At 35.0% G+C, this 144,179-nt stretch overlaps 8 protein-coding genes and 1 long non-coding RNA gene across 10 annotated transcripts in view; 3 read left to right on the forward strand and 6 right to left on the reverse strand.

Moving 5' to 3' along the window:
* The first annotated feature begins 13,349 nt into the window (after positions 1 to 13,349).
* LOC106719412 (scavenger receptor class B member 1) lies at positions 13,350 to 42,878 on the forward strand. Its single transcript, XM_045679186.1, has 12 exons — positions 13,350 to 13,457; positions 27,214 to 27,318; positions 28,204 to 28,295; positions 32,056 to 32,219; positions 33,821 to 33,968; positions 38,559 to 38,762; positions 39,198 to 39,322; positions 39,669 to 39,830; positions 40,132 to 40,238; positions 40,408 to 40,526; positions 40,875 to 41,000; positions 42,269 to 42,878. The coding sequence occupies exons 2-12, from the start codon at positions 27,225 to 27,227 to the stop codon at positions 42,611 to 42,613; spliced, it is 1,686 nt and encodes a 561-aa protein (XP_045535142.1). The 5' UTR covers positions 13,350 to 13,457; positions 27,214 to 27,224; the 3' UTR covers positions 42,614 to 42,878.
* A 2,226-nt stretch (positions 42,879 to 45,104) lies between these two features.
* On the reverse strand, positions 45,105 to 59,569 carry LOC106719480 (transmembrane protease serine 12). The gene is made up of 6 exons (XM_014513828.2): positions 59,416 to 59,569; positions 48,049 to 48,158; positions 47,678 to 47,784; positions 47,275 to 47,414; positions 46,334 to 47,046; positions 45,105 to 45,306 (listed from the first exon to the last, which is right to left on the reverse strand). The coding sequence occupies exons 1-6, from the start codon at positions 59,510 to 59,512 to the stop codon at positions 45,124 to 45,126; spliced, it is 1,350 nt and encodes a 449-aa protein (XP_014369314.2). The 5' UTR covers positions 59,513 to 59,569; the 3' UTR covers positions 45,105 to 45,123.
* Positions 59,570 to 60,535: 966 nt separating this feature from the next.
* Positions 60,536 to 62,720, reverse strand: LOC106719411 (protamine). 2 transcript variants are annotated; one of them, XM_045679424.1, is made up of 6 exons: positions 62,618 to 62,720; positions 61,755 to 61,903; positions 61,503 to 61,610; positions 61,362 to 61,397; positions 61,130 to 61,232; positions 60,536 to 60,958 (listed from the first exon to the last, which is right to left on the reverse strand). In XM_045679424.1, exons 2-6 carry the CDS (start codon positions 61,898 to 61,900, stop codon positions 60,812 to 60,814), a joined length of 540 nt encoding a protein of 179 aa, XP_045535380.1. In that variant the 5' UTR covers positions 61,901 to 61,903; positions 62,618 to 62,720; the 3' UTR covers positions 60,536 to 60,811. The 2 variants fall into 2 exon arrangements, with proteins under 2 accessions (XP_045535380.1, XP_045535379.1); XM_045679423.1 differs by having other exon boundaries at positions 61,130 to 61,235.
* Positions 62,721 to 63,269: 549 nt separating this feature from the next.
* Positions 63,270 to 77,140, forward strand: LOC123721268. Its single transcript, XM_045679500.1, has 5 exons — positions 63,270 to 64,560; positions 73,040 to 73,245; positions 74,322 to 74,392; positions 75,388 to 75,607; positions 76,911 to 77,140. Exons 1-5 carry the CDS (start codon positions 63,731 to 63,733, stop codon positions 77,138 to 77,140), a joined length of 1,557 nt encoding a protein of 518 aa, XP_045535456.1. The 5' UTR covers positions 63,270 to 63,730.
* Positions 77,141 to 81,955: 4,815 nt separating this feature from the next.
* LOC123721272 lies at positions 81,956 to 84,050 on the reverse strand. The gene is made up of 6 exons (XM_045679517.1): positions 83,940 to 84,050; positions 83,506 to 83,627; positions 83,256 to 83,379; positions 82,770 to 82,937; positions 82,475 to 82,570; positions 81,956 to 82,397 (listed from the first exon to the last, which is right to left on the reverse strand). Exons 1-6 carry the CDS (start codon positions 84,000 to 84,002, stop codon positions 81,966 to 81,968), a joined length of 1,005 nt encoding a protein of 334 aa, XP_045535473.1. The 5' UTR covers positions 84,003 to 84,050; the 3' UTR covers positions 81,956 to 81,965.
* A 778-nt stretch (positions 84,051 to 84,828) lies between these two features.
* On the reverse strand, positions 84,829 to 85,411 carry LOC106719517. The gene is made up of 3 exons (XR_001357421.2): positions 85,333 to 85,411; positions 85,155 to 85,220; positions 84,829 to 84,878 (listed from the first exon to the last, which is right to left on the reverse strand). It is a non-coding gene; the product is annotated as an uncharacterized LOC106719517 (long non-coding RNA).
* A 1,784-nt stretch (positions 85,412 to 87,195) lies between these two features.
* LOC106719513 lies at positions 87,196 to 88,955 on the reverse strand. The gene is made up of 6 exons (XM_014513870.2): positions 88,882 to 88,955; positions 88,712 to 88,788; positions 88,279 to 88,499; positions 87,970 to 88,048; positions 87,816 to 87,884; positions 87,196 to 87,445 (listed from the first exon to the last, which is right to left on the reverse strand). The coding sequence occupies exons 2-6, from the start codon at positions 88,763 to 88,765 to the stop codon at positions 87,203 to 87,205; spliced, it is 666 nt and encodes a 221-aa protein (XP_014369356.2). The 5' UTR covers positions 88,766 to 88,788; positions 88,882 to 88,955; the 3' UTR covers positions 87,196 to 87,202.
* Positions 88,956 to 89,005: 50 nt separating this feature from the next.
* LOC106719512 lies at positions 89,006 to 93,492 on the forward strand. The gene is made up of 13 exons (XM_045679501.1): positions 89,006 to 89,029; positions 89,150 to 89,321; positions 89,417 to 89,575; positions 89,669 to 89,776; positions 89,915 to 90,159; positions 90,316 to 90,532; positions 90,805 to 90,863; positions 90,940 to 91,416; positions 91,683 to 92,094; positions 92,267 to 92,369; positions 92,489 to 93,028; positions 93,124 to 93,257; positions 93,329 to 93,492. The coding sequence occupies exons 1-13, from the start codon at positions 89,006 to 89,008 to the stop codon at positions 93,490 to 93,492; spliced, it is 2,814 nt and encodes a 937-aa protein (XP_045535457.1).
* Positions 93,493 to 99,293: 5,801 nt separating this feature from the next.
* LOC106719410 (protogenin) overlaps positions 99,294 to 144,179 on the reverse strand; it is a 69,328-nt gene continuing 24,442 nt past the window's right edge. Inside the window, exons 2-24 of the mRNA XM_045679502.1 lie at positions 115,984 to 116,140; positions 115,133 to 115,254; positions 107,614 to 107,758; positions 107,435 to 107,500; positions 106,950 to 107,133; positions 106,606 to 106,746; positions 104,470 to 104,634; positions 104,154 to 104,226; positions 103,866 to 104,069; positions 103,645 to 103,736; positions 103,468 to 103,549; positions 103,095 to 103,271; positions 102,897 to 103,014; positions 102,369 to 102,530; positions 102,152 to 102,285; positions 101,761 to 101,924; positions 101,571 to 101,676; positions 101,274 to 101,443; positions 101,003 to 101,123; positions 100,771 to 100,864; positions 100,611 to 100,668; positions 100,318 to 100,413; positions 99,294 to 100,237 (exon numbers count right to left, since the gene is read on the reverse strand). Coding sequence (XP_045535458.1) covers positions 99,956 to 100,237; positions 100,318 to 100,413; positions 100,611 to 100,668; positions 100,771 to 100,864; positions 101,003 to 101,123; positions 101,274 to 101,443; positions 101,571 to 101,676; positions 101,761 to 101,924; positions 102,152 to 102,285; positions 102,369 to 102,530; positions 102,897 to 103,014; positions 103,095 to 103,271; positions 103,468 to 103,549; positions 103,645 to 103,736; positions 103,866 to 104,069; positions 104,154 to 104,226; positions 104,470 to 104,634; positions 106,606 to 106,746; positions 106,950 to 107,133; positions 107,435 to 107,500; positions 107,614 to 107,758; positions 115,133 to 115,254; positions 115,984 to 116,140 — 3,113 coding nt within the window. The 3' untranslated portion in view covers positions 99,294 to 99,955. The remainder of the gene's footprint in view (positions 100,238 to 100,317; positions 100,414 to 100,610; positions 100,669 to 100,770; positions 100,865 to 101,002; positions 101,124 to 101,273; positions 101,444 to 101,570; positions 101,677 to 101,760; positions 101,925 to 102,151; positions 102,286 to 102,368; positions 102,531 to 102,896; positions 103,015 to 103,094; positions 103,272 to 103,467; positions 103,550 to 103,644; positions 103,737 to 103,865; positions 104,070 to 104,153; positions 104,227 to 104,469; positions 104,635 to 106,605; positions 106,747 to 106,949; positions 107,134 to 107,434; positions 107,501 to 107,613; positions 107,759 to 115,132; positions 115,255 to 115,983; positions 116,141 to 144,179) is intronic.

The following is a 144,179-nucleotide window of genomic DNA, read 5'->3' on the forward strand; positions in this document are numbered from 1 at the left end:
TTGCGTTGCTTTTTGACAACGCAATAAGAAGAAACATAAATGCCGCAATTCTCTTTTTTCCCCCTTGTCAAGTACTTTTTCGTTTTCCTTTCAAGGAACTCTTGTACCATAAAAAGCAACTCGACCACCTTTAATTCGTGACGTCATTACCAGAGGTCGATCACAAAACAACAACCCTCCCTTCCCCCATTTCCCCTTGAAACGTCCTACCGTCGAACAACCAGTATTAAATAAAGGTTCCCGTCGGATTTTTTACATACTATGGATATGGAAACTAACTATCGAAGTTATATTAAAATGTCAAAATGATTTATTACTAAAGCAAACAATTTTAATATGTTTGTTTGAATATGAATTACAAGGATAGATGTTATAAATGTATATAATTATTAAATTTGTCTAATGTAGAAAAAGTTACTTTAAAAACTTTGGTTTTTCTTATTTTTCCCGCGTTTATTATTTTATTTTTTAATTAACAGTTTTTATACATATGAGGTACCCCAAAAACCCAATATTTTTTTAAATCGATCCGAGGATTATGTGTTCAGATAGACTTCATGAATCACCACTAAATGGTATATAAGGTTTTCCAATTGCAACGAGGATTCTTAGCTCTGTTTCATTTGAAATTAAAATACTTTCCGTTGGTTTCTGAGACCAAAATCTCTATATAAAACATATCGTCATCTTTGACAAAACAGTGATAACAATTGGTTTTAAGCGGAATTTTTGTTCTCAAAAACCCACGGTTTATAAATAGTAAAACACGCAGTTAGTAACATTATGCAACGGATAGACAATTGGACCAGATGAAGCAATTTTTTTTTGCCCGTACCTACGATTGACCTTTTGAAATAGGTCAATAAATTACGACATAAACTTGATGACGTATTTGTACATAAATAGGTAAATACGTTGTTCTCTTACGTAGACATATGTTAATTAATTCTTGAGAATAACACAATATATAATTTATCACGGGACATGTCGGCAAAATCATGTAGAATTAAGATGATTAAAATTACAGTGCGACGAGTAATATTATCAGCGCCATCTAGTTTGTTATAAAGGGAAAATTACATGATTTGATACAATTATCGTCAACTAGCTGAACAAACATGCGTACCTACCACGTAATTACATTAAAAATGTTCATAACTATATGAAAATTACTTCAAAGTACGATGAATGTAAAAAGTATAAAAGGAAAGACATTTTTTCGTTCAGAAAAATTTTGACGTACTCAGATGAGCCCATGAAAGTTTTATCAAATTCAATCCAGTATTTCAGTCATACATATGGGACAAAACAAGCAATATTTGAATAACGGGGTTATGTAAATAAACGTTGATTCTCATTTACATATAAAATAATATATAATAAGTATTTATATTAAATTGTTTAATCTTTCGTGAGATATTTTACTAATATTATAAATGCGAATGTTTAAATGGATGTTTGTTTGAAGGTTGTTGAATCCACATAACGGCTCAACGAATCATCAAATTGATGTAATTTGGCACAGATGTAGAACATGGCCTGGAAGAACACATAGGCTTCTTATTACGTTTTATTTTTAATTCCGCGCGGACGGAGTCGCGGGCGACAGCTAGTAATAAAATAAATTAAGAACGGCTTAACTCATGTGTGATCGACCGGTGAAGGTACCGACTAGTTTCGGACTCGTCGGGGGTCCATTTTCAAGGCGAGTGTTTATTTTGAGATCTAAGGTCGCGTCGCGTCTCGCACTTTCAGAGTCAAACAACCCGAATTGGGCCAGCGTGGTTAACTAACCTTGGCCTATTCACTAACTTCGGGTAGGTTAAAACTGCCTAAAGAGGGCGCTAAACAAAATATGAACGTCATTTAATCAAGAAGTTTATATTCGTATACTTATTGTTCAATATAAGTAACTACTACTGATGCAACGGATGTCTGTTTCCGTTTCCGCAAGTGCGGAAGTTCCGCATGCTTTTCAACATCCGTTTCTGCTTCTGTTTCCGCAACTTTTATAACGGAGATAAAACGGAACTTTACGACGGCTGAGAGATCCAAATGCGCGGCGCGAGACGCGCAGTCCGTACGCGGCCTTTCGGCACTTGTCGCATTTGTTTGTTTACGTACTTTTTCGTGAATTTAAGCGCGTAATATTTTCTGCTGCTGTTTGAAACAATCAGTTTCTCTTGCTGGAGTAAACTGTCTAGTAGTTGTCCATATACAATTTGACAACTGGCAAAATGTGACTATTTCATACTTACGAGTTATTAAATGTACTTTTGAATAAGTGATAACCATGTAATATATCATCATCATTATTATCATCAGCTCACTATACATCCCCACTGAGGGGCTCGGAGCCTACCCCAAATTAGGGGTGACTAGGCCATAGTCAACCACGCTGGCCCAGAGCGGGTTGACTTCACACATATCATTAAATTTTTTTCTCAGATATGTGCAGGCAGCATCACTATGTTTTCCTTCACCGTAGGAACGTCGGATAAATGTAAATATCTAAATCGAAAAACACATTGGTACATAGCGGGATGCGAACCCAGGCCCTGCAGATTGCAAGTCAAGTGCCTAATAATTATATCTTTTTCTAATCTAGATTTGGTGTTTTTGATACTTAACACATTCACTGTTTACAAAATAAAAAATGTAACAGCTGGGAGCCAAAACTTTTTACGGTGAATTTTTATTTAGTATATCTGGGAGTGTTTGAACATATAGATAAATTAATAATGTTTTTTGTATTTGAGCGCTAGGGATGGCAATGGTTTAGTTCACTAATATGTAGATTTTCCACGATTGCATTTCTGTTCATATGTTACAAGATTTTGACAAAGTCAAGTTTTTCATGAAATTCCAGAATATTGAGTAAAACATGTAAGGATACTAATCAAAACCAGCTTTTATCTTCTCGGTTCAAGATCTTGTAATATTTCATACACACCCACACATACACACACGTATACACACACACGTACACACACATACAGGACATACATATATTTAAAAAATATAAATACATAACATAGAGTTCAGCCTTAGCTTCATGTGATACAAGATATTTGTATGTTTGCCTCCGTACGAACGTGGTCACTACAACACTGTAAGAATGAAACTAATACTCTTTTTCGTTAGTTGACTATATTGCCAGAGTGGCCACACAAAGCAACATGGACTCGCTTCAAACGCCGGTGGCTTACTGGCTACTACAAAGTGAACGGGCATCTCGCTCGGATCCGAGGGGGAGGCGCCGCTACTAATAGCTCTGCCCACTCGGATCCGAGTGGTCAGCAGTGAATGTATTAATGAAGAAATATATTTGTCGTTTATCAACACGAGTGGTTTGGCGAACATTAATTTGTAAATAGTGTAATTTTGTTTCTTGAAAATAAATTAAAAAAAAACGAATTTTAACTTATTGCAGCACAGTAAAAATACATATATTGAAGGCTAAAGGACACCGATATCCAATGCCTTAATAAATTAAAAACGAATACAAACTGTTCTTACCAAAAAAAAAAAATTGTAAATATGTTTTTTATTATTATTTACACTTCTGTTTCCGCTTCCGTTTCCGTTTCCGTTTCTGCTAAAATTTATTTTTGACATCTGTTTCCGTTTCTGGTTCCGGTAAGACACTTCCGTTGCATCACTAGTAACTACTAGTAGCTTCCATTGCTTTTAACCGTAGAACTTCACTGCAGTGAGTAGTTTTAATACAAATTGTAATCTCTTTGTTACATTTTGACGAAACAGAGATAAACTATATGTGTTAAAACAAGTGTCACAACAGTCGAAACCCACAGTAACAGTACAATCCATTAAACTTCATTAACTTATAATTGTGCATAATATTACATAATTACGCTTTTTATAATGTTTACATAATAAATGTGACAGAGTTCAGATTCCTTTCTTTATTATCTTTATTATATATTTATAAAAAGGTTTTTTCTTTAAGTTCTTTTATTTTACGGTTACATAAGCCGAGTACATAAGCTTTAGAACCAGTTTTATAAGAGTGCACTAAACTTTATTTAAAATATGGAATTTGTTAAACAAATACATATAATATTTGATTACATTAAAATGCGTTGTTAAATCGTACATTATATTTCTTCGTATTTTAGGACTGTTATTTTTCCGAACATTTCAAAGGAGACCTCCTTAATTCTACCGGTTTGTTCATCTGACGTCATCTTATTACTCAGTAAGTTAAAGTTTTTCGTGCGTATGTTTCTGGGTTTTTATGAAGGTTCCGTTGTGACCGCGTAAAGAGTAAACCATTCAACCAACTATGACAAATGAGATGTCACTCGCTTCTCATTTCTCCCTGATAGTCAGTCAGTTTTACCAAATTCTGAATTAGTTATAAAGATTTTCGAATTTAAATTTCCATATGACTTTTTAGTCAATCGGGTTGTATTGTTTTTTTTTAAATCAACTTTTTTTAATTGATGTAAATGTCAATCACTATTTGCAGCTCTAATTTGGCTATAACATTATCAACATTTGCATTAAGGTATTATATTTATATATTATTTATTGTATATATACATAAATATAGTAGAATTGGTGAAATATTGTATTATTTTATTCTCTCTTATTAATATTTCTATTGTTTTTATTTTTATTTCTTGTCACTGTTCGTGTGCACTCTACCGATTTGGTTTACTCAGCTTAATTTCTACCCAAAGGTTGTCTGACAGATCGCTGCTTAGCGATAAGACCGCCTTTTGTGAAAATGCTGTTGTACTTTCTTTTTTTGTAACTCCATGATAGTGCACAATAAAGTATATTTGTGTAAATGAGAAAAAAAAGCAACAACTGGGCAGAAAATTAGAGTTGTAATATTCAAGAAATCAACTACAAAGCACTGTAAATAAATAAACGGAAACTCACAATGTTTGTTTCAGCTTATTTGTTAATACATTAAGATAAAATCTCCAGTATTTACATCCGGAACTTCAAATTAAGCTTGTTTAAATAAAGTCAATACCTTTTGAGTGGTGGTCAACGTTCTGAACGTATATAAAATGTTATGTCCTGCAAGTAACAGTGGTAGATGTCTCAACTACAATATTTGTTGGGTTCACGAATGCGCCGGATCGACCGGTGCAATACCACGATCACACAGAAGACAGGCGTGAAGTGGAATCAATTCCGCGTTTCGTCTGATGAGTGTGGTGCCGGAGGCCTTATTTTAGTCCACGTTCCCTCTCTCCCTTTTTATAAGGAAGATGGAAACGGAAAGCGGATTTGACGGAGGAGAGACGCCCAGGAATAGGATATATCCTCTTTCTGTGCATCCTCTCTGCTATCGATTAAAAGTAGGCAACGCATCTTCAATTGCAGATGTCGATATAATCAGCGTTCGCTCCGCTATTTAGGCGGATTCAGGTGACCTCATGCTCGTTTACCACCTTATGATATAAAAAAGTAGTTTGATGTAACCATCGCTTGACCCATCTGTGCATTTCTCTCGAACCAGTATTTATAATTTCCCCACCTTTATTCAACTCGCTATGGGATTATTTTTTTGTTCATATCTCTACTTTTCTAACGAGTTTTGAATGAGGTTGTCATTCCTTAGTTTTCCATAACAAGTAAAGCGAGAATTTAATTTGTTCCAAAACTGTTTTATTGCTATCTGGGTTAAATTAGCAATAATTTTTAGAGAAATTTTTACTTGCATGATATCTAGTAAATACGTGTGTTACGTTCCCAGTCTTTGGAGAATATGACGGCTAACCAATACCACATCACGTATAAAATCGCAGCACAGAACTTCGCTCGCCTGCCGGAGCGGCTTTCATGACTGACACATGACGTCAGCGGTTGAGATAAGACCATAGAACTACAACGTGTTAATTACTTACTTCATTTGTTTGGAAACTGACTTGTTTCCGCCTCTGTAAGTTTATAGATCTACTAGCGGACCCGACAGACGTTGTCCTGTACACACGTCTTTAATTTCATACTTTTTTTAATGAGCTGAAACAATTTGGACCGCTTTGATGAAAATTATTATTGAAAAGTTATTACTTTGTTAAATAAATAACAGCATCGTAAATGAAAACTTTAACTCATTTTAATGAAAGGTGAAAAAGCTTGCACTCAAAACATTTTATATCATATATATTTATTTATTTTTAATTTACAAAAACTTAATTTATCGTAATGCCATTGGATGTACAATATTTTTAGTTAGTCCATGAGGAGTATAAACAAACAAACTCGATGGTTTTCCAACTCTGGAACACGCAACGTACAATTGGCCGTGAGAAAAACACGGGTTTTCTAAATCTAAGCCACAAAATGCCATCGTTTGACCTTGTGACTTATTAATAGTCATAGCATATGCCAAACGGATCGGAAATTGTAAGCGTTTAAATGGTATAGGTGAATCTGAAGGAATCATTGGGATCCGCGGTAAAAGTACAATTTCACCTTGGAATTTTCCAGATAAAATATTCGCTTCAATAATGTTGCCCATGATTTTTTTTATAACTAATCGCGTGCCATTACACAATCTCGGGGCATTTAAATTACGAAGCAAAATTATAGGTGAGCCAATCTTCAGTCGCAAATTATGTGGTGGCATTCCAGGTAAATCTAAAGAATTCAAAAATTCTACTGGATAGTTGACCACTTCGTCAGGATCAACAACGGTGTCAATTGATTTAAATGTAATTTCATTACCAGGCAATGACTGTTGTATTTTAAAATTGATGGCGTCTACATCTAAATTTTTTGCAGCTAAAATAGCTCGCTCTCGTAGCCATTCATGATTAGTATAGTTATATCTTAAATCTGGAAAGATACTATTTATTAATTCATCTTTAGTAGCCACCATGTTGCAAAAGTTCTCTGGAAATTTAATAAATTGGGTATCTTCATACAGTTGAATTTTACCGTTGCCAATGTCTAACAATTGTTCAGAGAATCCTGACGCTAATGGATCATTTTGTAGTTGAACGCGCATATTGATAGTAAGGCTCAATTTACTGACACTTGCACTCAAACATGCGTTTACTTCGTCTGCATATGTCGCACGTGGAATTACTGGCAATGTTTGCCTGAAATCACCAGACAGTAGCAGTAGAGCACCACCGAAAAGCCTAGTATTATCTTTGATATCCTTCAGGGACCTGTCGAGAGCTTCAAGCGAATGCTTGTGGGCCATTGTACATTCATCCCAAATAATAATTTTGCATTTTCTCAAAACTTCAGCCATGCCGGAATGCTTCTTTATGTTACACATTGCTTCGGGATTTGTATGAACATTCAAAGGTAACTTAAGTGCTGAATGCGCAGTCCGTCCACCATCAAGTAACGTCGCTGCAATGCCTGATGAAGCAATGGCCAATGCAATATGATTTTGTGATCGAATGCGCGCAAGTATCAGTGAGATGAGAAAGGTTTTACCAGTGCCACCTGGTGCATCCAAAAAAAAGAATCCACCTTGTTGTGCTGCAATTGATACGTTAATTTGATCATATACATTTCGTTGTTCAGCTGTAAGCAATTGTTCATTATTAGCAACAAAAGTAGCCAACGAAGTCTTATCAAACTGGTGTTCACGTTGAACATCACTGTTGATGATATCTACTGCTGGGCGGTTCGGCGCCGGCATGCCAAAATGGATGAGTGGCATGTTTGAAATAAGAATACAAATATCCTCAATCATAATTAAAGCCTCATTGTATATTTCTGCGGAGAATTGAATATCAGGATTTTGATTAGTAATTCTAATCCGATGCAACATATCTTCACTCATTGAGTCTATATTTGTTCCAGAGAGCAGATGCTTCAGACGGAAAACACGTTGTTAATATTATTGAAAATAATTGACGAATTTGTTGTGGAGATGAGCTCAGTGCTGCATCTGCAAGTGTGAGATCCCAATGGTTATCATCCTCCAATAAATGTAACTCACGACACGCATCGAAGAAAGTGTCGTATAAAATACCATTGACTTTTCGTAAATATTGGAAGGATGTCGGTCCAAGAACATTAACCAATAACAAACGCAAAAAAAAAACATTCGCGTTGCTTAGGATGAACTGTATATAGTCGACCTAAAGTATTTGTCATAAATATGTCGGCGAATCCTGTGACTGGAATCCCTCGTTTTCGTGGTTCCCAATTTTTCGATTGCTTATTCCATGTAAAAAATTTAGGAACATCAGTATACATTAATGTTTTTGCGAATTGACCAACAACATCTTGTCGATTACAAAGATTGAAAAATTCAGTAAGAGTTGTTTTTGGAGCCGTTAATGCTTGTTGTAGTGCAGTCTGTTCTGTAAAATAAACACGCTGTCCGTTTTCAAGATGCACAGCCAAATGTATAACTGCAGGATCCCTTTCATGTATAGGAAACGTAAAAATGCGCCAGACAGCTTCATTGCTACTTATGTATCGACCCATTTGATAACGTGTTATTTCGTCATTGTCATTTACATTTTGAACAGCAAATATAGCTTTATCACTGCCCTTGTGAACGTACTTACAAATGTATTTGATAGATTTCACCGAACTGCACAGTTCAACGTTTATGTGCGCTTTATAGGTTTTGCATAGTAATGGCGAATATGGAACCACCCACCGATTATCAATATCTACTCTTACACCGTTTGACAGTCGCAATTCATACGATTGACCGCCATTATCTACGTCTCTGCGCCGGTAAGATGGATAACCGTCAATATTGGTGATAGTATCAGTTTGACATGGTTTTGGAAAACGTTTCGTACATTTTCCATCATTCATGCATGGTGACATCATGTTTAGAGTACCGCATGGACCATGAATCATATTAGTAGTAACAATGTTAAACAGTTCTTGATCAACATTTGGATCTGGAATTTCCGCTGAAATAATTTTGTCAATTTCTTCTGGGCGTACTTTATCCACCAACCAAATCAAAATATGCGCATGAGGTAAACCTCGTTTTTGCCACTCAACAGAGTAAAGCCAACAACAATAAAAATAATTAAAAAAATTCAATCCTCTAACTACACAAATAAACTTGAAGGTTATACTCACTTCGATTCCGCACTAAATTTACAAAATGTATAAGTTATTTATATACACTTCAGAACTCTTCGAAAACTAATTACATTAAATATTTTAATTAGCAACTTCACTTGAATAACACAATTATAACACAAAATAACGAAATACTTTTTCAAATTGATCGTAGCACTATCTGTCGGGACAAACTAAAATTGAAATAGAATAATATTGAATGCGATGATAGCGCCGTCCGCCGGATCTAATGTAAAACATTCCAAAATCAACAACTCCTTATAAATAAGAAATTAATTGAAAAAACATTTTCCAGTAGACCAAACTGTAAATCTAAACCATTCTCGAATCTCCACGAACACACACAAAAAATTTCATCAAAATTGGTCCAGTCGTTTAGGAGGAGTTCAGTCACATACACACGCACACAAGAAATATATATATTAAGATAGTAAGCTCTAGGTCGGAAGCATGAAAATCATGTAATTTGATATTCACACACATTGCGAATTCAGTCACGTAATAAGGTAAGGACTTTACATCTGAATCGTGAACGTGAGAACTGCCAACTAGACATTTGTTATATAGAACTGTCACCTGATATCATGCAAATTTAGACCTTTGGATTGAGAATTTAAAACAAAAAACAGTAAAATTTTTAAACGTCTCTCTGTATTTTTTGGGGTCTTGTAATGTTTATGTGCAGTATCTTAAAAAGGACTTACCCTAGTGACGCATTAACATTTTTGAGTGTGGAATTTTTTCATTTTGATCTGCTTAAGCTGTGTTTTCAAAATAACATAACCTTAAAGCTGTATCGTAATAATATGCCGAAATTTACTCCTCTATCCTTTTCCACACTTTTCTTATTAGATAAGGATTGAAGGGAAGAGGATTTGTTGTCGATTAAAGGAAAGCATCGCATCTGCATTTGTAAATGTCTATAGGTAGCGGCCACTTCGCTATTTCGAATTTAAATGGCAGCTTGCTTGCTTTATAAATAAATAAAAAAAACACTGCACATTTCTATAAATAAATATGCCGAAAGATTCTAGTCATGTAAATAATTAAGTTTTCAAATCTGGCGTGTCGAAAACTATTATTTTTACATGGCGTAAATTATAAAACTTCAAGCGAATCGAAAAATATTCTAACGTAACGTGATAAAACATAATTAAACAAACAATATCAAGTCAAGTAGAAGTGTATTATATCAAGTAGCATTTTTTCTCTAAACTGTAGAATTTAAAAGGCTTGTAAATGTAAATTTATTTATTTATTATCTTCCTTGTTTAGTGTCACTTTAAGAATGATTGCTACTTTTTTTTTCTCTGTTCATAATTAACAAACAATAAGAACAAAAAAAAAATATTTTCTATATTTAATTATGTCTGCTATATTGTTAATAATTGAAGGAATTTTTATGGATACCTTTGAACATATTTTTAGTCTTACTATCTTAGTAGTCTTACTAATATTATAAATGCGAATGTTTAGATGGATGGATGTTTATTTGAAGGTATCTCTAGAACGGCTCAACGGATTTTAATGGCACAGATGTAGAACAAAATCTAGAACAGGGATTATTCCCAAACAATTTTGACATTGCATTGATTTTTGACATTGTAAATCACGGCAAATTTTACCGGTAAAATATTTTTGTTTAAAGCCAACTTTTTTTTTACGTATCGTTTCACTTATTTTTGCTAATAAAACAAATGTGAAATTAGTTATATCATTCCGCCATTTACATTTCATCCTTTTAAAGAAGTTTTTTCTTTTGTATTAATTAGTATAATTAATTTTAATTTTGTTTTATTTGCAAGACTTTTAATAAATTTAAGTGGAAATTTAATATTTTTTTTATTTATTAATATCTTAAAGTTTACCCCCAGTCGTGATATTGTCTTTAAACATAAGTCCTAATTTGATCTCCAACAGTGAGTACAAGAAGTCCATTGTTTATTCATACAAAAGACACGAGTGAAGTCGACGTAATTCCAAACTAGCTGATCCCTCTCGGCTTCATCAATTTTTATTACATGAAACGCCATAAATTTTTGTTACACAGAAAAACTTATTTTTATTGTTTACATTGTGTAAAACAAATGACAAATGACAACAAAAGGACTTCGTAATTGAATGAGAATTGCCGTTACCATGGCAACCATGAATGGTGCTGCTATTGGCTTGCAATTTTTGTCCCTTTCTCCTATGATTTTTTGAATTCACCACTAAGTTTAATAGCCTAAAGCGTGTCGTGTCATCAATATAGTCTTTTTTTATAACAAAAATAATTATTCAAAAGTATGCCGTGATTGCTTTATTAGTATAGATTTGGTCGTGTGAGATCACTTAACAACAGAAGACCGTCTTTATTCGTTTGCCGTATTCTATAAAATATATATTCGTTATCATTATCTCCTTGTTTTAATAAATGATATATTAATTTATAAGTTTTAACGCTGATGTAGTTATTCGTCCGTTCCATTGTGACTTCCTGTCTAAATCGATCGACTCTTTTTTATGAGTAGGTTGATTTGATTCGTAATTTACCGGATTTTCATATTACAAGCAGTTGAATATATTTCTTCTATTAATTTATTTTCAAACACATACGGTAGGTGTCGCTATTAAACTAATTTAAATTAAGAACAATACTTTCTTGACCTACTAATGGTTTTTCTTTTTTGATTTTCTTTTATATTATTTGTTTTCAATTATCTATTTCTTGTTGTAAGATACTAACGGAGGTAACCATTTACGCGAGTTATGTGTTCTTAACGCCTGTCTCATCGGTTGATCTGCCATCGTTGGAAATGCTATCATGGCTTCTTATTAGCTTATTATGTTATTTAAATACTTATGTATCTTGGGATCCAATTATTAATGTTAATTTTTACGTAAGTAATTTTGTTTTTAATACTTACTTTTCTGTATCCTTTGCCTGAGTTTTATTATACGGTTTTATTGAAGTTGCCATTTTTATTTGGGTCTGTTGATAGTCTTTAGATCTGATGATAATATATTCTGACTAGCTGTCGCCCGCGACTCCGTCCGTGCGCAGTTAAAAAAAAATGAAAAATAGATGTTGGCCGATTCTCAGACCTACTGAATATGCTCACAAAATTTCAGGAGAATCGGTCAAGCCGTTTCGGAGGAGTATGGGAACGAAAACTGTGACACAAGAATTTTATATATTAGATGTTAATATCAGATGTAGGTAGGTCCGCTGTCTCTACCTTTTTATTACGAGCGTAATGTTGTTATTTAAATTTTCAATTGATAGTTTTTACCCGCGACTCCGTCCGCGTGGAATAAAAAAAAACTTCGTAAGTAGCGTATGTGTTCTTCTATAATATGTTCAACAACTGTGCAAATTTCATCCAGATCCGTTAATCCATTTTGTAGATACGTCGTAACAAACATCCATCCATTCATATAAATTTTCACATTTATAATTTAAAGTATGAACTTTAATATATGAAAACTGAAACTATTTTTTTTTTTTTACGTTTTAAGGATATACCTTCAGAATCTGTCCAGTGCTTTAGGAATGCACAACAGACGGATCTAGAAAGTTTTTTTAAAAACAAGGAAAAAATAACGAGATTACAGGAATAATAAAAATATATGCATTTCAATTTTTATAGTGAATAGTTTCCAAATTATCTCTTTCATCAAGGAAAAATGATCATCAAAATTAATAATAGTTACTATTTCCATAGACACATATAGACCGATGTACTTATTCGACCCGTTGGGCAAAACTCAAACTAAACTCATTGTCAATTTAAAAAAAGTACCACAAAATCCTTGTTGTATTTGCAGTCTGTAATTTTTTTATTCCTATAGCAAAACTCTCTGTAATCTAATCGTAAAAATCTCGGTTAATTCTGTCATAAAATATATAAAACCACAGATACTACAAATCTATACTACATAGTATGTATGATGTGACAGGTACAGTACGAAAGGAACCTTCTGATAATTTTTAACGTTGACAGGAGGGCGGTAGAGAGCTGTCATAATTTAGTTAAGCTTATGTCCACCGGTTCAAATATAACTGTCGGTGTATAAGTTGATATTATTAGTATTTTGTCAGAACTAACTTCGATAGAAGCACCTTTTTTACCGGGCCAAATAAATTCGTCGTACTATATTCACCTTTCGACTTATTTAACACTTTTATTTCAAGTTTGTAAAGTACGTCAATGGAGTTAGAAAAAAAAAGTGTTTATCGACGTAGGCGACTGCGCCCTATATAGGATATCGAACCCACACCGCCGTATCTCAGTTAATGCTGCGCAGGCGCAACGAATGCGCACCTCGCGGACGAATTATAATCGAAGTGGTTTTACGATAAATTGTGCGATATACTGTGTAGTGATTTTTGAAAACTGGGAGATACTAAGGTACGTTAATTTTTTAATGTATAAACTGAATCAATATTGAATGAATTAATGAAATCTAATATAATTAAATAAATTATTAAATTATAAGGTAAAATATTTAATCAAAATATTTTTACGCAAAATTAAAATAAATTATTAATTAATTATTTTTTTAATTCAATATAATATTTTTATATGGTGCTTATTTTTCAACAAATTTTAATTCAACATTAATTTAGGTTTAACATAAAATAATCTTCATTACTAAATACTCTTATTCATCTTTAATTCAATTGTTATAATTTACTTACATGCAATTTAATTTAATATTAGATAATATTCATAAATTTTAACAGTACAATACTGGTGGTGGTGGTCTGTTATTTTTGTTGAACAGTATTGTAATTATAAACGATTAGTTTTACAAACTAAATAAGTATTATCGATTATCTTTTTTTTTCATAAACTAAATTATATGATTTTTCAACAATACGTAATTACGAAAAATTGATAATTTTAACACTGTCTATAAACTTTTGTACATTACATTTAAAGTTTAAAATTTTTACCGTAATTTAAACGTAACTAAAATATGTTTTTTTAGTGTCTAAATTAATATTTTTAATCGTAAAATTTTTACAATATCCAATAATTTTTTTAAATTATCATGTACTTAACTTTAATGCGGCTTTATACAAAGTGTGCTCTATGGAGTTTTGTTGGCTCCGCAAAGCCTTTCTTTGGGGTTCACAAAAATTGGCACTGATCATAATGCTAGAAAAGAGTTACAAATAATTCTAGAGCCTAGACTAATCAAACCTACGATTTAGTGTTCCGTCAAATATTTCCAAAAGGGTTCCGTAGTGAAAAAAGTTTTATAACATCTGTTTTTGTGCTTTAATATGTAACTAGTTGATAGTATTAAGTTATTAGAATACAGTCGATTAGAAAATAACATAATATATCAAAGATATAAACGCTTATGTACCGATATATATTAAAAGTTCATAGATATGTATATCAAAGTGCACTCTCTTAACTTTTTTTTTATTTATCTCAGCTTAAGTGGGATGTATCTCAGTAAAGTCCTTCGACTGAATTAATCGTAAATAGACTCAAGAGTGTATTTGGCTTCCAGCCAAATCACGTTCCAATAAAACGGTGGTATCAAGATAAAAAAAAAAAAACAATTGAATATTTTAGTGTCACTTAAAGTTACACGACTTTAGCTGTTTTCTGACTTTGATCTTATCTGGTAAATAAAAATACCACAATAATATATAGATTTCAAAGTAAAAAAAAGTTTTATCTCTCAGTATAATATTAATATGGTAAATTACCTTTTATAATAATATTTTAAATATATTAATTAATTACTTAATAATTAACCTTTTTTATCATCAAAAACATATTTTATTTAGAAATATCATTATTATACGCGAACTGATGATTTCTGAATTTGAAACCAATTAAATTTAATTTACAGAATGAGTGTATAAAACTTTTCTTTTATCAAAAATAAAAAATAAATCATATTTGATTATAAATTTCGACCAATGAACAACATCTTAGAATGCTAAAATTATTAATTGTGAATTAAGGTATAAAAATTCATATCATATCATTACCAGTTATTTCGTAACAAAATGTATACAGTATCGATAAAATGGTATATTTGTGTATGACTTATATTTAACTGTTTAAATTATTTTAATCCTGAGTACGTCGTGTACTGAAATAAAGTCTTTAAACTGTCGTCGAATGATATTAACAGTAGACATGTCTATTATTTGATTAACTGAATTTTGTACACTTCATTTAATATGCAGAGAATAAAACAATCAACTATCAATATTAGATACGCTATTAGCAAACATAAATCAAGTAAGTTTTCTATCTTAAGAAAACGATTTTGAACCTTATTTAATACTGTATTCTACATTTAAAGTTGAATAACATAACTTGTAGAACTCTTATAGTAGCCTTAAAGTGAATGAATGATTTTTTTAAATATATCTAAAATGTATATTATAATCTATGTTGTTATATTATATAGGACGTTTAACTGTAATATTGTAAGCTTTAAGATGTTAAATATATAAATAACATCAACGAATAAATATCTCTTACTTATCTCAAGCTTGATTTTATCCTTTTGTCGTTTTATTTCTTATTTTTATTTAATAAATCGACGAATACAAAACATAGGGTTATAAATGTTATTTATCATTTACAATCTTCTAAATTTAAACATTCTAAACGCATTAATAATATTTGAAAATGTAAAAAATCATCAAAATAAAAAGAATCCTTTAATTTTTATATTATACTAGCTTTTACCCGCGACTCCGTCCGCGCGGAATAAAAAAAAATAGAAAACGCGGTAAAAATTATCCTATGTCCGTTTCCTGGTTCTAAGCTACCTGCCCAGCAATTTTCAGTCAAATCGATTCAGCCGTTCTTGAGTTATAAATAGTGTAACTAACACGACTTTCTTTTGTATATATAGATAATACTGCTATGAACACTAAATATTTATTGCATTTAAACATACCAGTAAATGATAACTTTAAATGGAATACAGTTAAAACTGGATAAGCGAGAGTCTAAGGGACTTACCTATATAGAGGTTTCTCTCCAACCCGAATATCTCGCTTTTGGAGGTCGTCCGTCGGGATCGGACGATGACTATCCAGGTTCAAATGTATTAATTCTCACTCATTCGTCTAGAACATTTAACCATGGATTTCCACTGGAAACACTCATAAGTACAAACCATAAATATGGTCCTCCTCTTTATTTTTTGAAAAAAAAAACCTTTTTTTGTACAACAAACACTCCAATAATTCTGTTATTGTTTTGTTAAAAGTTTTATGTGTGTGTGTAAAAGTTTAATTTAAACGAAATAATAATTTAGAGTTGGTCAAGGTTATTTAATGGAAGGAAGGTTTAGTCATCGTTGTCGTAACATCTTAAAACGACAAAACCCCGTAAAATTAGCGTAGAATTTACCAGTTAATTATTTAAAATCATAATGAGTAATAATATCTTTGCTTAAGGCCGACATAATCGGACTGGATCAAGCGGTCCAATCTTAATACGGAGCATATTTTTCCCCTCTGGCGTATTTTATCAATATTTATATCAAAACAAAAACAACATTTTGAAATTAATTATTTTTTTTATTTTATTAATCTGTTTTTATCTTTTCATCGTTATGCAAAATGGACAATTTTTTCATTTAAAAATAACAATTAATATATTTTATTTTGTTTTATTTAATTCAATATTAATTAATTTGTATTTTTTATATTAATTACATTTAAATATCATTAAATGTCACAAATAATGATTAATAAATAGCGTTAAAAGCGTCGGTGGCTCAGGGGTTAAGCACTTGACTTGCAATCTGCAGGTCCTGGGTTCGAATCCCGCCATGTACCAATGTGTTTTTCGACTCTCGATTTACATATGTACATTTATCCGACGTTCTTACGGTAAAGGAAAACATCGTGATGCAACCTGCACATATCTGAGAAGAAATTCAATGATATGTGTGAAGTCAACCAACCCGCAATGGGCCAGCGTGGTTGACTATGGCCTAGTCACCCCAAACTTGGGGTAGGCTCCGAGCCCCTCAGTGGGGACGTATAGTGAGCTGATGACGAAATAGCGTTAAAACGGCTATCTTTCTTGATCTAATAGCATTAAAAAGGCTATCTTTTTTAGTATTCTGGATAGACGTGTATTATCAAATATAATGTAATCAAATGTCGACATCAAACGTGCCATAGTTTACGATAGTTAATTACATTTTAATGAATAAAGTTTAAGATTGATCTAATAACTAGTTGTCGCCCGCGATTCCATCAGCGCGATATAAACAAAAAAACTTTATTAGTAGCCTGTGTTTTTCCAGATAATGTGACCAATGCCAAAAAAACATTTGCATCTATATATATAAAAGAAAGTCGTGTTAGTTACACTATTTATAACTCAAGATCGGTCGAACTGATTTAGCTGAAAATTGATGGGGAGGTAGCTTAGAACTAGGAGACGGTCATAGGAACTTTTTTATCTTGTGTGCATTTTTTTTTATTCCGCGCGGACGGAATCGCGGGTAAAAGCTAGTTTATATTATTAGTAAGAGTTTATATTAATAATAGGAAATATTATCATCTCTATTTGTAAAATAATTTGTTGTGTGTATTTAAATTTATAGACTGTGAATAATTCATTTCTTGGTAACTAAAGTAAATTTGAACTTCTAGAATCAAAATTACTCTTTTTTTATGTAATTAGCGAACTTTTTGTCAACTAAATTTGCCTGGCACATTTAATATTGTGGCGTGACAAATTAAATTAATGCCTTTACTAATGTTATTTGTAGTTCGTTCACTTCTTACAAATTATAATTATAAAGAAATATATAATCTCTTTTTACATATACTAGCTGTCGCCTGCGACTCCGTCCGCGCGCAGTTAAAAAAAAACTTAATAGGGGTATGAAAAATAGATGTTGACCGATTCTCAGACCTACTCAATATGCTCACAAAATTTCATGAGAATCGGTCAAGCCGTTTCGGAGGAGTTTAACCACAAACACCGCGACACGAGAATTTTATATATTAGATTCCATTTGGATAAAAACTAAATGCCATAATTAAGTCATATTGCGTATTAATTTATAAAACAAGTTAATCAAACCTATCTCTTTGTATTAAGGATGTTATATTTACATTACGTTTATAAGAAAAGATAATTGTTATTTAACTAATACTAAAGTTTCTAGAACTTTGCGTGTGAAAGAACTGCACTTAACTTCTCGTCTGTTCTAATTGAAAGTTGTTATGGTGAAATAAACCTTGATATAGCGAGTGTAACCTCAAATTATACTCTAATTAAATAATTTTACAATCATTTTTGTATTCACGTTTGAAAACAGTTAATATATTGTTTATTCAACTTGTGAAATTTAATTTTTTAAACCCCTCCCTTGTACTCCAAGTCTACCATGGAAACTTTCTACTTGTACCTTGGAAAACTTTGTTTCAGTTAATTGTTACTACTTTCGTGTAATCTTACTTAATATTATAAATGCGAAAATTAAGATGGATGGATGGATGGAAGGATGTATGTTAGAAAGTATCTCTGGAACTGCTCAATGGATGATGATGAAATTTGGTACAGATGAAGAACATAGTCTAGAAGAACACATAGGCTACTAATTAATAACATAGGCTAATTATTATGTTGTTTTTTTTTAATTCCGCGAGGAGTCGAATGTGAAGAAATTTTGTTATAGTTACAAATTACAACAGGTTATCATTTATTATTATTATTTTCCGCTAGCTGTTTAAACTTGTACCACAATCAATGCAGTCTAAATTTCGATTAACTTAACAGTTATGTAAAACTCGAGAGCCTCGATCCGAGACAATGTCACTACAGTCAGTAAAAGGAAGGTCCGTTTTCATTTGCATACATTTGTGATACAGTTCCGAAGTTACCGAATTTGTCCTAGAAAATAAAATGTATTTACGTTATACAAACTTGTACAATATATTTTATACATTGTTCCGTATCAGTGTCGGCACAGTTTGTACTCTTCAATGCATCTCTATCAGCTGTAATTTCTGAATTTACTTCCTTTTTGCGCATATCCTTTTTCACACAATCCATCCCAACTCTCTTCACTCTCTCTCTACCCTTGTAACCGTCCATGTTGAATATTACTATAAACATATTGCCTTTGAATTAATAAAAAAAATACTGAACTTTTACGTTATTTATCTGGTGTTTAGATAGTTTAAAGTATCATAGGGTAAATGATGGTGTAGGATTTTACCTAAAGACATCCGAAGTTTAAAAACTAAGTACTTATTTTCCATTCAACCTTTTTGTGGATTCGCAAAATTGAACGTTATTTTACATTTTCCCCAAATCGCTCTGATTCACAGAAGCCCCAAGGATGATGTTCTCGTAAACGTCTGTGTTAAATGGTATACAAACATATTGTTTGCACGAAATGTATTAGTTCCATGCGGTTCAGTACATATTTAGTATTTTTTTAAAGTTAAATTGTGTTACATAATTTTATTTTTAAATATTTCAAAGAGACCAAAATTAATTACTAAAAATTATATAAAATATAACAAATATAGTTTCAGTCCAGAAAAAAAAAGAAATTAAATTAAAATTACTGTTATTCTACATATTTAAATATAAAGAAACTATATTTATAAATTTTAAAAAATCCCATTCAAGCCTTCTTTTAACCCTTAACTTATTATAAATGGATGGACGTTTGTTTGAAGATATCTCCGAAACAGCTCAATGGATCTTGATGAAATTTGACACAGATGTAGATAGTCTGTAAGTACACATAGGCCACTCATAAAGTTTTTTAAAATTCCGCGCGGACGGAGTCGAGAGCAAAAACTAGTACTTCATAAATATTCTATTGAAATATAAAATATATTAAATAATGAATAAAAAAGATTTATAAATATTTAATTTGTGTTTAACATACGGAAGTGTAAGCAAACCATTGTAATGATTTGTGCGCAGAACCAATACGTTAGATTTTCCTTACAATTTATTTCTCTGACGAGTTCAAGGCATTTTGTGACATAGAATACATGTTGTGTTATAAACAAGGAAAGTTTCGAAACTTATCTGCGGCATTGATTTTAAATTTATTTATGACCTTTTCGATTAATAGTCAAACGTGTTTAGGATCGTTGTTTTGATTTAGTTCCTTCCGGTTTATTTTTTATTTGTCTATATCTTTAAATGGCATTTTTATTACTTAAATATATATGAAAATGAGTAACTGTCGTAATGACGTGGATTTTTCCAACGATTTCTTTGAAAAAAGAATACATATCGGATTTTTTATTTTAATTTTTTTATAATGAATTTGCAATTTAATGTAAAGTCCATTAAATCTGTTACATTACTTTTATTATAAAAGAGTCCCAAGTATAAAAAACAGAAATCTTACTAATATTAAAAATGCGAATGCTTAGATGGATGTTTGTTTGAAGATATCTCCGAAACAGCTCAACGGATCTTGATGAAATTTGGCACAGATGTAGAACATAGTCTGGAAGAACACATAGACTACTTATTATTATTTTTTAATTTCGCTAGGACGGAGTCTCGGGCGACAGCTAGTATTGTAAATATTTGACTCTTTTTTTTTGCAATTAATAATCTATTTTTTATCTACATAATACACGGATTTAATCTACGGATATTTAGATTAATTTCAGATCTGCTTAGTCGTTTTTCCTTTGATGTCCCAACTCGCTTACCACGTCACGCAAAGTCCATCCTCATTCACAGAACATATAAATCAAATTTGGGCCACCATTCTCTAATCCCGAGGTTGAGCAGATTACACAGAAATATTTTATTAGCAAAGATAGCTCCATCGATATATTCCACGATAGTCTACCAAAGTTTAAATCAAAAATCGTCGGCGTATTGAATTCTCATAAAGTTGCAGACACCTAACATTTTATTTTATTTTGTTTTGTTTTCTTTTTCTAAATTATGTTATACGCGTTTTTAATTGTGGTTTCATTTAAAAATAACTACTTGATTTAAATTAACTTTGATCATTTCTCTAATATTGTTTGTTTAATTGCTTTGCTTACATAGATAGTCTTTTGTTTTATTATTTGATTGTTTATTGCACCGATATGTCGGCGTATCCGCCAAAGTCAAATGACTGGTTGACTTTTTCAGCCAAGCGAAGCGTCACTGTCGATGGTTGTGAGGGCGGCCATTGAACAGTGTTGTTCGAGACGGCGCCCGCGCACCACGCTTGCGACGAATCGCTTAGCATCTAATTAACAAATTAAATCTACCGCTTAATTAAGTTGATGTCGCGTTGGTTAGACACTACAGTGTTCATTCCACTGTGTATTTTTGGTTACTTAACCCTTATTAAACAACTGCGATTGCAACAAGGACTCGTAATCTGTTCACGCCCACCTGCCGACATACCCGCTTTTATACTCGCACAATATAATTTCTGATGAAGGCCCTCCTGCCCCTTCATCAGAAGTGGGATAGGCCTTTCAGCCCACTATCTGCTTTCCAAATTACTTCATAAGAGGGTGAAAAAGAACAAACGGCCGTTAATCAAATCTCTTGCGTTTTTAATTAAAATTTGCTCGGGATGCGTAACCGGTTTAGATCACGTAACAGGTCGAAAGGTACTCCACCTCTGCGAACAAACGAGTCTCGCATGAGGAGGCGTTGTGCCGGTCGTAATAGGAATACGTCTACGTCTAGTGATAGTGATAGTGATTAGTGAACGATCTTCGGTGCATAGTCGAAAACATTATCCGAGATTAGGTAGTGATAGAACGCGAGGTCGTGATCGTGCTCGTAACCGTTCTTCGCAGCGCCGCCGTCGTGTAGTTTCGTTCTTAGCCAACTATACTAAACCTAATTTAATGTTAAACCTGATAATCGTAAACCATTCATGACAATTAAGAATGAACCGCAAAGTTCTAGTTCAGATAAGAGATGTTTTGGTTGTGGTAAGACGAAAATTGTCGTCCGAGTCAGAGCCATTTATGTTGGATAACTTGTTCTGGATGCCTTGCAGATTGTGGTAAGACGATTATTGTCGTCCGAGTTAGAGCCCTTTAAGTTGGTCGACTTGTTCTGGATGCCTTGCGGATTGTGGTAAGACGATTATTGTCGTCCGAGTTAGAGCCCTTTAAGTTGGTCGACTTGTTCTGGATGCCTTGCGGATTGTGGTAAGACGATTATTGTCGTCCGAGTTAGAGCCCTTTAAGTTGGTCGACTTGTTCAGGATGCCTTGCAGATTGTGTTAAGACGAATATTGTCGTCCGGGTCACATCCACCAAAGGGTTGACCTGTCCAATAGTACCGATTGTGAACAGTTAACCTACATGCTGTTTAGTGACAAGGCGGTGTCATCCGACTTAATTGTTGCGAGACGCTCGCCTTCAGTCTTAAGTATCATAGCGCATTGTGATGATTGTAATGAGTCGTCCGTCAGGATGCCGAACGGAATAGGTACAACTGCAGTTCATTGTTTCAGAGAATCGCCCGAGGACGGTCGAATGTCAGTCCGGCCGTGTCGGCGTATCCGCCAAAGTCAAATGACTGGTTGACTTTTTCAGCCAAGCGAAGCGTCACTGTCGATGGTTGTGAGGGCGGCCATTGAACAGTGTTGTTCGAGACGGCGCCCGCGCACCACGCTTGCGACGAATCGCTTAGCATCTAATTAACAAATTAAATCTACCGCTTAATTAAGTTGATGTCGCGTTGGTTAGACACTACAGTGTTCATTCCACTGTGTATTTTTGGTTACTTAACCCTTATTAAACAACTGCGATTGCAACAAGGACTCGTAATCTGTTCACGCCCACCTGCCGACATACCCGCTTTTATACTCGCACAATATAATTTCTGATGAAGGCCCTCCTGCCCCTTCAGATACATTATACAAGTTGTGTTTATCTGTAAGTGAAATTACATGTTGCCTGAAACCTGTTGTAATAGTGTCTAAAAGTGATGTATGAACACATGTACTTTTGTTGATAAACCAAATAAATAAATAAATAAATAAATAAATTTAGCCAACTCCATCTTGAATTCAACGTGAAATATTTTCAATACACACAAAATTTAATGATATTTTTATTTCCTTCCGTTTTTAATTAAATTTCTACAAAATGTTATTCATAAATATGATGCGCAAAAAGCTTACGAATTGATTTGCATTAATAAATAATAGAATAGTGATGTGACATGGCCGTAAATTACATTTTTTATATGAAGTTAAACATTTTTTGAATATAAATTATATATTTTATTACTTGACTGTTTTGATAATTAGTGACTGGTTTTGTATAGATTATATATTTATAAACTATCGCCTTTGACGTAAATGTTAACACAAGTAATGAAGTTCGCATCGTATGGAACCATCAAAGTCTTTGATACTTTAATACTAATAAGTTTTTTTTCTATCTTAATACGTAACCAGTATTACGTGTAGAATCCTATTGTTAGATTTAATAAAGGCGAAAAAAAAAATACTTTAACATAAGTGGTAAATGTAATTACAGACTTTAACAAGCTCATGTCCTTTATAATATAAATACTTCATTATATCACAAATTAGAATTCAATTGAAATAAAAGTTGTCAAATTTTTTTTGGTTAATCTACTGAATATAAAAACTGAGATTGATTTTTTGCAACTATCGATAATCGATAAATCTATTGTGTGGTACATCACTCAGATGTATCCGACAAATTGAATTATGTCTTAATCATTTTATTTGATTTTAATTCGCATAAAAAATACACCTGTGTGAAGTTACTGAAGAGAATTAGATGCATCAATAGCTTTAGTGTTTGTAAAGCGCGCGGGAGCGGGAATAGGCGCGGTTGCATTACTTAGACTGCAGGTTCGAATCCTATGAGGACACTACGTATATTACATGATACGATTGATATTTCGCAACCGCGTCCGCCCGTCAACGTAAACTAATGGTTATAGACATAGACATTAATCACGAGGTCGTGGGTTCAAATCCGTCATTGAAATTTTATCAACTATTTTTTTTTATATTGAAAAAGTTAGCGCTTGACCACGATCCCACCCGATGATGTGATGATGTGGTCTAAAGATGGTACGTGCTAGTTTTTTAGATGCCTATTCACTCTACTCTTGAAGCCCCCCCCCCACATCACACTTGGACGGAAATAGCCCATATCTCAACAAACCTAGAGCTTTGTTAAAATGATTACCAGAAATATTTATACATTTCAAATAATATGCTAATATTTTAAATAAAAAAATAAAAAAACTATTGGATGCCTCCTCGACATCAAAAACAAATGAAAAAGATTTATAATTAAAATAATGAGTTAGTAATAAATATAAAAAAGTCTCTTCGAACGCAGCTCGTGTTCTATTTCGATTTCTTCTGATTGCAACAAATATGTATAATATAATTTTTATAAAAAGGCCTTGGATATAGTTTTACATTGTTATCATTCGAGTCTACAACAACAGTATTTTAGTATGTTACCTAAAAGCTGTACAAGCAAACAAACACTGACGTATTTATAGTCTACACAGATTTGTTGTATAAATATAATATTTAAAATTCGGCATTTAGTTAAATTGTAAGATAATTTTTGTAGAGCGAATAAAACAATAGAGACTGCGGGCTGACTGCGACATGTCAGTAAAACAATGGACTACACTTCGTATTTTTTATTTAATATTAAAGCGAGAATCGTTTTATATAATAATATTAAAGATAGATAAAAAGGTAATTACTTTCAAATTTGACAATTTTTTTCCACCAAGTCGGAACGTAATGGTTACAAACGCGTATTGAGACGAAGCAAAAACAACGGAAATATGTATTGCTTTAAATACACGAAGTAAAGCGATTGTACTCGTAACGAATCTTGCTTTAACATGAGATGTAACGTGGTGAATATCAATTATTTTTGCAAACGTAAATCTGTCGTTAGAGTCAGTTTCATGAGATTTTAAATGTTGATATATGAAATTATATATATATATATATATATATATATATATATATATATATATATATATATATATAACTATACTAGCAGAGGTCTGCGACTTTGTCAGCGAAGAAATACGTAGCCTATAATATGCCCGCATGCATCAGTTACCTTCCCGTTAAAGTTCCGTACGAGAATAAACGCGGCCTTGCAGACATACAGATAGACAAACATTTAAAAAATACATCATGTGAATGTTTTTTTCGATATTACATACAGACCCTCCAAGTTTATAAATATGTATAGATGTATGCTAATTTTTATAACATAAAATGGCAAATATATCGCTCTAGGTTATGGGCGATAGTTATATTGTTTTTGTTGTATAAAATGGCAAACGATACCCAAAGACATATCCAATAACTTGTACTTTTGTGTCATACGTTGCCTATATTAAGTGGACCGAGGAAGAAACGTTTTAAATGAGGAATCTCAATCACAATAAAATAAAATAAAAAATGGATCAAGCCACATATAATCATGTATCGGATTTGTATAAGCTTGAAAAAGTCCGGGCAGGTCTGAAACTAGTCGGCACTGAAATTGGCCTAACTGTGAATGAGCTGAATGAAAAAAGTTTGCACATTTTCAATTAGTATACTTTTTTGTTATGTTATAATATCGAAAATATTAATGCGAATCTAATAACAAAAAAAATCTAGCAAGAAAAAAAAACACCAGCAAAATTGCAGGGCAATTGGTGATAAAGGCAAGCATCGTTAACGTTTACACGCGCGAATTCCCAGTCAAATGACTAAAAAACTAATACCCCAGTGCGTTGTAAAAACATATAGTTAACTATAATTAAACTTTTTCTTCTATTTGTAACTCATATTATATAACTATTCAATGGTTATGCATTAGTAACAATTATTGTTCTGTGAACAACGAGTAATTGTTAACTGAGACTGCACTCAAAGATCAAGCGAGGTTATTAAAACTTAGCCTTTGTTTACATACACATGATATAGTGTGATCCAAAATACTTCTAATACATGACGTTATCTCTATTTATTAAAAAGAGAGTTAGAGAGACAGATATCACACCCGTAATGACATTCACCCTGTTCATTTAGATTTTCAAGTTATAGCAATGATTTTTTATCACCCTGTATATAGTAAATTAGTTTAGACTAACTTGAATAATTTGCCGTCAAAAGCAATTAGCATAAATATATTAAGTATTTAAGCCTGTTATTTCAAGTAGTTTAACAGCAATTGCTTTATAATGTGAAGGCAATTAAAGGAATCGCAAAGCGATATTTGATGACAGCATTTGCGTCACGTCTGTCATTTGTTTTGCCAAACGTATTGTTTTGATCACAACTTTAACTTATTTACTGTGCTTACACTCTTATATACATAATTATCATCTTTATTTAATTTACAAGAAGGAAGGAGATAGGAATATATAGTACTAGCTGTCAATCAAGACTTCGTCCGCACGGAATTAAAAAAAAACTTAATAAGTAGCCACGTGTTTTTCCAGAGTTTGTTCTACATCTGTGCCAAATTTCATCAAGATCGGTTTAGCCGTTACGGATATACTTTCTAACAAACATCCATTCATCCATCCATATAAACTGTCGTATTTATAATATTAGTAAGATTACGACTAGAAACGTAGATGTCCTCGAATGATAACTCACGGCTTATTCACTTTTTAGCCGACTTCAAAAAGAAGGAGGTTATCAATTCGACTGAATTTTTTTTTTTTTTTTTTTAGTTTATTCGTTGCACGTTAGAAGATTTATTTTATATTTACCTAGCATTTTTATAAAGATATTAATGTATTTCAATTTATAATTTATTCATTATTATGTAATTTGTAATCGATTGCCTTTGCGTCATGATTTATTCAATGTTAAATAATCTTACTAATATTATAAATCTGTTTTGTAAAAGATAATGAGGCGATAGTGATATGTTTTATTAGTTATTTAGTCTCGGAAACAAACGATATGTCATTTAAAATACATAAAGATCAGTAGTTAACTTACAGGGTTATATGTTTCATACATACTTGTATGATAAATGTAATAATAAAAAGTGACACTTTATAATGCTCAACTCTCGTGTCACAGGCACGGTGTTTGGTATAGACTAGTTTTCTTACATACTTTGCCGAATTGTTACAGAAGTTAAATGGGTATGTTTAAAACTTGTTACAGTTAAATGCAAGATGGTGGTGGGAGCCAAAAAGACGTTACAGCAGGTGCCGAGCAAGGGCCGGATATCCATTATGAAGATACAGAACTTCACCGTTCAAAAGAAACGTAAGAATTACTTCTTTAATACCTAATCCATCATAAACTACTCCTAATATTATAAACTAGCTTTTTCCCGCGACTCCGTCCGCGCGAAATAAAAAAAAAATAATAGAAAACGGGGTAAAAATTATCCTATGTCCTATTCCTGGTTCTAAGCTATCTGCCCACCAATTTTCAGTCAAATCGATTCAGCCGTTCTTGAGTTATAAGTGGTGTAACTAACACGACTTTCTTTTATATATATATAGATAGATGACAATGTTTAGTTGGATGGATGGATGGATGTTTGTTTGAAGGTATCAACGGCTGAATGAATCTTGGATACAATTTGTCACAGATGTAGAACATAATCTGTAAGAACACATAGGCTACTACATATATTTGTTTTTTTTTTAATTCAGCGCGAACGGAGTCGCGGGCGACAGTTAATGCACAATATAAAAAATCCATCACATATCTGAATCCAGCCAAGAATATCAATATCAAAATATATCAGAAGAGAGCCCTTTACTATCCCATAATGTTGATATTATTGTGGGACTATTATTAAGTGTGTTCCTAAGAAACTTTTATTTCTAAGATTTGGGCTTTAAGACTATAATTTAAATTTATTTTTAAATGTGTTATCGATCGGAAATATTCTCTTTTACACAAAAAAAACCAGAAGATTTTCTTCAGCAGAGTTTTACGTACTTCTAACGCCATCTGTTAGAAAATTATAAAACCAATATATAATCAAAACCTTATATTAATCTATACATTAAAAGGTATATGAAATATAATAGATTTTTAATTATATTTTACAAATTATAAGACGAGTTAAAAGCTTCGAGTGTCCTCATCAAGCACAACTCTTTGCTAGAAAATATTTCAGTGTACGTTTTGTTGCAGAGTCTGTGTTCAAAGTAATGTACGGTACACTTCTGGCAATACTAGCACTCATTTCCGTTATCATCGATCCTGTTAAGGTTTTTACAAATTGGGTGAGTATTGATAAATTTATTATAATTTAAAAATTTTAGACTAAATTTAATAGTTTTATTTCAATAAACTGCTACTATTAATTATCGTTTAGAGAAAATGATTTTCTAGGACCGTACCATAACAGTCCAGACCACCAAAGTGCGTTATTGGTATTTATGACGTAAAACTCTTCAAATAAAGTATTGAAAAGTCATAGAACTTTATATCTTTGTGGTAAATAACTCGGAATTAAATAAGTTAATTATTTCCATCTTGTAAATAAGTTATTAAAATCGATGTAATTGTCATGCGGAAATTTTATTTTCCATAAATCAATAATGAGTAATTTAATTTATTTACAGCAGAGCATTTAAAAAGTCATAACTGGATAATGTTATACTATATTAAACATGGATAAATAATTATTTTAACAGCATTACTAAGGTCTATTACTCGGAATACATGTTAATAAAAAAGCTATACCAGTGATTCTCAACCTTTTTTTTGTTACGGCACATATTTAACGATTTAAAAATTTGGCGGCACACAAAGGAAAAGATAAAAATTATTTACTTACTACAACACACTGCATAAATAGTTTATCAACTGTATAAAATTAATTGTATCTATATGACATTTCTAGACGCTATTTTTTTTTCAACTATTTTTCTATCATTGTTCTTTTATGCGAAGAAATACAGACACAATTTGGCGGCACACTTTTGAAATTTGGCGGCACACAAAAGTGCCGCGGCACAGTGGTTGAGAATCACTGAGCTATACCATTCGGATTATTAACAAACCAGTTATTTAGACTCGCGCTTAATATTTCATTTAATTATATTTATTATTTGAACAATCAAACATTAGACAATTGTATAAAAATTAACATGTTTGACATTGAGAATAAAGCATTTATTTATTTAAATATATATTCCGACAAGAATATCTGAATCGATGGGCACAAGGCAAAGTATTTTATGATAGCTCAGTAGCGCCCTCCTGGTGCGTTCCATTAGAGATACGGGTCCCACGTAATCGCACTTGAGGATGGGTACCGAGGGGGTTTTAGTGAGTAGAAATCTCACATGACCCCGTTTGAGCCCTAAAAAGGCAGGGTAATACAATGAACGACTACAGTTTATTTTACTCTTTTTATTTTAGTTACATAAATCATATCGACAAATCTACAACTTAAACGCGTTGATGTCTATTCTATTGACACATGTTAGAAAACATCCGAGTTTCCACCGTCGAAAAAATTGTTTAAAGACAATTTGTGATTCCTCTCTTAAAAATAATGTGCTTTAAAAGTTAATAATATAATATTTCGACTACGGAATTTCACGATGATTTTTTTAAAAACCGAATAAGAAGCTAATTTAAAAAGGTCATATTGATAATGTAACTTCTTATAATAACAATTAACATAATTTATTATCTTGTTCGTACGTCATAGGTAACATTTAATTTAGTATAGTAAGTAAGTATTTTAAAAAAAATTACAAAAATATTCTTACATTTATGTTAATTTTAATGTTATCTCACTGTTCTAATGGTTCATTAATTCAGCAACATTTGCGTGTACATGAATAGCTACTCTTCTGTTATGTCATTAAGTCATTATTTATATACATATATTGGCTATTAAATTAAGTAATCAGAACTTATATATAGTCGAAACAGGATAAGCGAGAAAGCTCTGTAAGCGAGAGTTTTAGTTCGGTCCCGACAGATGACCTCCATAAGCGAGAACTTGGGGTTAGAGAGAAACCTCTATAAGTGAGAAATACGTCGCGGTCTCTTAGACTTCAGCGATTATCCAGGTACTACTGTACGTTTAAAAAAATTCTTGTCAAGATATACTTATGTCTGGGAAAAACTACTAAAAGCGTAATAATTATCCGTCCTATGTCGAGTCACGTCGCTTCTCGCTTCTCTATACAAAACCAAAATAAAAACGTATTTTTTGGTAAAGCTAAATTGACATATAGTAATGAATGTTTTCTAAGGTTCTAAAATTTTCGAGAAATACCAAACTAAACGATGTAACTTAATTTTTTGTTCATTTTGTTGTTTACATAGTTTACAGAGAGATATATATTATATTCACAGAGTTTTCATTTTTTTTAACCAATAACCTTCGTAATGTAGACAAACAAGAAATTATATTTGTTTAACCACTTATAATTAGTACCAGCGTTATTAGCAAAATCAATATTACATTCTCATGTTCAAACATATTCAATGTTTTCGAAGTTGTCTTCTTAGTTATTTATAATTGCTTTAAAACAATTGATAACATTCGCTTTTATGCCTTTTAGATTGGCATAACGACATATAAGTTACATAAACTCTACATTACATTTTAATATATTATGTTGAATTAATTTAGATGAACTTTAGTCCAAGGGATCGGGAATTTCTCTCGCTTACAGAGGTTTGTCTTTAACCACAAATTTCTCACTTATGGAGATCGTCTGTGGGGACCGAACAATAACTCTCGCTTATAGAGCTTTCTCGCTTATCCAGGTTCAAATTATTTTGTTAAAACAAAGTTATTTGTGAATAAAAAAACACTTCACTAAACTTGGGAGTAACTATTTTGATAATTATATTTGCTTACTTAAATGATTGCCATTATCAGAGCAACTATTACATCTAGTATTTATTTTTAATTATATTTAATTGTATAAGGGTCGATAGATATTTATTACAATTATTAAAAAATTAATTATCGTTCTTTAGCGCATAATGAATATTAACAAGGCTTTTAATAAACACTTACTATTTTTCGATATCTCTTATTATTATATTAAATATTTAAATTATAAAAGCTCAAGAGAATAAATAAACAGTTCATTTTATCGCCGTATAATTATCTCGTGTGATCCTGACCTATTCATACGTTCATTAACCTCTACACCCGGTCAATACATATTAACCAACACTTGTTATTAAAATGCAATACATTAACACTTTACCTGCTATTTTTAGAGCGTATCATTGAATAAATGAAATTAAGCCGTCAATGAATGTCACGCATTTGATTAAGACTATTAAAATAGAAGTCTTTTTTTTGTTTATGTGTAAAATTACTTAGATAAATATTATGTTTTATTTATTAATACACGTAAAGCGATGACATTGAATGCCCTTTTTAAGGAAATTTCTCGAACGTTTGACCGTGACATTTGACACAAAGTTAACGTGTGAAGTGTCAAAATTGAAAAAAAAATATCTAATTATTATTAATCTTAGATTATAGTCGAATTCATAAAAGTTATATAAATATATCTATTTCTATAACTAGCACAAGATAAGCTGTAGTAATTAATAACTTTTATTTTATTATTGCACTAATTATTTATAGAATTTATAGACTTGCATCTTTGCTCTTATTGCTAAAGCTTGTCATCGAGCGATAACCTATTTACTGAGGTTATCAACCTTTCTCTATATTATTGTTTCCCTTAATATTTATTACGTAACTTTAGTCTGAGTCACGAAAAACGTTGAAGTTATTATTAATTTTAAAAATTTTACGTAGAAGAAAACATAAACAGATTACAACAAAATAACTGTTGTATTTTCATTTATAATTAGTTTAATTTAAAACAAATATTTCAGAGCCATAGAATTTAATCCTGTACAAACATACATACAAATGTAACTAGTAAATACAGAACAGATTACCATTTTTCGCGACTCCAGTACTTACATCTATACTATACTATAAGTCACTTTATAATTATCTGGAACTATGTTATTTTCTTGCAGTATTTGGATATACAAGAGGGCAAGTTCATCTTCAGCATGTGGGAGAACCCGACGTACCAATTGTTCTCTGAGGTTTACGTCTTCAACTACACCAATGTCAACCAGTATCTCAGAGGAACTGACAAGACTTTAAAACTACAAGAGATTGGACCTTTTCGATTTCAGTAAGTGTCATTAATTCATCGTTATTCTAAACATTACCATTGACCTCTTATTTTTTTTTTTAGTTTGATAAATTGAGGCCTAATTTTAGTCCTCTTTCCCTTCCTACCCTTTTCTTATTTGGAAGGGATCGGAGATCGCGATACGATCGCGATCGAGATACGAAGGTGAATAATCCTTTTTCTATGCTTCCCCTTCTCCAATGATTAAAGGTAGGCACCGCATCAGCGTTTGCTGATGTCTATGGGCAACGGTCACCACGCTATTCGGGCGAATCCAGGTGGCCGTTTGTTCGTTTGCCGCTTTATGATATATATAAAAAAATGCATATTGTGGTTATCTATTTATTACGTTATTATTTTGTTATGGAATTTTAAGTAAATATTATTTTATTGAATACCCTTTAAATTAATCTTAATTAAATTCTCGAGACACATTGTTACCATACTCTTTCGGAATGGCTTGATCAACTTTTATGAAATTTTATATGCATATTTAGTAGGTCTGAGAATCGAATACTATCTATTAAGTTTTTTTATAACTGCGCGCGGACAGTCACGGGCGACAGCTAGTAACTAAAAGTAATTTGGTTGTTGAAGTAATTTGATAATGTAAATGGGACATTAAACCCCTAAAAATCGTTAAAACGCCATTCTAACATTTCAGTGACCAAAGGTAATTTAAAATACATTACTTTACAATACATTTGAGGTAACTTTAAACTTTAACAATTACTTCCGGGCGTGACCTCTGGCTGCGTACATTTAGTAATGACGTCAAAACAAAAGATTGACAAGTTTTTTTTTAATAAATATGATTGAAGACAAAAGACTGAACGAACATTCAAGAACGTTTTGCTATAGTATTCATATGACAGTAAGTTTTTGTACTTTTTATCAAAAATCGTTCGACAATAGTTTTTTTTCTAAATTTAAGATAAATAAAATTATAAATATAATAATATTATATAATTATATAATATTTTAATAATCTTATTCCAATCGTGGAAAATTAAAAATTAAACTATAAGTATTTTCTCATTTGGTTTCTATTTAATATTTCTCTATATTTCTATATAGTTAGTAGTCTATGTAGCTTTCAATTTTTATATTATTTCTAATTAAAATGTTACGAAGAGGTTATTCACCTCGTGACAGTTAACGAGTACACATGTCATTGGAGTAAGCAGAGATGATCTATTCAACGGAGATAGCGCAATATTCTAAACTCTAATCTATGTGCCAAATATAATAAAATCAATTATTGCATTTTGGTTTCGTTTATTGACGAAACGTGCTGTTAATTCCACTTCAAGCCTGTCTTCTGTTTGGTCGTGGTAGCGGTAGCGGACAGGCAATTCGTGCAGCATCTTATGCTAATGCGGACTCTATTACTTAGTTGGACTTATACCAACCAAATTGTTAACATAGTAAGGAAAGTATAAGCACCTGAAACCTACGACCATGCTTATTGTGAAAGAGACTAGACATATGTTAGAACCGCGCATAGAGGAGTGGGTCTTCTTTACCTACCCCTCTGGATTATGGGTGTGAGTAGTTTTTTTTCTTACGCTTTGTATATAACTGTGTGTGTATTGTTCCAGAGAATTTCGCACCAACAGGAACCTTACGGTTGACCGGGAGGCGGGCGTGATGCGTATGCGACCCAACATCGACTTGCAATTCTTGCAGCATGAGTCCATAGCCCACTACAAGGATGTACACGTCACTATGCCTAACATCGCACTTGTTGTAAGTAGTTTTATAATGCACTGGGGCAAAAGAGCAAGCGACGGATAGCGCTAAACGTTACACATTGATTTATGCAATTAGTAGATAAACTTAGCGAATATGTTAGCTGCCTATTATAGAGAGTGAGTAGAGATGTAACTTGAACATCTTATCTTACTAATATTACAAATGCGAAAGTTTAGATACATGGTTGTTTGTTTGAAGGTATCTCCGGAACAGCTTAACGTATCTTAATTAAATGTGGTGCAGATGTAGTACATAATTTGGAAGAACACATAGGCTACTTAAAAAGATTTTTCTAATTTCCCGCGGACGGAGTCGCGATCTAAAGCTAGTAGCATGTAGATGGAGCTTAAATCAAGATCGCTTAAAACAAGTAATCCAGTTTATCTGTGTTGAAAGAATAAATGTATCCGTTACCGTAAATAAACCAGAATAATAAAATCTAACATTAGAAAAGATTAACAAACGTGTAGGAAAGCAGTTAAATATATTATTTGTAAGCGACAATAATAATATTAAATTTAAAACAAAAAAAAATGTAAAACTATCTACTTCTAATTGACTTGAGCAACAATAATTTATTTTAAAGTTTGTAATAAACAGGAACACAATGAAAGTAGAACTTTAAACTAGTGCATGAACTTAGATAAAGATATATGTCACGTCTTGCTCGATGATACTTTTGTTATTGCGTTATGAGTATGAATAGAGAAGTAAAGTAGTAACAATCTTATCAATAGCGTAATAGAAACCTATATTTACTATCTCTACGTAAGTTCTGATAGTTTATGATTGTTCATAATACTACTTGTAACGGTTTTTTATATGAAATGTGATACAAAAAAAAAGAATATTGTTCATCTTGAATTAGGATTTTAAGTCATTCTCTTCCCGCCTTTTTCTTATAAAGAAAGGATGGGAAATGGAAGTGGATTTGATAGAGGAGGGGACGCTAAGCAAGAGGATATATCTCTTTATGAGCGTTACCTCCTCTGTCGATTAAAGGTAGGCAACGTAGCGATCGCTTCGCTTTTTAGGCGTATTCTGGTGGCCGTTTGCTTGTTTGCCACCTAATGTTTAAAAAAAGTAACTTTACAATATGTTTTATTTTGGATTTTTTGTAATGTAAACTCGATTGCTTTGCTTGTATATAAATGGCATTATGCTGGGCTCACGACACAACATATAAAACAACGAACTGATAAATATGAAGTTATAAATCTTTAAATAGTAACATAATGATAAATGGTTAAGTTGTTTATTAAATTACTAATTGACTCACGTTACTAGAGCGTCGGTGGCTCAGGGGTTAAGCACTTGACTTGCAATCTGCAGGTCCTGGGTTCGAATCCCGCCATGTACCAATGTGTTTTTCGATTTTCGATTTACATATGTACACTTATCCGACGTTCTTATGGTGAAGGATAACATCGTGATTCAACCTGCACATATCTGAGAAGAAATTCATATGTGTGAAGTCAACCAACCCGCACTTGGCCAGCGTGGTTTACTATGGCCAAGCACCTTTAACTTAGGGTAGGCTCCGAGCCCCTTAGTAGGGACGTATAGCTGATGATGCACTGACTCACGCAACTTCGTCCGCGCGGACTTAAAAAACTATGTTCTAGTGAAACTATCCATGCCAAATTCTATCCAGATCCATTGATCTGTTCTAGAGATACTTTGAAACAAACATCCAGCCATTCAAATCGCATTTATAACATTTGTAACAAAACATTTTTAAGCTATTTTTGCAAACAGATAAGCATCAAATTCGACATGGTTTATTTTTCATCAAAAAGTGTATCGGTCGGATCGATTATGTACAACGTGTTTTGAAAAATAATTTTGTATGAATATGCAAAATGTAGAAAAAATCTGAATCTTACTAATATTATAAATACGAAAGTTTAGAAGTATGGATGAATGAATGGTTGTTTGTTAGAAGGCATCTACAGAACGGTTCAACGGATCGAGCATAAATATTGCACTGATGTAAAATATAGTCTGGAAGAAAACATAGGCTACTTATTAAGATGTTTTAACACCGCGCGGACGGAATCGCGGGTGACATAAAACTAATTTATTACAAATAAAAATAAAATTCCAAAATGATAATGAAATAATACCATAAATGTATGTCTACAACTGATATGATGGAAGAGATTAACTTATAATGCAGATAATAAGGTTTTATTAATCGTTAAAAATAACAAATTACTTTCAATAACTCACTCGTAACCTTAACTTTTTAATAAACAATACAACAAGCTACGCATTTCATATAACTTAGATGAATAATAGAGAATAAAATTTATTTGTATTTGTATAATATTAACAGGAAATTCAACTGTATTTATTAATAATAGAACTTCAATATAATTAATTATGCTTAAAATTCTTTATGATTTGACCTTTTATTTAACAATTAATTTATTTTAAAACGATCCTTCACATGTCTAACCGTCTTCTCTAACCTACAATGTCTGGTCAGAACTAACCTTGTTTATATCATTAAAAATATTCGTGGTTGTGGCATGGTCCTTAAGCAATTAGTAATTTATCAAATAAATATTTAAATTAAGAACACATAACTAATTATTACCAACACGTAATCTCAGTAGAATAGAATAATAACATCTAAATATTAACATATAAAGTACATCGCATTTTTGGCGTTAAGTTTTCTGTATAGTTATTGCTGAAGAAACACTTATAATCTCTATTTTTTAGAGAATTTTAGGGACGGTATTTTTTTTAACAGTGAAATGAATGAATACTTTTATTCTTAGAAACCCACGATTAGTAACACAAGACCAATATGAAAGATCCTCATGATTAAGTACGTAGCAAGTTAATTTATTTATGTATTAGTGGGTTTCTAAGAACAGAATTATCGCTTGAAACATAACGTTATCTCTGTTTTGTCAAAGATAATGATGAGAATGACGACGAATATGTTTTTTACCGTGATTGTGGTCTCAAAAACCAACAATCAAAGCCTTAATTTATCGCAACTTTTAATATTATTAGATTGTAGTTTTCCCTCTGATCTATTTGTCATTCAATATATGAGTCGGATTGCTCAAGATCATTACAGACGCTAACGTAACATATCGTGCTCGGATTACTACACGGATTTTACTATAGTCAGACAAATTTGTCTGACCCGGTGGGCATAAGTGAAACTTAATTATAGACCAACTAGGATATCTGAGCGGGTGAGAGAGAGGCGCTGCTATCGCATTTTGTACTGTTATAAAATCTGTAAAAGCTACTTAGACATAGAAAATGAAATAAAATAATAAAATTGCATGAAAGCAATTATGAAAAGGATGTAGTGACGCTTTTTGACGTTGACAGAGGGGCGCTAGTGTGCTGTCATAATTATGTTTGACTTATGTCCACCGGGTTAAATATCCTTGTGACATAAAATTCTTGTGCTGTAGCTGTCTTGTCGTGATTTGACAAATATGTCATTTCCTGTGCCTAAGTAGGTTTTATACTTTCTGACATAATTAACTGCGATAACAGCGCCTCTCTTACCGGGCCAGATGAGTTTATCGTACTATATAACCTTTCCATTGACTTAACTAACCAAGGTCCACATGTTAACATAGTTTCGTAAAAGAAATGATAATTTAAGTCAAACTTGAATATTGTTAGAGTGGCGCTGCTGTCGCAGTTAGTTCTGTCAGAAAATAAACTTAAGGATAATGACACACAAGATATGACGAGATGGCTACTTTAATTTTAGTTTTGGCTACGGGTCAGATTTTAGTAATTATTAAATATATTAGTTCTCTGGTATTGTGTGACATATTTGTAAGCTCGACAAAAACGTTGTTGGCAAAACAAAAAAATCTTTTTAGTAATTTTAATTCGTTTAAATACTGCTATAATTGTAAATGCAAAATGTTGAACGGATCTAGATGAAATTTGTCATACAGGTAGGGCAAAGTCTAAAACATAGGCTACTTATTTAGTTTTTTTAATTTCGTGTCGCATAAGACAGCCAGTATTACATAACTCGACTCAAAGTAAGATGGCGCGACATCTATTGTAGTGTCTATTTGAATAATGTATTTGTACATTTAATAAATTTATTTTACTGACTTCCAATAGACTAAAAAGGAGTCAATTTAAAATTTTTTTGTTGTTTTATTTCAAGGTCGAGGTCATTTACCTACAACTCAATTTAAACTTCCTATTCCTAAACAAAGAAATACTAGATTAATTGGAGAAGAAAAAAAACACTAGATTAATTGGAAGAGAGGTTTAATTTTAATTCTATTAGCAAAAAGATCTTAAGTAAATAAAAATTAGCGAAAAACCAATAAAGTTTCTTTATCTTGATGAAAAAGACGACAATTCAAACTGATTACTTAATATTACTCTAAAGTTTCAATTTATAGAAGAAATCCTTTAAACATTAATTTGAAACAATACACTTATTACCGCAATCTTAACCTTAGATCCCACATGAACGCCTTATCATATTGTTGGTCTCTTATTAGTTCACTTCGAGTTTAAAAACTATAAGATTTATTTAACTATTTAACAATAACATTTTATTTCTTGTTTTAGGCTATCAGTACACTAATGGCAGACCGTCTAGGATATTTTGCCAACGTAGGTGCTTACTACTCTATTGCAGCGCTTGGATCTACTCTCTTCAGGAACATGACTGCTGAGGAACTTCTCTGGGGGTACTCGGATCCAATCGTATCAATCGCTAATAAACTGCTGCCAGGATGGATTGATTTCGAGAAGATAGGAATCCTAGATCGGGTATGTGGCTATTGCATCTATAACATTATCGACCATCTAAGATATTTATTAATTGATCTGCTTTGAGAAATGTTAGAACATTACATGCTTACTAACTAAGGAAATGGATTTATTTTGTCTGCGCGTGTTTAGAAACCGGAGGACGCTTTACATCAGGAAGTTATTGTAATTAATGTCTTCGCTGAAGCCTAAACAAATGACAGTAGTGTTATACTTTTGTTTAATTTGTTAGTATGACATTCAATAATTGCCTTTAAAACCAATAATTTTAAGTAGAAATTGCCTTAAAATCCTGAGTAGAATACATATGTATCTTTTACGGTTTTGTTTGCGTTACTAAAGTTAAATAAAAGTAATAAAGATCGCCAATCAACCACATTATCTTCGTAATAGCTTGTATTATCTCTGACTATAAAAAATGGTTCCTTTTAACAGTTCTACGCGAAACGACCAGATACAGCTGAAGTGGAAATCGGTGATGAATCGAGGAAATTCTCTTTAAATTCCTGGAACGAATCCCCAGGACTGGCTGAACAAGGATACACCGATCTTAATACCAGGTTGTTTACTTGTACTCTATTATGACCCCCTATAATGTTAACGCCTCTACCTATTATGAAGAGTGACCTATTCGATTTATGTTATTTTTTTTATAAGAGTCCAATCAGTGGGGCTATTTTTTTTAAGTCAAGTAAGTGAATTAGTATGTTCTTAAATGTTAATATTATTTAGTAAGTTTGAAGTTCGACTATTTAATTTAAAAGCGTTTGTGTGGCTTGTATGGAAATCTTTAAATGAGTCATACGTTGTCAGAGTAAAGATAACCTGTTTTAGTCATAACGAATTCAAAACAAATTTAATATAATATTTGATTTATATTAAGTTATAATAGTATTTAAATTTCAGCATCCCATGCAACCGTATTAAGGGGTCCTACGAGGGTCTCATGCTGCCCCCTATGATATCCAAAGATGTCGTGATACCTATATTCAGGAAGCAAGCTTGCAGGATATATCCATTTTCTTTTGTGGATGAGATGAAAGGAGAATATGGATTCAATTTTTACAGGTAAAAGACATTATGGTGTCATTTTGGTATGTCCTTATTATATTAATGATCAGTGGTATTTTACTGTCGAATATATATAATTCTGAGACACAAAGAGAATCACATGTTTTTTTAATAATGTTTATGTGTTCTTCCAGACTACGATCTACATCTACGCTAAATTTAATCGAGATCCGTTGAGCCGTTGCGTAGATATCTTCAAAAAAATATCCATCCATCCATTTAAACATTAGCATTTATGCTATTAATAAGATTATGGAAATATTAATGTAATTAGTAAAATGTTTTCTATTGTTCTTAGATTCCAACTCCAAGAGTCCGCTTTCAATAAAACTTCAGAGTACGCTTGCAAATGTACTAAAAATTGTCTACCAGATGGGTTCGTTGACGTCAGCAACTGTTACTACGGTACGTAAACAATATTAAACACAAACACTTGACTTGCAATCTATAGGTCCTGGGTTCGAATCCCGCCATGTATCAATGTGTTTTCAATTTATTGTTGAGTCAAATTAATTAGTACAGAAGATGAATTCAGTACATTTAAACTAGTACTAATAACACAACTTTGTTTCAGGTTTCCCAATTGCCTTATCAAAGCCTCATTACGTGGACGTGGACGCACAACAACAAACATACTTCGAAGGCATGAATCCCGAACCTGAAAAGTATTATTCACAACTTGATGTTGAACCGGTAATTATCAATTAACAATAATGTCTTTTACATTAAGAATTGTTTTTATAACGTTTAGTGTTCGTACGTGCGTTTTAAAATCGCCAAAGTGCCTTCACTCTTGTTCCGTACGTAAAAAATAATCGCGTTTTAAAAGCGCTGCCGTATGAATAGATATATTGAAATGTATTTGTTTTATTTGAATGAAAAACGCCCATGTGAATGGGTGCTTATTGTATTGTTTATAAAGCTATTGTTATCTGTCGGTATCTATGTGTCTAGTCGCCATAACCAGTGTCGTATTATCTGAAGCGGTAGTAATTTTTATGAAATTTTCATCGATTACATGTGAACATTCTTTAATTTTAGACTGTGGGAGTACCATTAGCTCTATCTATTAATGTTCAAATAAACGTCGCAGTCCGGACGTCTCCGGGGAATCCAATCACAAAACCCGTGAAAGACAAAGTTCTGCCAATAATGAGGATATCGTTGGTAAGTATGAATTCGTAAACAGTACCTAATTAAGTAAAAGGAGTTCCAAATATCTGCAAGCATTATTATACTTATTCATATAATTATCTAACTGTGGGTTTTCATTCCTGAAACATAACATACAAAACATATTGACGTACCTCTTATTCTTATTTAAATAACTGAGATAGCAATATTTTTTACGGGTACTTCAACAAAGAAAACTCACGGTTTTTGCTTTTTAATACCGCAATTGATAGTTGTTTAAGTTAGACTTTGTTGACTTGACTTAGTTAAAGGAAAATGTAATTTTCTTAGAAATATAAGTTAACACGAAAATAACATACTATGTTATATATTTGCATATTAATTTAACTTCGTATATGTTTAGAATCAGTCAATATGATGATTCATGATGTCATCTTTGACGTTATTTATCTAAGAATAGAATTTAACAACATATTTATATATATATATATATATATATATATCTTTGGTTAAGGTATATAGATGAGAAATTATTTCGTAAGCCTTAACATAAAAATAGCCAAAACTTAGCAGAATCAGTTCTCTTATTTAATATGCAGTAAAGGACTTTTATTTCCTACCCTAATTTGGTTAATAAGTAACCTATGTATTCTTCCAGACTATGATTTACATTTAGCCAAATTTCATCGAGATCTGTTGAGCCGTTCTGAAGATACCTCCAAACAAACATCCATCCTTCCATCCATCCAAACATTCGCATTTATAACATTAGTTAGATTAACCAATAGAATATTTTAGACATGAATTTGAAACATGTTCAATTTTCTATCTAATTTTAAAATTAGTTTTTCCAATTCCACGAATAATTAAATTGGTTAACTTTGATAACATATCTCCGAAAAGTTTTAAATCTACCATGAAAATTAAACACAATTATTTATTAAAAAAAAACTTTAGTCATTGTTAATTTTATTATTTCTTGTGATATTAACAAAACAAAAGAAAACCTTCAAGTTTAATTGGTTACATGTCAAATAAATTACGCTTAGATATTCTATTTTAAAAGTCTAGACATTTAGATGATTAAGCTACGAAAACTTTCAACAAATGTTTTATTAGTCAATATTTTTTTACTAACCGATTAAAATAGTCAAAAACACAAATGTAAATAAACCTTTTCTTACATACGCATTGTATTTTTATCGCAGAAGGGTAGGCAAAGATTACTAAGTTTCAATTGCCGCAATAATAGTAGGCATACTTGTTTATTACATACTCTAATGGCCGAAATTTTCTTTCAGTTTTGTAAAGAAGCACCTCCAGAAGTAATACAATTGCTGCGACTTCGGTTCGTCATCGCCCCACCTGTCGTACTCACTGTACAAATACTTCTCTTCATCATTGGTACATTCTTTGCAATCCAAGGGGCTTACAGAATATGGAAACCGACTTATAAAATAATCCAGCAACAAGAGAAACCTAAAGTGAGAAGGAAGAGTACTGAAAGAAGAAGAAGTAGTATTATTCTTAACATGTCTGATAATTCTGGGTTTAAAGATGACGATGATTTGGCTAAAGAAGCAGTATCACTGCTAGCTATTACAGAAGAGGATGGAGATTTGCCAGACTTACTTGCCGACTCATAATAAAAGTAGCTGATACTATAAACAGGCAACACTTTAGAAGACGATCAAACAAAAGTCAGACGTGAAATGGAAGTATTCCTGCGTTTAGCCTGATTGTGATGCCAGAGGTTAATTCTTAGCTCATCCTTGCCCACCCTTTTCCTCTTAGTAGTTTAAGTTATAAAAGAAATTATTTTCTTCAGTTTGTACTCTCCTCTACTAAGAAAAAATTGCCTAAATATTATATGTAAGGAGTCTATGTGTAACAGTCGTTTAATTTGAGACTTACTTATTGATTTGATTTTTTATAAATAGCAGAAGTATTTTTGTGTACATGTCCCTGTTTTGTTTTTGTAGATTCTGATTTTAGATGAGGCTTTTACGAGTATGTTATATTTAAAAAATTTTTCATTCCTTTTTTTAATACGAAAATTCCTTTGTCACAAATTACCAATTTCTAGAATCTAGACTATTCTAGAAGCCATGTAAAAATTTCTGAAAAATTAAAAAGGAAAATAGAAAATTTTCTACGTTTCTGCAAACGAAACTGTATTTGCTCAATTTATTTATAAGTTTACAAAATATTCCTATGTTGGGGATGAACGATGTATGTTATTATATAAGATTGAATGTTTTATATTATATTATATAAATTACATAAATGTATTAGTATATAATATTTAATATTATTATGTACTATTTGTTTAGTAATTTGCTAATATAATTAGTTTTTTAAATAGGTTACTGTTTTGATTGTGTAGACTTATTTAAAGAAATTCGGGAACAAATAATTTAAAATATTTTGAACGCTCTGATGTATTTTTATCAAGTTTTTCATGTTAATTAGAAAATGAAATATTTAAAAAAAATTATCATTATCAATTTTATAAAATCGAATGTATTTAATCGGTTTTGTATGGAAGTTAATGATAAGAAATAAATATTTAAAATTTGGAAGAATTACTACAATATTTTCAGCGTTGTGTAACCGTTATCAAAATAGCAGTAACCGTTCCTGTTATGCTATTATCTATTATCTAAGTTATTTTTAATAAAATGTGATATTATTATTAAATATTTTTAAGTTATTTGTAAACTGTAAATTTTGTAAATAGACTGACGGTGAATGTAATAAAAGTTTTTTTTATAGATTTTACATAACGTGCGTTTTATTTCAAAAAAATTTACAATCATTATTTTAATTATATCGAAAAAGAATATTTCATTTTTTTTTTTACATATAACATCTTCATTTTTTGTCCAAAAATCATAAATCTAATACGAAACATCTTTATTTAAAATAATTTTACTAATAATTATATTTTTTAAAAAACAAATAAAACTTAGTAGGAATAAAAATAAATAAACTGCCTGTAATTCCAACATAAACCTGGGTTTTTAGAATAAACATCCTTTTAAATTAACATATATAAATATTTTCTTTACATTTAGTCATTTACATTACATATATTGATAATTTACATTTATACAATTAAGACTAGATTAACATATTACAGGTAACTACTTACAGAGCTTTTAAATAAAGTATATTTAAATAACAAAACAATAAATAATATACAATTGTTGGAAACTAAACTTAAGTTTTTAAAAAAAGAAATAAAACACTCGACTAAGCCTCTCAATGACCACGTAGCGCCATCTATTAGATGCTTTTTGAAACAAAGATATTCAAATTTTAAACCTAAACCTGATAAACTCTAATGTACGTAATATTTAATAACACTTTATTATTTAAGAGTACATTCGAAAAAAACCAAGAAAGTTAATTTAGGAATGTAAAAAAGTTATGTATTGTGAGATTCGAATTCGTTTTTAACGGTTATTCGTAATCAGTCGGGTTAAATGAGATATTTTGAGTACTGATAATTTTATTAAAGTCTAAATATTTTGTTAGTTAATGCAGATTGTTACTGGATGAATCCTAGTTCGATACCTTTTAACACGCTTTACAGTTACTCATTAAATAGGTTAAATATAATAATTATTATCACATAGTCGCTATATTACACTAGGGTACTTATTTACAATACACTAGGGTAGTTATTTATAATACTTATTGATCTTATTTACAATAATTGTCATATAAATTATTTAACAACTTGTATTAGACTTCTAACATTGCGTTAAGACTTCAAGTATAGTAAATTACATCTTAAAAGACCAAAGGCAATTTTGTAGATATTTCTTTTCAAGGAAAGCAAAACAAAAAACTCCCACTTTCCATTTACTTAAGGTTCCTGTCTCTAAGTTCAAGTTAAGACTTGGAGTTAGAAACAGAGAACTTTAAGAAGTTTAAGACAGCACAATCCTAATACAATCGAACCTGAATAAGCTAGAAACCTCTATAAACCAGAGTCGTTGTCTGGTTCCGACGGACGACCTCCATAAGCGAGAAACTCGGGTTAGAGAGAAACCTGTATAAGTGAGAAAAATATCGCGATCCCTTAGACTCTCGTTTATCCAGGTTTGACTATAATGCATTCTGCTCGATCCACTGTTATTGCTAAATATTAACTAGCGTAAATATGCGTATATATCCATGCAACGTAGTGAGCGACGTTTGTGTAGACGTCAGGTACGCCGCGGCGCGCGCATCCCGACCCGAACGAAGTAAGTCCGCGCAGCTCCCAGCGACCCCCAACGCGACCGCCGGACCCGCCGGACCGGCACTGGAGGGGACCGCCGCTGTCGCCCTGGAATAGAACAAAACAAACCATAAGCTGAATTTTTCGCCCGATCAACTTAGGTATTCAAGAAAAGAGCGTATGACGACTGACGCCGACTGTAGTCTAGTTTGGATTGTCTTTAACCCGATTTCGTCAAAGCGTTGTTGTCGTCTGTAACACACAATTTAAACTATGTTTCTTAACTTAATAAGATAAAATTATGATGACGCCTAAAAAGACAAAAGCCGAATTAAACAAAATCTTTATTACCCTAAATTTTAATTTCTAATTCATTATCTTTCACATAACAATTGTTAAATAAAATGTTATTAAATAATATGGTGATTATTAAATAAAAAAACAATATTTCCTAATTAGAAATTAATCAAACAATACGTCATTCATCTATAAGCATTTGAATACAGACATGTAGATAAACAGAACATTTGGAGCAGGAAATGCTGATTCACTGCTTTATCTTCGTGATCGGAAATGAAACAAAAAGAATGCATCGATTCAAATTGCCAAATACCTAACCAGATCTCGCTTGTCAATCTTTTTATCCAGACATATTGATCGTTCATAGATTAAATGTTAAAACTTCAAACCACTGAGTGTTTATTTAATTGCAGTCAGTTTTTTATATCTTAGGTCAGGTTTAGTCTTATAAAAGGGGGTATAGTTATTATAAGGATGAAAGTATGATATGTTTTTACTGCTTTCTTTGTTCTATTAATTGATACCAAGTTATTAACTGGTAGGAATACTCATATTAGCTCAGCTCAGATCAGCGCTGAGTGTTCCAGAGAGGAGCACCCAGCATACAAAGCTGAGGGAGGACCCTATCCGGTCAGCATTGCAACGTTAATTATAAATGTTTCTTTATTCTAGTGTAATTTTAATTCTATTCTGTTTTATGTATTTTTAATTATTTTGTAAGATGTTAGTTTCTAATTGCGTTGTAATGGTGCGAAGGATTAAATGTTATTTTTTTTTATATTACTGAGTACTTACTACAATAACTTTTTATAACAAAATATTAAGAAACACTTACCACACAAGCACCAGTGCTTCCGTCAGTACTTCCTGCGCACAAGTGTCCATCATTCAATGGCAAAGATAAAGAGTATCTGTCTCTGCAAATATTCAAAGGTAGTATCGGTACCTCTGCTTCCAGTAATACATCTGTTAAAGACCCATTAGTTTGATCTCGACCCCAACCAGTCGTATAGCATTCATCTTTCACATCAATGCCGTTATCATCTTCAATAAATGGATCTATTTCTTCACCAAACATCAGCTTTTTATCACTCCTTTCATTGCTTACTTTATCCCCGTCGTTAATATTACTTTGTATCAATTTTACAACACTATCTAGTGTTACTCTATCATAAATTATATCTCTGTTTTTCTTCTCAATATTGGGATTTTCTTCTTCATCGTCGCTCTTTTTGTCTGCCTGTCTGTTTGAATTATTCGACACCCTTATATTATATCTCATATTCTTATGTTTCTTGTTAGAATATCCTGGGAACATAATTTTAGTCAAATTGTTTAGTTTCTCTAAATATTTGGATGCAGAATCTGGATTCGGTTTGGGACGTTTGTCTGACTTTCTTTTGGCGGACTCAGAGTTGGATTTTACAAAGTATGACGTGCCTTTTTCAGGGCTGAAGTTTGCTAGAGGTGACTCGTATGAAGGCAGACAGATTGTACGAATCCTGCTTCCGGGGCTAACGTCAGCCGCCCTTGTCATTTTCATTAAAGCTGTAAACAGAAATAATAGAGACGTAAGTTTTGTTTAGTACTTTTATAAAAATGTTATAGTTTTGTTAGGTAGTTTTAACAGCAAAAAAACATCTGTTGCACGAAAGGTAGACAACGCATCTGGAATTGCGAATGTCTATGGGCAGCGGTCGCTTCGTTATTTTGGCGAATTCAGACGAATTGCCGTTTGCGCGTTTCCCTTCTAATATAAAAAAAAAATTAAGTTACCTATATCATGTTGGTAATTATGGAAGCGATGGTGCAATATGATCTTCTCAATGGGCACGAAAGAACCTCTCTGCTCGGCGCGGTCCCACTCCCCGAGGACCGCAGTCCACAGCGCTGCGACTGGTAAGTTGAACAGTTCACTGGAATTCAGATATCGTACTAAAGTAAGTTCTATAGTATAACCAAGGCTCGTAAACTTCGATTACAAATATAGAATAAAGAATGGAATAGACAGAATAAAATATGTTAATAAATATAGCTGTTCAACTAAATCAATAAATGAGACTTGACATTTATTAACTGTTTAGTTTGTTACATGAAAGATCTTTTTAGTCTTTCTCTCTTCTCAACCGGTCTCCTACTCTTTCAGTTCTCCGTTCTTTTTATGAGACGAGATATTTACTTGTGTATGCAGTGTGCAGTGGTCAGCAGCCATAGCGGGTGTATCAGCACACCGCCACACCAGTGCCCAATCAGACCGTAGTTGGGGTGAAGCAGTTGTAACGACACCTGCAATTTTTTACTAAACATTTGAATAAATTCACTCCTAGAGTCAAGATGATTTGTATCAAGGTAACAGATTGTGAGATTTTAATGAATTAGATTAAATCAAAGGGTATTGTAAGGACTTTAACATAAGAATTTATAATATCAGTGGTATTTTCAGCAGAAATATTTACACCTTTGGCTAAATAAGTATGAATATAAGTCAAAAACTGTATATAACATTAAATGACACAGTTATAAATAGGTAAGGATAAATAGTAATCCAACCTGCCACGGCCAAGCACCTCGCTTAGACTCCCTGCCTCTGATGATGCGCAGCTGGCCAGCGGACCTGTCTCTGGGCTGTCTAGTGTGCCTTCTCAGTGACACGCCACATTCTGAAATAGTACGTTTATTTGTAACTTAAAATATTTGAACAACGGTATTACATATCTAAAAAGATAGATTGAATATAATTAACATTTATATTTTTTTTTTCAATGTGGTGAAATGTCTCAATTTTTTCTCTAAATATTTCATAAACTAGTGTCAAATAACATTAATAAAATGTAAATTCTGTCAACAATTTTGTTTATAGCCCATTTATAAACAAGTGTTTCGATCACTTTGAATATTAAAAGGCAATAAATCAACGCAATAGAAAGTGGCACCGGAATCGAACGCTGTACATTCAAATGAGCTGCCGCTTGGTATGCAAAAAATAGATGGCGCTAGTGGCGTTCGTGCTTGATAATTATCAGGAAGGAAGAACTTGCAAGGAATATGTGAACCACTTATCAATTTTACAGTAAAAATAAAATAATAGAGAAAATATGGAAAAAAAAAATAGTTGCCACTCATGCGACTTTTACACATTACTCAATTTAGCTATCGTTGGCAAAAGAGTAACACAAACGTATTCCACGTATGAAAGTAGTCACGTATTTAACAGTTGTAGATCCCGCAACAACAATATTTGTTAGGTGCACTAATTGGGCTCGCCCGGTGTAATACCACGACCACACAGAAGACAGGCGTGAAGTGTAAGCAATTCCGCGTTTCGTTTGATGAGTGTGGTATCGGAGGCCTAATTTTTGTCCTCTTACCCTTCCCATCCTTTTCTTTATAGGAAAGGATGAGAAGGGAAGTGGATTTGGCGGAAGAGTGGACGCTAGGAAGGAAAAATATCCTCTTTCTGTGCGTCCCCTTCTTCGTTAATTAAATGTAGGCAACGGTCGCCTCGTTTTTGCGGCGAATCCAGGTGGCCGTTTGCTCGTTTGCCACCTTATAATATAAAAAAAAGTATGGGTATGACCAAAATATCCTTCCGCTGTTCCAAACATAACGTAACATATTGGAGCACGACTCGTCGTTGCGATAATGTCTAGTTTTCGCTTTCTATGAAATGTATTTGCAGTGAACGTAAGAACATGTAAACTGTAGACTTGAGACATTCTCTCCCTCTATATTAATTTTAAAAAAATAAAGTGTTTTAAGGACCGTTAATACTGTTGTTTGAATATTTTTAGTTTAGAAATTAATAGCGTGCCGATAATTTTTACAACTATGGTACACTATTAATTACTAGTTAAAAGTAATTATATTCACGAGCATTTGTATTTTGATAATGTAAGAATTAATTTATTAATTAGATTATAGTTATGTGGCATTTGTTTAGATGATTTTTTTCTTCACTTTTGGTGTCTCTTCGCTTCGATAAGTATACTCGTATTATAATGATGAGTTTATTGTACGACAGTTTGCTTAGGTCTCAACTTTTAGTGGTCACGATTCGAGCAAACATTACTGTTTTTCATGCATTATTTAAGAGTTGTCGAATCTCGTAACATGTTATGACATCGGTTTGTCTGTATGTCGCGGAAGTGCGATACACATCATGCCAAAGCTTATAAATGTCTTTGTTTTATTAATTCCACGTGGCATACTGGAATGTGATATCGAGGTCAATCGTATGCGCTTGTGTGCCCATTTTACCTATTATTGTGAATTATAAATTTCGTTTTTTAAATGTAACTTATTGAATTTAATTCTATTCTAGGTCTAACAAAGCGACAACAATCATATTATTATGATAAATGATAAGTCAGTCGAGATTTTTAGATTCATGGTTCGTGTACGTTTGCCGATTAAAATGCAATTAGTTCCAAATCTTGCCATATATACCTAAATTATAGTTCGTATAAGGCGACAGTTTCCTGGACGATATTTAAACTTAAGTGGGGAGCAAATATAATTATTTTACTATATTTTTTGCTTGTACTTTTCCATGACTCATATTTTTTACATACCGGACACTCTATGCCGGTATTTAGTACTACCCGCCGATGGTATCTCTGAATGGCAGGCGGTGACCGAGTAATTGCCGCGTCTTATCTGATACATGGCTTGTTACCAATATTCATTGTACGGGTGAAGACTGAGAAAGTAATTTCCAGATATTATATGTTAGTTATTCTTAAATATTAACATTCTCATTTTTAGGTGGTAGATTTCGCTGCTGAAATAACTCGGTCGACCGATGATAAGAGCACAGAAGACAGGTGTTAAGTGGAAGTAATTCCGCATTTCGTCTGATGTATGAACGTGCAGGAGGATAAATTCTAGTCCACTTCCCCATTCCACTTTTTCTAATAATGGAAGGATGGGAAGAAAAGTTGCTTTGTAACAATACAGTGATGTTTTTTTTTTAAATGCTCCGAAGGGAAAATTTTAATTTACTTTTAGGTTAGTTAATGAGCTGTTGACAGTAATGATGATGAATGGTCTAGCAGCGGTCACGTCGCAAGATGAAAGGAAGTTGACACGTCTCAACGATTAGCTTTGTTAACCAACACAAAGCATAGAAACTAAATCGTTTAATGGTTTGACAGTTCTGTTGAAATGCATTTTAAAGAGATCTCAAAATACGTACTGTAGTCTATCTACTACCGATATATGTGTACAAAAGTCATTGTTATCGAAGTTTTTTTTTTTTCAAAAAGTATGTGAGAAATGAGAATATAATTTTAACTTATAAAGGAACGGCTAAAACACTCACGTATATATATCCGGTGTCGGCACCTAGTAGTTTCGAGCCCATCAGGGGCTCGGGGGCCCTTCATCAGGGTGAGTGGTATAATATAATTTTATACAGATTTAAAAATCAGTGTCTTAATACAAGACCAAATTTGATTTATCTAACCAAAGCTTTGCAATTAACCTTTGACAAATTGCCAAACCAAATCAAATAACATATTACATGTACATATATGTATTTGATTAGATAAGTACGATGACCCCAATCAGACTGTATTAGGTAAGGTGGCGCAAGACTTGAGCGAAATAAAGGTGAAAGTACATCATTAGCTGATGATGGCCTGATGAGTCCGGCTACTTTCAGTCAAGTGAATAACCTGCCTAATGAGCTCGTCAAACATCCATCAATCTATCAACAGTTCACTTCGAATTACTTATGTACTTGGATACTACTAGTAGGTACATACTATGGTAATGGATGCTTACTTATGTTATTGTGATTTTTTAGTTCCTGTGATAATTTAGTTCTACTAGGTATAGAAAATAAACTTAAGCTTAAAGACTAAACAAACGAAAACTTTGTAGATATAAGCGTTCAAAAATCATTTAATTAGATATAAAATAATAATTGATGTTTCTAAAGAAAAAAATGGTTATTGTGTGAAAACTATAAAAGATAGATATATGCTATCGCTTTTATTTAGCACATTTAAAGAGCTACAATTCCAGGTCCTATAGTTTAGCCTACGTAAGCGCTGAAAGCAAAAATGTCCCAAATTTTTGCAACACATTTTGAAGCATATTCAAAATCTACTAGTCTTCTAGTTATTTAAAAAAAAAATGGGACCCATCTGCAAGCACTTCCTTTCGAATAAAATATTTTTTATCAAAATCGGACCACCAGGGGCGGAGTTTCGCGGTAACACACATAGAAAAAAATACAGTCGAATTGATAATCTCCTTCTTTTTGAAGTCGGCTAAGAATCCATTCATCAAACAACACAGCATCATTATAGTGTCTCAATTTTTAGATTTGTTTTTGTGTTTCTTTCGCGGAACAATTTGTCATAACTGCTTGGAGATGGCTTGTCTAAACGAATACTGTAACTATTATATCAAGCCAATCAAGTGAACCTACAGACAGACAGCATGAGTAACGGCTCGTTTCTCATGTCAAATTGATTTCTGATTAGTTTGAAGGTTACATTTAGTGAAGATTCGCGTTTGTATAGAATGTTTTTTTATTTTTTAAACTTTCGAGAAATTAATTTGATTTAAAATATTTTTTCATACAGCTTTATAATCTCTAAAAAATTTAATTTTTATTTAGTCAAGTTTTGGTTTACATTTTTGGATAGTGCAATTTAGTTTTTTTCATTAGTAATTTGTAATGTTCAATTATTTTGCTAGTAACCAACTGTCTTAATCTCTAAGCATTCTCATCTCTCACATCAATTTCAGAGATCTATCTTTTATTATTTATTTACTAGCTTTAACCCGCGACTCCGTCCGCGCGGAATAAAAAATAGAAAACGGGGTAAAAATTATCCTATGTCCGTTTCCTGGTTCTAAGCTACCTGCCCACCAATTTTCAGTCAAATCGATTCAGCCGTTCTTGAGTTATAAATAGTGTAACTTACACGACATTCTTTTATATATATAGATAGATTTGTTACAAGTGTTTCGTCCTACAAAACGACATCAGACGACGTCTTTGGGATCAAGAAATTATTATATTAAATCTGAATACTATATTATAAATTACGACAATAATAAAAACCTTATGATTAGAATTGCTTTATTACTGCAAATGAGGTAGTACTTGTAATTGTGGTTTATGATCACAACGCGTCAGAAAACCCAGACATTCACGTAACAGATAATCGTTTTAGTTATTTATTAATGTCGCGTAAAATTATTAAAAAAGGCAAATAATATAATAACATTAACAAAAGGTAAACACAGGTCTTGTTAAAAACTAAATTGTACATCAAAATAAATAACAAGATCAGATTAAATTTTATATTCGTTTTATTCGTAACTTTATTTTTGGTAATTTAGAACTTATTTTTTGTTAAAAAGTCTTCTTTCAAGCTGAAATGAATTCGAAGTTTCCATTCAGACTACGTGGCTAAAATTGTAAGAAAGAGTTTTGTTTCACTTATCGCTACAGTTGATAAGCGAGAAACCTTGGACTGTAGCTTATACAGGTTCGACTGTATACATCTTGGTATCGTATCACTCGAATAATTTGTAACCCTAGAGTTCCACTGAAATGGCATTTGTATTAATACATATTGTCATTTGTCATTCTTTTTGCTAAAACATAGACTGTAATTATATTAACACAAGAGTCACGGACTGCCGTGAAGTTCAACAGTTAACAGTTCCTTACCAAAGAACTGTCTTCCGTAAGGAACTGTTCAGACAGACCGGGGCGGAGTGTAGAGCAGATTTCTAAAATTGAGCTTTATACCATTGAAACGAGGTTTAATTTCACTTTTCACAGCTTTTTTACGCTTGCTCTATAATAAAATACGTTCAAAGTAAAAATGAACCTTGACCCAATCGCGTAAAGCTCAAATTTACCAGTTGCTCTGCCCTAGTCTATGTGAACAATTGTACCTACACGTTATAAAACAATTGAACCGTGAAATAAAGTATTTTAAACTAATTGAATCAGTACAAATTCAATTTTAATTCAAGTAATAAATTTCATTTGCGAAATCAAATTGCTTCTACCAATAAATTGGGTATATCTAATCCATTGGCTCTATAATAACGAACAATAAAATCGAACCCGGATCCGTTCGGAAGCGACCCGCGCGCCGTCACGTAATAGTTTTTATCATTGAAGAAAGTCTAAAGTTACGACACAACTCAATAATGTGCACAATTAACTAGTATGACAAAAAAATCCGTGGGCTTTATTGACAAAAAAATTGGTAGTTTTTTCGCCACCGCGCACACCGATTTTCTCCGATGCGAGCAATAAAAGTTTTATAAAATTTCATAGTTGCGGCAATCTTTTATAGTCAATTGATTAAATAAATTAAATCGATTCTAAATTTATTGTGGTAGACATTTATATATAATATTTGGCATTTGATCGACCCAAAAATTATTTTAACCATCTTCTATCTATCTATATATATAAAAGAAAGTCGTGTTAGTTACACTATTTATAACTCAAGAACGATTGAATCGATTTGACTGAAAATTGGTGGGCAGGTAGCTTAGAACCAGGAAACGGACATAGGATAATTTTTACCCCGTTTTCTATTTTTATTCCGCGCGGACGGAGTCGCGGGTAAAAGCTAGTTTTGTATATTGAGAGCAAGGGGTTAATTATTTTTATTTGTTTAAAGACAAGAAATCATTTTTTTTCAATTGCTATTGCCATATTTAGATCGGTCGAGTTTGAACTGAAATGCATTACTAATGTAAAAAAAAATACCACGGACAAAGTATATCGTATACTAATCCCAGTCGTAAACAAACGCTAAATAACTTATCAGAATAAAATAAGACATCAGCTGTGAATAGCTTATTTAATAATACAAGACACGACGTGCATTGCACGCTGGAAACACTTCCCGGTACAGTTTCCGTCCGGGTAACGAGCCCGAGCCTCTTACTTTCATTGCTGTTCGCGAACACCCGACAAATATCGGATAATATTTATAATGCAGTATTGAATAACGAGATTTATAATTTATAATAAATAATAATATTATTTTGTAAATTGATAGTGAAATAAACCACGTAATGATAACTATTTTTTTATGTGTACATACTTTATGATTGTGCGTAAAAATATTGTAAAAGCGAGAGCGACGGAGGCTCAGGGGTTAAGCACTTGATTTACAAACTGCAGGTCGTGGGATCGAATCCCGCCATGTACCATTGTGTTTTTCGATTTACATATGTACATTTATCAGACGTTCTTACGATGAAGGAAAACATCGTGATGCAGCCTGCACATATCTGAGAAGAAATTCAATGATATGTGTGAATCAACCAACCCTCACTTGGCCAGCGTGGTTGACTATGGCCTAGTCACCCCTAACTTAGGGTAGGCTACGAGCCCCCTCAGTGGGGACGTATAGTGAGTTGATGATGATGATATTGTAAAAGATTGTTCTTGTCTGAAAATAATACACATAGTGTAAATAAGGCTTGTTTCGCGTTAAAGCCTGAACTACCCACAAAAATATTACAATGTGTAAAGACGTGAAAAATGTCTTAAGTACCAACTATGGTAGATTTCTTGCCTATATCACTTTATCTCCTAACTCATCTAGTGTTAAATGTGTAACTACATGCTAACTTAGATGACAAAACAAATTAAATTAAACTAAAGTTAAGTAATGCGTACTTGCTCAACACAAATCAAACATTTCGTAATCTTTCTGTAGCAATCAATGGTAGTTCCTCGGTCCCTGGTGAATGGTGAATGATGCAACTTGATTTTTTTAAAACACCATAATGCACTGCCCACTGCTTTGTGACTTACAATGCATCTAAAATGCAATTAGATACCGCTCAAGTGATGAATGCAAGCGTTTATGTTGTGGCCGAAAATTCTCGCATCTAATATTTAAAAAAAAAAAAAACCATTGATTCTATGTTCATTCTTGTTTTCTCTTCTTATTCCTCTATGCTAATAACATTTTTGAAGGAGAGTTTTAAAGCAGATTATAAAAAAATGTTCGATTTTTTTTCCAAATTATTTAATTTGCTACCGTTTCCTAAACATAATAATAAAATAAAGCAATTAATCAACATTTCTAAATAAAAGCTACCATTTCAATTTAAAAAAAAAGCTTCTGCTTGTGACTTATGCCACGATATTAATAAGTTGAATGAATAAGCATTCCTGTGGGCATTATGGTGTCAGCGCACTTTCCTAAGTTTACGCAATATTCCGGCAGAGGCTGAACAAAGCTGTACAGTGCCGTACGGTTGATGCATAAACATAACTATATAACACTTCTAGTTTCCGTATTAAGTTGTAATTTGTTATATATCTTGTTCTAATTATTATTAACACAGGCTAAAACTTACTATACGTTGGCTTCTCAGACCAAAATCTCTGTATAAATATCGTCATCCCTGTAATTATCTTTGTCAAAAGAGATATAACTAAATGTTTAAACCGAGATTTCGGTCTCAGAAACCTACGGTTACTTTCATTGCCATACTCAGAATGTGTAATCAGTAACAATTATATTTCACATACTAAGTTTACTATAAGGATGACCAGTTACCGACGTCGACGTCCAAATTTTCTTTGAAAGTCCATCTTAACGGACTTCCTTAACCAAGGGGACAATTAATGACTGTCTTAGTTGGTAAATAATGATAGAAATCGTTATTATCATTATAATGAAAACAAGATGATTCAAGTAATTATTGTACAAATGACAAACGAGCGCAGACATCAAACGGAAAGAGGTTTTATTTACCGCATGGATTGAGCGGTCATCGTCGACCGACCAGGCGTCGAACCCGCGACCCTAGATAGTGAAAGCCGAGAAACTGTCATCTAGAATTACTTACGTAGACAGTTGGAAGGGTATTATCATGATTGCATTACGGAATAGAATTAAATGACGTTACGAATGTGGAATACGAAACGAGTTCGTTTCAGTACAGTTGAGTCATTTCGATTTCTTTTACAAAGCTTCCCGGTTCGTGTTAAAGACCAAAGGAATTAACATATTGCCAACATTCAAAAACAAAGCTACTCTTTTTCTCTCTTTTATTCTTTTTGAAGAACCTGCGATAACAATATGTTTTTGTACAATTCTTTCAGCAGTCAAAACCCACAGCAAACATTATAATTATAAACAAACTTGGCACACACATGTCGATGTACCAATTTATTCACCTATTTAGCTTTAACTTTTATCTTGTAGTAAATAAACGTCAACGACATAAAATGAGCATTTATTTCTCACGCGTTTACTCGCACAATTTCGCTGCAAGTGAGAAACGATCGAATCCGATATTGTATAGTTTTACTTATTCAATATCTTATGTAGGTAATATAGGAGCAGTACTATAATACTTTGAACTATTTACTATAATTATAATATTATTTCCATGTAGCGTTGGCGAAAGGCGGCTGTAAAATATAAATCTCGTGCGCTGACCTGACGTGAGTGGGATAAGGCCAGGGAGATTATAACCTTATAACAAAAAAAATCAGTTAGACTTAATAATATTTTTGACACCAATTAAAGTTAATTTAAATAATGTTGTTAAATTAATTTGGATAAATTCGCTCTCGTTCTATGTACTTAATATTTCTGAGTCTTGTCACCGTTCAAAGAAAAAATTACGTAGAATAAAAAATATTATCTAATAATTAAATTACACAATGCGCTAGTAATAACAAGCGACAAATATAATTAAAAGATCGATAACAGGAAGCAATTGTTCCATATAATTCGTTCCAAGTGTAAATACGTGAAAGTGGATCTAATTCGCGAGTACGGTCGCGGCGTCTCAACGGCTGCGGCGTCGCTTTGCCACAATCATAGAAACTAGATAAAAATCACTGAAAACCGATACTGATCGTAGTCTACCGCCATCGGAGCGAATTGAATGGTGCATACCACTTTTGACTTCACACAGAGTAAACTGTTAAATGTCTTTTTTTTATAAAAAGTGTTATTTATAGTCATGTCAACATGACTTATTTGAATACAGTTTAATTATTTATCAATTAACAACTACAGTTCTTATTTTATACACATAAATACTAAAATGAATTTATTAATAAAAAAAAGCAACAATTTGAAAGTCGATTTAATTTCCGACCCATAAACTTTCATTGCAAATCAATTTACTTGCATTTTATTGGCACTTAAAAAATAAAAGGTGCAATACGCGGGTGCCAAGTGGAACCGAGCGCTTTGAGAAATTCATTGCTCTCGGTATTGTGACGTCATCACGTAGCGCTTTACTTCTGCTTTTTAGCTTTCCTACAATAAACTTTTGGTTTCGTAACGTTTTGCAATCGACATACCGTTTCAACGCCTTTACTGAAATGAGGCGATTTGTTTTATCTGTTTTCAATTTATTGGCGTAATTTAATTTATACTTTATAATTATTTACTACCAGTTGGAATTATGAAGTTTATATAACATATATATTTTAAGATTTTAAGAAAGTTAAAGTTTAAATTGTTTTTATGAATTTACGCATACATTACGGAAGCATTTACATATAAAATAAATATGTTATGAAAAAGAGTTATAATATTACGTTTTAGTGAATGTTCTGTTAGTTTATATATCTGTTAAGATGAAGTGTTCCTAAGGGCGCAATTTCAATAGTCGATGACGCGGTCGTTATACGTGGAGTCCTAGCATACGGGCTAACGACTAATGAAAATGATCGGTCGGTGTAAGCAAGCGTCGTGCGAGGACTCATTTAACGAGTACAATGCGCGGTAAAGTAAGGACTCAACCAACGCAAGCGAGTCCCAATTACTAATGAAAACAGTTCGCGCATGCGAGCACTATAATATGTGTGAACAGGAAAATTCACACAACTAAGCAGGTTTTATCTAATGAGTATACTTTTTGGTGTAAACTTCTGAATAATTTATTGAAACTGGCAGCTTTTAATTATAAATTTATAACTATGAAACAATGTTTGTCAACTTTCGTGTGCGTTAAATCATTTTTACGACACGGACGGCAGATGAAAAATGTCCTTAAAAATAAAATAAACAACTGTTCAGTATTATTACGAAAAACTTAATTAAAGAGCCAGAATATCCTAAGATAATATAATTATAAGACCTTATCTTAGTCACGTTGATATTCTGTATTCCGTATTTCGAATGAATATTCTTATTAAAGCTTTGTTTACGTACAATTTCCTCGTCAATGTCGGACGCTTGGGACTGAGCTCGGGGAAACCGTGGCATTTGTAGAGTCAATCTTTAGATTTATTCTAAATTGTTATCATCAGACGACGAGATCAGTGAAAGTCTATATTTATTAGAGCTCTACAACTGGTGTGATGACCTGCACTACAACAATGATTCAATCCGACATGGATTGATGTTTTTATTGAAGCTGGTCAAATGGCAAGATTTGATTCCACCTCCGCTAAATCGATAGTGTGTATAACTAACATTGGCGCTATGTTACTTGATTCAGAAAATTTTTGCGTTTATTTATTAAATGGTTCAAATAATCCAAATCAATTTGCACAGTTGAAATTATCTTTTTATTCATTAGTTTTATCTGGTTTTATCAAAACGTAGAATTTACTTAGAAAATTCCCGAAACAATTTTATTACATTTAACATATATTTATATGCTTCCTATAGCTAAAAGAAAAACTATATAAGACAGAATTATATTTTTTCAGAAACTTTTTACTTCGTTACATTACACACAATGGACTTCTAGTATCAATGGAGATTGTTTTGATAAGTGTAACGTTTACGTACATATTAATCTAAATTAAAAAAAAACTAGGAAATATGCTCGCCACCCGTTACGTTCCGTCTCCTGAAATGGAAGTGGATTGCGAAGGTTCATTTGGCTGGGTTACAGGCGTGAGTTGTGTGTGTAGGAAATAAACTATCTTACCTCTTTGACTATAAGCATCACTGATAACAAAAAACTGTGCCAGTACCAAAAAACAAACCGCACTCAACAAAAATACACTTGAACGACTGATTGCCATATTTACACAACACTAGTTCATCGTATCCTATCAATTTAATTAAAGTAAATATTTTCGCGATAAAAAGGGGCGCGTACAGACGTCCGATGGCAACAGCGCCGAATCAGAAATGACAGGTAAACAGTAGTGTCGTAACTTCATTGACTTGGTGTAGGAACTTCTTGTGTTTTTTCCGCACTGCCCCAGCGTGTGGCGCCCCCACTGGGGAAATGTTACAATCGCGCACGATGAAGTCGACAACATTTTTTGGCAAAATAAAACAACCATATGTTTTAGGTTATGTAGCAGATGAGTTTTTTTAATGTTTTTAAAGTTTGCCGTAGGTTTCTAAGACTAAAATGCCTGTTCAAAACATATTGTTCTCTGTTTAGTCATAGATAAATATAGGGATGACGATATATTTTATACAGAGATTTGATCTCAGAAACCAACATTAATCATAAGTTTCCAGTGCTAAATCATGCACAAACATACTATAATCCTTGTTATTTCTGGAAATAAGTGGCAATAAAAACTATGGTAAAACAAAAAAATCATACTAATAGTGAATTTGACACAAAAACAAATACTTTTAAATAGCTACTTTTTATATAAACGTCAAGTAAAGGATAACTTTGGTGTTTGATAACTGTTTTCTCTTTACGTTAGAGCACGTTATGCCGCAAGAAATTGAAAGTGTTTAGAGCCGAGGAATCACTCTCATTTTCTGACCGCAATGAAAATGTTGTCGACTTCTGTCCGCAGAGAGTGAAATGTAGGCGCGTGCGGGGCTCGTGACAGACGCAGTCGCGTGCCCGCTGCATACACATCTCGGTAAAATGTAATATCTTAAGAACTTAGTTTTGGTTGGGTTAAGTTAAGAAACAGGATGGAGTTATAAAAGAAATTAATTTTAAAACATTTTTATTACAAATATTTGGAACAATTGTAGAAAAAATTTAAACACACAAAAAATGTAATCAACAATATCACAAAATGTGACAAAACAAAAACTTCACATTTGAAAATTCTGAACTGGCAGCGTCGATAGAACGGCGTAAGTATTTTGTGGCTCGGGTGAATTGGAACAGGACGTGGAGACAAAATATTGCACATTAATCCTTTAAAAGAGACGATCGACACTTCATTTGATTTGGCAAAGCGCTATCTATGTCACACAGTACCTGTGTGTGCTTTATGCAATAGATAACGAATTTATACCTTGTACAGTACTTAAGCTTGCAATGGATTCAGTCACGCTTCAATTTGGATCGGGTTAACATTGTCGTGACGTCAGCGGCAGCGGCGGCAGTGACGTCACTAGCAGCGACGGCGACGTCGGCGGCGGCAGCGGCGGCGGCGACGTCGGCTGCAAGAACGTCGGCGACGTCGACGTCGACGTCGGCTGCAAGAACGTCGGCGACGTCGACGTCGACTACGTCGCCGGCAACGCCGCCGTCTGCGACACTACAACAATACAAATGTAGAAGCCAATAACACCGTTGACGGATATGGTGTCTTATGTGTCGGTTATCGTGTGAAAAGTGCTTCGACCTTATTACCAGAACTGTAAATTACAATTTGATGGTCTCTAAAATAATAATAAACTTATACTAAAGTAACAGAAGGAGAACTCACACGTCTACATGAGCGGCGTCTCCTGCGCCGGCGGCCGCAGGCGTCCGACTCCTCTCTGGACAAGGAGCCGCTGTCCGCCCAGGGTCTGTCTTTCATTGCGCGGCTACTTAACACAAATATTACCAAAGTTTTAATACTTTTCATCCAGTACATTGAAGCGGACAATAAACTAAATCGTGATCACTTATTTATGATATCGAAGCACCTATTTCAAGTTATAACATTTACTTACCGTCTAGATTTGTCATCGTCGACCTCCTGCCGATCTCTGGAAAATTGAATTATTGTTATAGCATAGCACATTTCAAGTTGATTGTAAGATTTGCGTGAAATCGGAAAATTGATGAGAAAAATAATATGTTTTTCTATTTACGCAGATGAAGGTCTTTTATCCTTAGGCTCGGATTCTGCTTTCTTCTTAAATGCAGCTTTCTCGGCAGCGTATTCCGCGTTGCGTCGGGCGACCGCTGCCCGCCGGCGCCTGCCGCAAAAATCAAAGCAAATAAGCTTAAACAATTGTAATGGTCGTAAAAAATACCAGTAAATATATTTTTAGTCTCTTATTTGTGGCTTAGAACCCTAGACCTATAGAATTAAAGGATCTAGCATTTTTGTATTATATTACTTCTGCTGTAGGTCGACGTATGTCTTGAGGCGGGCGGTGTAGCGCGGCGCGTCGGTCTCGCTGCGCTTGCGCATGAACAGCAACAGGTCATCGTTCAGCCGCTTCTCCTCCTTCACTTCAGGGTCGCCGTTGCAGCTGCCCGTCATGATCTGCACACCCCGAACATATAACATCTAACTTAGGGTACCCTTCTATCCTCACAATCACATACATAAGCTTATAAACATACAACATTCAACTCTACACTTCACGGCGTAAAATAGATGTGCCACAATCCTTTAACTTCGTCTAAATAATAAATTCTTTTACTTTTCTGTTTCTCCAACATTGGCAAAATCCCTGCGGAAAACATCTATCTTAATTGATTGTAACCAGTGAAAATTATTGTAACTTCACATGTAAATCTCTACTAACTGTCATCTCTACAATATAATCATCAGATGTTGTTTGAAGTTATTTTACAAACACTTTACAGTTTGAAAACTTGATTATAGTATCAATGTAGAAGTCCACAGTATGGATAATTGAACAAATAATACATCTTTTGGTGTACTACCGTAAGAATTTATATCTTAAAATTCATCAATAATGGTTAAAACCTTAACGTAATTCTATTGTGCTAATCGAGACCCATCATCATCAGCTCACTATACGTCCCCACCGAAGGGCTCGGAGCCTACCCCAAGTTAGGGGTGACTAGGCCATAGTCAACCACGCTGGCCAAGTGCGGGTTGGTTGACTTCACACATACTGACGACCCATACTGAATTCAATACTGCCAGATTGCGTTGCTACGTCGTACGCAATTTACCATTGATGAGTCGAATTTCACGGTATAAAAATTAATGAAATACTCTGCTTACCAAACATTAAGTGCCGTCGGCCAACATAAACATAAAATATTATATAAAATTTAGGTAAAACAATAAATGTCACTATAAAATACAAGACATAACTGTGAGAAACATTTTGTTTTTGAGAACGACAATCTTCTTTCTTTGAAATTACATCAGATTTGTTCAACTGATTATAAACGGACAGTTCAAAGGTAATAAAACTCTTTTCTTAAATAAAAACTCCTTTAATACATCCTTGTACAATATAATTAAATAATTGTATACATCTGGATTATATTTATTAAACCTTTTCATATGTGTGCAACATATAACATGCTAATTTGCAAATAAAACATGGTATTAAATTCGCGTAGCAAGAAAACGTAAGAAAATCTTTCGACATTCATCTGAAGCGCGCGACAAGCGAGAAACTAAACTCGTACATTTATTTCCATTAAAAAAATATATGGGTTAATGGGATCTCGGTTCGGAAGCATTAAGAAAGTAGGTATTAATAATATTAACATCGGTTATCTCGAGTGCTTTATTCTTAGAGGCGTTAGATATATTTTTGTGCGGCGCAACCGTAAGGAAATTCAAAAGTTAAAAATATACGTTCGGTATGAGTCGGGCGGTTCCGCGCCGCGCCGCCCGCCGCCACCGCAGTGCTCGCCCGCCGCCGTCGCCGCCGCCCGACATGCGTCTGCGCACATTTGGGCGGGGAACGATACGGATCCTTTGATTTCTCTATTAAAATATCCCTAAATCTTATATTATCTCCCAAAACCGTGATGCTAATCAACTATGGAGCAGTAGTGATGTTCGAATCGTTAAGCGATATCCATTCAAAGAAAGCTTATTGAAGGAATTCAAAACAGTGCAACAGTGGATCTAATGTTATTTTCGTGCCATTCATATGTCTAGGTATTAGTGTTTGATACTCGAAAGCATAGGCATCTAATGAAATTGTGTGATAAAAGTACCTGAAATTAAAATATTTGTAATGAACCGAACACCAAAATTTGATATGAACATAGTATGCATTCCATAACAATATGTGCCGTAGCGGCCCCATTGGACAGTTCACCTGCGCTTATTGTTGTTTATAAATAGCCAAGACAGTGACCTAAACTCAAAAAAATGACGTCACAAAAAGAAGACAGTGATGTAATTGACGTTTGTGACGAGAAACCCGACAAACCAGAACGTAGAGATTCCAAAGATCTAACCGAATTGCCACCCAGCGGGACCTCCCTGCACAAGAGGCGGAGAGGCGAGGCGCCTGCGTCCCTGTCTGTCAGAGCACCCCAGACCCCTTCTGAAACCGACGGTTCCTCCCCGTACACGGGGGCCCCGACTCTCGAGGAGTACTGGAGGTTGAGCGATGGCAGCCCGGACGCCGAAGCTTTGTGCGAGAGTATGCTGCAGCGACTGAAAGACCGCGACGATCCTCTCTCCAAACGAGGAAAGGAACTCGCCCTTAGGACTAAAGATACACTGGAAGCTTTGGACCAGCTCGAGAAACTCCTAGAACTGCTGGACCAATTCGTGACATTGAAAGAACATAACGCACGCCTTTTGAAAAGGCTGCGAGATGTAAACCATTTGAAAAAGTTGCACGAAGCTCACAAGAGAATAGACCAGGAGTCTGAGAGATTAAAAGAAGAGGGGAGGGAGTTGGAGCTTATAAATGAGGCGTTGGATGCTGAGTTGGAATGTGAGTACGGACAGGCGATATTCGACTCGATGATGGCCGGTGGGAGAAGTATGAAGAGAACGGGGTCTAAGGTAAAAGGACACGGTCGATTCGGCAGTTCTCTGCTCAGAAAGCAGAGGTCTAGATCCGCAGGGGGAGAGGAGAGTGACGCTTCTCCCGCTACTCCTATACGACGGAGATCGGATCTGGTGTTCTCGAAGGAAGTTGAGAAATCAAAAGTTTCTAAGTGGACTAGAGTGAAAGCTGCTTTTAGGTAAGATGCAGTTTGCAGCTATTACTTTGCTCAGACAATTTTATTCTTTTTTTGTATTCTTAAGTAAATATCTAACAAATACTAGCGTCTGGGATAGTATTACGATAAAATGAGTAAATTTAAAATTGACGAGTGTCGAAGATTTGTTTTCTTGATTCAATGGTGAAGGGTTTTTCTACTAGCTATAATGTAAAAATTACTGAACTGCTGCAGAAGTTATGATTAAAATCAAGTTCAAATATATTAAAATAGTGGCACATCTCATCCGGCACATTGATCCTCACACGTACGTTAATTACCAATAAGTGAGGGTTTCGACGAGTGACGTACAAATGTCGATAAATCCAAAGCCGACGTGCGCTGGACAGGTGATACTGCGCACTCCACACCGCCCCGAGGATAAACAAACCTTGTACGTGTTGCAAAGTATGCTCTACATAAAGTTCGCAGTTTCGCTCAAATGTTTACGGGGAAAAAAATTAGCACAAGGTTATGTAAATTTATAAGGAAACTAAACATCAGATTTCACTTTGCATAACTTAAATTATACGATTTCTTTTCAAAAACAATGGAAGAAGACCTGAAATATAAAACAGTTCAGCAAATTTGTGTATATTCAACACTCACTGTCGTCCGCGACTCCGTCCGCGCAGATTTTAAAAAAAAACTTAATTAGTCGCCTATCTGTTCTTCCAGACTATGCCTAAACCTATGTCAAATTTCTTAGAGATCCGTTGAGCTGTTTTTGAGATACCTTCAAACAAACATCCATCCATCCTTCCATATAAAGATTCGCATTTATAATATTAGTAAAAAGTAAGATAATAAAGATAGTGTTAATTACTTTTTTTTAAATTTAATTTAGGTTATGTCAATTTATTATAATATTAACTTTATTTATCATAAATTAAGTAAATTATAAACGACTTGGAACTCACATTGTTAGAAACTTGATTTAAATATTAGGTCCTTACATATGAAATTGGCGTTTTGTATGGGAGGAACAAAAAGTCGAATATTTTTTAATATAATATATTTAATTAATCAAAGTTTGAACCATTATTTTCTATGCACTTTTGCCATCTCATAGGTAGTTCATTGATCCCTTTACTAAAAAAACCAGTCGGACGGGAATCAATAAAATCTTTGAAGGCGATTTGGACTGCCCCATCGGAGTTGAATTTTTTCCCTTGCAAGAAGTTATCCAAATTTCGAAAAAAATTGTAATCTGTTGGAGCAAGGTCCGGGGAGTACGGAGGATGTCTTAGACTTTCCAATTGAAGCTCTTCTAATTTAGTAGCCGTCTGTTGCGCAGTGTGTGGTCTAGCGTTGTCGTGAAGCAGCAGTGGCGTGGAGCGATTGACCAGCCTAGGTTGTTTAGCCGCTAGCTTTTCCATCATGGTTTGCAATTGCTGACAATAGACATCAGCCGTAATAGTCTGGCCAGATTTGAGAAAACTGTAATGAACAATACCGGCACTAGTCCACCAAACGCTTACAAGTAACTTTTTTGGGGTTAATTTTCGCTTGGGGCAGGATTTGGCTGGCTGGCCAGGATCCAACCATTGCGCTGAGCGCTTCCGATTATCGTAAAGAACCCATTTTTCATCACAGGTAATGATTCGGTTTAAAATACCTTCATTATTGTGCCGGTTTAGTAATGTAACGCAACAGTCGACGCGCGTTTGCCGGTTTGCTTCAGTCAATTCGTGAGGTACCCACCTTTCAAGCTTTTTAATCTTCCCAATTTGCTTCAAGTGAATTAAAACAGTTTTATCACTAACATCGCAGCCTGCAGCTAACTAGGACGTGGTTTGCGATGGATCCGCTTCCACAATAGCCTTCAACTCTTCATTATAATAATAATAATAATAATAATGACAGCGGCCGTCACCGAAAAATGTCACTGAATTTTTAATATTTTATTAAGAAAAATCTATAAAATTAAACAAGAAATAAATATGTGGAATAATAATAATAATAATAAGGAACCATAATTCAGAGGACAAAATTGAGCCGCGTCGGAGATGCGCACGCCTAAGACCTGCTGCGCTCACCTCGCTGAGCCTAATACCATCAACGTCGGAAGAAGATGAGTCCCCGACCGCTAGTGAGGAGGAGCCAGCGCCGTCCACCCCGCCACGAAGACCTGTGCGGGGCCGTGGTCGGCCACCGTCGGCACGCTTGGGGCCTGCGGGACGCATCCCGCACCCGGCCCCCGCTACCGGTGGTGTAGTGCGCCGCATGAGATGGACTTCAGAACTAAACGAGAGTGTCATGCGCGCGTATTACCAGGCAACAGAGGTGGAAACAAACCTCACAGCGTATCGTGGTAGGATGTTGTCTCTGTTTCAGGTCCTTCAACCAAATACCGCCGTCACGGCTCAGCGCTTATCGGATCAAGTGCGGGTCATACTGCGGTCGCGTCGGCTGGATGACTCCGTTCTTGACCGTCTACGCACTGAAATACGTTCCAGCCTTAGGGACACGGAGTCTGCACCTACGGCGCCGCTAAACGTTGACTGTGTAGACAGTCGGCCACTGACGCCAATAGCACCGTTAAACGTAGGCGCAAGTGATACTATAGCTGAGAACGTAAGTAGCCAGGATAATGAGCATATGAGGAGAACTTTGGAGGAGGCCATTAAGGAATTTAAAGATGTCCCTACATTAAGTAGATCGCGGTTACCGCGTTTGCCTATTCATAGGGGTAGTTTGGCTATTGTAAATCAAATGAACGCACTACTAGCGCCGTATTTTGATGCTAGTAGTAGCTTAGCAGAAACACACTCTATTCTGTATTGCGGGGCTGTCGCAGTGTGCCGTATGGTAGGTGTCAAACTTAATATCAAAAATACCCAAACCGTACCACACACCTATAGCAAACCAGCCTGGCAAGCCAGAATTGAACGTCGCATTAACACCTCGCGAACTTTAATAGCCAAACTACTAAACTTCCGTGCTGGGAACACTCGGCCGAAAGTTATGCGTTTTGTGACCCAGGCATTTTCCGGGACTAATATTAGTCCCAATAATTACATACTTAGAGTCACGGAACGCATAGACTTTTATAAGCAGAAGATCTGCGCTTGGGCGAACCGCATACGCAGGTACAAAAAACGAGCGGACAGATTTATTCTTAATCGTCGCTTCCAAAGTGATCAAAAGGGTGTTTATAGAGGCTGGGAGCAACCTAGTGAAGGTGTGAATGACAGGCAACTCCCAAATCCAGACGATTTAAACAATTTTTGGCGTGGAATATGGTCGGTGTCTGTCAATCATACAGAATCAGACTGGGTTGAAGCTGTCGGACAGGGATGTGAACAGATACCAGTTATGGATCCTATTACAATAGAACCTTGTGACGTGAGTTGTGCAATCCGTTCGGCTCATAACTGGAAAAGTCCTGGGCCGGATGGATTGCCCAATTTCTGGATCAAATGGTTCAACAGTTCACATTTCTGTCTGGCAGCTCAATTCCAGGCTGCCATCGACCTGGGTAGTCTCCCAGCCTTTATGACCACAGGGGTCACCCACCTTTTGTTCAAGTCCGGTTGTACCACGGAAGCTAAGAACTATAGACCCATTACTTGTTTACCAACATTATATAAGTTGCTTACATCCATTTTGAGCTCAAAATTAACAAAGCATCTCAAAGATCTTTTGGCCAAAACTCAAAATGGATGTAGGCCTGGGTCCCGTGGTACGAAGGAACTACTCCTCATAGATATGACCATCAACCAACAGGTCCGTCGAAATAGGAAAAACCTCTGCACTGCCTGGGTCGATTATAAAAAGGCCTATGACTCGGTGCCGCACTCGTGGTTGAGGAGAGTACTAGAGCTATACAAAGTTGATGTAACTCTATGTACTTTCCTCAGTTCATGTATGCGGCAGTGGGTTACTAGACTCTCTTTACCTGGGAGTGCGGCGCCTATTTTGAACGGACTTATAAAGATTGAGCGGGGGATTTTCCAGGGTGACAGCTTGAGTCCGCTGTGGTTCTGCCTGGCCTTGAATCCTTTAAGCACATTGCTAAACGAATCAAGGCTGGGCTTTCAGCTTCGTAGAGGGGGTGAAGTCATATCTCATCTTCTATACATGGATGACCTCAAGCTTTTCGCATCGAAAAAGACCGACCTAGTGGAACTGCTCAAAATAACTGAAAAGTTCAGTAGTTCCATCGGGATGGACTTTGGTGTCGAAAAGTGTGCGGTCATGTATGTACAGCGGGGGAGAGTTGCAAGCTCTGATGGGCTACAACTCACCGAAAGTATGTCCTTCAGATCCCTCTCCGAAGGTGAGACCTACAAGTACCTTGGTATATCACAGTCGTTGGGTATTGTTGATGAGGATGTAAAACATCTGATAAAAGCACGATTCATTGGCCGCCTGAGAAAAGTCCTAAATAGTCTTCTATCAGGTGGTAACAAGTTTCGCGCTTTTAACAGCTGGGTTATGCCCTCGTTAACTTACTCCTTTAGTATACTAAGGTGGACTCAAACAGAGCTGGATATCTTGGATCGAAGGGTCCGTTGCATGCTGACCACACATCGGATGCATCACCCACGATCGTCGGTTATGAGATTGTATATCCCACGGAAATGTGGTGGCCGAGGCCTCCTCAATGCTAAGGACATGCATAACCGTGAGGTATACAATCTACGGGAGTATTTCCTGAAAATCGATGAGGGGATACATCGAGATGTGGTGTCAGTAGATAAGGGGCTCACCCCGCTCTCTCTTAATAACGAGAACTGGCGTAAACACCCAGTGTTGAGCACCTCCGAGCGTTTAGATATATGGAAGAGCAAGGAGTTACACGGCAGGTTTTATCGGGCTCTGCATGGGCCTGATGTAGACCTGCCTGCCTCTGTGAACTGGCTACGTTTCGGTGACCTCTTTGGGGAGACCGAGGGCTTTGTCTGTGCAATTATGGACGAAGTTATCAAGACGAACAACTACCGGAAGTACATTATGAGGGACGGCACGCTAGATGTCTGTCGTTTGTGCCACTGCCCTGGCGAGTCCCTCAGACATATCACTTCCGGTTGTTCTCGCCTTGCTAACTCCGAGTACTTGCACAGACACAACCTAGTAGCCAGAATAATCCATCAACAACTTGCTCTTAAGTATGGTCTGATCGCTTCAGAGGTACCGTACTACAAATACACACCGGAGCCAGTTCTCGATGATGGTCATATCACGCTCTACTGGGATCGATCTATTATCACAGACAGGACTATTGTAGCCAATAAGCCTGATATCGTGATAATAGATCGATCTGCGAGACATACGATAATTGTTGACGTAAGTATTCCCCATGACTGTAATCTCGTGAAGGCAGAGACAGACAAGATGTCAAAATATTTGGATCTCGCGCACGAGATTACAGCCATGTGGCATATGGAGTCAACAATTATCGTACCGATAGTGCTGTCCGTGAATGGATTAATCGCGAAGAGCCTCGATCACCACCTAGAGAGGCTCTCGCTCGGTAAGTGGGTGAAGGGCCAGGCACAGAAGGCGGTACTCCTGAGCACGGCACGCATTGTGAGGAGGTTTCTGTCTCTGGAGGCCTAACCGCCGGTAGCTTGGGCCCAAGGCTCCGCTGCCGACGTATCCAGATTTTTTATATTTTTTTTAATATTGTTTAAGATTTTATTAAGAAAAATATATAAAATTAAACAAGAAATAAATATGTGGAATAATAATAATAATAATAATAATAATCTTTATTTCAAGCCACAGATACAAGCTCATTAATTAGTTAGTAGGATACTTACGAACTATGTTAGTAACAATACAATAAGCTAAGCTAATAATTATCAACTTGAGTCTCAGGCCGTCCACGGGGCTTGTTCTGCAGATCGAAATTTCCAGAACGAAAACGTTGGAACCAAAAACGAACTGTGTTTTCTTTTGCAACACGACCGCCATACACATCATTCACCCTTCGAGTCGTTTCCGCAGCACTAGTGCCACGGTGGAACTCGTACTCGTAAATAATGCGATATTTTAAGTTTTCCATTTTGTAAAATGAGTTACGCAAACAGAAAAAAACAGAAGAAAAAAAACAAATGAATGACGGTCATCGAACCACAAATACATGAGTCTATAGCTGTACAAATTTGAATTTGGAATTCCTTACCAAAGAGGAGAAATTCGTGATTAAAGTGGCCAGTACGAAAAACGCCAATTTCATATGTAAGGACCTAATATTTATAGCTTCTTTTGTCCAGTCTGATTATTTTACACAACTATAACTGTCTATATAAATCTTATATTCCACCATGCATAACCTACTTTGACACCCTTCATTTTAAACTTAAAAAAACATTAATTATATGTAAAATGAAACATCAAAGGGATTATTTTGCATTTTAACAACTACGTTTGCTCTTCTGTAAGACATGACGAATGACATCAAAGAAGATTCAGGAATATTAAAAAATATATAGTGATATGTTTCTTAATCCTTTGATAAATCATAAATAAATCTTATAAAATACATTCTGACATCTACACTTGTAGTTATAGTTAATTTTATTACGGTTTTTTTTATGTCATAAGGTGGCCAATGAGCAAGAGGCCGCCTTAATTCGCCGGAATAGCGAAGCAACCGTTGCCTATAAACATCTGCAATTACAGATTACGTGCGTCCCCTTCTCCGCTATATCCACTACCCCTTCCCATCAACCCCCTATAAGAAAAGGGTGGGAAGGGAACGTGGACTAAAATTATTCCTCCGGCACAAAATTCTGTATTGTAAAATCAAGGAAAATACCTTTTTAATCTGAGAACATGTCCACATACATTTTTCTACGTTGAACTTTTGCATGGACTAAAACGTAACGATGGTGTTCTTGTTAATTAATCTTGCTGACCGTTGGTTTCTGAGTCCAAAATCTTTGTATAAAATATATCGTCATCCCAGTTTTAAACGGGAATTTGTCTCAGAAATCCACTATTATCTTCTAAATGCGAATGTTTGGATGGATATTTGTTAGAATGTATCTTCAGAACGACTCAACAGATCTTGTAGAAATTTAGTATAGATGTAGAACACAGTCTGGAAGAACTTCACTCGATAACTACGCAGACATAGAACATTGACCCGAGTAACATATGAGATCCTTTTCACCCTTTTTAACTTCTGTACAGACGAAGTCGCAGGCTAAATCTAGTAAAATATTATACGTTAAAAATTACGACGAACATTGATATAAAAATTCTCGTCCGTAATAAATGAAAAATCTTTATAATTACTAGAGTTGGAATAAATATAATAAAATTATGGATACGATGGAAATATATTGATAGTAAATAATTTAAATAAGTATTTTAATTAAAGAAAGCTTTTATTAATACAAAGTATGTACATTTATGTACCTATGTAATAACTATATATAAAATATTTACAAATAAACATAATAACATTATTTATGTAACCGCAAACAAAAAAATTGTGTAACCAGCAAAGTACGCTTTAAAAATATCGTAGAATCGCTGCGGAGATTGCTCCATAAATTTTGAGACGAGACGAAATTACGCGAGTATAGTTTTTGTGTTTAAAAAATAGTTCCGCTCCTACTTTAATAACATAGCAATAAAATTAAAATTTATTTAGATGCCTAAAAAATAAACTTTTCAATGAAATTACACCAATATTTACTATTGTTTGCAGTTTTAATTCGAAGCTTTGTAGATGTATTTTAATTCAGTTTTTTTTTATTGTAGAATTATAATTTATTACGTCTGAACTTTGACATATTTTTTTGAAAATTAAAAAAAAACATTAAACCCTACTGTCTGTACTCCTACAACGATCCGGGGAAGAATAGGATTCGAACGAAGAAACATTATAATTCATTGAAGTAAAATTATTCAAATCTTCACCCGGTAGATATTTGCTTTTCATGCAAAATTCGGTTCGGCCAACAAAACGTCACGATGGAATTGAACCAACATTGAATCGGGCAAGAAACTATATTCTGAATGGTTTATGAAATATATTATTTAACAATAATTTAAGTTGTCAAAATAATTTGAACACGATCAGTAAATAAAAGCTCTGTAACACTGTCTCCATAAACAAAGCGCGCCGAACATAGGAATTTGTCAGTAAGCCAACTGTAGGTGTCAGAACACGGCTGACAATTTCACGAACGATTTCTCGTAATTTTACTCGTAACATTGTCGTTAATTTGGAAAATTGTTCCTAATTTGTACATTTATTGCAGTACTTAAAAAGATCATTGTAGCCATTAAATTATAACATAAGTAGATTTTGACTGATATCATTTAAACTATACAAATGAAATAAAATATTGTGATGTACTTAAAGGCAATAATACTAAAAAAAAAAGTAACAAAAATCCAAACTAAAGTTACTACGGCAAAGGTCTCTTAATTGCATTGATTTACAAACAATAAACCTTTTTACATAAATACACAATCTAAAATTTCCTTTACACAGGTGGGAAAAAGCCCAATGGCCTCCATCGACGTATGGAGGCGCGGCCGCCGTGGCTGCGGGCGCTATGGTGGGCGCGGTGGCTTTAGCAGGCTCTTCACCTTACACCTTGGCCCAGCCCGAACCCCGGGACTCTGCCAGCCTCACGCCGGGCAGCGCACTCTCACTGACTCCCAACTCTTCCTGCGAGGAATTGAGAATTGATGGAGGTAATAAAAAAAAATCATATCATTAAATATTACAATCAAAATATTATAACGAGTCGATATGATGCTTATGTAGTCTTCATCTACATGTAGCAACGAATGACAATTTACGTTAAAACCAACGATTACTATGATGGTAGAGCCAGTAGACTTCGGTGGCTCAAGGGTTAAGCACTTAACTTGCAAATCTGCAGGTCCTGGGTTCGAATCCCGCCATGTACCAATGTGTTTTTCGATTTACATATGTACATTTATCCGACATTACGGTGAAGAAAAACATCGTGATACAACCTGCACATATCTGAGAAGAAATTCAATGATATGTGTGAAGTTAACCAACCTGCACTTGGCCATCGTAGTTGACTATGGCCTAGTCACCCCTAACTTGGGGTAGGCTCCGAGCCCCTCGATGGGGACGTATAGTGAGGTGATGATGATGAGAGCCAGAGTAGTAACAGCAGTTGTACGGCGATAAGAAGGACCTAATAATCTTAGAGATTATAATACTTTCCTGATAAAGTGCTGGTCTCTATCAAAAGTTTCATTAGTAAGTGTATACATTTAATCATCTAGTTAATTTTAATTTGGTTAAAATTGTACATAGCAACATCTGCCAAATTAACGATTATCGATTCCCGTATCGATTGTTTACGTTAAAGTCGGATCAAAGACGAGAACTGCGCGATGTGCGATGTACGAGATGTGTCGTAATGAAGTAATCAAATTGTACGGGTTTTACGAATGAAAATAGAACAAAACACTTTCCCGTTTTTTATCGTGCGGTGCAAACCAGTTGGTTATTTTGATGGTTGTATGCTGTATGAGTTATTTTTGTGACTAATCGATAACTTTATTGCCCGGATTGAATTGCAGAAGGTAGTGTTTTTTCGCCGATAAATATAATATTTGTACTTCGGTTCTTCATCTCCAGTAGTGTAAAAAGCTCGATCGATTTTTCAGAGTTTAACATTGAAGATATTCGATTCGTACTCTAATTGAAATTATTATAGAAGTAGTTGAGTTATTAGTTTTTTTTTAAATTAACTGTCTGGGTTTATTTAACTCTAGTATTGTTGCAGGTAACTGTCGCAAGAGCGTTGTGTTGCGTTGCGATGATCAGGACTCCGCTTTTCTTCAAGCACCTATGCAGGTGAATCTTAAAACGAAGATTTTTATTAATAACTAAAGGACAATGGGCAAATTTGTATGGAGTCTGGGCCAACATCTCAACAGTGATGAAACCCATGCCAATTGAAAGATTATGGGGTGTTATTTAATTCATACTATGGCAGCCATGTCGAAATCGAGTGCGAACATGGTGTTTTCGAGCATTAAAAAATATAATAATTACCATGGGAGTTAGTAGCATTAGCGTGTTGTGTTTTATATTTAAGAGAAAAAAAAACAACATGCTTATTTGTTTATTGCTTTATTATCATTTACTCGTATTACATAGATTTAAACATTTTTTTCGAACTACAATAATATTTTAATAATATACAAACATCTGTTACATTTTTGTTTCGGTAAAAAAACAAAAATGTAACAGATTTTATTAAATGTAACAAATATTATTGTAGTTCGAAAACAATGTTTAAATCTATGTAGTAAATGATAATAAAGCAATAAACAAACAAACATGTTGTTTTTTTTTTCTCTTAAATATAAAACACAACACGCTAATGCTACTAACTCCCATAGTAATTATTATATTTTTGAATGCTCGAAAACACCATGTTCGCACTCGATTTCGACATGGCTGCCATAGTATGAATTAAATAACACCCCATAATCTTTCAAATGGCATGGGTTTCATCACTGTTGAGATGTTGGCCCAAAATGCCCATTGTCCTTTAGATGAAGAAGCTAGTCACAAATACTTTTTTTGTCTGGAAATGCTACACTAATTAAAAGATGTAGAAGTTTTTGATAAAAATATAGTTTACCATTTCAATATTATATTATCATCTTTCCGTGCGCTGTTTACAATTAGCATTATGAATTTTTAACTCTGTTAGTTTCCCTGTTTGGTTTTATACTAGCCGTCACCCGTGACTGTTCGCGCGGAATTAAAAAACTTAGTAAGCAACCCATGCGTTCTTTCAGATTATATACTTCTGATACCTAGATGTAATTTATTGTCAGGATGACAGTTCAACATCGCCATCGCCGAACAAACTGCACAAGAGCCCGTGGGGCAAGATGCGTGACATTATCCAGACTCACCGTGAATCCGTGAAGAAGAAGTCTCGTGGTAAAAGCTCGGGCGAGGTGTTGCCGGCGCGCCGCCGCTCGCTCAGCGACGCAGGCGACAGCGACGCCCCACCCGCACTCACAATAACCATACCATCGTCTGAGGAGCTTGGTAATTTCTAGCGTTGCACTAATTAATAATAACTACATTGGTAATCTTTAAATTTCTCTAAATTTTTCTTTTTGGGTTAATTTGTACTAAAGACCCGATCTTAAATTTTTTTGTACTAATAGAAAAAGTATTTCCGAATGTTTTAGCAAGTAAAAGCTGTTGTATCTATTTTTATTAATTGATCTGTATCTTATGGGATAACTTTGGTAACACTTCAAAGAATACTTTAAGACTACCTTGTACCTACGATTTTTCCGCGCGGAATTAAAAAACTTAGTAATAGCTTATTCGCTTTCCAGGCGCTTTTTACAATTGTTATCGTAATTCGTTTATCCGTTTCGGAGATAAGTAATAACAAACAGCCAAACTTTCGTATTTTTTTTTTCGTAATATCTTACAATCATTTTATTTGTAAGATAAGTTTCTTACAATTTAAGTTTTTTTTAGGTTCATCAATGTTTCTGTTGAGGAAAAGTGTCGGCAGCTGCGTAATATTTTTAAAAACAAACAAAAACATCTTGTTTCGCTCTTAAAAATGTAAGGAATTTAAAGGAAGTGATAAAAAAGAGGAATTCTGGAACAACTTTGCATAATATATACATTTTTATATAATAAACATGATTCAGAATTTTGCGAGAAGCCACATCAAAAGTGTTCACAAAATACACGCGCCGGCGCAATTAACACTATCATACATTTAAATAAACATTATTCTGTCGTGTTAGAATTAATTTAATGTTATTTACGATTACAAACTATACAAATCATAACCAACTGCTTACTTTTGCAAATATACACTACATATTGAACTATGTAAATAAAAAAATCTTCACTTTTCTTTCTGTATGAATAAAGTGAAAAAAGAAAAATTTTCAGGTTTTCACAAAAAAAACCTGACGACAAAGTTTTAGGTAATTAGGTAACTAATTCATTCACGTTCTTTGCAAACTTTACAAATGTTATGTACATTTAAAGCGGACGTTATGTAATTTTATTATATGTATATATATATATATATTTTTTCATTAGTCTCTCACAAAAAACTCAATAAGTTTGAATTAATTGAAGTAAACAGCTGCAACAGAATGTTAACACATCCAGTGCCGCCGACTTGTCTAGCGAATTTTTATTTATATTTGTACATAAATAGTTAAAAACACAGTTAGAAATAGAATGGAGAACAGCGGTGCTTATACAGGGTGAGCTGATCCTTTGACACAGGAAGACTGTTTTGTTCGGTAAATTTTCATACATAAACGTTATAGCGATATGTAACGTGTTAAAATTCAGATATTTCTAACAGAGTCGGAGCCATCGCATCCGGTGCTCCGCAAGCAGCGCTCTTTAGAACTGGGCGCACGACCACAGCAGCGCCCCCCTCGACGATCGGTATCCAAGTGGGCGCAAGTGAAACGCGCCTTCCTGTCCTCCGCCTCCGCATCCGTGCCATCCAGCCCCAGCCGACACTCCGCATTCTTTACTGACGCAGGTGAGATACACTTACAACCTTTTTCTACTCAGCAATTATTCTAACAAATAGCAGTTTTAAGTAAAAAAAAAAGTTCTATAGGTTCACATGACTGAATTTTCCGACATTTATCAAACTGAACTATTCTTAAATTGTTTAAACTTTCGTGAGACATAATAATTAATTCATTAAGAAAACGGCTTAACTCACATATAATCGTCCGGTGACGGCACCGACTAGTTTCGGACCCATCGGGGGTCCATCTCTAGGGCGAGTGTTTATTCTGAGGACTTCGCGGTCGCGACGCGCCTCGCACTGATTCTTTATGATCTATTGTTTAGATCTATTAGATCTATGTAATTTTGCAACTCTATTTGAAAATAATAGCCTCTATATTATTTGCACTAAATTATTATTGTTTAGACAAAATAATTCCATTGATTAGCGTTCTTCTCCAGCCAAGGCCTGCTCTGACGTAGCTCGTGCATTTTATCGATACCGGCCGCCACTTAACCGCTTATGAGTAATGTTACCAAAATACAGACGGAATAACAAATGGGGAGCTGGATTAACGGGCTATTAGCGCCTGCCTCCTCGCCATGACTGACGATCGCGTTGACATTTTAAATTGAAATTAAATTCATTCAATATTGCTTTAAGATTTATGTTTACTGGATATTGCTAAAAAACTATGCATTTGTAAAATAAGTTCAGTTATAATCTATACACGTTTATAAAAGAAAATCTCGTTAGTTATTTACAACTATATTTATTTTTTAAGAATTGCTGAATCAATTTGGCTGAATGGTGCGGAGGTAGCTTAGAACCAGAAGACGGACATAGGATACTTCTTATCCCGTTTCCGAAGGACGTGACATAAAAAGAATTCTGTGTTAATAGAGTCGCGGGGAAAAGCTAGTGTAAAATATAGCAAATACCTAGATGCTAGATGAATTAGCGGTCGAATGGGTCATGAAAAGTTACTTTCTTTTGTAAGAATAAGAATATGTCACCGGCAAATCATACACATCGCCTATTTATAATTATTCTAGGGAAATCGTAAAGACTAACACGTTGAGTTCTCACTGATGTGACATATATACTACTACATATATACCACTGATATGACCTATATACACAATGTGATACAATATTGTCTTCCCTCTTATAATACTCGCATACGTTCGCGACAATTGTGTTACATAAAGCAGAGATGTATCTTTATAAATAAAATGCAGTTTTCCTTCCGTGCATTCCGCGCACTGTATCGGGGTCAACAGACCGACCGCTCTGAAAACTTACCGATGTTTATCTCGAAGTCTAATTCTAGATTAGCGTATGATTTCGTGAGAAGGAATATTTGTGCGATGCATTTTATGGCCGTTTCTTAGAACTGACATAATGTTACAGAACAAATCAATGTCATTCCCGAATTAACTTTTGTTGTTATATATTTTTATCTGATATAAAATTCTATGTGTATCTTATGTTAAAATATTAGCAAAATGTTTGTTTATTTACTTATATTTCTTTAACGATTGTAGCAAATCTCTCAACTTGTGCTAGGATGTGGATTCACTATGTTAATCGAATGGAAGCATTCGAACCCAAGACCGCTAGATCGGTAATCAGTAACTACTAAGCTATTGACACTGTTTATGATGTTCGGTATTTAATAATAACAAGCTGTCGCCCAAGTCTGTGTTCGCAAGACAACTTAATAAGTAGTCTATGTGTTCTTCCAGACTATGTTCTACATCAGTGCCAAATTTCATCAAGATTCCGGAGATACCTTCAAACAAACATCCATCCATGCATCTAAACATTCGCATTTATATTTTAGTCAGATTACTATTTTATCTATTGTGTTATGAATTTGTGTCAAGGAAATTTGAAATAAATTTTCACAATTCTTTAGTACAAAATAAATTCGTGTCTCATATCCTGTACACAAAAGTGGAAAATGCCAAAGGAAATTGCACGTAATCGTCCGTTTTCAATATTAATTTTTCCACATATAACAAATTGGTGTATATTTAGTTTGTATAATTTTGAATAAAGTCACGTATAACATTCTCACATCCGGTCGATACCGGAAGTAGTCGCAACCATATTGCCAACCGTTAGCAAAATAACAAGCACAAAGTAAATTATTTATTCTCATTTAATTTAGTAACTATTTCCTTAACCGATTTATTATTATAACTTACTTAATAAAGAAAACAATCACAGTTATAAAGCCGTTTGATAGTAAAAATTATGAAAAAAACATCGAAAACCTGCCTAATAAATACAATAACTAAATCTATTCGACAAAATTTGACAGTATTATGAAACTTTTATTGTTATTTTAGATATAAAAGATTCTAGATCGTAGATAGTAGAATATCTAGATTCTAAACGGCTTTTTGGATAATTTTATAATCTTGAATTCATGTTCCCAATATCATCAATTCTAATGAATTAAAAAAAAACACATATTTGACGTCATTATCCAGATATTAACGGATCAACCTGCATTAAAATCATAATCCTCTTTCCCACATCTCAACACGCATGTCATGAACGTCTCTATGAAACTTTGGCAAACGATCAACATTTTTAATTCAAACGAAGTGTAACCGGAAAATTTTTCGAATGCCGTACATTCACCTGAGATTTATACGTAGTTGCTGAAATATTTACCATACTAAGCATTAACAAAAACAATTAGAAATTTAAGCACAATTTTTTATTTCAATTAAACTTCATTCACGAATTAATATTGTTGTTAACAATTCCCGCGCGATTCTCTTTTTTCTTGTTTATCTTTTTCTAATCTACAAAGGCAAAGGTCTTGGTGGCCAGTATGCCACCTCTTTGGCAGAAAGTTTAATCCTGCACTAAACATATTCCCTATCTATTCGTTTACATTAAGAACGTTATTTTTGAAATATACCAAAACAACTTGTGGGTTGCCAGTTGCGGTAACAAGTGCTACAAACGCCAAGCACCTACGCTATATCTACGATGAACCCCGGGTGAAACTTCAAAAATAATAGAGGGTGTAATTGATGTTATGTATCAAAAGCTTTGTGGGGATAAGCAACATTATTTATCCTAAGAAATTCGTGTATATTACGAGATTCGCTACAATTTATTCAAATAGAAAACATGTTTCAAACAGAGATCGTTACATAAACACAATGTGAATTAATTCCTTAAGCATCTTAAATACATACAGTAACAGTAACCAACAAACATCGAAACAATTTTAAAATGTTGTTTCTGAAAAAATTAATTAGTTTTGATTAAGGGCTGTCATACTTCAATCAGCGTCGGTGGCTCAGGGGTTAAGCACTTGACTTGCAATCTGCAGGTCCTGGGTTCGAATCCCGCCATGTACCAATGTGTTTTTCGATTTTCGATTTACATATGTACATTTATCCGACGTTCTTACGGTGAAGGAAAACATCGTGATGCAACCTGCACATATCGGAGAAGAAATTCAATGATATCTGTAAAGTCAACCAACCCGCAATTGGCCAGCGTGGTTGACTATGGCCTAGTCACCCCTAAAATTGGGGTAGGCTCCGAGCCCCTCGGTGGGGACGTATAGTGAGCTGATGATGATGATGATACTTCAATCAGTTGGTACAGTCAGAAGTCATGTCAGAAGTTAGCTGGTTCGAATTCCAATGAACCGGAATTGCATCGCACATCTGGTCTTAAAGAATGAAAAATATTTTGTGGATCGAATCATTTTACACTAACCAGATGTGAATATTAAATAATCAAATTTTCACTAAAAACCAAAATGTTTGGAAGTCGTTAGGAAATAACTCATCCGTTCGCCGTTGGAATAAATTGTGCTAAAACACGCGCCTCGTTTGCTACAAAAAACTTACAGGCGAAATTTAAATTTATTTCTTCAGGTATAAAGTTTATTGTAACTAGAACACGATATACAAAATACGCTACTGTACGCTTCAAGCATAATTTTACAGCTATCAGCAATTCACTTCTTACAAAGTAGCGTCTTTCTCATTGTGACTAGATTATCCAAAGTCAAGACTGTCAAAAGTCATATTCGCTAATGTAGCATGATAGATGCAGTTTCTTAATCAGTAAGATGAATAGTGGGTGGACTTTAAGGATCGCATTCTGGCCTATCGTTTTAAAAACAACTATTAAGGAGAATCGATGTATTAAGTCGTAATTCATAGTGTTCAAATATAAATATGAAACAATTTGATAAACCTATATCACTTTGTAAAGTCATGAAAGATTTTTTTTATTTCCTTATATCGTAAACATTTAAGGTCATTTAAATAACTTGAATAGTTAGTATATTGTACCACAGTTTCTAGTACCAAATAATAAAAGATGACAATGTAAATTTCTCGATTTTATTAATATAATAGAGGCGTAGGATTCGCAGATGAGCGGGCGTAGAATATCGCGCATTCCGCGCATCAGAAGTGAATACATTCAATGGCAGAGACATGTTGCCAAATTCCTCGCAACTCGATACTTGTAGTTCAACATTAGTTTTGAAATCCGAACGAAGAACGCAATGAAAACAACACATTGAGTTAGTCTCATATCCCCAACCTCTTTTTATTACATCGAAACGTAAATAGTTCGAAGCGAAACGAATCTGGAATGACCTCAACGTAATAAATCATGTTCGACGTCCGTATGCAAAATAATAACACTCCAAAGGCCATTGAAGGTTATTAAATAAATATAAACACTTCATATCTAATATTTTATCTAAATTTATCAGTTATTTCGTTGTAAATTGATAAAGTAATGCTTTTAAAAGAGGTTTAATTCGAGAATACCTGCAATCATGCAATATTCCATGTAATAAATAAATTAAATGCCATTTAGCTTTCAGTACTTTATTTACAATTTGGCAGTAATATCATTTGTTTCATCAAATTTATTTTGCAGCTTTAAAAACTTTTCTTTCAATTTTTCATCAATTTCTTTATTTTTACTTTCCTGCACCATTCTCCGGAGCAACTCTTTCATTTCTGACGTATTGCTGATATTATTGTATTCTATCAAATCTTCAGGTATTTTCTTTTCAACATCCAGTACTGTTGCATTATTTTCAGCTATATAATTTTTGACGTTATCAAAATAGGTAGAGTTACCGTATGCACAAAATTTTACTTTTGTTATAACATCGAATGCTTCATCTTCTAGAGTTTTAACAACTTCTATAAGGCATGCTTCATGCATAGCGCCGTGAGCCATCAGTTTAGTCAGCTCTACTACACCTTCAATCAGCTTTCCTGTTATTTCCATCATGGAAACTTTTATAATTGGAGACTGTGAATTTTAAGCGTCGTATTATAGTTATATACTTTAACGAGGCACCGAAAAACATAGTTTTAATATGAAATTACCTTAGAAATAACACACTTGATGACATTTTTCAAAGAGTCGTGGTCATGGCCGCATACTTTAAGAAGTTGGTCAATTTCTGATTTTTTGGCGTGAATCTAAAATAACATTTATATACTTATTTACTAATATCATTACGTACGTTATATACGCAGTTAAGAGACTACAAAGTTGGTAAAGTAGTTGTACTAAATTTTATGAAACCAGCAGTAATCCACAATATTTAAAAAGTAAAGAGACAGTATCTGTCGGTTAATTCCATTCAGATAAACTTCGGAATAACACTAACCAACTCACCGGCTTGACGCCTTGCCGGATCATGTTCTTGAGGTCAACAACCCGACTAACCGCCTGGCTAGGATCTTGCCCAATCAGCGCGTACCCGCATACCACCATCTGGTGCAGTGCCTTCTCTGCCAGCGCTGTTGTCTCGTTCTGCTTCTCTTTCAAGCACGTATCTACCTGCTTTTGGTTTAATTAGGATTATTTGATGACGTCATTGATTAATATGAGTATACATTATCCTTTTATTGTCTAGTAATGCATGCGAGATGTATGTATGAATGTGGAAGAAACAAGAGATGTGCTAGGACTGTGCCAAATGGAAATCCGAAATCTCTGCTAAGGCTTCTGGGTTACGGGTGCAATTTATGTTATTGATACCTATCCCGTTAGTTGGTGGGTCTGCATCTATTCGATTCAATGGATGAACGTTACGAGCTTTTTCCTGATAGTAACACTGGTGATCCAGTCGCATTCTCTCATAATATTGATTAATGTTACCTGTTCCCCCGCATGCTGCCTCATCAGGTCGAGCATACTCTGCAACTCCGCTAGGCTGTCCTGAATGTGCGCGGTGCCGTTCTGCAGCAACAATCTGATCTTCATCAGCACGATGTCAACAGATCTTCAGATAATATGCAAAAATGGGATCAAAATACGTGATTAAGATATGAATTTCTATATCATTATCTCCCTGGCCTTACAGGAAACGGATATTAAAACTTTGCGTTACTAAAGTTGTAGCAATCACCTTTGTAAGTCCACTTGGAATTTCCTCTCGATGCTCTGCAGCAAGTCTTCGCTCAGTTTCTGCGTCAGGTCATCTTCTATAACTTTGTCCACTTCATCCTTCGTCAGCTCGCTGCTGTCACACTGTCATATTTGTCACATCGTATATCACAATAAAATATTAAATCTTTGGTCAGATTCGAATCAACTTAATATTGTAAATCTAACTATTATTATAAATGCGAATGTTTAGATGGATGGATGGATGGATGGATGTTTGAAGGTATCTCCGAAACGGCTCAACGAATCTTGATTAAATTTGCCACAGATGTAGAACATAGTCTGGAAGAACTACGCTACTTGTAGTTTTTTTTTAATTCCTCGCGGACGGAGTCGCGGGCAAAAGCTATCTTTTAAGCTAAGTATCATATGTAAAGAGAGTTACACATTACAAACCAAATTCCAAGTCAGCACAGCACAAAGAAAGATTAGGGAATATCGTCTACACAACGTCACCATACTGAGATCTAGTTATCAAAATTGAGAATTTACTGTATATTTCTGAAATTTTTTCGATAAAAACCAAATACTATAAAATTATTTATACGTTTATGTATACTTATTTCCAATTCGCTTATTTCAAAAGCAAATATTGACTAGTTTATTGAAATTGTGACGTCTACACATAATGTAATCGCGAACGAGTGCATTTATATATTTGATATTTTTTTTATTTTATCGTCGAGAATGATTGTTGGCAACATGCTTTGCCCACCTGTAGGCAATAGAAGGCATGCAGTTTGATAGTACTATATATTAGTAGTATGTAGTAGATAGTACTATATATTAGTAGTATGTAGTAGATAGTACTATATAGATTTAATGATAACAGTGGTTGACGCCAGCTGCAATATCTGTTGCACGACTGGGCTCTCCCGGTGTAATACCACGACCACACAGAAGACAGGCGTCAAGTGGAAGCAATTTCGAGTTTCGCCTGATGACTGTGGTGCCGGAGGCCTAATTTTAGTATTCTTTCCCTTCCCACCCTTTCCTTATAAGGATGAGAAGGGGAAGTGGGTTTGACAGAGGAGGGAATGCATATGAAGGGGAAATATTATTTTTCTGTGCGTCCCTCCTCCGTCTATTAGAGGTAGGCAACGCATCTGAAATTGTGGATGTCTACGTGCAGCGGTCGCTGAATTCGCTGGAATAGAGTTTCGGCGAATTAAGTTGGCCGTCTGCTCGTTTGCCACCTTTATGATATAAAAAAAAAAACTATTTAAATCGATTTATTATCACAATAAATTTGGACACAATATGTTATAAACAAAAACTTAAACTTTGGGTTCACATTGACGACTTGTTTCTTATTTTCTTCGTGGGTTTATATTCCTGAAAGAGATATATATTAGTAAGAACTTTTATTTATTTTAAGAGGTGTTTTAATCATACAAATATTATAAATGCGAATGTTTAGATGGATGGATTGATGGATGTTTGTTTGAAGGTATCTCCGGAACGGTTCAACGGATCTTGTGGAAATTTGGCACAGATATAGAACATAGTCTGAAATAACACATAGTTTATACTTATTAAGTTTTTTTTTAATTCCGCTCGGACGGAGTCGCGGGTGACAACTAATGTACGATAAATCTAAAATTAACTAACCGCGGTACTGAAGCATGCATAGCGACACAAATCGTCCGGGTCCAACATAGACAATACTTTGTAAATCTAAAACACAAGTCACATTGATTATTTCACGTCATAAGTATTTTAACAAGACAACATTAGAAATTCTAAACAAAATTATGATAAACTTATTTTTTTTACTGCAACGATTTACCTTAATTTTGAGTTGATGTAAAACATTTAGAAACAATCTAAATAGATATTGACACATTTCTATTACTTTTTTCACTCCTCTGAAAAAAAAATTAAACCTGAATACATTTGTATTTAAGTTATTTCCAATTAACGATCCCAGCATCGCTCGAGGGGACATTTATTTTTAAATAATTATTTAAAAATAAATGTCCTCCTCCAAAATTATTTTCAAGCGCCTGATTCGGCATCATTATGTTATGAGACTCCATTCATAAGTAGCCTTCTCGCTGTTATCGCTTATTATTGTACTTATTAATCTAGAGTTTTTATTTATCTTATTCTTTTTCTTCTACATGTACAATGTTTTATCAATATTATTTACAATATTTTATTTATACTTATTTATTTCTAATATATTACTGTATTACATAATATTGTATTAGTAAAATAGTATCTTCAATTCATATCTGCCCTGCACATAATTATACTTTCCTCTCATATACCGGATGACTGGTAGAGAATGCCTTTAGGCATTAAGTCCTCCTTGTACTTATAAAAGTGCTAAAGAATAAATAAATAAATAAATAAATAAATAAAAATACCAAATATAACCTATGTTACTATGTGATAATGTAGCATTCTAATGGCGAAAGAATTTTTCATTTTCAACCATTACTTTTTAAGTTTATCTGTTACGAAATTACAAATTGTCCCTCTTCGGGTTTGTGTAAATAATAATCAAACGTACTCAACAAATAATTTGTATGCTTCACAAATGTATTCGCTTCCTTTATCAGGCTGCAAGGATAAATACTGTTCCTTTATTAAAGTAAAGTGCTTGCAGGGATCTCCTAAAGGACATTGCTGGAAACAGTAAAGTTGTAATGATCTCAATCAACATTATTACAGAAGAAAAATTGCTATACTCAGGGTCTATTTAATATAAATTTAAATCTACACAAGACCTTAGGGCCATTAACCGACCTACGAGTAAAAGATTTATGAAAATAACTTACAAATAATAACCCAAAGAGAAGAGTCGATAAAATAAATATGGCGTATGTAGATGTTTTCAGGTGTCCTAGAGAAAGAACATGTAAAAAAAGTTAACCAAAGTAATTAAAAATATCGGAGAGAATACTACGTTGAGTCGAAACCTTCAGTCACTATTTTATGCCTGGTTTACATTATGCCAGTACAGTAGACCAGTAACGCTGCGCTGTCATGGACTGCACATGCTCACTGACGCCAGTTAGTATTTTACATTATACCAGTTGTATGGCAGAACTGATTTTGATCGCTACTGTCTTACTGCACTGGTATAATGTAAACCAGGCATTACGGTATAAAAATCTTTATTTTTGCCGCGCGAAGTACCCAATTAGGCGTCTGACCTTATCCTACATTAACCTTATAATCGGGGATTACGAGACAAGACCTTTTTTTGTAAAAATAGAAGCTACAAATTAATATACTAACCGTGTTTAGTTTTTAAAGTTTTTCTTCCCTTTGGAATTGATTGCTCCATTAGATGAACGAAAATATTACATGATGACAAAATTGTTTACTTTTAAGCATTTAGAAAGAGTTCGCTTGAATCAATTTAAATTTAAAGCTACACAAAACTTCTACCACCGATCAAAAGTGTCACTGACAGCAGAATCTCAAAATTATTTTTTTATAAATTACTTGTAATTGTTTACTGGCCATATAAAAACGTTTAAAATTATTTAAATGCAGTAAAAAAAAGTCACGAGTTGATTTCTCATAACATAAACTACACTAAGCACTAAGGTGGAGTCCTAAGTGGCCACTTAACTCTTTGTGCGACAGAGTCGCTCGTTGTTCTAAAAAGGGTAAATAAAACAAAAACATTGTATTGAATTTGTTTATTCTCTTTTGGAGCGCTCTGCAGGACATCTGCCAATGCACGTGAGACCTTTCTCCACGCACGCGGGGCAGTCGCTGTCCGGAATATTATTGTCATACTCCGACCTTTCCACGTCATCTCTGTCATTCCGCCCGCTGGTTCGTGGCTCTGTCCTATCATCTTCCCTGCGCAATGACACGTCCTGTCTGGATATCGGCTTATTCCTGATTTTTATTTTAGATGACTCGATAGGCGCGGTGAGCTGGCGATACAAAATTTTTCAATATTGAATGGTTCTCTTATTTAAGTTACCTAGCGATTGGTCTACATATTACATATACATTTTTTTAAAGAAATAAGAGACAAAGTAATTACATATGCAAATATGTAAGAGATGATTATACGTATAATAGAGATAATGTCATTGTGTCTGTGTATTTTACGTACGCTTTATGCCTTGTTTACATTATACCAGTTTAGTAGGACAGTAGCGGTGGTCTGCAATGGACTCTACATGCGTCAGTTAGTGTTTAAATCATGTAAGTTGTACATCAGCGCAGCTTTGAGCGCCACTGTCCTACTATACTGGATTAATATGATCCAGGCATTGTATCTATAATTTCTAAAGTTACCTGCGATGATCTACGCGTCTCTTGATTTTGCATCAAAATGAACAGAAGTCTGTCGTACATCTCGACTGTCTGTAAAATATTCAAATCACTTGAACTCTTAACCGTTTTTTAATCTGTCGGTAACTGCACAAATATTATTGAATTGTTAACTTGCCATTTCTATAAAATCATAGTAAGCTTGAAAAATGACTGCAACAATGAACGCGTATGTTTTCGTGACCGGCTTGCAGGTACTGAAATTTAAAAGTACAGAGAAACATCAGTTAGAAAAGATTATATTTATTGTAGAGAACTGCAATTTACGCGTAGAAATGAAGCAGACGAGATAATTTAATCTCATCATGTTGTTGCGATTTTTCCTTCCATTACAGTTCGTATGCATTCTAACGAGATGCATATTAGTAACATAATTAGAGTAGCCCAAACGTCTTATGGGAGTATAGGAAATCTGAAAGGGACTAACTCTATGATAGCTTCAACGAGTGCGCAAGGGCAGGACTCGCAGATGCAGCTCTGGTGTACAGCAACAGGGCGGCTGCTGCCGGGATTCTCGCTGCCCCCCGCAGTCTCCGTCATCACGGTGTAGACCTGCTTGCGCAAGCGCCTGCAACGCAGCCGGCAGCTGTTGCACCACACCTCCTGCAGGCCCGTCGCCGTGCTCGCGAACAGTCTGTCATCTCGAGACTGCGAACATTCAATATAATAACTGCCGTACTCAAAGTCATTAAGTAGTAGATTTAGTTTGTGACATCTCCGCTAAGCGGCTGTTTAAGTAATGTGGTTTTATCAGTATCTTTAGAGGCTTTTACACCCATACTCCGTGAATACAGTGACGGTTGAAATTTATCAACGACTAAACACAGATGAAGTTATTTGAAATGCAGTTTTAAACTTACATACGCATACAGTATACAGGTTATAAGGAAGATCAGTAAAATGTATTCAAGCATTAGTGTGTTTCCAGAACTTCCATCTGCAAAAAAAGGAGAATATTTTCTATGAACCAATAAATATAACCTATGAAAATATAGACTAATTCACTGTTTATAATAGAACTTTTTCTTACAATACTTATTTGGATGTTTGAAGAATTTTCTTTTTTTATTAGAAACATTTTTGGTAACTTTAGAATAAATTAATACTGAACAGTTACATTACTGAACATTTACGCAATAAATATGTATCGAAAAATGACATCTTTAATGACATTTCTAGTGACTTCAAATCACTTCAAACTTGTATTCGAAAAGTTTATCGATAAATAAATCGACACAAAACAATGTAACCGTTCTATTGTGATCTCCTTCCTAAACGTCTTAACGGATTTTGTTGAGAAAAGTGACTCGACTCGTGTTTTTCCCGGACTTTATCGAATTTCAGATACAGAGTGCGTGAGCAGCGGGTGTGAGGCGAGCGGGGTGCGAGAGGAGATAGCCCGCGACTACGCCGCGCTGCAGTCGCGTCTGCGCCGGGAGTTCTCCGACAGGCAGGGCAAGCTCAATGCGAGTAAGTTCACAACAAAATTTACCTCTAAGTATTTTTACTCTTCGTATCTCTAATCTAGTTAAAATAAATACGTCTTGACCTGTCTTGTAATGTAGCGTCGAGGCCAGTGACAACGCGACCGGTGGCCACGGAGGAGCAGCTGTCTGCGGACTTTCGCAAGAAGCTGGCGGAGTGGCAGCGACTGCGCGGAGGTCGCCAGCCTCCACCTGTGCCCGCCCGGCAGGACCTCAGCGAGGACTTCCTCAAGAAATGGGGTTAACACACCTATAGCGTCTTTTCTTCTCCTGTGTCTTAGATATATTCACAAGTATGTACTCGTATGTTAATGTGTATCTTTTCTTCGACAGATGAATGGAAACATATGAAAGAGACTAACTCAGTGCCAGCCTGGGAAGAAGAGGCAAAGCCAGATGAAGTGCTAGTCCAGACATCTACTGGCTTATTTAAATTTCAAGGTAGATGTTTTTGAAATCAAAAGAAAACATTACAATTGCAAAAGGAAACGTTATGAAAGCGTTATATAGCGTATACGTTCTTGACTCAGGAACTTATTTACCTAATTTATTATACTTACCACTTATTACACTTGGTAGGCATATCTCGTTCATTCACCCGCAAGCTGCACGAGTGGGAAAAGTCGCGCGGCATCGCGCCCGAGGCGTCTACGTCAGCGTTGCTACGCGCCGCCCGCCAGCGCAGCAAGGCACCTGCCGCGCCACTGACGCGCACGCAGTCCGACGGCAGCGTCGCGCCCCCTCCTGGCGCCCGCTGCCACGGCTCCAGCCTCAGTGTCAATGACGTCGATGATTTTGACTCCGAATATGATAGGGAACATTCAGTAAGTGACACATTTGCACGTGTTTCACTATAAATGATACATTTTTTAAGCCACCAAAAGTATCGTCGGCTGAACTTGTGCCTTTTTTCAAAAAAATACTAAAGTCTACGTTCAGTTTATGCCTGTATCTTAACTTATCTACCTTTGACCTTGTAGCCGGAGGGTACGGAAGGTGTAGAGTGCGGGGCGCGGGGCGCGGTACTGGTGGAGGTGGAGGCGGAGGAGGTGTGTACAGCGGCGCCACTGGTGGCAGTATCCCCGCGCCACACGCCGCAGACGCCCATCTACACCTACGGCCGCCCGGAGGCGCGGCTGTTGTGCGAGACCAGCGCCGCGCTCACCGGCACCGCGCTTCTGCAGCCCAACGGCTCTGGTGAGCATCATCATCAAGCTAGACTTGTACTACACACAAACTTCTAAAAATAGAGACTTAGCCATGGACATGACACGTGGTGGACCCATCAAAATATATCAAGACGACAGTATCGGTAGGTCTCTCTTTGAGTAAGATCATGTAGGTGTTTTCAATAGGTACCAAATATTATAGAGATAACAAATACCATTCATTCCTAAAGGTAATGCTCAAATTGTGTTTAAGTTATCCTTGTCGACGAAATAATACAATTCCAGTAGTTATCCTTTCAGATTCCCGCACCGTCAAGTCAAAGGAACATCCGGCGAAATCCAAATCAGCACGTGATCAGGTAAGGCTTTCAGATAAAACTTAAATTATATTGTTTTTTGCGTAATATTTCACCTGTCAGATATTTGTTTTTACAGTTAAAAATACCTGAAAAAATCGGTAGAAGAAAAGTGAGTCAACAGCCAAGCATCGAAGAAGACGCCATGTTTATAAGAAAAACCATAGAAGAAATAGAAAGGGGAAGCTCTACTAGATTTAAAGATGATATAACAGCTTCTGAAACAGAGCTTAAAGACTTGCCGTCGACAAGCAAGGGTTTTACTCTAAGAACCAAGCAAGATGACAACCCAAAAGATATTAAAACCAATAAAGAAAGTAATGAAGAACAAAAAGACGAATGTAAACGTAGAGATGGCGATAAAAGTAATGGCAAGAAAAAAACTAAATCAAGAGCTAGATTAGAAAGGGAACAGTCGAAGCCATCTGAAAGTGATTCGGAGCCGGACGTTGACACGGTTACTGTAGAAATTCCTAGAAGACGGAAAAGACCAAGAAGGCCGTCGGAGCGGCCGCGCAGTCCACCGACATCACTGCATTCAGATTCCGAGGGAGAGGTAATACTTGCTTAATTTTGGTCAAATTACATTCCTACCCTGAAGTTTCAAGAGATCGCTAATGAACAAATGCTAAGGAATCGTTTGTCAGCATTTAGTAGTAGTAGTTAGTAGCATTTAACTTGATCGAAATTTTATAATTAAATCTAACATTTAATATTTATTCCTCCATATTGCGTCTGCAGAAATAACACTAAATTTTGACGTCAGTTAATTTCTGACTGCAGATTGTCAGACAAAGTAAAATATTCTGAATATTATTTCAGGTGTTTGTTCTTAAACTAAAAGCTCCTGAACGCAGAGAGAAATCGCCTGAAGTAATAGTGAAAACTACTCGGAAAATATTCTCTCCAGTAGTACGAAGTGGAGAGTCGGTGCCCAGGGCTGTCATACCAGTGGACGTTGAAGACTTGACCGGCGTTCGACCCACCATGGACAGAACGAACCGTCGAACTCATGATAACAAGAAGAAACAAGAAACAGAAAAACGCAAGAAACCAGAACTTAACGTAAGGTCCAAGAGTTCAGGTGATCTTCAGGAAGGTGAGGATCATAGACCAAGGACACGACCACCTCTCCCATCATCTCCATCCTCACAGAAAAAACAACTCCCCAAAGAAACAGCACCATCCATTCGAATTATGATCCAACGTTACAACAAGAAAATAAATGAAGAAGGTAACCACATTTTCTTTATAAGTAGCTAATGCAGTACAAAGCTTCGTTCCGACATCGAAAAAATATAGTCCTAGTACCTATTCCTTCACTCGTCGTTTGTATTGTAAAATCTAGCTACGCTAGTTACTCAGTTTTTCTTAACCTTCAATGATAATAAGTCTTTCGGTGACAGGTAATGTGTCAGGTGGCAGCAGTGGTGCCTCCTCCCCTCCCTGGCGCTCCCCCAGCGCTGAGCGCCGGCGACCTCCTGACATGCCTGTTGGCATTAATATAAGGTGAGACGTGGCCGTAATATAGTCGTATTTATAACAACTTAGGTGTTCGAAAGGAATTGCGCTTGAAAGGTGGACAGTCGTCATCTATTTTTATTTAGTCGTAAAACAACTTATTTCAGAAATAACCCATTCCTCGAAAGGGAGGTTAAAAAGTCAGCGAGTGCTTGTCAGCTTTCTCGGCACGAGAACACATCGGCGGAGAAGCGGCTGACGCCTGCCTCGTGCAGCCTGGAGGGCGTGCTAAAGTCGCAGAGCGCCAACGCCCTGCTGCCCGAACAGGAGCACGAGTCCCCGACAGAGGACAAGAAGAATTGTAGCCAAGATACGATCAGATGCGCCGCCACCAGCACCGACACGGTCGTCCCTGTCACCACTAAGCCACCAGAGACTCCGCCCACTCCCGACACGCATCCCGTACTCAGACAACTGTCAGACACGTTGGTGCCGAGCTTATCCAGGTTCGTGGATAAAACTGGCTTCTTCGAGAGGTCGCTGTCTACAATGGAGCCTCCGGGCTACGGGGACAGCGGCGCGGCGGCGACCGGTCTGTCGGAACGCGCAGCTAGAATCCGCGCCGCCAGAGAGAGGTTCCTGGCTTCGCCGCCCCCCATGAGGAAGGAGGGCACCAGCTCTGCAAACGATCTGAGGCCTGGCGATCGGTGAGTGCTGTTTGAAATTATTTTGAACAACATGAAATTCATTGTATTTAAGCGTGTAGCAATTTTTAGGTCTGTCATATAAAATATAATCGCAGAACCAGTCGGATTAGCTGCGAGAGCGAGTCAGCGGAGGCGCAGGGCTCCGGAACGCAGGAGCAGGCGCTGGGACGGAGCGCCTCCACCGGCATGGTCAACGTGGAGCGCGTCGCCTGGCAAAGAGTCGCCGAAGGTAAACGTTGGCTACATACTTAGTCGCTAGTTAAAAGTGGCATGGATTCATAAGAGTTTACACGCTTGCAGGGCCGGGGAGGGAACGCGGAGGGTCACGCTTCAGCCTGGCACGGCTGGCGGCGCGGCTGAGGCGCGGAGAGCAAGGCGGGGGCGGGGGCGCGGCAGCTGGGGCGGGGGCGGTGGCGCGCCTGTGCCGCCAGAGCCTGCTGGTGCAATTGCGCAACAAGCACTGAATACAACTTACCATATACTATTACTACCACCTATTTGTTTTATTTACACGACCTTAATATGTAACAGTCTGTCCTAAAAATAATTATCACTTGACGATTATAAGGGTTGTTTAAATCTGTCTCTTAAGTATATAATAGCAATTTATTACTACAAATACCTTCAAATAAAGGTCAAATTATAATGTTGCACATATATTGCGTCTTGTGTAATAAGGAAGGGTTGAATTGAAATAAAACATCATGAACGTTAAATTTATTTCAAATTTAATTTCGCTCTCAACCGCGCTGCACCACTGACCATTGGCCATTGACCACTGGCCTCTGGCCACTGACCACTGACCGCATTCAATACGCTTGGTAACAATAATTACCGTATCAAAATGGGAAGTTGGAACTAATAATAACTTTATTATCAAAAACACTACAATTCAGTAATTTATTAGTAATAATAATAATAAGACTCAAGAGAACACTTACAAACAACGTTAATGGGTAATTTGGTTGAGGTAGATTCAATTTATAAACTAATTTATAAATGTTTTGTGGGAACATGACAATACATGGATGTTCACAAAAATCGCATTACGTCTCTCTACATTTATATCTGAATTTATTAATTATATTGAGGCGGATTTTGACCAAAAGACTTGGTACTTTATTGCTTATATTTTCACAAGTTTAAGATATTTCACTTCAATAACAATTTAATAGTGTTTTTAAGTAATAACGATCTTTAATTTTGGCAGTAAAACAAAATGACCGATTGCATATGTCCCCACAACCCGTTTTAAAACTTTCTTATCTTAATATAAACTGGAATATTTCGACTCCGACATAACAATGTACGCCATTAAACAATAATTAAAAAGAAAACGATATGGAGTTAAAACTGTGCAGCATACTTTGAGACTGATAACGTAATACGTAGACTGAATAACAGTACATTTATCAATATGACAAATAAATAAAAAAACAAATACTGAAATAACTAACTGTGCGATGTTTTGTAAGTATAAAAATTACACGCGAAATTACCACTGACTAAGCCCTCATTCACACAGGCGCTTTTCTTACGCTGCGTTAATACGTGTTCAAATAGAACTGTGAATTTCCATGTATCTGTTACTGGCAATGCGTTTTTTATCGCGCAGTGTTGCAATTTGAGCACTGGGCGAAGGAAACGAGTTATTTTAAAGTGTTCCCGTGCGAATGTGAGCTAATTCAGTGGAAGGCTCATTTATTTATGCAGAAAACAATCTTCAAACAAAAACACAATAAAAACAAAACACAAAAGATCATAATCTTATTCACCTTACCTAAAGAATCGAAATATTCCGGCTTCGTCATATAATACGCAATACAAATATGGCCGCCGTAAGCGCGCGCATGCAGTGACGTAACAACATGGCGGCGGCACGTACGGCAAGCCACGCCCCCGCACTGTGACGTCACGGACGCAGCCGGGAGACGTTTGACGTAAGTTGCTCGCGTGTAAGAAGTAAAGGTGGAGGGATTGTGACCCAAACTGTGACCTCCCGGCTGCAATCATGACGCATACCTTTATTGCAAGTGATTTAAGGATCGACTTCCTTTCGTTTATTGCCGGCAAAAATTGTTAAGGTTCATATCGTTCCCAAATCACTTGCACAAAAACCCTACGCGTACAAAAGTAGAACTTTCTAGATGCAAACAAAAATGCCAATCAAAATATCAAGACTTCTGTTTCTTTTCATGCAGTACTGTGTGAAATAGACTTGTAACAGTCTCGGTACAAGTCACGTAATTTTAAAATTTTGGACGCTTCATTATTCTAAGTACATGCTGGACTAATGTCACACGAATATGGGCTTTATTCCAATGACCGGAAAGTAGCATATTGTAGGTACAAAATTGCCACTTGAATACAGAGGCATAAAAATACAATAAATACTTATTTAACTATTGCTTCCATTGGTTTGTTATAATACCAACACTTTCAAACGATAAAATCTGTAATATTTTCTTAAATATTTCTGTACACTAAAATTTCAAAGATTTATAAAGTAAAAAAAAACATGGTCGTCGTCTGAAGTGTTGGCAAGTTAGCGCACACGAATTTAATAATGAAAACAGATAATAAAACAGTTAAAAAAACAACATCTGGAGTAGAAAAACTATTGCAACTGATGTGGAATGTTTGGACAAAACGTTGCTATTGATTTTAAATAATGGAATGAAATACCCGCTTTGTACTTTTTCAATAGATGGCGCTGTTTGCTATTCTGGTTAACATTTTACAATTTATCATTTCAGATTAATACATACATATACATATATACGTATATATATTTACTAATTTCATCGTTAATGTTATTAATATATGTAAGGAAATATCTTTTTTAAAACGAACGAGAAATTTAAGTTGCAATCTTTTTTTTAGTGTATAAATTGATTTGAAAACAGCGCCATCTATCGCATAATGTAACACTGTATAAACATGTAAATGTTCAAACGTAATGATAATTGATAATATTGCGAAATGAGATTCAAAATTATTCGGAGGCACGTGTTCAGGCTTTCGATCGGTTCCCTAAAACCCCCACCACAAGGACGGACAAGCCGATGTGTTACAAGTAAATGTTACAATACAAAATTAATATATAAAATTAATACCATATTTGAAATACTATTGTACACTAGCCTACAATATTACAAAACATATTTTGATTGAATATCGTATAATACATATAATGTGTTCTTTTAAAAAGCAATACCAGTTAATTTTAATTAAAAAAAAAAATTATGTAATTTTTGAACCCAATTTCTCAATATTAATGTATCCTAAATGGAACAAACTGAGAAATTGACTGCCAACTGTTAAAGACAATCACAGTACTATTTACAATAGTATGTATTGTTGGAACAAATCTATATATATAAAAGAAAGTCATGTTAGTTACACTATAACTCAAGAACGACTGAATCGACTTGACTGAAAATTGGTGGGCAGGTAGCTTAGAACCAGGAAACGGACATGGGATAAATTTTACCCCGTTTTCTATTTTTTATTCCGCGCGGGTTTTAGTCGCGGGTAAAAGCTAGTACTTTATAACACTAACTGAGTTTATTTCAAACATATTCTGTGATACAATTTAATATATGTAAAACTGTCTATTTCCACTAACAAAACATCTCTACGAAATCCTATAGTTATCTCTCTCATAATATTTGGAAAAAGAGACAACAATATGTAAGCTGTCGCCCAATAAACCTAACTTGTTAACTTAAGATGTTCAATCAAAATATGTTCACATTTTTTGTTACAACAAAAAAAATATCTTTGTAGAAAGTTACGTGTAGTTTAAATCTATTTTTATCCATTCGCTGTTAATAATATGGATATACCATTCAATGGATAAACTAAGAGAGCTAAAAAATTAAAGTTATAATAGTTTATAATAATATAGTACTTGATATTTGACTTGGCACGCCAAGAACTAAAGTATTCTAATGCACGGTGTGCCAACTAAAGTGGCGGGATTAGAATGTAAAAAATTGATGTCATATCCACATTATTACAGATTAAACAGAATCTAATAATTTATTACATATTCTATATTAATATTTGTATTTAGGATGAACAATATAATAGTAATTTCAAAACAGTTGTACGTTACTCAGGTGTATGACAAATTTACATTTCGACTATCGAAAGCTATTTGGGGGGTAGATTTAAAACTGATTCGAGAGTTAAAAAAAACACAACCTGGAGTCTACAAGTATTATACAGATTAAACACAAAAGATGTGTCAAAATAAAAAAAAATAGCAAACCCCCGTTTTTTAATCTTTCTTAATTTTTTAGTGTTAAAAATATTTAACTGTACACATATAGTTTATATACAGTATTGTGAATATAAAATAGCAATGACCAATGTTATCTACAATGTTTGCAGACAAAAGTAAAATAACTCAACATATAAGGTAACTTTAGTTATGTTCAAACATAAAAAAAAACTATTGTATAGCTACAGTATGTTATAAAGTTATAAAAAGGGGGAGGGAGAAAAAAACGAAGTTGTACAAACTTAGAACAATGTTTGGATTGTATAAAAAAATTAAATATTTCACAATGACAACATTGGCATTGACTTTCAACAACTCTTACTCTTAGATAAAGATATTTGGCCAACAATTGGTCCAGCTATTTCAACTGCACTGACAAATGGATAACATTTACCCGACGTGACGTAACGCGGCCACGCCCACCTCACAGGCCACGCCCACCTCACAGGCCACGCCCACCGGCCGCGGGCTGACGACGTAGAAACATTAGACCCTGTGACAAAACCTAGCGCCAAAGATAAAATTCTAGATTTTAAGAGCTAATTCTACGCCTATATTAACTTATTTTAATTGAAGTTTTCAGGTACTTAGTCGGCGATTTAATTTTAATATTTAAACTGACTTAATACATTATATATACAATGCGAGCGCCCTCCAGCGGCCAAAAGAGACATATTGCTTTGTACGAACACTTACTATTACCTAAAACATTATAAATAACAATGAATTCTTAACTGTTTCCAGTAAAATTTTATAAACTCTGTCTCAGTTATCGAAGATTCTCTGTTAAAATTTATTAAATTTAATTTGTAATTGTTTCTACTTTTGACCGATGGGAATCGCACTCGTTAAGTTTATTACGACTTATAATAAATACAAATAAATTGTACCTAGGTGCTTCCACTCATAAATTCTTTATATTGTACGCGTTTGTAATAAGCAAGGAAACTTTCGTCTCTCAACTTTATACAGACCTAATATGTTAGATTGCTCAATAAAACTGAACTAGGGACAGAATATTATAACTATTTCTTAAATTTTGAAAAAATCTATAAATCTTTACAATAAAATATTAACATGAAACGATATATGTTTGGGAAGGAACTGTGGAAATGTATGTATGTGTTTGGATGAACTTGTATGTGAAATTACAATGATAAAATTTAAAAAAACAAATCCTTAGTGCTAAAATAAATAATAGAAAAAAAAACTAGGTATATGAAGGTGCTTTTATATCTATTCGGTATCGATGGGTAAAGAAAAAAAAACTTTCAACGAATCAACCATTGATTTTAACATCTAAAAGAATATTACTACGAAGAAAATGAGGTAGATATAATTGTGATATGGAATTATGATCGCGGATCTCTCTCCTAAAACTAAAGGAAACCGAAACAAACAACCTGCTGCTCTCCGATGTCACATAACCTCAAAACTTTAGTAACTAGCAATAAACTATTTTTTATATTTCATATACTCGTATATATCAGTAGTTCGTTGTTATATTTTTTATAATTAAATATTTTTATTCTTTTTTACACATTTTTATCCTTTAACTATCTAACTGTTTGTTCTCTTAGGTTTTTAAATGTCTATTAAACAAAACAACTATGTGCTTGTATTATATATTGTATGATGTTTTCTTTGTTATTGTAACACGAATATAATATGAACAGAAAACTGTAAGTTAAAGAAAAATTAACTTGTCTGTCACCACGCGGGTGACATGTGTGACACGTATCACAAGTGTGACACGTATGCCAAATGTGACAAACGTGGCGCATGTGACAAGTGTGACACGGGTGACAAGTGTGACACGGGTGATACGTATGACACGGGTGATGTGGAATGTAACGTGAAGGTAACTGGATAGCTTCTCAGGCTTTGTCTACAAACTGACTGGGAAATAAACAGCGGAGATTAAATAAATATTTTTTTCTTCAACATCAATAAATACTTTCGTGCTATGTATAGGTACAAGTGAGTTTGTGTTAAACTGTTTGGGTTACATTTTGGTCTATATTTTGTACGCTTAAGTTGCACTAACGGTGAAATCTATTTTGTAGTTTTTTTTTTTTTTGTTTAAACGAGGATCACCTAATATGTACTTTTCTGAGGCACTGCGATACGATGTAGTATATACAAACTCGAGACGATCCGAAATCTGCCTTCGTTCGGAATATTTTGAGGTTAAGTGTTTCGCGCCATTACTAGTTTATTGTCTCGCCGCATTCCCTCGTGCGAGTGGCGCCACTTGCGCAGCCACACTACTTGTCTATGTACAATACAACGAGGGTGCTTCAACTCGCGGGCCGAGTCCCGGCGAGAATAACTTCACGTGCCCACGATTGTGTTTCTATTATCCGAGCCGACGGAACTACAAGTTACGATTACGTATAAAACCCGTACTATTGTTAGCAAAAATCAGCCTTGACAAGTTGAAAATAAAGTCTAGTTTAGGAACAAAACACGCCAAGTTGTCCTCGCGCAAACCGAGACCGAGAGGAGGTCTGTACAAAATCTCAATCTATCCGGTACTAAATATACAACGACACCGCCCCCGGCGACGGGGGGCGCGCGTCGGGTCCGGGGGGTCGCCCACCCCCTTGTAATTCTAGAGGTCCGCGGCGGGGGGCGTCTCAACCGTTGGGCTGCAGCGTGGGCTGCAGGCCGGCGGTGTCGAGGTGGCTGTCGGCGGTCCTGTTCAGCTCGGAGTTCATGTTGTCGTCGGGCAGCTTGTGGGGGCGGGGCTCTCGTGTCGGGGGGCGTGTCTCGTGCTCGGGGCGGCGCGAGGTGTCCAGCAGGCTGTAGGCGGGCCCGTCCTCCAGCACTGTCTCCACCGTCACGTCGCCCTCCTCGCGGGACACGTCGAACACCTCGTACAGGTGTGCTTTCTTCACTTTGCCGTTCGGAGTTTTACTCTGGAACAATAAGCAAGAAAATAAGAACAGTAAGTCAATGATTTGTGCACAAGTGAGGTAGACATGTTTGTATGACTGACATGTTGATGTGGACGCAGATGACCATTGAGCAAGGGCTCGCCGCACGCACCGCCATTGGCCAGCCTCCCGCCCACTCCGCTGCCGCCCGCTCCCATCTGATAACAGACACATTCTCATACAGTCGACACAAAAATAAACGAAAACAAAGCATTTCTTTTCTTCTGATAATACTAAGTCAAATTAATATATGTAGCCTAAAACATACGTGAAGTATGTCTGTGTACGAAGACTATATTTAGAATTTTTCGATACCATAGGAATCTGAAGTGCAAAGTAACTATCTGTTGCGTACCTTCATTTCGGAGCTTCCTTCATCCATCTCTTCTAAAGCGTGTTGATTTCTGCGTGATCTGGAATTTGAAAATAAGATTAAAATTTCTGGTTATTTTGTTATTTAATTTCTTGTTATTTTGTATGTTTGTATATCAGTTGACATTCAGTAATGCACCGACCTCAGTCTGGAGCGGTTCTTGTATTTCTTCCAGATGCAGGCGGCGGCCACGAACGCGGCGCACAACACGCACACGCCCACGCCCACTCCCACGCCTGGGATATCAACACACAATTATATTCAGTTCACTAAAAAAAAGCTAAATTAAAAATTATAAATAAAATATAGCCTGTTAGATTACAACTCGTAAAACGTTAACTACCTGTCTATAACAAATTTAGCATGACACTCACTAAGGTAGAGGTTGTAGTTGTCGTGGGGTCTCGGCGGGATGGTCAGCACCTGGTTTGGCTTGTCTGGTCCGGGCAGCGTCACCATCACGTACACGGGCAACGACGGGTCCAGATCCTCCAGCTGGAGACAGAATTAGCTCATAGAAAGTAGCAACTAAATTTATATAGGGGGCGTGACGGACATCATGACAATCACGTCATATGCCGTCACGGTTGTCACGCTGCTGGATTTACTTTTGTATAACAATGTGGCAGTAGCAGTGTCGGTTACCTCAACGTGCATGTCGGAGACGTTACGCGCGTGCCAGTGCTCCACGGGGCGCGTGATGTTCTGCGCGTAACGCACGACGCGCACGACGCGCGCGCCGCTCCCACCACCCCCCTCCTCCCACCACACGCGCACGCCGTTACGCGTGTACACGTACTTCAACTCCTTTGCTTCTGCACAACACATATAACAATGATAAACACATAACATACAACTTGAAGATCAGATTTTAAATAATTACTAGCTTTTATTGTCCTTCGAGTCGGATACGAATCGACTCTTAATACACATGGTACCCACCTAGATCCTTGAACTGCGCGGGAATGGTTAGTATGCGGCTGTGACCCTGCGGCTCATGTCCCGTCACCATCACGTACATCTGCTCCGTAGGTTCCAAGCCGGTTATCTGGGAATAAAAAAATATTGTCATATTTCATTTTTAAACGGAAGTAATAATATTGAACGGTAGGATGATCAGTTGTGTGCTTACAAGCGCGGTGTTGTTGAGAGTGGTGAGAGCGTCCCACTGCTCTACAGGCAGGCGCAGACGCGAGCAGTACCGCACAGTGTAGCGCGCCGCCGCACCCCGCCAGCGCACGCGCACCGACGTCGCGTTCACGAACGCGTACGACAGCTCGCCCACAAGCCCCGGACCTCACAACCACACGCTTACTTCATAATAAAACGCATAGTTTTCTCAAAGTAAATAAAGGAAAAGTAGAAATACATCGATAGAAATAATTAGAAAAAGAGAGTTTAAATAGTCTATCTTAACGTAGATTTGGTATGAGATATTTATGCTAAGGAAAATGTTTGAAATCTACCACTGAATGACTCGGGGTGCGGTAGTTTGTCTGGCAGAGATTTACGTGTAGAGGTACCTTCAGGCTGTGTGGTGACGCGCACTGGGTCGCTGAAGGCGCCGCGCGGCCTGCCCCCCACTGACACCGCCTGCACGCGCACCTCGTACTCGCTGCCCGGCTCCAGACCCTCCACAGTCGCGCTGCTCTTGTAGCTACATAGGAAACGAAACAACATTGTCTGGATTCATGCTTGTATTAAATGAAATTTAAGAATGATAAGGAGTCGATGTCTGACCTCTCCTGACAGTCGTCTTCGCCGTCGCCGTCGGTGTTGCGGAAGCAGACGCGGAAGGCGATGTCGGGGACGCCCTCGCAGCGCGCGCACTGCCACTGCACCGCGAACCCGCGCCCCCCCACTCCCGACACGCGCACGCGCTCCGGCACCGGACCCGCCTCACTGTCAGTAGTGACACACACATGTTATGTCACTACTGACATACATCAATATACCTTGTTCCAGAAACAAGGTAGACAGATACGGCTATCTTTAAAATTTTTTCAAACTACCACACATCAACGACCGGCCCGTGGCCATGACGTATGCAACTGCGCAAGAAATATCGGGAGTTCAAACAAATTAACTATTGTAAGCATCTCGTTTCTTACGAACAGATTATGATTAAACAACCTTTTAACCACGAGCACATTTGATTTTGGTGTTAATTTGGTACACCTTGGTTTAATAAATTGTGTATCTACAACTTTCCTTTTTTCTCAAAATCAGAGCCTTCTAAATCTAAACTGAGACCTGCGAAGGTCCTACCTGTAGGGAGAGAGGTCCGCGCTGGCCGTGGAGGTCCAGGGTAGCAAGCAGAGGTCCTGAGGCAGCCAGGTCAGGTTGCGGCTGCCCAGCACGCGCACCCACGCCGTACTAGCGTCTGCTGTATTAATGTAGACAAGTTAGAGTAGTAATAGTCAACTATTGCCTCTCAAAATGAGACTAGTTTCACGACAATCTCACCTAGCAGAGTATAGTTAGTGACATGTCCGGGCAGCGTGATGTTGTGCTCCAATGTGGCGTTGTCCGGCTTGTGCTGCAACACCCACTGCACCACGCCCGGCTGCTCGCGTGCGAACTGACGCCACGACACCGACACGCCCCCCGACACGCCCTCCGACCGAGACACACGCACCGGCACTACAACACAACGTTGCCTCTTTATTATAACTATCGTCAACACATCGGCACAGGTAAAACATAACGACAAACAAGTGCGACGTATTACTATGTGACATTAACTGATACATAAGTTTATGTGAAAGTATTAACTAATATTACATCGAAAAATGGATACCTTCTTCGTTAAAAAATTCCAAAAAAAGAACTTACGAACCTCCCTGTCCCTGACAGACGACACTCTCCGACATGTCGCTCGCTACATTCTTCTTGTTCGACGAGGGGATGTACGCTCGGACCTGTAATGTAACAAACAGTGGTACACGCCAGTACTTTTTTAAACTGTACATCCAGAGTCCATTTTTAAATAACAGAGGATAAAGGTGAGACATACCTGGAAGAAGTAAGGAGTGAGCGGTTCCTTTAGGGTGATGACTTGCTCAGTGCCTGTCTGCGGCTGCCCCGTTATCGAGATTCCCGGCCCGTCTGTAACCACATTGGAACTTACAATATATCCCTTATTCGTCGTAATAAAACGAAGTATATATTAGTTATTAGTATTTGTTCATCAATAAATGAAATTGAACCGCTCGCTTGTCTTCTAGAATATAATACCTCTGGGTGTGGTATCGACGGTGTAGGCGACGACTTTCTCAGCGGCGGGCAGCCAGCGCAGCGCCACACGGCGCGGGCCGGCGGGCAGGCAGCGCAGTGCGCCCGGCGCCGCCGCCCACGCCCCCGTCACGTTCAGCGCCGCCCACGCAGAGGACCACGCCCACCGCCCCGCCCCGCCGCACTGCGCCACGCACTGGTACACGCCTGCGCAACAACACCTTCATGTCTCCACACAACATCCTACATCTGATCTCTCTCATCTGATCACAACATCGCACAACTGTTCACCTGCGTCGTCTGACGTCACTCCGCTGATCACGAGCTGCATGCGGTTCACGTCGGCGGACGATCGCAGATTTATCTGCACAACGATATCACACTTTGTAACATTCTGTAACTAACTTTATTTAGTCTATAAAGAACGAACTAATTTAATCTCAAGTTTAATGCCGCATTCAGAGTCGTTTAATGACCACTGAGGTACAAACTAAGTGTAAATTAAGAATTTTAAAACGAAGCCACTGCTTAAGTACGTCAATAAGACATACAATACATACGTTTTCCTGTCAGTAGTTGATGTATGTTGCTTGTTCAGAGTACTTACCCTGCCGGCGAGGGTTAGGGGCTGTCCGTCCTTGTACCAGGAGATGCGAGGCTCAGGTTTGCCGGTCACAGAGCAGTTGAAGCGTACGGTGCTCGCGCGCAGCACCTCCTTAGACGCCGGCACCAGAGACACGGTCACTGGCTCGAAGATACTAACGTTGAAACTCTGTTAAGGGTAGTTTTAGATGGTAAGATACATGCTTCTGAGTATCATTAACAAATCATATTCAATATTATAAATGCGAATGTTTAGATGAATGGATGGATGGATGTTTGTTTAAATGTATTTCAAGAACGGCTGAAGGGATCTTGATGAAATTTGGCACAAATGTAGAACATAATCAAGAAGAACACATAGGGTACTTATTAAGTTTTTTTCGGACGGAGTCGCGGGCGACAGCTAGTAAACAATATTAAATCAAGGCGATCTTGTAGACCAACAATATCGCCTTGATTTTTAATTGTTTCTAAGTACAACAAAACTGGCAGGAGATAAAAAGTGTGCCCTTAAATAAAAGATGAGAGCACATTTTACAACCACGCCTTATTAAATATTAATGGTACAGCAGAAGTACACCGGGTTACACGTGTATCTCTGGGAATATTCCCATTTGGAAGGGCCCTACGCGTATGGTGACAACTCATTTTTTAAACGAAACGATTTTTTCAGCTTGTTTTTTAACTGTGCTAAACAAGATCTTATTGTTCCTGAAATTATCTAAATATGTCGTTCAAATCATGAGATTTTTATTGGAATGTACTCTCAACATCTGGACACTTTTATGTTCATATCATGCACTTAAAAGGTACTACTGAAATAAAAGATATTTTTTGAGTTACGACAATATACGTAAGAGGTGTCGTTATCCAACTTGATACGGGAATATTTATTTTTAATGAAAGCGTGTGCCCCGGGCCTTGGGCGTGCCGTCTCAACTAGCACACATAAGATGAAACAAGATAGCATTACCTTTATGATGAAATTAATCTGTTTACTTCGTTTGAAACCTAACCTTACTTTATACTACCGGACAAAAAAACCTACCAATTGACTACAGATTATTTTAAATGTTACAGGAATTGTTCTATTATTGTTGATATTTTTCATACATATATAAACCATTCCTATTTTCTGCTACGAATATTCTTTCGTAACGCTTTTAATTTCAACTAGCTTTTACCTGCGACTCCGTCCGCGCGGAATAAAAAAAAATGCACACGAGATAAAAAAGTTCCTATGTTCGTCTCCTAGTTCTAAGCTACCTCCCCATCAATTTTCAGCTAAATCAGTTCGACCGATCTTGAGTTATAAATATTGTAACCAACACGACTTTCTTTTCTATATATAGATTTATCAAAACGCGATAAAATACTTTTAATTTCAGGAATTAATAAAATTGAGGATAATCCATTTATCTAACAGTAAAGAATATTTTGAGTAAGGTTTAGTAGTTTTAGAAATTATAAATGCGAATGTTTAGATGGATGGATGTTTGTTAGAAGGTATCTCCGGAACGACTCAACAGATCTTGATGAAATTTGGCACAGATGTAGAACATAATCTGGAAAAACACATAGACTAGTACTTATTACGATTTTTTTTAATTCCACGAAGACGGAGTCGCATCGTTTTAAATTCCAGGTTACCGTTAAGACTTAAGAGTATCTGGTTGTTATTAAAATAGGATACCATTGTAAGATTGTATATAACGACACAATTACGTGAAAACATTCAAGATATTGTATAACTAGAGCTCGACTGTCAAACAATGATAACGCGTAGTCAACAATGAAATTATTTCAAACGAACTGTTAACAATTGTTGTCTGGAAATGGGTTGGAGGGAAAAACGATTACAAATGTCTTGTGATGTCGCATAATGATTCTTGGATATGAAAATTTTCCTTTAAATTCTGAGATAAAACATTTCTTCGCCTACATAAAGAAACCAGTTCCTTATGATCTAACAAAAAAGTTTGAGTTTCCAGTTGTAATCACTAATTCCACCAAAAGATGGATTTAGCAAAACCGTGTATTTTGCTAAGAGGAAATTTTTGACCTTACTGAGTTCAACTAATGTCAATGAAATGGGAAGTTGTCGTTCCTAAAGATACACACTTTCGTACATGTTGGTTACCTTGATGAGTTGAGGCAGTCCATCCACCTCGCAGGTGTAGAAGCCCTCCTGGTCCGCCTGCAGGTTACGCAGTACCAGCACCTCGGTCGTCGATTCCAGTTCGCGAGGTCTCTCCCCCGGAGGCGTCTGTCGCCACGTCAGCTGCAACATATGTGCCGCTGGAGTCAGGTATGCTAAGATAGCAGCATGGAAATCTTAAATCTCAGCCTACCCCACAACTTTAATATACATTTTGTAAAGATTAAAAACATTTTAAATTATTTCTAAGGTAATTCCACTAGAAGAAAAACTACAAAAGCCACATTTATAAACCACCTTCTCCAATAGACCATTACCTATCTCACCTTTGGTCTGGGCCATCCAAGAACGGGGCACAGCAGCTCCACGTCTGTTCCCCTGGGCGTCACGAACTGCGCGGCGTGGTGCACTTCCAACAGGCCGGGCTCCCTGTCGTCTGAAGCCACGACCTGAAGACTACCGCTGTAGCTCACGCGACTTCTATTCGCCAACTGGTTTGTTGCTATACATCTGGACAAGTTCACAGGTAATGAACCTTTTTTATCTATTATGCTAGGTAGCCAAGAGTGAGGGAAGAAAGAGGACGTTGACTCGGAAAAGTTTTTCAATTTATCTTATCATCTGTGCATTAAATATTTTAATAAGCATCTGTTACATACACATTTTGGATATCTCTGGGTAGCGGTAAGTTAATAATGGCAGGTGACAGTAATCATTTGCCGCCTTCTACTGTATAAATATAAATAATTTCCAAGTTATTACGTGACAATTATAATTCATTGTTATAGCAACAAATATATGAACATCATACTTGTATGTGCCAGCGTCCTCTGGCGTCACGTCCATGATTAACAACTGCGTCTCCAATATGTGATATCTACAGAAAAAAACATATTATAACTTTTTTGAAACTTATTGTCTTGTTATACAATATTCGATCGTAAGTGGAAAACATTTATTTGTCTAATAAAATTAGCGATGAGTAGGTACCTGGGATCCCGTGGCAGATCCTCGCCGTCCCTCAGCCAGGAGATAAGGGGCGGGGGGCCGGAGTTGATGCCGCACGATAGAGCCGCCGGCTGCCTCAAGGGTACTGTCATGTTCTCCGGGTGTCGTGAGAATTGCTTATCCATGTCTGTAACAAATAGACAAGTATTAATGTTATAATAAAATTAAAATTATCTGTACAAGTTTCTGATAATAATTTACACCGGATTTTTAGTGTAATTTAAAATGTGCAAAAACTGGTAAATCTTAAAATTTCAAATATTTTTTAGCAGATAAAAGAAAGACATTTAATCTATTAGTCTTTTTTATAATTTTTTTTCATCTTGTCATTGAGAAATATGTATAAAAATATATTCCAATATATTTATCTATCTATAAATATAAAAGAAAGTCGTGTTAGTTACACAATTTATAACTCAAGAACGGTCGAACTGATTTAGCTGAAAATTGGTGGGCAGGTAGCTTAGAACCAGGAATAGGACATAGGATAATTTTTACCCCGTTTTCTTTTTTTTTTTTATTCTGCGCGGACGGAGTCGCGGGTAAAAGCTAGGTTTTAATAACTCAATTTCATTGACAGGAAAAGCATTTATGTAAAAAAAAAATCCCGTAATTGAAAACGTGTGAATGAGATGATATATGTGTGGGCGTAGTCAGGGGCCCGGGAACAATATTAATCTACACAGTATGATGGATTGCGCGGCTTGCCTCCAGCCTGTCGCCTGCTATACGTTACAATGTTTTTTACTATGAACTCTGGTTAATCATTAAAGTACATTTGTTCTAAATACACGCTCAAACCTGAAATCATTTTAAAAATCAATTTAAATTGAAACTTTATTCAATTTAAATTAAATTCACAAAAAAAATATTTATTTTATCGCTTATGTTCCTATATATTATATCAACAATTCGTAAGAAAGAATTTTATTGGATAAAAAATACAAGCAAAGATTGTAAAAATTTATTTGTTATCTTTTAAAAGATTTAAGCGAGAATTATATAAGTACGCTTATCTTTTATCCAGGATAATTTATATAAAAAGTTTATGTAATCCTTACAGCTCATTATAAAGGCTACTTAAGTTAATATAATGTTTTATGCTTTAGATACTTTCTTCGCGGGATAGGGACGAAAAAAGTATTAACATTTTTTTTATTAAACTAACCTTTGGTTGCATATTGTTATCCCACTCCGTTCACTTTTAAAAATAGAGATAGCATATTTTGTACGCGTCTTTAATGGAAACTTAACGAATATTCTACAATATTTATGATATCCTTTTGGGAATAGTTATGAGAGATTAACTGTTATTTACCCACTGGAACTTGATACCGAATTCGTTATCAGAGTTCAGCTGAATAGAAGTCTTGCATAGAAATAATTTATAACCACTACGTGTATGAATCGATCGCTTGTTATACAGGGTGTATAAGAAATATATTTCTCTTTCCTGTACATCCCCTTCCTCGTTACATCCACTACCCATCCCCATCATTTCCTTATCAGAATATACTCGTAAAAATGCTCTTCAAATTTTTCCCATAACATTCTATATTAGAATACACCATAGCTCGCGAGGTCGCAGTCAACATTAGCCAACTTCAAAATAACAAGTAACTCGAGCTCCGACATTGCGTTAAGCAAACAAACTCAACAGTTCCCTGAATTAATTTCCTTCTGTAAAAACAATATTTAAACGGGATCTCGAGACTCGAAGCGCGCATTATTAAACGTTAGCTTTCGCTTCTAGGATAACTCTATTTATTATTTTATAAAAGAAAGTTTTAAGTTCCGTTGTTTTTTTTAGGAAAAATTAGATGAACATCGACTTTTACTTCGAAACTTAATACAAAAATATTGCGAATATCCACTCTAAACAAGATAATGCATAGATTTAGTTAAATTCTATTATTTTCATAAAAGACCTGACCAATATTAAAGATGAAAACTCATAAAATCCCCAACATAATAATTAGGCGTTTACCACTGAAATAGACGTTTACGTACATATTGTGATGACACGTGACGGGACATTCAAACTGGATTACATCACCCTTTAATAGCTGGTCATATACAAGCATTTCACACAGTTCAGTGCTCACATGCTCCTTTATTTTATTTTTTACAAAAAAAAAAAACTGGAAATCACTTCAAATTAAATGGAATATAAGATTTTAATTTGTAACGATAATTATTTCTTAATTTTTTAATGTCAGTGATTAATTTAATACATTTTTCATTTTTGTTGAAAGAATTTATAATTAAAAAACATATATAAAAGAATACAAGAAAATTGACTACAAACTATTTGAATCTAAACATCAAGATAGTAGTTGTTGATATTCCAAGTATTTTGCACAAAATCCAACACTAATTAAACAAACAGCAATTCAAATTAGATTATGGTAGTAAATTATTTAGTTATTAGAAATTCTGTTTTCGTTATTTAAAACAAATTCCTAGGACATTTAAATGTTTAATAAGTAAATTAATTGTTTTTCTATACAAAGATTAGGTTAATTCCTTTTTTTTCATAATCTTTTCAAGTAATATTAATAGCTAAATTATATACCAAACACACAGAACAAGATTAAAACATTTTCACAAGATCCTTCCTACATCCCTTTAATCGAAGCGTAACCGTTGCGTTATTATTGCGTATACTGCGGAAAATTTTTCATCTTTTCCCGCCCAAAAGACTGCGGAAACAACCTAAACACACATTCGACCTCCTTTTAGTTCGAGATATATTACGCGGCGTAAAAATATACTTACATAAGGACGCTTCGTATATATTGTACAGTCGTGAACAATAGTGGTAAAAATTTTTTTTTCTTTAATAATCTTTTAATTCTTAAATCTTTTAATATGTTAAATTTTTAGGATTAATTTGGACAGCTAAATTGGTTTGTAAATAAACATTCACACATTAAAATTACTGCTCGCCAGACGTAATAAACTGATGTCTCCGTACTTCTTTGATTTATTTTACTAATAATGTAAATGCAAAAGATTGGATATGCATGGATGGATGGATGGATGGATGTTTGTTAGAAGGTATCTCCAGAACGGCTAAACAGGTCCCGATGAAATTTGGCATGTATGTTGAACATAGACTGAAAGAACACATAGGCTAATAAGTTAGTTTTTTTAATTCCGCACGGACGGAGTCATTGGCGTCAGCTAGTTTACAATGATTTGTACATCTAATATATGTTTGAGATTTACACTTTGGAAACTTGTAATCGTATTGTTAAATTCGAATCTTTAAGGGAAAATTATTCACTAAGTAACGTAATATCTGTCACTGAATCACTTGTGTACACGACAGTACGTTTTCCATAAAGCAAGTAAAGCAGAGATAATAGGGAAGAAATATGAAGGCGACACATGTCGGTGATATTGTGTCAGAAATGTTTGGGAATGCGGGGGCGGCGGTGGCGGAGGGCGGAGGGCGGACAGTACGGTGATAGTAGCTGGTACCTAATCTAAGATAACGTAAACACCACCTTTTTGAATATACTAGCTGTCACCTGCGACTCCGTCCGCTCGGTTTTAAAAAAAAAACTTAACAAGTAGCCTATGTGTTCTTCTAAACTATGTTTTACATCTGTACCAAATTTCATTAAGACCCGTTGAGTCCTTCCGTAGATACCTTCAAACAAACATCCATCCGTCCATTCGCATTATAATATTAGTAAGATTAGAAAATTGGATTTCTATTCGAATTTCAATCCACACACGATTGCAGATTGTTTATCAAAGAAGACATTGCCGTTAAATAATACATAACTATATGTAATTACTCTTTATTAACAGTCTGAAAGCCACAAAGCTACCACCGGACAATAAACTCTGCATCAATAAAGTTTTTTTTTTATAATTATTATAACGTATGTGGCGGTTATTTGTTTTCTGAACTTGGAGGAATATATTATCCAAGCAACTTTAGCACCAGAGCTACGATTAGCATAATTTTTGTGCAACTCGTGTGAACCGGTTATGATCCAGATGGCCGCAGCCCTACGGCCGCTGCCCCAGGGCGTCGAGCGTGAAGTCGCGCACCACTGCCCTCAAGAGGGAAGCCCTCACTCAGGGCACTACAAGTTAAAGCTTATCTTCAAGACATTATAGAATTAAAGAGTGTGCACAATTATAAAACCAAATATCTGTTTACTTTATACTTGGGGGCTAAGAAATTACTTTAATGCCGTCAAGAAGTAGTTTCTTTGTCATCATTTTATATGGTATGATCGGCTTTATGATTTTAACATTAAAAAGATTATCTACAAATTTTATTTAAAAATCATGATCTTTTAGTCTTTGTTAAAAATCAGGATATGTTATTATTAAAAAGTCGATTTGATTCTTTATTAATTCCGACTCAAACATTTATCTCAAATAACACGAAATCGTTTATTCGTTTTATCATAGATTTGTTATAAATCCGTGCATGTCACAAGGTCGGTCGTCATGTTTGAATATAAAACTACGTACGGGCCGGTTCACGTCGCAGGCTTATTGCCGCGGAAGAGACACTAAAATCTATTTTTGACCCTTCCTCTTTGCCGTGTATCGATTGAAAATAAAACGCGAAGCTCGCGTGCTAACTTATCATTTTTATTAAGTTATGGTTTTGGACGATTTTTTTTTTGTACTAATTTTACGTAATATACATAGTTTCTATTTTATTATCTGGATACTTTTATACCTACTGTATTTACGAATTTATATACTTACATACGTAATGTAACAATGTTCTAGTAATCGATTGACATAATATACAGACGGCGGGTTTTGCAATGTGACCGCGACGTGGGTGGTCGACACTGTCGCCAGCCGCTTCGTATAACGGATATATTCTTGGCTTGACGGTAACATGACCTGATATGGACGTTTTCACGATAAAACAATGATCAGATTATTGTTCTCGAATCATAAGTGCTTTTTTAACAGTCAATAACGATTTCAAAGGTAGTCAATGAGAGTTTAAATAGAAAGCCTAACTTAAAGCTTAACATCATCCCTTAAACGACCATATAGGCCTAGGACATGTAACAGCCTTAAAACTATATCCATTATAAAGGCTAACAACTGAATTACAAGTCCCTTCAAATTAGTTATAACGAACATTTGTTAAGAAACACATACATAAATGTATAAGTTCCACATGGTTAAGTAGCGGCGTATAATAACAAAGAGCAAAGTATTGGTGTGTGCTAATAACTTGTAATTATCCAGCTCGACGGCCGTGGCAAATTATTCGCTACGTACTACGAACGCTTTTTGCCCTAATTTGTTCGAGCACAAAACAACTGACTCATTAAAAACAGTACAACTGATCAGAGAAATGATAACAATTTATATATAGCATAATTCTTATTAAATGACAACAGAAAAAGGTGTTACCATACTTCTTTTGTACATAATGTGTTTTAACTGGTGTTTTGATAGTGGGAACTCGCGCTAAGAAAACATTGTTACGAAAAGGAGTAACTGAAAGTCTTACGTAAAAACATTTCTTGCTAAGCCAAAACAGTTCTATTAGGATAATGAAATATCTTGTTGTGTTGTATTCTTTTAAAGTAATAATAAATTTAAAAAGTTTATAAAAAAAACTCATTAATCTTTAAACGGTTAATCAAATTCTATTTACATATTTATTTATTGTGATTTCATTTGGCTTTCATTTCATGTATATGAATAACTTATATAAACATGATGAATAAAGGATATATAGCTCATGATATAAGAGGGTTTAAATAGTTTCAGGGTGAATAATGGAATCTGCGCCCTGAATGAGAATGAACCTTGGAAGCTCTGATGGAAAGCTGCCAATGACGCAAAGGTTTCCATTCAATCAAAATATGAGAAAAAAAATTCGTCAAGTCATGTATTAATGATATATTGATTTTATTAAGCTCATATTTCTTATATATTGTCGGAAAACACATCTTTAGTGTTTACTACTCTATGTAAATATATTAAAACAAAACTTTCATTGCTGATTCATGTAATTTTTCGTTATTTCTTTAACTTCACTCCTACTAAGTCCTAAAAACCTAATATTACAGACAACCCTGAAATTAATCATCTAAAATAAATATAAATCTATTTGAAATAAAATAAAATCTTGTTAGTTACGATATTTATAATTCAAGAACGGCTGAACCGATTTTACTGAAAATTGTTGGGGGAGATTCCATAGGAACAGGAAACAGATTTTTCATCCCGTTTCCTTTTTTAATTCTGAACGGTACGAGTCGCGAGCAAAAGCTAGTTATAAAATATAATTTTAATGTAAATTATAATAAAATCTTTGCACCCAACATAGCATTTTTCATGGATAGCAAGTTCCGTAGAATTTTAATTAAAAAGTTTCATAGTGTTCTGCAAACAATGGTGGGCACCAATTAAGTTTGAACATGAGCTGCAGCTCAACGCCTAATGAAAGCCCCAGCTCAATGAATAGCTTCACAAGCTTGAATCAAGCTGTTGAAAAAAATAATTTCCCATTCAACAATTTTAAATATGTGTGGTTATATTTTTATACGGTGTTGCAACATAACAGTATAGCGTAAATCACTTTGCTGAAATCCCTGTACAAAAACATATAATCATCTCTCTTTTCAAAAAAAATTATAACATATTTTGCACATGTTTCGCCAGTGTAAACCCACGTTAAAACCAGCTTACACTTAAAGAAGTTCTGCTTAACCATTGCGTACGCTCAGCACGCGCCGCGCCGCTTTGATCCCGCCCGCCTGTCATCTCATATCAAAAGGTTCGCTCTCTTTGAGGTAATTTGTGTCGGGGAAATTGTCTGTTAGTTTTTCCTCGAAGTAATCTATCACTTTCTCGTCTTATAAATGTCATCCGTTATATAAAAATAAACCACAAGTGCTGTATAAATTATATCTGGATTTGAGGCCGTTTTACAACTAAATTATTTGATTGCTAGCTATCACCTGCGACTCCGTACGTGCGGGAATAAAAAAAAAAAATTAAGTGGTATCCTACGTGTTCTTCCAGGCTATATTCTACAATAATACCAAATTTAAACGAGATGATGCAGCTGTTCTGGAGATAGCTTCAGATAAACATCCATCCATTTAAACATTCACATTTATAACACTAATAAAAAGCGAAAAGTAACATATTTATATTAAAAATTAACTAGTTACTAAAAAGCCGATAATCTATAAAATTAATAAAAATTTAATGTTAACAAAAAATCACATTTCGTGAACATCCTGTATTTGTGGTGTTTAATGAACCGAAAAAACGCGTTTATTCCCTAGAACTATTACTACTATTATCCATAATCTCCGAAACTGTTGGACTGATTTTGATGAGTCTTTTACTGGATGGTAGCTACATGAGCTACCCGGGAGTAACTTAGGCTATTTGTTTTTAATTCCACGCTAACAAAGTCGCAAACATCTTGTAACTTTGAAATGCAATGGTGTATACTTATATAAAATAAACTAATACTCACATGCAAATTTAAGATGCACGGGTTTGCCGAGCACGATACCGCGGTGGTGATGCACCCCGCACTGGTACACACCCTCCACATCTCTCTTGTGGAACACCTCCAGGCTGCCATTTGTTGACACCCTGCAACAATTTTACATAAGATTTAAATTCAGTGCAAACGTAAACATCAAGAGGTCTACTTCAAAGTTTGCAATGAGATTGTGGTACTTCTCAAACTGGCTCATTTGTCGAGTAATTAATAATATCAATATTATAAACCAAAAGACGTCCTTTACGTATTACGCCTTAACCTTCCAGATCTAGACAAATATTGACTTTGGCTTCTTGCTTTTATTTACAGTATCCTTTAAGCACTGCATGGGTTTTTTTTAAAATAATGTACAGAAAATGTGAAAAAAATGAATTCAAATGTAATTAATCCGAAGAAAAATCTGAACGAAGATCGAGACGGAAATTTTGATTAAAAAGGCGCCTGCCCCTTTCAGTAGAGCAACGTAAAAAAAATTAATAAACGTCCGTAAATTTAGGAACAAATGACAGCTGACTCGGAGACCCAAATCGAATTCACGAGATTTAGCCTGCCGTCAGCTTACATTGGATTCGCAGCCCGATCTAATCGTACGAATTAATTTGTTCGTAGACAGACAAGGTTGACAGCTTTCAGACCTGGCAAGAAGTCGACGAATGAAATAGAACTTTTAATAGAAAAAGGTGATACGTCTAAAGAAAGAACACTATGAAATTTTAAGTCAGTTAATTATACACAATTTGAAAGTAATCTGTTAGCTATGAGGATAACATTTTATTAAAGAAAAAGGCAGAAATGCTGAGCTGATTCGTGATAGTTACCTTTTATAATCGAGTTTCTCTCCGTCTCTCCGCCAGAAGTATGGCTTGTGCTTGTGGCGGTCATCGTCGATCAGCGGCGGCGGAGGCGCGCGGCGCGGGCCGGCCGCCTCGCACGCCAGCCACTGCCGCGCCGGGCCCACCCATCTCACCGGCACATCTGCACCCACACACATATATAAGTTACACTATGACCAAATTGCTCAACGAAGTCTTTCTTATAATCACCAATATATCCTTTTGTAAAATTGAAACAAATCTAATACATATATTAATCGTGTAGTAACAATTTAAATGGCATCAGAGCTATGACAATGATGGTATAGAAAAGCTACGAGATCGCATAATAACTAAAGTAAATCTTTATTAAAGGTATGTATTTAGGCAGGTGTAATATATACTTCGAAGTATTTCGTCCTAACACATCAATTCGTAATAACTATGTCCAAATTCTAGATTTTTTATTTGAAAATAATAACTAATTCTTTGTCTAAATTTTATTTTATTTTGAACCCCTTACAAATAAACGAATGCTCTCTATTCGAATAAAGAGCAAGCAAATCGAAAACCAGAGATAATGCTTCGCTCGGGAAAATTGAATCCCTCAGATATCAGTGGCCGGGCCTCACGCCTCACACCCAGGGCCCTGGGCCTCAGGCGTAGGGCGCAGGGCCGAAACATGCCCGCGTCTCATTACTCTCCTGACAAAAGCAAAATAGGATCGCGGACTACGTATCAAATGGAACGACTAACCTAGCAAACAAATCTGCTAGGTAAATCGTACATAAACGTTTAACATGTAATATGGAGGCAAAATACGAATAAAGTGATGTCTCTATAATTGACTTTCATCTTCTAATTTTTAAAGATTAACGACTGTCTTTGTTACCGTTTTATAAAAATAAAGTCCTATGCACTATATAGTCTTCTTTACCCCTTGTAGAAAAAGCAGCTTTTTGATCAAACGTGTACATGGTATACGAAAGAAATTCTTTTTATACGAAGACATACTGAAAATGATGCCTCAAATTCATTACGCAGTTATATGTAACATCTCAAGTACGAATCCATACAACTTGTACAATACAACACAGCGAGTTATAGAAAAATCGTTCCAACATCAGACACATTCCTTCCGGAAATACCGAACATATAACGAAAATCTCTTTGACAATAAATGCGGAAAATTGAATCAAAAGAAATTTTCTGTGAATTTATAAATTTGGGATAGGCAAGTACAAATCAGACGGACCCAATTGCCGCCACTCCGATACGTTAGACAAAATTCGCTCATAAAAATACATCGAAAACATAGAACCTTTTTGTTCACCTATTTTGCGAATAAATATTAAGCCATTAATTTCTTAAAACAAACCTTTGTTATCTTAAATATATTATGGTCTAATATGATCAAAAAAATTTACATATGTAGTTAATTTAAAAAAAAATCATTTGACATATTTTTCAGCCTAGTAACACTGCATCTTGTATACTAAAACTTTTTTATATCAAGACAAAGTATGCGCTCGGTTACACAAAATTACAAAAACAGAAAAGCTTCGAAATGATTAAAAGTTCACCATCACCTTGTTGTTTAAGTTTGTACTTGCACCTGTACATTCCAATATCAATTGTTAATGTTATTAAGTTAATTATTACTAACATTGTTTAACACTGCACACTATACAAAGTACGACATGTACAGTAGAGTTTGCTGGCGGTATCTGTAATTCAATTTTTACGTTTTGTACGCCTTCAAATGATAATGGCCGACAAATGTTGTAACAATTACGTATTAAACACTATACATTAGTATGAAGTACAGGTAATTTTATTAAAAACATCGATAACAACCTATTTACTAGCACTGGTAGTTTAAGTCCATTGCAAGGAGCAGGGAAATTATTATATAACTAGAATACCGCGAACGAACATGACTGTACATTCGCTTCACAAAACGTTTTTTAATTACCATCTGCATCAGTGTCTTGGTATTTTAAAAGCAGGTTTTAGACCTCATTTCTGTGTTTGTACTACGAGTATAGTGTCATTGCCCACCTTAAAGTTTTATTAAATAAAAAAACTATGCCATTTAAACTGTAATGAACTACATTTAGATATTTAAAAACTTACCCTTTATTCTTAAATTAATTACTCATTTCATGTTAAGATTAGAGATAATTAAAATACTCACATTTATATGCAGTCAAGCTTTTTGCAGCGTTACAAGAGTAATAGCAACTTACCTTTTTTTGGTTGACCGAGGAATGTTTTCCACATTGAGAGAGAGAGAGAGTGAGGCAGGAAAGGTAAGTTATGGATATAGGATATGTATATATAATATCTCGAAATTAATGATATAAAACTTATTACAATAACGTTATTATCCGCTGTAAATTGATTTATATCGTTTTATAGTTTAAGGTTAAGGTATTTATTATTCCTTGAAATGGATAACTTCATCAGTTGAAATACTCAGAATACAATTTGTTATTCTGTTAACTATTGATCTAAACCAGTGAAACTTGTATTAGTACAAGGTTGACGACAAATAGAATAATATAGAAAATGTTGATTACAACTTGTAAAGGATATGCAGGTGTAATCAACATTTTCTTTGGTACGTATTAGGGTCAAGTTATTGAAGCTATGCAGTGTTTCAATTACTTTTTAACTTAATGTTGTTTCAATTTCAAGTTATATAAATATATCCGTCATTAATTCATACAGAACATACGAACAGTTAGCATTATTGGATTAACTAACTTAGTAGCTTTCGTTCTTATCAAGAAGTCTCTGGCACAATCACGAAATAATAGAGGAATACTTTTCTCTGTTAATTAAATTCTAAATATGTAACCCGCTACTATTTCTCATATAAAACGTCATTTTGCAATCCCTACAACTTGAGGCTTATTTTCATACTAGCTATTGCCCGCGAGCCGTTCGCGCGGAATTAAAAAAACTTTAAATCATTAGGATTGCTAAAAGCTTACAAATATCAGATTGTACTTAATTAAACAAGAATAACAAATAACAGTTACGGATCTCTTGACACTTGTCTACAGCACTAGCTGTATACACAGGACGTTCATAACTCCGCCACAATGCGTACTTCCGGCACGTGCCGCAACGAACACCCCTAGGGTTAGCGCCACTCCCGATAGACAATACTTCCTAGTATATTTCTCTATGATACGAATAAATTACAACTTGTTTTTTTTATACAAGAAGTAGTTGCTACAAGAGAGCAAAGGGTCATGAAAAATTTGGTTACCAACGCCCGTGGATATCCGCAATACCAGAGGAACTTCTGGTGTTGCAGACCTTTGAGAAATATATATACCTTTTTAACTTTTGTTCTGGAATTTCGACGACAAGTCATTGTGCCGTTCAGCATTAGCCTCTTCTAAATATATACACTGTTTTTCAAATTTAGTTTACAAAGTAAAATTATTTATTCAAATTCCAAAATTAAACTTATTGAAAGTTGGCGACGTATTAATTATCTAAACAGTTTATCTTAGCATATCATTTCATACCTTTAGTTACCAATCTAACATGGTTCTATTGAAAACATTACCTTTGTGAATTTTATATCTGGGCAGTGTATCAAGTTGAACGCTGTCGGGTCGAGGTAAAGTTAGGTTATGAATATTCCAATAGTTCCTGTAGTGAACTGATGTGAATATTAAACGTAGACTTCGTCTTGTTATAGATTTGTATTGATATTAATGTGCGTTTCCACTGTAAAAACTTTTACAATTTACTTATTGATATCTCACTGTAAAAGCTTCAATTACAGCCTGATATTGTATGAATGTTCGTGCAGTGAAAATCAATAATGAATTTAATTATAAACAAGACAGTCAACAACATTTTTGTGAACATTTCTTTAAGTATATTAGTTAAATAAAACTTTTCTTCCTTTATATTTTAACTAGCTGTCGTCCGCGACACCGTCCGCGCGGAGTTAAAACGTAATAAATAGTTTATGTGTTCTTCCAGACTATGTTCTACATCTGTGCCAAATTTCGTGAAGATCCGTTGTGCCGTTTCGGAGATACCTTCAAACAAACATCCATCCATCCATCCAAACATTCACATTTATAATATTAGTAAGATGTTTTGTTGTATTCAAAAAAAAACACCACACTTTACTAGTCTTATTTCCGTCGACTTCAAATTACAATTCCCAATACATTGTTAAACAACGCTTACTGAAAAGTTGTCGTCGCGCAAAGTTGGTGTGAGCAATGCGCAACCTTTACAACTTAAACTTCAGCCGTACAACCTCTGATCAATGAAGTGATTAGAATCGAAGCCTATAAACTGTTTCGGCGTTTCGATTCATTAATGAGTAAGGGTGATAACACATTGGGAGGGGTTACGCTAGTCTATATTGAATTAAACAATGAAGGTAAAAAAAAGAATAAAAACGTTGGTCTTATAGTTTTCTAATTATTGTCAATTCTTGTAAATTCTAACTTCTAATTATAATTTGACCAATAACATAAATAATGCGTACTTTATTGCTCTGAATACAAATTAAATATAGTAAAATAAAAGAGTTTTGCGCAAAACCGGTTTGATTGTAAAAAAAAAATGTTTTCAACCCCTGAAAATATGTTTTCTATTAAAGTGCTACACCGTCGGCTCATTCACTCGTTCAAACGTGAATTCGTGCCGACTCGTTCAATCGTTCATTCGTGAATATGAACAGCTCTTATAGGCTTGTTATGTCGGTTATGAAATGTTGAAGTTTGTCGGAGCGATTATAAGTTATACATCAGCTTCACATAACTTTAACACGACTTCGTCAAGTTTTGAGAATGTTTCATTATAATTAAACTTGTACTTAGAATTAAAGCTTTTAGATTATATTTAGAATAGCAGAAAATAAATTTAGCATTGATATGAGAATTATCAATTTTAATTTGATTAATTTGTAGTCACGTTGTACAAATAAAAAATAAAATCTTCAACAATAATTTGTACCAAACACATTTTACATAGAAACGAGCATAACAAAGATTTATCGTAGTATGTCCCTAAGCAACCCTAAGCTATTTTGAACATTAAAATGGCGTACCAAAGTTCATTTCTGTTCAAGTTACCATTTTGAACCTGTGTAATTTTTACCCTTTGTGCTTATGACATGATTTGTAAAAGATTATCCGAATAGAAAGATCATTTTTATTCAAAAAAGTAATTATAAAATTTTCATGGACATTTTTTTGCTGTCGCTTTAACACTTATCACTTTAGACGTTTACATTTCCATAGATAAAGTAAAAAGAACTTTTTTTTAATTTCCATTTTTCGATACATTGAATCAAGTTCTGCTTATAAATTTATAAAGCGAGGAAATTGTTCGGAATTTCTCCCCTAATATCGTCCGACCCTTCGATTTGCAGCCTTTGTTTAGATTTAGTCCAATTTGTTGGCCTTTGTCCCTCCAACGAATTAGTTTATGTCGTCCGGTAACGAGAAATGCTGATGTTCAACGAAATTTTACGGAAATGAGATGATAATCACAACAGACCTTTGATTTCAGAGTGAACATAATCGTAATTTCAATTTTTGATTTACTATTTTCATCATTATGACTTATAAAATTTATAAAACAAGACACGAAAATTTAGCACGCGTAATTAATTAAGTCGTTAGAGAAAACAGACATAATTGGAGGTTATCCTTTCTTCTCTTTCTAAGTCCATTTCTTAAATAATTGCACCTAAAAACTGTTTTGGTTATTGCGGATGTTGAATAGTATTATAAATATAAAAAACTAAACATTAAATAAGCTTTCTAACCGGTAACCATTTTAATAATTTTCGCGCTTAAACTTTACTTCTCGATCGCGCCACTGCACCGCATGGCGCTGCAAGATCCCAGTGCGCAGGTCAAGGTTGCCCCTCCGACCTCTCTCTCGCAAGCACGTGTAAACAGCTATGCATCACTCTCACACGTCTCACCTGATACGTCCGTTTCCCGCCTAAGTGTGCACTGTGTCACCGTGCTTAATGGCCGCCGGTCAATTTATCATTTAGGTTTTTAATTTTAAAATCGGTCTCTAACAAATCAATTCAGCAACAAAAAATTGTATTTTAATTTCAATTCCCATTATTTTTATTATATGAAGTAAAATAAATGTGTTATTTGTCAAATTTAAAAACAGAATTATTTATTTTTTATAAAAAAATATTTTGTTCGTTTTTAAAGTTATAAGAATAGTCCGTATTTTTCCCAGTGATTTTTATAGACGGAATGTCATAAACAGAATTAATTAAAAAGTTATAAAGTGAACTCAACGAAAATAATCTGGAGAGCTTCTACCTTACCTACGAATTGCCAACGACGCAAGTTCTACCACTTAACCACTCCGTGCAAACAAATTTAACGTAACTCAGAGTAACTTTTACTACTTCTACCACTTATTAGGACAGTATTAATTTTTTAATTCGTTAGCGTTACTTATATTAAACCACTTCCCAGAAAAAGAAATTATAAAAATAAACGTCAAAAGAAGTTAAAAATCTATTTTCATTTGAAAGCAGATGCGAGTGAGAACCCACTTTAATTTTACTGTTACCAGATTAAAAATAATCAAGACACTAGGCCACTTAAAAGTAATTATTAACAAGCAATCGAGGTAATTACCTCATTAATTAACGAATGGTTATTATCAGATAGGCTATCTAACAAACGAAGTACTTATAACGCTTCCTATTCTCAGCTTCGTTATTAACGCTTTAGTAATTAAAAGCCTCCAGCGAACTAAATACAAATTACTTTGTTTATAACTTTTTTTTTTCTTAAAATGATTGTACAATTGTTTATGTTGAAACGCCTTTATATAGACCAAAGACAATCAATATTGTATTTTATAAACGAGTAATCACAGCTTTAAAGAGACTTCTGTAAAAAAATCTTTTTTTTTTTCATATTTCCAGTTAACAGTAAGTCTATCTTTCATCGACAGCCATTACATCAATCAAACTTCGAGTGTTCCCAATATGAGCGGACAATGCGAGCCGATCATTATATTTTTTTAACTAAATGATTGAACACGTACCACGTACAACCTCGACCCTCGGGCTGGGGAAGGCTCGGGGGTTGATAAAATTCAAGGGTAACAGCCCCCGATAACGAAGAAATGTGGGTAAATCCACCAATAGGGGCGGAGTTGGGGTCCCGAAAGTATTTTGATATTTGAAAGATTTTAATTCAGGGGATATATTGCGTTTCAGTTATTCCGTTTGGATCTCGATTCTTGTATAGATTAAATAATTTAAATTGTATATATATCCAACTCCGATATAAAACAGTTAAAATTGTCTCTGTCTGTCAATATCATTACTAAATTTCTTCCTTGTCTTCAAACTATGTCATTTACATATCCTGATTTAACTTCTTGTATCTAAATAATCACTATTATTATTTTACTAATATTATAAATGAAAATAGATGGATGGAAGTTTGTTTGAAGATATCTCTAGAACGGCTCAACGGATCTCGAGTCTTTGGCATAGATGAAGAACATTACATAGTCTGGAAGAACACATAAGCTACTAATTAAGTTTTTTTTTTAAATTAATTCCGCGCAGTAGGAGTCGCGGGCGACAGGTATTTATTTATAAATCGAATATTTTGTTAACCTTTGCATAAGTCAAACACAACTAATTAAAATTAATTAATAAATATTATAAATCTTATTAATTATGCTTTGTTTACAAACATGTTAAGAGAAAACCGATTAATTTTAAATAAGAACAAATTAAATTTGTATTTATTTAATTTTTACCTTCCACATAAAAACAATACAATAATGTACTAATTTATAAAAACTAATAATAATTTAATTCTGTATCAATTAATTAATAAAAATAACTCAATTCTTTTATAAAAAATTAAATAATAATAAATTAATGAAAATACAAAATCGAAATATTATACATACGTTCATAAAATATATCGTATAAATATCGGACATCGGCAACATTAAGGTGAGGCCACAAAAACCGGATCGAACCAGATATTGCGCGCGCGTAAAATATTTTTATTAGTCCGAATCTTGAGTCTAGTAGACCTAGGTCGTGAGTAATATATAAATAGGCGACGTAGACACTATATTTAGCTGAGATCGTCCGCATACATACGTCTGTGGCCTCTCACCGGCTCGTGACTCGACAGTTGTGCATCATGTCATATGTGTTAACTTGTTAGACATCTTTTTTGCTTGTACGAATATTTTGGTTTGATGTAACGTTTTAATATCTTTATAATGCGTTGGAAATAAAGAAAGCTTTAATATTTGATATGTGGTATTTAAACAATAAAGTTTGAAAAGCTGTTTGGTAGTATGTTAAGAATAAATAAATAAATTCCCCCGGACCAATTTTTTCTTAACCTTTGGACATATATATCTACAGTACTCTGACCTTCCACAATATGCATCAAAAAATTTAACCTCACCTCTTTGTAAAATCTGATTGTATCACATGGTAAGTACAGTTATATTCATTTAATAGTGTTTCAACAAATTGCAATACAGTAACATAAATAATTCATTATGACCCTAGTTCCCTCGAGCTCGGGACGGGAAAGTTCCAGGCGCCGGCTGGGACACATTACGTGTAGGTCATACATATACGGCAACTGTTGAAACAACTAAGTTACAACATATTGTTGGCATAAAGTTAAGAACATATAAGGCGTTGGAATATCCTTGATATCTTAGACCAAAATCCCTCTATAAAAAATAGAGATAACAAGATGTTTTATGACATTTATTTTGATCTCAGAAACCAACGATTAGAACAAATAAGAAAAATATTTTTTTATATTTAGTTTGGCACAACGTACCAATTAATCAGATGTCAATTGCCACACAAAACAAACACAACAATATTTAGCAACGTATTAAACTGATACATTCGCCTATGCAATGCAGAGGTTCAATAAACGTCTCCCCCCCCCCTCCCGCACTGCACCTCCCCTTTTCTGCAGCGTGCTAGAGTGGGACGGAACACTGACCTACATCACAGATAACTCAAACTGGCATTATAGAATCTAACTGGTAAAGCTTTACAGCATTATCAGTTGTTTTAAATGAAAAATATGTGAAGCGTGCAATTCTTTTTGGATTATATTCTTTCCTTAGTGTATACTAGCTATCGCCCGCGACTCCATCCGCGTGGAATTAAACAAAATGTAATAAGTAGTCTATGTGTTCTTCCATACTATGTTCTACATCTGTGCCAAATTTCATCAAGATCCGTTCAGCCTTTCCGGAGATACCTTCAAACAAACATCCATCCATCTAAACATTTGCATATTAGTAAGATGTAAGGCTTTTTTTATTCCGTAAAATCCTTTTCCTTCTCTGATAAACAAATGTTTAGTTTTAACAGACAATACGACAAACTTTACTACGACTGTTGAAAGTATAATTTGAGTAAAACCGACTTAAAACAAATTCGGTACATTTGTACCCTATCGGTGCGGCCGCACCACATAAAGCGCTTTTACGGACGTTTTTGAATGCGTAAGTAATTGAAAAAAGCCCTCGCATCCAATACTCGTTGGAAGATTTACAGGGGAGATATTGATGCAGCAGTAAATAATAAGAAAGTACTAAGTTCAAATAAGCTATAACTTACACTTAAGTTGTATTTAAGACTTTTATATTTTTTTAAACATTTAATAATACTACTACTCACTTCTACACTAAGACAGAATTATGAAGATCATTTATAAAGTAAAAATTATCAGGAATTGGTAGAAATTGATCTATCTTCAACTCGGTTATTACGAGTAACTATTGGTCATGAGTTTGTATTATTAATTCCCTTATAATTCCAAACTTAATAAATAAGAATATAATAAAAATGGGCAGTTATTATACAATTACAGATTCCCCTGTGTTTACTAATGCAAGCTCTTGTCTTTGAGATGACCTCTCTATATTCGCAATGTCACGAAACAATCTCCATTAAATTAAAACATACTGCCGAGAGAGGGCGCTGGGGAGGCTGCTATAGTCGAATACACCATTAGCTTAATTTATACAGGGGGAGGCCTTTTGGGATAAATCATAAAGATCATGACTGTAAAATTTATAAGATTAATATAAAAAATACCACAAATAAAAAAAAATATCAAGTAAGTATATTTTGAATCATTAACAAAAAGAAAGAGGGTCTCAATTTAAGTTTTTATTTATATATTATAATGGTTTCAAACTTAAACCAAAAGTTTAAATAAAACATCCCGCGCCGACTCCACGTCAGTGGGATAAGGCCAGGGAGGGTTTCAAATATCGTTCATATGTTAAGTAAGAGCTTCTATCTATCACAATGTCTAAGTAAAGTGCTTGATAACTAACTAATAAATAAACTTGCAAATTGCAAAGTGGCAAAGTTACAACTTATTCAGAGATTGTGAAACGCTAACCACGATTTTATTAGACACTAGCTTTTACCCGCGACTCCGTCCGCGCGGAATAAAAAAAAAAGTAGAAAACGGGGTAAAAATTATCCTATGTCCCTTTCCTGGTTCTAAGCTACCTGCCCACCAATTTTCAGTCAAATCGATTCAGCCGTTCTTGAGTTATAAATGGTGTAACTAACACAACTTTCTTTTATATATATAGATATAAGCTCCTGGTGGCATATTCACGATTTAGCCCAGTCGTATTAGTACGTGTTTATATGTATTTCTTAGATAAGGTAATATAGTAAATAAAATCAGTGGAATTGACTCGATTCATTGGAACTGCTCTGTGACAATTAATGGAGTTCAACAACCTCTGTCAATGACATCATCACCCAGTACAATGCACGCCTTCAGTTTCAACAGCATTATCTTTAAAAAGCTTTAAAAATTTATAGGAATTGTCTATTATTTTAGTAGTAGGTACTATGATATTCAAAAGTGCATAAGATACATTACGTGTATGTGCAATGCGTACAAATGATAGGATGAGAAGGTCGGTGATGCAACCGGGCGACGATCTCGCGCACCACAAATTAGCGTGCGATCCCGCGCAATACCTAAAGGACCCTATACACTTGCTGATGCAGTGACTACATTATTCATCGTCATAATTGATATGCGATTCAAATAGTATAGTCGTATTTACGTCAAAGTAGAAAAGTCTCCTTATTCAATTATCACCGTTAATTTCAGATACCTCAAGTATCCAGTCAAGTGAGCGTTGGTGGCTCAGAAGTTAAGCACAACTTGTAATCTGCAGGTCCTGGATTCAATCCCGCCATGTACCTATGTGTTTTTTATTTTTGATTAACATAACTACATTTATTCGACGTTTTTACGGTGAAGGAAAAAATCGTAATGCAACCTGCACATATATGCGAAAAAATTCAAAGATATGTGTGAAGTCAACCAACCCGCACTCGGCTAGGGTGGTTGCCTATGGCCTAGTCACCCCTCTCTTAGGGTAGACTCCGAACTCCTCAGTGGTGACCGATAGTGAGCTGATGATATTCAGTCAAATTTTTGCAACTTTATGGATGGATATGGCAACTGTGCGAATCAAATGTAATGTAAACGCTCCTTAACAATGCAATTCGAGTGCAAGAAAACAGATGTGCGCATAGTGTAGGCATTTGTAGATTGATCTATACGAATGGAGATATTTAGTTTCACTTAATTGGTTCTAATTAGATTTAATTGAAATTTTACCGTGACCAAGTTCAAGAGTCGTGGGTACTCAGAGAGCGAGTGATCGCTTTAAATAAATTCTACGCTGAACTTTGATGGCCTGTTCCGGTCAATATTAAATGAAATTTGATCATCGTTTAATCGTAAATGTCATGAGAAAAAATTTATGCCAAATATATTTTCGAGAGGTAAAAACAGCATCCGTACATCTGAGTAAGTGATGTTTTTTATATAATTTTAAATTATACAGCAAATAAGATTACCATTAATGTTCATACACTCACTAAGTTCAAGCATCCCTTTAATTATTGCCACAGTCGTTTATTGTTTGGTTAATCCCTTAGTGTATTTTTATTAGTTAATCTTCATTTAAGACTTTGAGTGCGGAAGTTAGACCAAAAAAATTACAAACAAAATCAATGAGAGGCAATGAGGAAAATACGAGCTGTTTATTGAATAATGGCATATGTTAATTAGTTGCAATTGGGCGATTGTATCGCTCGAGCGCCCACCCATCCAAATCTAAAAATACATCAGGCAACAATTTACATAATTAGCGCAGGAGTAAACAGGAAACTGGACTGACGCATCCAATGCGCGGGGTGACAGGGTGACCATGCTTTACTATTATACCGGATTTTGTCAATTGTCAAATGTATAGCAACTAAGCTTTTTGATTAAACAATACACGTGCGTATATTTTGGATATTAATTTAAAAAATATATATTGCATTTTACGCTTAATGTATTTTATTTAAAAACAACTGCATAGCATACTTACAGTATAGTTGTAATGTTACAATTTTTTTAAGTAAGCCGTACAGACAAATCTCATTTCCACATTTAGATTATGTAACAAAGAATAACTAAAACTGAAAATTAAAAAGCACCACGTTAAGTAAGCATATTATGGACAAGTCCTTAAAAACCCGTGTCGGCATCTCCACATTATAATCTCGTCTGAATTCAGGAGGCGTGCGAGAGGCGTATATAAATAATAATGTCCTGCGCAGGAAGGCGTAAAGGATACGAAGTGGTACGTGCGTGACGTCACAGCCTCCCCCGGGCCCTCTGTCGCACGTCGTGACGTCATCACATGGTAATGAGCTGTAATGAAGCAATGCCTATTTCCGATGGAAGGTAGCGCCGTATGATTTACAAGTGCATTGAATCAACGGTGAATCAGTGGCCAAGGTATTTATAAAGCTGTTACCCGCGACTCCGGCCGCCCGGAATTAAAATAAAAACTTATAAGTAGTCTATGTGTTCTACCAGGCAATGTTCTACATCTATGCCGAATTTCGGCGAGATTCATACCTCCGTTCTGGCAATACCTTCTCACAAACATCCATCCATACATTCGCATTTATAATATTAGTAAGATATGATGATAATTTATGAAAGTCACACTAATAAGTATATGCAATGTTAATTCGTAGAAGAATATAAATTGAATAAAACCTATGCAGTTTTAAATCTGTCAATTTTTTTGGCAACATTACCTTATCATCGGTTCAAAAAGCTGCTCCTAGTGTACTTAGAAGTAGAGCATCATGGGGTCTGTTAAAACTTAATTAGTTAATCTTCAGAAAATATAAAACTAGTGATCTAGTATCACAACCCAAACATTACGTAATGTGGCTAACATATCACGAAAACATTATTACATTATTCAGGCGCATTCGACCTCAGTCAAGGCTGTCGTATTGTCTCACTCGATCTGCGACAGAATCTATCCTCCCCCTACCACACCGCTAAGGTTGCTAGGTCGCCAAATCTACTAACCGGACAGATCAGTTTGGCCGAACATTTGGGTAGAAAGATCGGACACCCTATATTATTTAGGATTTTGTCTCAGTATTAATAGGTACACTCTCGTTTGGGAAATGTAAAAAAAAAATATTTCTCATAAATGTCAACTTTAAGTATTCAAATGTGAAACAAATGTATCATCTAACAAAATAAGTATACTTAATTAAAACAGAAACATATTTGTACAGGAAAATAGAAACAGATGTTTTGTTTCTTAAACAAACATGTCGTATAATTATGTTTATTCGTTTAGGAATGTAAACAAAATAATACAAGTCAGTTATTAAGTTAGATTTTGATAAAATTATTACATAATAAAGTATATAGGAATTAACATGTATTTCAATTATCATCAAATAACTTTCTATGAAAACAAAATATGTACGTAACATATTAAAAATTTCCATATATAAACTTTCCATGTCACAATGTTAGTTACCATACTCCTCCGAGAAGGCTTTACCGATTTTTACCAAATTATATATGCGTATTCAGTAGGTCTGAGAATCGGCTATCTATTTTTCATACCCCTATTAAGCTTTTTTTAACTGCGCGCGGACGGAGTCGCGGGCGAAAGCTAGTTTTAATATAAATATATACGTTATGTGTCATTGAAAAATATACATCTATAAGATAACAGGAAGTGCATTGTAGTTTCTAAGAACTAGACCGAATCGTGGCGCTTGTCTAGAATTCCTAAATACATCGCCATCTAGGTATTACGTATAGGAACTGGACTTCCGTTTCCTGTGATCGTGTCGGGACTGACAAGAGTAGAAACTTTACAATCTGACATAAAGAGCCATTTTGTGTTTATTCCCGGAGATAAGTTGTTGGGGAATAAGTGTAAAAAATAATGAATGAAACATAATTATTAGTTAAATGGCTTTCAGAACATAATTGTATTAGGTACCTCTTGTTTGTAACTCCATTGTTAAGCCAAAAAATCCCACGTCAAAATAGCAATATTAAAAATATTACAGTTAAAGTATTACGGGATAAAAATATAGTAAAAAAACGATACAAATCGAAGTACCGACATCAAAAAAGTACATTCAAATCAGGTGTGAAAACGTCAATCCGGAAACATAATGCGCCCCCTGGTGAGGGTTGAAGGTTTTTCATTTATTTTCATACAACTCAAAGCTACGCGAAGCTCCCTATGAATGGTCTGGAAAGGTGGTTACATTTACAAAGCTTTTGCGAAACTTGTTTCCAGCTGTTTCGAATCAGACGGCTTTGATTGGAGTAAAAAGTGTAGGTAGATTTTTAATGCGTCATGAATTCATATTGAATGGAAACTTGTATTGCATTCGTCCTTTGATATGGGAAACTTTATTTTAAAAAAAAAACTTGAGAGGTGTGTTGGGACACCCGGATGGAACGAAGTTCCTTTCAATTAATTAGTGAAGGAACCAATGTTTATTCTATGAATAAAAAACTTAAGTCTTCACAAGAAGTACATTTTATTTCCATGAATTTTCGTTATATATTGTCACGTTGTTGCCATGGTGAAGTAGCGCTCATTCGTCTATAGCAAAAAGTGTCGTGACAACTTTTCGTAAGAATTTTTTCCCCCTTTCACAAAGCGCGATAAGGAACTTCGTTCCAATAAACTGAAAGTGAACGTATGACGATATTTGTTTCAACATTACGACTTGAAAACCTATTGGTATTGCAAACTGCACGTCATCTCTGTCACTATCTTTGACAAAATAGAGTTAACAATAAGTTCTAACGAAGATTTAAGTCTCCCACCACGGCTAGTAAATTGATATAAGTCATCAAACAATGTAATAATTTATACCAATAAATTACACAAATAATAAAAAAAAACTGCTAACAATTATTTAGCGCATTTAAATATTGAAAATTGTTATTTACCGGCATAATTAAATAGCACAATTTATCAACCAAATAAAGAAATAAATTGTGCAATATGTAAATATAAAACATAATAGGAATTCATGAAATAGCGGGAACATCAAGGCAAGTAATAAAATTGAACCGTGCGGTGTCAGAGGCGGTTGGTGCGGGGTTCGGAGCTCAAAGGGATGATAACGTAATATAAGACATATGATTTCTATTTACAACCGTCTTTGAAACACGCCACTGACTTAAGGGATGCCTGAGCAATACATCATCAATATATCGGTATGATTTAATGTACATATCTGCGCTTTAAAAAAATCAGGACTTCTATAATGCAAGTAATTGATAAGTTAAATGTTATCGTTTATACTGATTACTATCGCACTCAGAGTCCTTTAATAGGCACTTAAGCTGCACATTAGTGTAGTTTCCTGATACTAAATGTACACTATATAAAGCACTAACTGTCGCCCGCGATTCCGTCAGCGCGAGATTAAACAAACTTTATAAATAGCCTATGTATTCTTTCAGACTATGTTCTATATCCATGCCAAATTTCATTCAGATCCGTTGAAGCATTCTGGAGATACCTTCTAACAACATCCATCTAAACATTCGCATTTATAATATTAGTAAGGGTAAACACGGCAGTTAGTACCTTTAACGATTGCCTCATCTAAAAACCTTTATATCTATTAACTGTTAATCGTATTCTAGTATCAAATTCGAGACTAAATATAGCAGTAATAGTATACATATACTGTGGGAGTATATGTTATGTAGCGTTGTTCGTGTTCTGGATATATAACAAAGCGGAACACGAAAGCCCGAACTGAACACAAACTAGTTCCAGTCATGTCATCGCATATTTACTCTATTTTTACAATTATTACATTCGCTAACTGTACATGTTGAAGCTAAGAAAAGTTAAATGTAAAAAATAAAGATAAGAACTTTATTTCCCAACCCAACAGTATCAGAAATTCTTATAGAAAATCTTATATATAAAATTCTCGTGTCACGGGATTCGAACTTGAACTCCTCCGAAACGGCTTGACCGATTCTCATGAAATTTTGTGAGCATATTCAGTAGGTCTGAGAATCGGCCAACATTTATTTTTCATATCTCTATTATGTTTTTTTAACAGCGTGGACGGAGTCGCGGGCGACTGCTAGTCATCATATAATTGATGTATTTCAAACTATTGTATGCAAAACGAGTAGAGTAGAGTAGTAAGAAAAGGATCTTTCTTCTCAGGATTATTCTTCTAGAAGAATCTGTACATAAAGTGACTGTATTTAACGAGGCGAACCTCTTCCTCGGTCAAGTAGCTCAGTGGCTAGTGAGGCGCAGGTTTACGCCGTCATTGCGCTGATGGCGCCACCCCCGACGGAAGTGCCCATCTCCTTCGCACCCCTCCACTTAGTTTCCGCTCTGAATATCTTATAAGTACTTAAAGTATACTTCACAGGTAGGCTGAGATATATTTTATTAATATTGAAGAACATAAGACACCAACAATTATTCATTTACTTCCATAATTAAGCTGTAAAATTAGATATCTTACCATTTGTAAATTCGGTCAAAATCTTGATAGGCACAAAGCTTTGCCTTTACAAATTAAAAAGACAATTAGAGAGCCACCAAATATTTCTTTGACATAAGTCAATTATTAATTTTAATGAAACTTGTTACAGTCAATTTTCATGTCATCTATTGTCAAAATAACATGAATAAAAAACAAGAAATCTAATATTAAAATTGCAACTCTTTCAAACTAAACGGTATAATTGAATAGGCAACTTTAATTGCACACGAGGGGTAGGTAAAAGCGCTGCAGTGTACCTATCACACCGCGCTAGACAGGGGTAGATAGAGGTAGCGGGCATCGAACCCAACCCATTATCCCTACCCAACCCACAATAGCACACGCTAAGCTTTAAATATACTTTATAACATTTATAATGTCAATTAGTGTATTTAACGAAGTCGACCTTCAAAGTGCAAAACATCATTAACGTATAATATGCATGTTTACTGCGATCTTACCTTAACCGTAAGATGGGTGAGTTTTTATGCTGATTTCAATAAAAGTGGATACTATTTTAGTATTTAAATATATGATATTTTAACCGCCAATATTCTGAGACGAATTGCAAAATATAAACGTGATGACCACAACAACCGGTGAAAAAATTTATAATTTTTATTTCTTCAAAGGGATTCAGAGGAATGATTATGTGTTTTGACAAAGTATATAAAGGTATATGTAAGCTTATTCATTTTTAATTCATGTACACAGTCAAGTAGATATTTAACGTATAGTTTGAACTTAGCCTTTGTTATTGATAGTCTTCGTACTATCCGAGTTGTTTATCACGAAGCTACGACACGCAGTAGATTTGAATTAATTTATTTTCGCTTAACGTAAGCCGCTTTGAATTAAAATTTCACCGAATAATTAATTAAATAAAGCTTCCAGTATTTATCATTGTCGATTCATCACTTTCTGCGCGATTGAATAAGAGACTATTTTGAGAAATTAGATTTAAATTATTATAAATGGCATTGACAATATTTTTGTAAAAAATAAATTTAATACATGTTTATTATTTTGCAATTTCTTTAAAACAAATCATAAATAAACATTATGATGGAGAGTTTGTCAGAAAATACATTTTGATTCTAGAAAATGTGAATAACAATTGAAAATTGACATCAGTTCTAGTAAAAAATTATAAACAAATTTCTTAAAAGTAAAATAAAGCGTTTCGGCTCAGCAACAATATCGCTTTGTCTATTACTATGTTATGTACGTAAGATTTACGTATTTATATACGTATGTTACCTACAATACTATAAAACAAACAGACACGACGCTGTACAAATATTATCACAAGTGGGAGACACGCGACAACGATATAAAAAAAACATTATTGTATAGGAAGCGCACAAATCTGCGACCTGATCCAATAATAACCGTGGATTTCCACTGCCAAAGCAGCAGTATTTTAACGGTAAAGGCATAGTTTAACTAGAAATTCCAAACGTGCTAGCGAACAGAATATGTGCAGTTGCAGATGTTTCGTGCAAACGAATCGTAAACGAGACCGTTATTCCACCACGACTTAAAGGTTAAAACCGGAGTTATATTTTAAATGATTACTTTAATTAGTTAAGCTATAATTATAATGGATACAATTCTTCTGGGTAAGGTAAGGATTACTTAACAATGGTAGAGCCCGCGACAACATCTATTGCACGAACGACCCGGCTCGATCGCTAGACAAGAAGAAGTGGAAGTGTGAGAGTGGGCGGGGCGCCTAATTTTGGTCCTCTTCACCTTCCCACCCTTTTCTTGTAAGGAAATCATAGAAATGAGAAGTTGATTTGGCAGAGAAAAGTACGCGAAGAAAATGGAAATATCTTCTTTCGTGGATTAAAAATAGTCTATTTCGGAAGCTTGCTCGTTTGCAAAGATATAATATAAAAAAATATGTCCATAAAACTTAATGTACGTAAAAATGTTTTGAAAATGTATCGGCGGATTGGATGAACCGTGAAGAGGCATTAACCATGAAGCAAGATGGCCGCCGCGCGGTGGGAATAGCTAATGGGGAAATCCGAATAAAGAAGTCACCAACCCTAGAGCGACTTTTTGCCGCCAAATAAAATCGTTATGACTTCACGCTTCAATACCTCACAGGTATTTCTTAACTGCCAGTACTTGGGCAAAAAGCACATCTATAACCTAAGCACTACATAACTTAAGCGATGCGGTTCTGAATATTAAAACGCTGAAGTCATTTTATGGCGGCAGAAAGCAAGCAATTGACCTGATTTAACGCCATTATCTCTTTACTATGCTACAAAGCCTGCAAAAACCAAAAGAATTATAAGTTACCTTTTTAATGGTAGAAAGGGCAAAATGGAAATATAACAAGAGATACCGACCTACAAAACCTATAAGATAAGTCTTTGTAGCAGTTAAATTCAATGACGTACCAATTGACTGTTGATTGATTTATCGCAGACTTAACGGCGGTCTGCGTCACCCGGCGTCACCCCCCGCCGCACGGTAACGACCCTCAAATTAAGTTAGCGCTCCTAATTTTACTTAATGCAAGCATAGTGATCAAGTTACACAGACATGTCTTTATTTCTCCGATTCCCGGCAATAGCTACAAATAGTCTGTTAGCTAATGATACTGTGGAACAATACATTTAGAAGATATATTGTATTACCCCCTTGCTTATTTACATCTAAGAGCATTGCCAATTTGTCAAACAACATTTCACGGAAATAGGTAGGAAATAACCATCCTCATCTGTACCCAAATATGACCCAGTATTCATATATTGAGTAGTACAATGCGGATTTAAAATGAAAATTATATAATACTTGTTTTTATATTCTAATTGAATAATATAACTTATGTACTTGGTACACCGCGCCGGCGACAGCTATCAGATGTCACCATCAGCGTCGGGTGTCAGATGAAACGCGCCGCCGTCACGTCACGCGTCACGCGTCTCCACATTACATCACACCCACGCGACACACAATACTGAGTAAACACCGTGGGATCCTGACAAATAAATGTATTTTTCTTTACTCGTTGTTTATCCATAGGTATTGCTGATAAATGCAATTGAAGAGATTCTGGAAAAGATTCTAATTCAAGAGAGTACATATGTAGATAGTAGATAGAAGTGGTTTTTGTATTAGTTGTGTGTGCAAAATGTATCACATCCTATCCTGTCTCTTTCCTCCCACTAGGAGCAATTAATTAGTTATTTTACATTCGTCTTGTATTTACAAAACTCGGTTTGACCCCAATTAGATCGAAAGTCGTGAGAGCTTGGAGAGATAATGCTAAACATTGGCGCATTCCAATACCGCATCGGACCCGATACAATCGACAAGAGCAAACGGCCACGAGCCGGACCTAGGCACCGGTATGCGGAGTCAGGGTCCGTTCACAACCGACGAATGTGCTCGCTAAGCGGTAACCAAGCCGCGTACAATACAAAAGCGCACGTTCGCGAAAGGCACGCGAGCGACTCGCGCTGCTCATTCGCCAGATCTGGACGTACCCTTAGGATCTCCCGTTACCACAAATACTTGCAAGTAGCGGCCGGCATTCCTCCGCCGCTCCCACGACCCAATAGCCCTAGGTGCCCCCTCCCCCGCGCACGCCTGCCTCTCCGTAAGCTCCGGAAATGCTCGCGCGGGCATGCATGCAAACGCACAGGGTGAACGCACGCCATGACATCGCCGGGAATTCCTGGCATACCATGCTATGCGAATATGACTGACAGCTGCCAGTCTACATTTAAATTACGTAATTTGCATGTGTTTGTAGTGTTAAATTAATTTTATTTCATTGGAAAAAACTAACAATGCTAAGAAGATTGTTTTCGTGTGAATTAATCTTATAATTTTGTAATATAATTTATAAACTTTACGGAACCAAAAAGTGAATTCGCAAGCTTGTTTTAATATAAGCTAAACGAAAAAAACATCGAATGAGTGAGAATCAATTATTATTTGAATAACGGTTAAAATACATTCAATTGTGGTCACTCACAACTACGCCCAAGTTAAAGTGTCGAAAATCTAAAAAGAATGTGAAATTTAATGGATACTCTTGATGAAGACTAGTCACCGTAACTAAAACTAACGTTACTTTAACAACTCGTTTTTAACTACATATATAAAAATTATATGGAATATTAAGAAATTGTAAACTAATCAATCGATCTTCGTATTATTACGACACAGTAAAAGTACATATATTTGTTACTTTACATATGACACGTTAAGTTGAAACAAGTTACTTCGATACAATTTTCTGTTCGTAATAATTATATAAAAGATGACATATCAAGAACAATCAAGAAATAACTTTAGTAGTCAGATTATAAACTAACGATATTCACATTTTCACAGTGATATGATCATAAACGAGGTATCGGACGATTGTATCTTGTTGAAGTTCCGGATTCCAATGCGATTGGTCGCGGCAACTGTTACCACTACACGGGCAAAAACTAAACCCCTCCAAACAGAAACACCTCTTTCACTTCGATCGTTTTTTGCGCACATTCTAGCTTTTATTGCTCCGATCATAAGCTTTACAATCAGTTCTTTTATAAACCAGTTTCGAGGCGTGTGAACTTTTTGAACACAGGAATTTAATATACTTCCGGTCAAATTCGATTGCGCTGTTTCATTTTAGCACAAGTATCATAAATATTAACATAGAAGGACCACATACTGTAGAAGGTTTATGTCCAGCAGTGGATATCTGGAGATCGTCATGACGATTAAATACCTTTGTATTGATTAATTAACTTTAAGCGAAGCAAACAAGCATGCGACCACCCGATTCGCCTCAATAGCGAAGCGACCGCTGTCCATAGACATCCGCAATTACAGATGCGCTACCCACCTTTAATTGAAGGAGGAGGGGACGTATGATAACATTTCCCCTTCCTCCGTAAAATCCATTGCCCTTTCCCATCATCTTCCCCAAAAGGGTGGGAAGGGAAAGAAAACTAAAATTAGGCCTCCGGCACCAAACTATACTTGTTTTTCAACTTTATACTAACTTTGTATTTTTTGATTTCACATAATCGTCCTTTAAACATATTTAAAGTTTAATCTAAAGTCAGCAAAGTTGGCGTTACTTAATGTTGACTTTGACTTAAATAGTATTATAGTTTAGGAACGCTTGGCTAAGCACCCTTATGTTATCCTGGGAGTGAGCCAGCCGGGGTCGAAGGCTATGTTAAAAGCTAGGTCGCACGGACGACGACCTACGTACTAAGTATTAAGTTTAATTACTAAATGAAAACTTTAAATCTAACGTACTGATACAGTTTAGTAAGTTTCATTTCATTTATATTTATAAGGCTATCTTTCTTCGGCACTTACGTGCAAGAGTTTAAATATGCCCAAGTAAGCGACTGTTTCCATCGTTTTAAACTCGACATAAACACGCTTTTGGTTATTCCTAAAAACATGTCATGGTAATTCTTCTATCAAGTCATGTAACACACAAACAATTATCAAATCTAGAAATCAAGATAACGCAGTGAAAGTCAGTGACGTCACTCAGTCAACGTCCGCAGATTATGAATAAAATCAAGCGATTAACGCCTTTATGATTAACACATTGTAAGCTATAACCGCCTGAAAACAACATGGCAAGCAAAACTTATGGCGTTGTATGGTAGGGCTTTATTACGTAGTTACTTTGTGTTTTAGTATTCGCAATAAAACGTTAATTTTTAGTATAGCTTCGGTTAATTACGGTCCAATCGAATCAATCTTAGTACTAATAAGCAAAGCCATTGAAACTTATACCCCGACATTAAAATATTTTAAAAAACAGCAACGTAAAAAAGGATTATATTTTTCTTCCGACCGTTGATTGGAAATTTGAACGTTGAAATATTTGGCAACGGTTGTTGACATTTTAAGAATGTATTTATGTAAAAATTAGGTATGGTTCTAAGTTACACCCTAGGTATAGATTTTTCTTACTAAATTTACGCTAAGGGAGATGACTTATCGACCCTGAGTGCTGCAGTTAATCTTGTAAACGCAACAAACTCCTAAAGAGATCTGACACGTGTCAAATGTATAGGTTCGAAATTAAGTTATATAAGTGATACAACTTCGCGAAACTTATTACTTTCCGAAACTTAGTTTCCATCTCAGTGATTTAAACAAAATATTAGTTTATTCCGATCATTTTTCGACACAACACCTCAACTCGCCTCTCGACACAACTATCTTACAAATAATTTTAATTCTCTACCGCATCTATTCTACCGTGGGTTTTCACTGTGGGAAAATTTCTACAAACGTATATTGTTATCTTTACCTCACAGAAGATGAGAGGGTTCATATGTTGTAAACTGATAGTGAAATCCAACACGTAATTTTTATTTAGCGTTAGATAGGAATATTTTTTACAATTACTGTGTTTAACATTTGGTGTAACAATTTAACGTAACATAACGTAACATCTATCTACTTTATATTCTTAGTTGTTCTGTCTTATATGAAAAGAAGAAACATTCATACAACTTTTGCAAAGATAAAAGCTTTCTTACTTCGCATGTTTTACCGCAAATGCACATTGTCGCGAGAACGGCCGTTGTAAAAATTTTCCTCAAATGTTTCTTGTATTTTTAACCACTCTTTGCTTACCTTGAGTGTAATAATTTATCTCAAAATATTTTACGCTTATTCAACTCCCTTATATTTATGAAATTTCAATACAATTGAAGTCAAATAATGTTGAAAAAGACTAATACAAGTAAAATAAACTCATAACAATATTATATAAGTACTCAAAATAATATAAAGTAATTAATAATTAAAAAAAATAGTCTGTGTGTTCTTCCAGAGTATGTTCTACATCAATGCCAAATTTCATCAAGATCCATTGAGTCGTTCCGGAGATACCTTCAAACAAACATCCATCTATACATTCACATTTATAATATTAGTAATATTAAAAGCTTCTGAAACAAAAAAGTCTAATGGTTTCACGCATATTTTAATCATATTAACACGTTGTTAATCCAGCGTGGCAAAATAATTCCGAGAAATAGCAGACTGTACGTAATAGATAACGCTACAAAAAGCTCTATAAATATGAAAAATCTCACTGTATAAATCCAGGTCTAAGGGCACAAATAAACATAATTCTGTTAATTTAAAACCTCATATAGCGTTATCATTTCACACAATTCAGTATTTCATAATATTATAACATTAAATAAAATAAACCATCTAAATCCTACATATATTATAAATGCGAATGTTTAGATGGATGGATGTTTGTTTGATAGAAGGTACGTCCAGAGCGGCTACCTGGATCTTGCTGTAATTTGACAAATATGTCTGTCTGGATGAACACATATGCTACTTAGTAAGTTTTTTAATTCCACGCGTACAGAGTCGCGGTCGACAGCTAGTTCATATTAAACTCCGTCAGGCTTTCACAAATGTAACACAATTTTAACTAATTTAACATGTTGATCAGCTAATTGTTGCCCGTATAGGTATTGAAACATCGAAATATATTAAAAAAAGGTTCCACTGTGTCTTTAAAAGTTAATTTTCCTTAAAAAAAATAATTAACGTTACAATTGTGAATGAATCTTTGGCTCTGATGTATATAGTCGTAACTCGAAAAATGCGATTTTTCAGAAGGTCAGATTCCATCAAAAAAAAAGTTACGCTTATAACCCGTCATATTTTAGCAACAGAGCCATTGCAATGCGCAGCGCATTTATTAACCATATTAAGGGCAATTGAAGAGCGTGAAGTGATGAAGGCCAAAGAAATAAGTCGCTTAGTGTTAAACAGGATAATGTTTCACCTTTTTAACACAAGGCCGCAAGTCCTATCTACCATTATGTTCCAGATTTATTATAATCTAATATTTTAGGAAGGGAAGTCTCTTTTTATATACGTCCCTTCCTCCGTCGATTAAAGGTAGGCAACGCATCTGCAATTGCGAATGTCTAGAACAGGGTTCACTTCACAATTTAGGCGTATTCAGGTGGCCGCTTGCTCGTTTCCCACCTTATAATATAAAAAAAATGTAATAACTAAAATATAATAAAAAAACTAATTAAAAAAACATTACATAAATTTATCTCTGAGTGAAATTTCCACGTAACGCGAAGCAATTTGTAGTTCACGGCTCGATAAAAATTACACCAGTATTATTAGACCGCTTTTCCACTGGCGGGATTACTCCGGTGAAAACTAGTTCTATCTACCATTTGCACTGGCGCGACCGTGACTGACACAAATAGTGGAGGTTGGTGGCTAAAGTCGCTAGATGGAAAACGGATCTTAGTTTATTTGTTACTAGAGATTTGGGAGGTTTAGTTACTTCATTTGTCCGTAAAACGACCATAGACAAGTGGTAGGAAGTGCGATAACGGCTTACGCGGGATTACATCTTTGAACTTTGATTTAAATTATGGAACCGTTAAAACAAATTAAGATAGTGTTTATATGCAATATATACTAAGTTATGTATTTATTTAATTTATAAATTAAAAAAATATGAATATTTAATCATACAATTCAAAATTGATTGCTTATTTGTCGGCTTTAAATATATTTTTACAAGGGTACTCTTATATGAAAGGTTTCGTCAACTTTTATTAAAAAGAAAGAACTCTATGGCCAACAATTTAACGTCTCCAAGTTATATTCTATCATGACTGATTGTTATAACAATTAGGATAGAAAAACATACTGTTTTCTAAATAGTTATTCTTATGAATGGTAGAGGCAAGTTTTTTGCCGGAATGCAACGTGCGCTGTGGTCGTTGAACCGGAGTGCTTTGTCGGTGTGCGCTTACCTCTACAAACTTTTTGTGTGTTAAACATTTTCAATGGGAACCAATTATCGGCATAGTCTTTTAACTTTATGTCTTTCGATGTTTAATGACTCACAAAGGTCACACATTAGAGATAATTAATTTCTAAACTTAAACTCGGCTGTTTCTTTTGACTAGTCATAAAAGTACAGTTTCAACTGTGGGTAATCACAATCGTTATCATCATCAGCTCACTTTAAATCTCCACTAAGGGACTCGGCGCCTACCCTAAGTTAGAGATGACTAGGCCAGTCAACCACGCTCCAGTGAGGGTTGACTGTGGCCTCCTTGCATCGCGATGTTATCCTTCATCGTAAGAACGTCAGATAGATATAATAACAATAATTAGAATTAATTTACTACTTTTTTTATGTATTTCGTTGATATTTTGAATACTTCGTCGACATTCGTGTCGGAAGCTGATGACGTGTCCAAGATGGCGGCTTTGCGCGGGAAACCCGAACGCTTTCGCATTTTTCACGTCACAGTAATTACAGCTTTAAAATTCAACGGGTGCGCTCAGCGTTTTAAATAGTGGTTTTTCGCTGATATATTTTAATGATTACGAATCAGAATTGTACATTTGCATTTCTATTTATTCCGAATTCTTTGGATAATATGGCCATATAAATACAACGACTGAGATTTACAGGTAAGTTGTTAATTTTCATAGGACATTAATTGACTATAAAACTGTTTCAACACACCTCATCTACATAAATGTGTTAAATTATAGATCTGATAATGTGTAGAAAACAGACGTAAAAAAAATCTCAAACACCATAATTCTTAAAACATCTAAATAATAAAGTATGTACACAAAATACTTTTATTTACTTATGTGATAATAAAAATAACATTATACCTAAAATGCCACCTTTCTACTTATCCAGTATCATATCTATCACTAATTACACATTACAGTAATGAGTTCAACTTCGTATGGTTTCCCGATAGCTAAATAGTCACTTACAGACAGACAAACAAACATTATGCTCAATTAACGTGTGCGTAAAACAATACGATAAGTGCCGGTTAGGGAGGACGATTAGTTGGACGTGACTGTCTATGGATCGTAGAATGCCTAGCTTTATCTACTTTTCATAGACTACGCTTACCTTTCTAGGTAATCAGTAAAACAAATAGTTAGAGAAAAGAAGTTTATGTACTTTAAAGCAATAATCAAAATTTGTTCTTGTTGTAATTGATATAAAAAAAATTGGTAGTTATAACAAAAGTTTTATCGCGCGTCGATCTTATTTTGATTTCAATGAATATGAAATTGGATGACTTTTTTATCATAAAGTGACAAACGAGCAAACGGCCACCTGGATTCGCCGCAATAGCGAGGCGACCGTAGCCCATAGACATCCGCAAATGCAGATGCGTTGCCTACCTTTAATCAACGGAGAAGGGGACGCACAGAAAGGGGATATTTCTCTTTCCTATGCGTCCCCTCTTCCGCCAAATCCAATTTCCCTTCCCATCCTTTTCTATTCCTTTTCTTTTCCTATTTTTTTTCCTATTCTTTTCCTTTTCTTTTCTTATTAGAAAAGGATGGGAAGGGAAAGAGGACTAAAATTAGGCCTCCGGTACCACACTCATCAGACGAAACGCGGAATTGCTTCCACTTCACGCCTGTCTTCTGTGTCTGTACTTACACATACCATTTGTTTTGAGTTCCTAATGCGTCCATAACGGAAAAAGATAAATGGTTTTTTTTTTATTATCTATTCTTAATATCACGACGATGTATCACGTTGATTATTGATAATTTTCTAGTGAGTTGCCACTGCCGATACAGAAACAGTTCAAAAGTATTTTTGTAATGGAAACCAACGGTTACTTAGTCAACAGAAATACTTTATACTACCCTCCGGAAAACTGGCTGTTTAGTGACACCTGCAACTTCTAAAAGCGTTCCGTAGTCGCAGCCCCTAACCACCCCGCTGTAAGTGTCACCCTCGCCCCGCCACCGCCCTTCGGACCGGAAAACGCTGACACTGCAAGTTCGTTACCCCGTGCGAAATACCCCGTCTGACACGAAAGCCTTACCTCGTTAATATGTAGTACTAAATTGTATCCACAACATTATAGACATTGCTTCATACTTGACTCATGATAATGACATCTCATACCATAAAGAGGTTCAAGGATCAATAACCAATTCTTTTTTATAAGATTAAAAAAAACTGATGAGCAAAGATTTGCTTTTATACCAAAAATGCACATCCTAATATAACAGAGAATTTATTGTCGTATGCAAACGTCAATAAATCTGTTATTAGTTAACAAAACCTACCTTATTCTACTGCTCTATGTATTTCTATTCTCATGGGGCTTTTTTTTTAATTAAATCAAAAATTAATATTTTTAAAATTAAGCTTTTTTATATTCTTTTTATT

The sequence above is a fragment of the Papilio machaon genome, chromosome 9 (genome assembly GCF_912999745.1).
Source record: "Papilio machaon chromosome 9, ilPapMach1.1, whole genome shotgun sequence".
Taxonomy (NCBI): Eukaryota; Metazoa; Arthropoda; class Insecta; order Lepidoptera; family Papilionidae; genus Papilio; species Papilio machaon.

Bases quoted from the DNA above. Each gene is read 5' to 3' on its own strand.
- LOC106719412 (XM_045679186.1), top strand. From the start codon at position 27,225: ATGGTGGTGGGAGCCAAAAAGACGTTACAGCAGGTGCCGAGCAAGGGC. The intron at 27,319-28,203 runs GTAAGAATTACT...GTTTTGTTGCAG, and splicing joins CTTCACCGTTCAAAAGAAAC to AGTCTGTGTTCAAAGTAATG. The intron at 40,239-40,407 runs GTACGTAAACAA...ACTTTGTTTCAG, and splicing joins CGTCAGCAACTGTTACTACG to GTTTCCCAATTGCCTTATCA.
- LOC106719480 (XM_014513828.2), bottom strand. From the start codon at position 59,512: ATGGCAATCAGTCGTTCAAGTGTATTTTTGTTGAGTGCGGTTTGTTTT. The intron at 48,159-59,415 runs GTAAGATAGTTT...GTACTATTTCAG, and splicing joins TGATGCTTATAGTCAAAGAG to AATGTGGCGTGTCACTGAGA. The intron at 45,307-46,333 runs GTAAGTGTTTCT...GTTCTATTCCAG, and splicing joins GAAGCACTGGTGCTTGTGTG to GGCGACAGCGGCGGTCCCCT.
- LOC106719411 (XM_045679423.1), bottom strand. From the start codon at position 61,900: ATGACGGGCAGCTGCAACGGCGACCCTGAAGTGAAGGAGGAGAAGCGG. The intron at 61,611-61,754 runs GTAATATAATAC...TTTTTGCGGCAG, and splicing joins TACGTCGACCTACAGCAGAA to GCGCCGGCGGGCAGCGGTCG. The intron at 61,236-61,361 runs GTAAGTAAATGT...ATTTGTGTTAAG, and splicing joins GACGATGACAAATCTAGACG to TAGCCGCGCAATGAAAGACA.
- LOC123721268 (XM_045679500.1), top strand. From the start codon at position 63,731: ATGACGTCACAAAAAGAAGACAGTGATGTAATTGACGTTTGTGACGAG. The intron at 64,561-73,039 runs GTAAGATGCAGT...TCCTTTACACAG, and splicing joins AGAGTGAAAGCTGCTTTTAG to GTGGGAAAAAGCCCAATGGC. The intron at 73,246-74,321 runs GTAATAAAAAAA...GTATTGTTGCAG, and splicing joins GGAATTGAGAATTGATGGAG to GTAACTGTCGCAAGAGCGTT.
- LOC123721272 (XM_045679517.1), bottom strand. From the start codon at position 84,002: ATGGTGACGTTGTGTAGACGATATTCCCTAATCTTTCTTTGTGCTGTG. The intron at 83,628-83,939 runs GTTTGTAATGTG...CAAATATGACAG, and splicing joins CTGTGCTGACTTGGAATTTG to TGTGACAGCAGCGAGCTGAC. The intron at 82,938-83,255 runs GTAACATTAATC...TTAAACCAAAAG, and splicing joins GGCAGCATGCGGGGGAACAG to CAGGTAGATACGTGCTTGAA.
- LOC106719513 (XM_014513870.2), bottom strand. From the start codon at position 88,765: ATGCTTGAATACATTTTACTGATCTTCCTTATAACCTGTATACTGTAT. The intron at 88,049-88,278 runs GTTAGTCCCTTT...TTTAAATTTCAG, and splicing joins CTCGTTGAAGCTATCATAGA to TACCTGCAAGCCGGTCACGA. The intron at 87,446-87,815 runs GTAACTTTAGAA...TTGTATCGCCAG, and splicing joins AGACGCGTAGATCATCGCAG to CTCACCGCGCCTATCGAGTC.
- LOC106719512 (XM_045679501.1), top strand. From the start codon at position 89,006: ATGACATCTTTAATGACATTTCTA. The intron at 91,417-91,682 runs GTAATACTTGCT...ATATTATTTCAG, and splicing joins ATTCAGATTCCGAGGGAGAG to GTGTTTGTTCTTAAACTAAA. The intron at 92,095-92,266 runs GTAACCACATTT...TTTCGGTGACAG, and splicing joins CAAGAAAATAAATGAAGAAG to GTAATGTGTCAGGTGGCAGC.